A 144,179-nucleotide genomic window follows, 5' to 3' on the forward strand; every position below is an offset into this window, starting at 1 on the left:
AAGCCACTGTTATTTGGTGATTTTCTGCTATTTGCTGACAAGCCTAATCCCAAATGAAGAATGGAATAAAAAAAGAGAGATGGAGGGTGTAGCCACAGAAGAATACTCCTTTGATGCAGGAGGGAAGAACTGATATTTGAAGCAGAGAAGAGAATGTGAATGCAGGGAAATTAAAGTGGAGAGAAGGAAAGAGAAGAGGATTTTGGAACAGTAACTCCAATCCTATATAATAAAGAGGTAATATACAAATTGACCATCATTCCAACACACGAGATGGCCACCCCATGTGGTTAAAGAAGGCCAGCAGGGGAGGGCAGTTGTGGGCGATCAAGCCTGCAGGGGAGGGCAGTTAGGGGTGATCAGGCCTGCAGGGGAGGGTAATTAGGGGTGACCAGGCACGCAGGGGAGGGCAGTTAGGGGTGATCAGGCCTGCAGGGAGGGCAGTTAGGGGTGACCAGGCTGGCAAGGGAGGGCAGTTAGGGGTGACTGGGCCAGCAGGGGAGGGTAGTTGGGGGCAATTGGGCTGGCAGGGGAGCAGTTAGGTGTCAATCAGGCTGGCAGGGGAATGGTTAGGGGGTGATCAGGCTGGCAGGCAGAAGCAGTTAGGGGCAATCAGGCAGGCAGGCAGGCGAGAGGTTGGGAGCCAGCAATCCTGGATTGTGAGAGGGATGTCCGACTGCCCATTTAGGCCCGATTCTGTTGGGTAGTTGGACATCCCTCAAGGGGTCCCAGATTGGAGAGGGTGCAGGCTTGGCTGAGGGACACCCCCCCACCGTGCACAAATTTCATGCACCGGGCCTCTAGTTTTCTATATAAGAACATTCATCTGCTCAAGAATGGGAAAAATTTAGGTTGGTTCTTGTGGGGAATATGGTGAGGAGAAAAAAGAAGGAATTTTGGTTGAGCCAAGTAGCAGTGAGACTATGTAAGCAGAAAAATGAAAGAGGAAATAGGCTAGATTGAAGAGAAGGTAGAGGAAGGAAACTGAACATATTGAAGGTCAAAGCAGCAGAAGATAACAGCATCAATCATAGTAATAGCATTCAGCACTTACTATATCCTGAGTATTAATTGCTTTACATGTGATAACTCATTTAATCTCTACAAAAACTTTAACATTAGTGTGGATGAAAATAGGGGCCACACACTAACCTGACAAGCTCACGGAAGGCCTTCATGGCAGTCTTGCAAACTCAAAGTCCTAAAGTAACCACAAAGGATGGTCTGAAATTAAAACTTTAACTAAAAGTAATTTATAGCTTACTAGAGGCCTGGTGCATGAATTCGTGCACAGGTAGGGTCCAGCCAGCCAGCCCCAATCAGATATAGTAAGTGTTCAATGCTATTACTATGATTGATGCTGTTATCTTCTGCTGCATTGACCTTCAATATGTTCACTTTCCTTCCTCTACCTTCTCTTCAATCTAGCCTATTTCCTCTTTTGTTTTTCTGCTTACATAGTCTCACTGCTACTTGGCTCAACCAAAATTCCTTCTTTTTGCTCCTCACCATATTCCCCACAAGAACCAACCTAAATTTTTCCCATTCTTGAGCAGATGAATGTTCTTATATAGAAAACTAGAGGCCCGGTGCATTAAATTTGTGCACGATGTTTGGGGGTGTCCCTCAGCCAAGCCTGCATCCTCTCCAATCTGGGACCCCTTGAGGGATGTCCAATGGGGACCAATGAGGCCGGGCCAGCCAGAGGGAGGGGCTGTGGGAGGTTGGCTGGCTGGCCCCACCCCCTGATCAGGATGCAGGGGGGCCAATCGGGGGTGGGGCTGGCTGGGGGGAGGAACCTGCAGAAGACCCACTGAGCTGGAGCTGAGCATAGGCCCCAGGATTCCCAGGGAGGATGGCCTCAGCAAGGAAACAGAAATGACCAGAAGGCTCAGCAAACAGGCCTGAGCTCCCTTTGGCCAGGCTGGTGTCTCTGTGTGTACATTAGACACAGCCAGGCACTTGCCTTTGTCTGTTGGTCAAATCCATTGCATTGAAAAACTTGTTCCCCTTCTCCTCTTTGGGCCCTTACAGCAAATACAGGCCAATTGGAAGACGCAGGCCCCAGTGGCAGAGCCAGGCCCCACAATCACCTGGAATTTAGGCCTAAGACAACTGGGTAGCAATCTCCAAGGAACAGAACACACTGTTTTAGAGTCATAATTCTCCCCTAAAATGTGCACTGCTGCTCCTCTTTAGCCGGGATAGACTGAACTAAGGAACCAAAGACCGAGTTTCCTTTGAGGTGGGATCCACCGGGAGCCAGTTGATGGCAAGGGCCCTCACAGGCGGCTGACTTCCCCCCAAGCTCGGTGTGCTCTGAGCTGGTCTGTTTCTGGCAGTGCCAGGTCCTGGGCTGCTGGTCAGGTGGCAGGTCCACAGGGTTTCTCTCCACCACCTGGCTTCCCTCCTGCCCGGCGTGCCAGGTGTGCCAGGCGGCTGTTGCTAGAGCTGTTGCTAGAGCTGGGACTCAAAGAGCAAAGGAGCTGGCCCACGCCAAGAGGGACCTGCAGATGGCCAGGCTGTACCCCACACCCCACTTCTCAGATTTACTCGTGTGGATCCGGCCAAAGCCTACTGCCCAAGACTGGCGCCATGTGGGGAGGGTTGCAACGGGGAGAAAGGCACCCTGACCTGCCAGCCTTGGTGACAATCATCTTGGTACCCAGCTGATTGAATTCGTCCCACAAAGCCTTCATCTCAAGATGCATGATCATGCTGGCCAACTTCACATTCTTCTTTACTGGCACCTTGGCAGTGGCTGCACAACTGGCCCTGGGGCCCTTGGGCTCAGCAGTGGCACTGGTGGCAACTCCTGTGGCCAACTTGTCATAGCAACTAGTTGTTCTGGTCGCTGGGCTTTTATTATATAGATGTCCTAGCCCAGTCGTCGGGAAACTCATTAGTCAACAGAGCCAAATATCAACAGTACAACGATTGAAATTTCTTTTGAGATCCAAGTTTTTTTTTTTTTTTTTTTTTTTTTTTTTAAATATATTTTATTGATTTTTTACAGAGAGGAAGGAAGAGGGATAGTTAGTCAGAAACATCGATGAGAGAGAAACATCGATCAGCTGCCTCCTGCACACCTCCCACTGGGGATGTGCCCGCAACCAAGTTACATGCCCTTGACCGGAATCGAACCTGGGACCTTTCAGTCCGCAGGCCGATGCTCCATCCACTGAGCCAAACCGGTTTTGGCTGAGATCCAAGTTTTTTAAACTTAAACTTCTTCTAACGCCACTTCTTCAAAATAGACTCGCCCAGGCCGTGGTATTTTGTGGAAGAGCCACACTCAAGGGGCCAAAGAGCCGCATGTGGCTCGTGAGCCACAGTTTGCTGACCACTGTCCTAGCCAGTATCTTCCCTGAAAAAGGTCAATCTTTACCTTAACTGAGCCTATTGTCTTTTTGTATCTAAGATAACATACCTGTGAAATGTCAGGGTAACTTATAACTTCCCTTTTTTAGGACCACTCAGGGCACAACCAAATATGCCTGGGCGGCCAGGACTTGAGACTATAAATTCCTTCATTATTGTTAATTGTTGACTGTTAACTATCCTATACCCATCTATGTAAAAGAAGTATGTGTCTATCATTTTACTTTTTATTCAGTCCCAGAGGTCCCCCCACTTTGCTTTCTCCCGCCTCCCTAATCTATCACCAAGGGATTTCATGTAACCCACTTACATCTCTTCCTTTGATTGTAATGTATAAAACAAGGCGAAAAACTGCTATTCTCCGGAGCGTTATCCCGATCCGTTGAGATTCTGCTTCCCAGCAATTGTTGACATTTTGGCTCAAATAAACTCACAAAAGTTCTTTACAGGTTTGAATGTTTTCACATTAACATGAGCAAATACATAAAAATAGAAATTAAGATTACAGGAATAGGTATAGAAAATTAGGAAAGTATTTGAAAATTAATTTGTAATATTCACTTGCAAGCATGGCCCCTTAAAGTAAAACAGACAAAATCCCAAACATTGTCTAAAAAGGTCAAAAAACAAATACCAAAATTAAAATGTCAGTACATATTTGTAATCTGAGAAAATTGAGCTAGTCTACCATGAACAGGTGGTCTGATGGTAGGCAAATTACAAAATGTTCTGTTTTTGTTTTATGTGTACTTACCAGGTCTGTCCTGTTTCCCTATTTCTACCTTCTCTGCCTACCTTCTTTACCCAAAGTGGATTTGGAGCAAATACAGTATTCTCACTTTTAGATAAGTAAAAGTCTCTTTTCAGTCCCAAAGAGAAACTCTACCTTGATAGTCTGATAGTCTATATTTTACTAATTAAACCCTTAAACTCAAGGATTGGCCCTCTGGAATTTTAGGCATTAACCAAAAGATGGAAGTTTTAGTGCATGAGCCTTCTTTCTTTCTTTCTTTCTTTTTTTTTAAATGCAGAAATATTTATTTTGGTTTCCTTCATTGTTTTTGGAAATTCTGTTTTGGCTTATAAAAACATAGAAATAGTCAACATGGTAAAGCAAACATTCAAAACCCCCATGTGGCAAGTTATTGACTTTTTGCGCAGTGAAGAACACACACACACACACCTACACCCACGCACACACGCAGTTAGGCTATGATGATGACCTGAGTGCAACCCCCTGTGCTGTGGGCCACGTGTAATCACACCCAGAAGAGACTGCTTCAAGTGCATAATGACAACTTACTCCAGTCACATGTGGCAAAGGCTTGCGGTAAGTGAAATGCTGCTAATTTCCCAAATTAACTTAATGAAATCCTGGGAGGAGTGACTCCCAGGATATGAGTGTTTGGACTTCCACCCCCAAGAATTTGGCTTGCTGAAACATTTCACAGGAGCCAGGAAGCATGATGGCAGGAGAGCAAGTTTATTACCATCCATTTCCATTAGTACCCACGTCTATGCACTTCCTTAACTCCTCAGAGACGCACCTTGCCTGAGAGTTTATTCTGGGGAAAAGCCAGTTAATCACAATGTGAACTTCTGATATGAAAACCACATTAAAAACCTGTTGGCCATCACAGAGGGATGTTCAGTGGAAATAAAGTGGACAGTTACTTAGGCTTCACAGTTGAGCATGGTCTTGCCAGGTGATTCTTTCTTTCTTGAAATGCTTGTCTTCACTGTCGAGTGTAAGGCAGATTTTCTCATAAGCCCGTGGACAGAGGGAGGGAGAGTCTGGAGAGAAGGCCCCGAGAGCACTCTGCTCCGTGGGCACCAGAACCCATGCACCCTGGGAGCGGCCCTGCGTCTGAGACTCAGTATCTATACTATCCTGAGTTGGTCTGTCCTGCACTTGGCTGGGAACCTTTGGCTCCAAAAGGAACAATAAAGGAGTGAGAGGAAGAGCAGGTGTTTAAGAAGCCTTCATCCAAGTGGACATGAGCATGGGTAAGAGGTGGGGAAGGGGAGCTGACAGGGAGAAAAAAAAAAATCTCTGGTCCACTTGTGACATTCTCCAGCTGGGATGGTTGTTGGTAAGGGACAGTTTCCTTCCAGTGCACATATTCTTCCGAACAGCCAATGACTGCAGAGTTTGCAGCAAGCAGCGGACATTCAGAAATAGTAAGTCCTAGTCCCTTGGTTAGAAAAACAGGGAGACAGAAGTTCCACATCCACCTTCTGAACTAAGGAAGTCACAAATAACTTAGCACATGTATAGTTTCCCTTGACTATCGTTAAGGCTCGTTTTGGAAATGGTGTATCACCACACGGGTACATGATCTGCCATGCGAGGTGACTGCAAGGCAGAGTCCTGCTTCCTCTAATATTCCTATGACAAGAATCCAATGCACAAGTCAAACAAGGCGTGCCCTTCCCTATTCCCTACGCTCCTGTAGTCAAATCGCCAATGTGAAAGCCACCAGGAGAAGATCGTGGAGGTGTGTGGTTTCTTCTGACCGTTCCTCCTCCCTTAAGCTTTGATGGTGGAATAAAGTTCATCTATCTGTGACTTGAAATAATTCCGAAGTTCTGGCCTTCTTGCCTTCATTGTCGGGGTCAGAAGGCCATTTTCGATAGAGAACAGTTCAGGGTGGAGAGTGATGCCTTTGACCTGCTCGAATGGCTTCAGGCCAGACTCCTTCCCCAGCCTCACCAAGTCCTCTAGGATGGCTTTCTTGACTTCCTTGCTGCGGCACAGCTCCTCGAAGGATTCCCACCAGGCCTCGCTTCCCCGCCCAGCGGCCCAGCGTCTCCACGTCGGGGACCACGAAGGCTATGATAAATGCCTGCAAGCTGTCTCCATGGACGAACACCTGTGCGACGGGTTCGCTATGTAAGTAGATATTCTCGATCTTTTCGGGTGCTACGTATTCTCCTTGTGCCAGTTTAATTATATGCTTCTTCCTGTCGATGATCTTCAGGGCTCCATTCGGTAACCATTTCCCGATGTCCCCTGTGTGCAGCCAGCCATCTTTGTCCAGAGATTCCGCTGTTTTCACCGGGTCCTTCAGGTAGCCTTGAAATACATTTGGTCCTTTCACACACACCTCGCCCTCGCCCTTGGCAGCCAGATAGTTCATCTCTTCCACATCGATGAGTTTTATCAGATTGCAAGGCACTGGGGGACCGACGTGGCCTGCAGTCCATTCTCTGGGAATGGTCAGCGAGCAGCAGGCTGTGCACTCAGTCTGTCCATAGCCTTCATAGAAATAACAGCCGAGCGCCGCTCGCATAAACATCAGCACCGTGGCTGACACGGGCGCAGCCCCCGTGATCATCAGCCGGACCTTCCCTCCCAGTTTTGACTGTATTTTGCGGAAGATCAGTTTATCCCAAAGGCTGTTGTTTCTAATGATGCCACTGCGAAGCTCTGCTTGTTTCCTCTTGGAGGCGAAGTCCAGTAGCAACCGCTTAAGTTTGGTGTTTGCCTGCCCCAAAATTCTGTCGAACATCCGATTCAGCAGCCTCGGGACCACCGGAAAGATGGTGGGTTGAAGCACTTTGAGGTCATCCATAAGCAGCTTGAGATCTCCTTGGAAAAATCCTATTTTCGCTCCGTGGCATAGGATCGCACACTGCAAGAGCTGCTCATACATGTGTGCAAGTGGTAAAAAGGAAATGTGTGTGTCACTGACATTCAGGCTAATTACCTTCTCTGTCACTTTCACAAACGCTGAGAGGTCGCTCACTATGTTGCGATGAGTGATCATCGCCCCTTTGGGGTGGCCTGTGGTTCCACTTGTGAAACAAATTACTGCAAGGTCTTCAGGTGCGGGAGGCTTGGGCTTCTTTCTGTTGGCTCTTCCCAGGTCCTCCATGGCCTTCATGCTGATGACCTCCACCCCGCACTTCTTGCCGCGTTCCAACAGATCGCTGCCATAGGAGTCCATGAGAACTACGATTTTAAGGCCTGGGGTCGACTTATTTTCTACACCTTCCAATAACAGGTTGGCCTTCTCTGGCTTGTCCACAAAAACCAGGGCGAGTTCAGCACTGTTGACTATGTAAGTGATTGCTTTGGTTCCCAGGGTGTCATAGAGGGGAATGGCCACCATCGAGTAAGCAAAGCATCCATACTCAATGATCACCCACTCAGGTCTGTTCTGGGCAAAGATGCCGATGTACTGGTCGGGTGCGGCCTTGAAGCCCTTCTGGACCAGGGCCGAGCCCACGCACTCCGACATTTCCGCAACCTGCTGGTAGGAAAGCCATTCATAGGGCTGGTCTGGCTTCCGAGAGCCTAAACAAGGGCCGTTATTGGACATGCGGATGCCCCTCTGGAAACTGTCGTATACGGTTCTGACGTCATCATATAAGTACACCAGGAGCTCGTCACTATCAAGGAGCGTGGATCTCCGAGCGCCGCCACTGCCCGCCACCTCCACGGACTGCATGGAGCGGTCAACCGGAGGCTTGGGGACCCTGGGCCTCATGGCACACCACAAAGTGGTGAGAGCGGAGAATGCGCCCAAGCCCATGAGCGAGTTGGTTGGAAGCGCGCGGACGTACTGTCGGAAGTCGGCCAGCTCTGGTATCCGAAAATACCGGAGCAGCTCGTGGGCTTGCATTGTCCCGTGCTGGTGGTGCCCTACGCTGACTTACTGAGCCACGGGTTTTGAAATCTTAGATTCTGGAGATAAGACGGGTGCCTCCAGCCGAATGTCTTCTTGGAGGCAGGCAGCACCGGGAGCGGAGTCCTCACTCCACCCAAGTCTCCGTCCCAAGACCGTGCCAGCCATCCCTCCATGCCAGCCACATCACTAGGAAAGCTCCATCATATTTCTCCCCTCTAGACTCCACAAAGGTTACACCAGCCGGAATGCTGTGCCCTCTCCCACACACTCCAGAGCTTCTCTCGGGATCAACTCCTTGCGTCTGAAGCTCAGGCTCGTCCGGGCCGGCCGCTCCCACCACCGCACAAACGAGGAGCCGGACCCGTGGCGCACGTCACGGGACCCCACGGTGAACCAGCGCCCTGCCCGTGCGGGTGCCCCAGCCTCAGGCACAGGAGGCAGCGGCGGCTTGGGCGGCACCGAGGCCTCCGCAGCCGCGGGCAGGGCAGCCCCCGGGCAGGGCAGCCGCCTGGCAGAGGCCGGAAAGCGGAACGTCCCAACGAACCAAGCGGCTGCTCACGCGCCTCGGCTGCGGCCGGCCGCCGGCACTGGAGCTCGGGCGCGGAGCCCATGGCGCCACAGCGGAAACGTCTTCTAATAACAGATATTATACAGGGTCATTCTGTATTATTACACATAAAACATTACTTTCAAATTAAGTTTGACTTGTAAGAAGTTCCCAAATAATCCCATCTCCTGGTTTCAAACCCTGGAGTGTGGGCTGGACCTAGTGACTTACTTATTAGTATAATGAAAAGAATGACAGAAGTGATGGGTTACCCGACCCACGCGCGGTGGCCTCCAGCCTCCTGCAAACACTCCCCTCCCCCCACCCCCCCAACTGTGGTGCCAGGGAGCACCTACTGCTTAAGGACAACCCGCTGGCCCGAGCTGCCCGCAGATGCCTTCAGGCTCAACCTGGGTGGCAACCTCCCCAGGCTCAACCTGGGTGGCAACTCGTGGCGCCTCTCTGGTTTGCTGCTCTACCTGGATTGCAGCAGTGTCGCCTTCGTGGAGGAGGGCGCCTTCCAGAACCTCTTGGGCCTCCTCATTCTGCACCTCAATGGCAACCGCCACACTGTGCTCACCTGGGCCGCCTTCCAGCCCTTTCTCACCCAGAACGCGGCGCTGTGACTGCTGCCTGGAGTGGCTGCGGGACTGGATGGAGAGCTCTGAGCTTGTGGCCAATGTGCCTCCCTGGACTCCGTGGCAGGCCTGGACATCAGTCAGGGGGCCTTTGGGCTCTGACCCATCCAGCCAGGCCTGTCCCCAGAGCCAGCGGTCACCACTGTGAACGGGTTCAGCAGCCTCTTCTCCAAGCTGCTGGCCTGAGGCCCTGGTGGAGGAGACGGCCACCACTACCTCGAGGCCAGTCAGTACCTCCACAGCCTTCCCTCGGTGGAGTGGGAGCCTCGGGCAACAACAACCATTTCTCCTTGGCTCTAGTCTCCTGTTCAGCGTGGCCCAGCACATGGTGTTTGTCCTGTGACCCTGCCACACTGGGTGCCCAAACTGCATTGGCCAGCTGGGAAATGTTACTTAACTGGGATTGAAAGTGTTCGTGGCCAGGGGAGAGGGGAACAGGATGGGAGCAGGTGGTGAAAATTCCAGTGGAAGGTGGAAGGAACATTTTGCCTCCAGAGATGGTGCTAGAAAGAGGACAACCCTGGGAAATGTTATGGGGGTGGGGGTGGGGGTGGAGGTGAGGTATGAATTTCTGTTGTTGTCACATGGGCATCAGCTGGAAAAGAAAGAAGAATGAACATGATGGCTCTCTGATAAGAAGGCTGGGAATTCCTAGAGTCTCAGGGCTCCACCTCCATCCCTCCTCACTCCCCCTCCCCCCATGGACTCACTGCAATGCCTGAATTAGAACCAGCTCTTGGCTAGGTACTGAGAACTGTGCCAATTCTCCTAATGGGGCAACCCATTGACCCAGACCTTTTGTTTTCTATCTCAATCCTCTTCTCCCTGGGCCTGAAGACACTAGGGTCCAGGAAGATGGACCATACAGGAAAGAATGGGGATGGTGGTGGTTCCTGGAGTCTGAGATGTGTTACTACCGTAGGTGGTTCAAACAAAGACCCATTTCATTTACTCCACAATTATTCCCAGGGGTGGTTTTAGGTGTAAAGGAACTTTAGGGCAGGGTAGGGGAAAAAACAGGGAGGAAGTGTCTGTGGACAAATCAATTTGTAAAATCCTAAGATTAAAACAAAGGTAACAGGTTTTTCTACTGTAGGACCTTTCAGTCTTTCATAGGCAAACATGCTCTGTGAATCTCTGGGGAGGCCACAAAATATTTTCTTAGTGTTTTGTGGGAAGAGTGTCCAGAAGACACAGAAATGCTTTGTTAACAGGACAGGAAGTCTCCAGCTTGGGTTCTATTAGCTGTGAAAATTATTATGGGATGCACCCTTAGGGGCTAATAGCCAAGAGGAAAGGAAGCAACCAGTGGGGGGTAGAAAGTGTGAGATATTCCCCAGGAAGGAAGTTGCCAACTGTAAATCCCCAGATCTGAGTGTCAGAGCAAACGCTGTATTTCTGCAAAATCCTTGCTTAAGCTGTCCTCCATAACTGCATTTGTCAACACTTTGGAAATCCCTAATCTTAATATCCTGAGTTCCTCTCTGTTTGAAGAGGTAGGTTTTCAAAATCCACAGATTCAGGGTGCACTGAGCTGTCATTTCTTTATGGTGATAGTACTTCTTTTGTGTTTCTAGGTGATATTAAATATTAGAAATGTTGCAAAAGCACTTCCCAGGGCATGTTCAAAAAGGATGTGACTATTAGTGGTCAATACAATTTAATGGGTCATAACTGGCATTTTAAAAAACAAGAGCCCTAGCTGGTTTGGCTCAGTGGATAGAGCGTTGACCTGAGGACTGAAGAGTTCCGGGTTGATTCTGGTCAAGGGCAACCAATTGATGTGTCTCTCTCACACAGATTTTTCTCTCTGTCTCTCCCTCTCCCTTCCAATCTCTCCAAAAATCAATGGAAAAATTTCCTTGGATGAGGATTAACAACAACAAAACAAACAAACAAACAAACAAAAAAAAAAAACTAGATAGAACACAGTCACAGAGCATTACATGTAACATAAAAGTATTGTTTTATGAAACTTGTTATTTAATTTGTATGCATTTATTCAGATTATATATTTATGTATGCATTTATTCAGATTATATATTTATGTCAGTCTGGATTGCATCATACAATCTGTATTTATTGTGGGTTAGCATTTAAAAAGTTTGAAAGTCACTAAAAAAAAAGATTAGGTTACAAAAGTGGCTGACTTCTATCTTGTACTCTCTCACTTGTTCATTCTGTGGGAAGCTAGCTGCATGTTATGAGCTACCCTATGGAGAGGGCCTATACCTATTGAGAAACTGAGCAAGGTTAGAAGCAGACCAACCTCAAGCAAGTATACAGGCGAGATTAATTTCAGCTGACACTTTGCAACCGTTTGAGACATATTTTTTGTGTTCTAACATTTTATGTAAAGGAATTAACACAATATGTACTTTTTCATGTCTAGCTTCTTTCACTCAGCATGTTTCTAAGATTCATCTATGTTACTGTGTAGTGTGTACTTCATTCTTTTTAATCGCTGAGTAGTATTCCATTGTTTGATTATAATACAACTCATCCATTCAACTGTTGATAGCATTTGGGTTTCCAGTTTTCAGATATTATGAATAAAGTACTGTAAACATTTATATATTTTGGGACACATGTTTTTATTTCTCTTGAGTGGCTATCTGGAATTGCTGGTCATAGGTTAAGTGTACATTAATTTTGTAAGAAATGTAAAATTTTCCAGAGTGATAACATTTTACATTCTTTTCAGCAATATGAGAGTCCTGTTTGCTCCCCTCACCAACACTTGGTATTCTCGGTCTTTTAAAGTTTTAGTGGTATTTTATAGTAGTTTTAAAGTAATTATTCCTGACGACTAAGATGTTGAGCATCTTTTAAGGTTCTTACTAGCTATTCATGTTATCTTTGGAGAAAAATATGTTTTAATCTTTTGCTATTTTTATTTATTTATTTATTTATTTATTTATTTATTTATTTATTTATTTATTTATTTATATAGCAAAGGTGGAGATTTATTGAAGAACAAGTACAGACTCCCACATGGGGAGAGGGAAAGAGTCCCACAGAACTGACTCGCATGTAGGAAGGGGGAAGAGTCCCCGATATTTTTATTTTAAAAAATGTTTTTATTGACTTTAGAGAGAGAGGGAGAGGATAGAGAGATAGAAACACCAATTGGCTGCTTCCTGCACACCCCTTACTGGGGATTGAGCACGGAACCTCGGCATTTGCCCTGACCAGGAATCAAACCAGAGACCTGTTGGTTCATGGGTTGACACTCAGCCACTGAGCCACACCAGCTGGGCATCTTCTGCTATTTTTAATTGGGTTGTATTATACATTCTGGATACAAGATCCTTATCTGATATATGATTTGTAAATATTTTCTCCCATTCTGTGGTTAAGTCTTTTCACTTTCATGATGGTGTCATTTGAAATACAATTAAAAAAATTTGATTATGTCCAATTTATTTTTCATCAGAAATATGTATTAGAAATATTACCCCAGTTGATGGCTTCAATTTTCGTTGTCTTTTTTTTTTGGGGGGGGGGGTGTTAATCCTCACCTGAGGAATCTTTTTTTATTGATTTTTAGAGAAAGTTAAAGGGAGAGAGGGAGAGGGTTGCCTCCCGGACACTCCCGACTAGAGGCCAGGATTGAACCTGCAACCCAGGATCGACATGCCATTGACCAGGAGTTGAACCCAAGATCCTTTGGTGCTTGGGCAGACACTCCAACCACTGAACCACACCAGCCAGGGCACATTTTCATTTTCTTAACAGTGTCTTTTGAAGAACAGAAGATTCAACTTTTGATTAAATCTAATCAGTTTTCTTTTATGATTACCCTTTTTTGTTATAAAAAAAAACCGTTTGCAGCCAGTTTTATTTTGCTTTATTTTAATTCTATATATATCAAAATAAGCTGAAATTCTCAACTAAAAATAAAAAAAAAACAACTAGAGAAAAAGACATTATTTCTAGGGAAGGAAATCCAGATTTTCATTAGCAAGAGTATATATACTGTCAGTGGAATATTTAAGTTGCTAAGGGAAAGTATTTGGAAAATTAGAATTCTCTAGTGTCCAATGACCATTAAAGTTGAGAACAAAATAAAGACATTTTCAGACAAACAGGGCCTAAAAATTTATTGCCCAAAGACCTTTGCTAATTACTAAGGACACACTTAAGCAAGAAAAAAGGGAACATAAATGGAGTAGGATGCAAGAATCAACAGTGAGTAAAGAAACAAGGAAAATAGTCCTCAGTCAAAATAAGTAATGCATATTGTAAAATATGAATCTTCTTAAAATAACAGACCAACACACAAAAATCTTATATAACATTTTATACATTTATTCATTACTGAGGGATACATGTTAAGGTTTTGACTTTTCTGGTAATGAAACTACATAAGAGTATTTCCTGATATGTTCAGGGGATTTGAGCAAGTTTTAGTCTCTCTTTTATATAACATGACTTTTCCAACCTTACCTATTCTTATCTCATCAGAAGTCATTCCTTTTTCTTTGGTAAGCACAAGATCTTAAAGCGTTTCCACTAAATTTCTAAAGTTTACATTATAAACTGTCATTCAATAAAAGCACATCTATAAAGCGGGCAAAAAGGGCCTCTGGGTAGAATGCCTGCCATACCTCTTCCTCTGATCCTGTCCTAAAGCTAATTTCTTCAGATGAGTCTTCTAAAAATAGTACTTCCAAGCCCCATTTCCTTCCACGTATCCCCCAATCCCTTTTCACCATAGCTATCCTTAATAGATGCAGGTTTTTATTGGTCTGGTTCATGTACAGATCTCTATATTTCTGTGTTTACCTGCCAATACCTTGCACAGTGTGTTACATATTAGGCATTTTATATAGCTGTTGCATGAATGCATGAATAGCTTTATGGCTTGGATATTTAAAAATTATTCATATTTTCATATTATACTCAGTTTGAGTTCAAAATCAGTATAATGTTTCAGGATGTTTTCAACTGTTAAAACAACTCAATTAAAATATACTCACATTTTAAATTCATAAGTAAAATTAAAAACTATTACAAATATTAACTAGGGGCCCAGTGCATGAATTTGTGCACCTTGAAAGGAACTGTGGACGGCAAGGCTGCGGTGGGCACAGGGGCCGGTCTCGGCCCATCCTCCATGCCTCTGCCCAGCCCCTCATGCTGTGGCCCCAGTCCCCTGTCTGCCGGCAGCCCCGTTGTTCCCACGCACTGATGGCGCATTATATTTTTGCCCTGGCCAGGTGGCTCAGTTGGTTGGAGGGTCGTCCCATATACCAAAAAGTTGTGGGTTTGATTCCTGGTCAGGGTGCATACAGGAGGCAATCGATAGATGTTTCTCTCTCTGTCTCTCTCTCCTCAATGAAAACATATCCTCAAGTGAGGATTAAAAAAAAATAATGCTTTATATTTTGTCTATATTTTATAGTACATCACTATAGACACATAATAGTAGAATTATCTGGTAGGGAAAAGTTATGTTACATATTTTCAAAAATAAAACTGACATCCCACTAACATTATGGGAAAACAACAGGTATAAGTTCTGATACATTAGGAAGTTAAGTTTAAAAAAATAGGTTCAGCCCTGGCTGGTGTTCTCAAGGATTAGAGCACTGTCCCATGCACTGAAGGGTATTGGTGCTCCCAGTCAGGGCACATACCCAGGTTTCAGGTTTGATCCTCAGTAGAGGCGTGTGCAGGAGGCAGCCAATTGATGTTTCTCTCTTACATCTATGTTTCTTTCTCTTTCTCCCTTTTCCTTCCTCTCTTTCTAGAATCAATGAAAAAATACCAAACATATCCTTGGGTGAGGAAAAAAAACAAAATAAGTAAGTTCTCATTAAAACAACTTCAAATTTCTCTAAATGTACAATTGGCAAAAAAATGAACTGTCAGCCAATATACAATAAATATATCAGTCGCTTACATTCCCAAATATTGAAAATGATGGGTGGAAATATTAGAATGGAAAGCTTGTCTGAAAAGAGATATAATTAAATGAACCTTAGATCTTTTATCACTGAAAATGGAGATTCTATTTTAGTTACTATTTGGCTCTGGTAGAGAAAAGTCTGAACTATTCATTCAAAATAGAATGACTTTATTTTCCATTTCACACATAGCTGTCTAATCTTTCTTGAGAATGGAAAAATTATTCGCTGTTATTTGTGATTCAAGTTCTAGCATGGGTTATCCCTAAGTGAGTACTCTACTAGTGCACTGGCACAAGTGGTCTTCAGAATTTACACTATGTGGACATATTTTATAAGACACCTTGGTCCTTCTGGTGACTACAGTTTCTTCGATGGGAATTCAAGATAGACTTATCACAAAACAAACTCCCAAGTTACAGTATATTGTGCTAAAGTAATGCTCCAGTGTATTTTGGAAATGTAATAATAAGCTGCAGTTTGTTTGTTTTTCATGTTTAATGAAAAAAAAATTAGATGAATTCTTTCTGTCTTGGTCCCTGAATACTCATCTCCCCAGAAAATATATCTGTTATAGACACTATTGATAACTTAGCTTTCAGCTTTAAGCAATTATTTGGTAGTACCACTTCTTTATTTTATGGCTTTTTAAACATTAAGTTCTTAAATATTTGAAAAGTATTCACTATTTTCTGATAGTTCACACACACAAAAAGATGTGAACATCAGCTTGAAAAATTATATAGTCTTAAAAAATCAGTTTTTTCTTTAAAAAGTTTATTCAGCCTGGCCGGTGTGGCTCAGTGGTTGAGCATCAACCTATGAGCCAGGAGGTCACAGTTTGATTCACGGTCAGGGCACATGCCGGGGTTTTGGGCTCAATCAGCAGGGGGCGCATGCAAGAGGCAGCCTATCAATGATTCTCTCATCATTGATATTTCTATCTCTCTCTCTCCTCTTCCTTCCTCTCTGAAATCAAAATAGATTTTTAAAAAAAGTTATTCAATAACTAATTAAAGATAGAGAAATGAAACAAACACTCATTTAAAAATTCCAAACATGATCCCTTTCACAAAATGAATCTATAATCTTCTTGGTCAGCAGTGGGGGGAAAAGAACACAAAAAGGCTCCTCTTAAGTTTGGATACATTAACAACATACATTTTTTCCCATTTTCAAAATAACCCTTCAAACAATCCATTATTTGTAAGACGAGGGTTAAAAGAAAACAATAAATGTTATATTAAAATTTTCTTTTTAAATATCTTGACCAACTCATTGTATATAGGCTTAAATTAAAACGAGCATTTGTTTAAAGACTTACATTATATGAAAAATGTATATTTCCAAATAAAAAAGTTAACTATATACATTTAATAACATTACACACAATTAATATAAAGGCTATATAAGGCTTTAGGAAGCTCAAAGTCTAAATAAGTTTTATCAGGTTAATCAGTCGATTTAACATTATAATTCTGATGATCAAATTACCTAACCACTGTGTTTACCTGCCAAATACCTTGCAGTGTGTTACATATTAGGCATTTTATATAGCTGTTGGCTTATTTATGATAGGAAAAGAGTCGTGTATTTACTTTGAATATGGAACCACAGTTTTTTTCCCTACATTGAAAAAAGTTGGGCAAATTAGTTTTATATATTAGTTTATATATATGTTTATATTTATAAATCATATATTAAAATACATGGTTTAAAAGTATTGATTGAGAGAAAAGAGATTTTTAAAGAACTTCCCAAATTTATAGAATTAAGGAGATCTATACTATATATCATAGGTCAAAGATTATTTATTTGCTATTTTCTGGCTCTTTATACTAAATGATCTAAAGTCTCTTTTAGCTCTAAAGTTTTGATTATATTGTTTTGCTTTTAAATAATTAAGGCTTTTTATACCTCTCTCCTTGCTTTTAGTCCCTCACAGTCAGTTATTAGTGGGAACAAATATCATATTTAGCAACTTACTCTTAATCCCTGTGCCCCCTCCTCTTTCCAGAGCCCACAGTGCCCAGCACATGGTAATTGCTCAATATTTATTGGATATTCTTGAATGAATAGCAAAATATTAAGGATAAATCAAGAACTAAAAAGAATCTGAAGGTAATAAGTAGCTTTTATAAAACTTCCAAACAATAATTTCAAAGTTTCTAGTCTCATTTTTATTTTTTTCTGTGTTTTTTTTTTTTAAGTTGAATTTATTGGGGTGATTCTAGTCTCCTTTTTAGATTTACTTTGGTTTGTCTTTGTAAATAACAGCAAGAGAAAATATGGCACAGGAATACAACGTTAAATCATTATAGGTAAACTACAAGCAAGGTTATTAAGTAAACTTAATAAAAAATTGTTCCTATCCATGTATTGAAGACATGAATTTTATTTACACTACTACTAGATCCCCGCTACTCCAGTTACTCTGAGATATAATCATCTTATCTACAGGAAAATATCTTCCAGTATTTCAGCAGTTTTAACAATTGTAACCAAATTGCTTAGTTATACTATAGAGTAAGAAGCAATTAATGAGTTTTTTGGAAATAAAAAATATGTATACTAATATACATTATCCTGATGCCTAGGCCAAAATATATCTAACAACAAACATTCTTGATTTCTGTTAGTCATAAAAATAAAGGCAAAATATATTGCAAATATTTTCTTTGTAGATGATTTCAATTAGAAAACAATAGTTTAATGAAAACAATACAGAGGTTCATGTGAGTTAACTGATAGGAGGCAAGATAAGTATTCAAAACTTGACAGGTAACATGTCAAATATAACTAAAGAATATTTGCCTCAATGACACCACAGTAAATAGATTTTTACATATCTCAATTTTATCTTATAGTCAAGGAAAATACAAGTCAGTAGGTTATGATCCTAAGTCATAGTTAAGGACCCCTTCTTTTAGCTTGTAAGATGTAGCCTTTTGATTTGATAATTCCTCTACTTTTAACAATGACTGAATATCGCAGTAGCCACAGTGGCACCCACTCATGTGCTTGAATGTCAGGGATGCTTTCCCGAAGAGCTTCTTGAAAACTTGCTTCAGAAAGCAGTTCTTAAAACAAACAAACAACAACAAATAAAAAACCAGAGTTAAATTTGAAAACAAAAGCACTTTACTATGTAGGTAAGCATCTATATATATCCTATCTCAGTGGTCAGCAAACTCATTAGTCAACAGAGTGGCAAACCGCGGCTCGCGAGCTGCATGTGGCTCACGAGCCGCAGTTTGCCGACCATTGTCCTATCTAATAAAAGAGTAATATGCAAATTAACCATCACTCCGCTACACCCACAAGCCATGCCCACCAGCCAATCAGGAGTGAGTATGCAAATTAACCCAACCAAGATGGCTGTGGCCACGGAGTGAGCAGGAGGCTTGGGTTTCCCTGGCAATGGAGGAAGACAAGCTTTCCACACACCCTGGCCGGCCCAGGCCTCCACTTAAGGCTACAAAGTTTCAGTTATGGAAGATAAATAAATCCCAACAAAAATGGCTGCAGCCACGGAGCAAGCAGGAGGCTTGGCTCCGCTCCAGGCTACAAAGTTTCAATTATAGAAGATAAATAAATCCCAGATACCAGGGCCTCCACTTGGGTCGCCGGGGGGCGTGGCCGGCCTGCAAACCACCACAGGCCCCTCGCCCAGGCAACCCCATACCCTAAGGGAACCCCCACTCTGATCCAAGACACCCTTCAGGACAAACCAGCTGGCCCCCACCCGTGCACCAGGCCTCTATCCTATCTAATAAAAGAGTAATATGCAGATTGATCATCACTCCAACACACAAGATGGCTGCCCCCATGTGGTCAAAGATGACTGCCCCCATGTGGACACAAGATGGCCGCCACAAGATGGCCAGCAGGGGAGGGCAGTTGGGAGGAACTAGGCCTGCAAGAGAGGGCAGCTGGGGGCGATCAAGCCTGCAGGGGAGGGCAATTAGGGGTGACCAGGCCTGTAGGGGAGAGCAGTTGGGGGAGACCTGGCCTGCAGGGGAGGGCAGTTAGGGGTGACCAGGCCTGCAGGGGAGAGCAGTTAGGGGTGACCAGGCCTCCAGGGGAGGGCAGTTAGGGGTAAATAGGCTGGCAGGGGAGCAGTTAGGCATCAATCAGGCTGGCAGGGGAGTGGTTAGGGGGTGATCAGGCTGGCAGGCAGAAGTGGTTAGGGGCAATCAGGAAGGCACGCAGGCGAGCAGTTGGGAGCCAGCAGTCCTGGATTGTGAGAGGGATCCCAGATTGAAGAGGGTGCAGGCTGGGCTGAGGGACACACGCCCCCCATGTACAAATTTCGTGCACCGAGCCTCTAGTATATATATAAAAGCCTAAGCGATCTTTCGGACTGAATGATCTGAACGACTGAAATGACCAGTCGACTAGTTGCTATGACGCACACTGTCCACCAGGGGGCAGATGCTCAATGCAGGAGAGATGGTCAGTGTGCTCCCACAGCAGGAGCACCGCTCAGCTGACTGACTCTTCCCGATGGCCCACCAGCCTGGTGGCAGCCACTCTCTCCCTCAGTAGTCCTGCAGGTCCAATCTCTGGAGAATGGGCCAGGCACCAATGGACCAAAGCCGCTGGCACAATCCTGACAGTGCCGCTAGCCTCCTGGAAGTCGGCCTCGGGCACCGCGGCCACTTCCCCTCCCTAGACGCTCTACAAGGAAGAAAGGATATAAAAGCAGCCACCAGGTGGCTCCCGACAACCAGTGCTAAGGTCAGCAGGATGGATCCAGATCCTGGGCTGGCAAGGGTGTCCCACTACCTGCTGGGAGGGCCAATTGCCGATCATGTCCCAGCCCCCCCCCCCCCACTCCTTGGAACCCCACCCATGCACGAATTCATGCACCAGGCCTCTAGTTTAAATATAACACAAGACACATCTCAAAATTGAATACAAAATACGCTTATCCTTAATGGGTGCTGTGAAACTGAACCAGGATGTCAGGCGGAGAGGACTGACTGCTGAGTGCGCAGCTGGCTTTCTCAAGCGGGAGGGAGACGGAAGCTCCCAACTGCACTGAACTCCAGTTCCGGGCAAGACTCTGGGAACCCAGACTCATTTGGGGAGAAACTGGACTGTCTGGCAGCGGGCGAAACTCGAGGGCGGCTTTCTCTCAGAGGTGCTTGCAGCAATTACCATGGGACACTGAGACCCAGGGGCCTCATAGGGCAGGGCTGACGGGAAGCCAAAGCTGTCTGCTCTGCCCTGAGACACCGCCCCATCCAAGCTGAGCACAGAAGTTCTCCCAGCGTAGACACAGCTAATCTTCACAGCCAATTGGCCTGGAGGTCAATTCCTCCCAGTGATACCAACAACAATCAAGGCTTAACTACAACAAGGCTGTGTACACAGTCCACAAAGGGGTGCACCAAGAGTGTCCAGCTCAGGTAACTGGGGAGGCTGAGCCACTGGACCCTATAGGACACCTAGCATACAAAGTTACTCTACCAACTCAGGGAAGCAGCGAAAATGTGGAGACAAAGAAACAGATCACAAATGAAAGAAATGGAGGAAAGCAAATGACTGGATATAGAGTTCAAAACCAAGGTTATAAGGTTTTTCAAGAATTTCCTAGAAAAGGCCGATAAATTTAGCGAGACCCTCGAGGATATGAAAAAGGACCAACTAGAAATTAAACATACACTGACTGAAATAAAAAATATTATACAGAGGCCTAACAGCAGACTAGAGGACTGCAAGAATCAAGTCAAAGATTTGAAATACAAAGAAGCAAAACACACTCAACCAGAAAAACAAAAAGAAAAAAGAATCCAAAAATTTGAAGATCAAAGAAATAATGACCGAAAACTTCTCCCACCTGGTGAAAGAAATAGACTTACATGTCCAGGAAGCGCACAGAACCCCAAACAAAAGGAACCCAAAGAGGACCACACCAAGACACATCATAATTAAAATGCCAAGAGCAAAAGACAAAGAGAGAATATTAAAAGCAGCAAGAGAAAAACAGTTAATTACCTACAAGGGAGCACCCATATGATTGTCAGCTGATTTCTCAACAGAAATTATGCAGGCCAGACGGGAATGGCAAGAAATATTCAAAGTGATGACTAGCAAGAACCTACAACCAAAATTACTCTACCCAGCAAAGCTATCATTCAGAATTGAAGGTCAGATAAAGAGCTTCACAGATAAGAAAAAGCTAAAGGAGTACATCACCACCAAACCAGTATTATATGAAATGCTGAAAGGTATTCTTTAAGAAGAGGAAGAAGAAGAAAAAGGTAAAGATAAAAATTATGAACAACAAATACATATCTATCAACAAGTGAATCTAAAAATCAAGTGAATAAAAAATCTGATGAACAGAATAAACTGGTGAATATAATAGAATCAGGGGCATAGAAAGGGAGTGGACTGACAATTCTCGGGGGGAAAGGGGTAAAGGGGTGCGGGAAGAGACTGGATAAAAATCGTACACCTATGGATGAGGACAGTGGGGGGAGGTAAGGGCAGAGGGTGGGGTGGGAACCGGGTGGAGGGGAGCTATGGGGGGAAAAAAGAGGAACAATTGTAATAATCTGAACAATATAGATTTATTAAATTAAAAAAAATTTTCCAATATTATATTATATAGATACCAAAATTTATATATTTCTTTATTGTTGGCCAAAAATGTAGTTTTTTTCTAATATTTTGCTAATCAAAATGCTATAATGAACACAGTTAAAATGCATGCATGGCTATGGAATGATAAGCTCTAAGTCCAAGTACACTTTGAAGACTAGATATATAACACATTGCCAACTGCTTTCCAGAAAGGCTGTACAACAGCAGCTGATAATGCTAGAGTGCCAATCTTACCCTAGCCCAGTGGTCGGCAAACTGCGGCTCGCGAGCCACATGTGGCTCTCGAGCCACGGTTTGCCGCTCTGTTGACTAATGAGTTTGCCGACCACTGCCCTAGCCTCAGGAGCACCAGCAGTCATTTAAGGTATCTTTGCCAATGGTTATCTTTTAATTTGCATCTCTTTGATGAAATCATTATTTTCTCTTCCACATTCATGTCCAAACCCTCTACTACTGCTCTGATATACCATTCCCCTCCTTACTTCCTCTTCTCCAGGGACACTGGCCTCATAGCTGTATCCTGGAATCCTCTAGCTGTTAGAGTCTAGCACATTCACACCTTGGAGGCTTTTGCATCAGATGTTCCCTCTTTCCTGAACAATATTTTTTCAGATACCCACATGGCTGACTCCCTTCTTGCAGGTCTCTGATTAATGTTGCCTTAGCAGGGAGGCCTCCCTGACCAATAATCCCTAACCTGAGCACACTTCTCCCCTAGCCAACTTTTCTCTATACCATATACCAGTGGTTGGCATACTGCAGCTCGTGAGCCACATGCAGCTCGTGAGCCGCGGTTTGCCACTCTGTTGACTAATGAGTTTGCCGACCACTGACCTAGACTCTCGATTCCAATAATTACAGGCTGTGTTGTTCCTTGTGATTAAGCCCCTATCCCAGTGGTTGGCAAACTCATTAGTCAACAGAGCGGCAAACTGCGTCTCGCAAGCCACATGTGGCTCGCAAGCCGCAGTTTGCCGACCACTGCCATATACCACCATTTATCATTTACATTATTGTTTGTCTCCTCCCATTAGAAAATCAATTTGGTGAGAGCTGGAATTTGTCTGACTTGGTTGTATATCTCTAGTACTTAGAAACAATGCCTGGAACAGAGTAGATGTCTGCTGAATCAATCAATATGAAAAGATTCCACTGGGTCAGAAGCAACCATACAGTAATATATTAAGTATCATTTATACAATACTAGAGGCCTGGTGCATGAAATTCATGGACGGAGGCGGGGTACCCTCAGCCCAGCCTGCACCCACTCCAATCGGACACCCTGGCTCCTAACCACTCACCTGCCTGCCTGCCTAATCGCCCCTAACCTCTCTGCCTGCTTGCCTGATCACCCCCAACTGCCTCTGCCTGCCTGATCACCCCTAACTGCCCTCCCTTGCTGGCCTGATCTCACCCCCAACTGCCCTCCCCTGCCAGCCTGATCACCCCTAACTGCCTCTGCCTGCCTGATTGCCCCTAAATGCCCTGCCCTGCCGGCCTGATCTCGCCTCCAACTGCCCTCCTCTGCCGGCCAATTTGGTTCTGATTGGTCAGTTTCTATGCCAGTCAGTGTCAAAAGCTCTGCCTCCTAGGCAGCCATTGGCTCCTCACAGTTGACCCAGATTTGGTTCTGGTTGGTCAGTTTCTATGCCAGTCAGTCAGCGTCAAAAGCTCCACCTCCTAGGCAGCTATTAGCTCCTCACAGTTGACCCAGATTTGGTTGTGATTGGTCAGTTTCTATGCCAGTCAGCATCAAAAACTCTACCTCCTATGCAGCCATTGGCTCCTTACATTCACCCAGATGTGGTACTGATTGGTCGTTTCTATGCCAGTCAGTGTCACTGGGCCTATCAACGGGGCCTGATCAGAAAGGCGGGGCTAATCAGCAGCCCCAGTGGAGGCCTGGAGAGAAATGAAGGTGGGGCTGTTGGCCAGGCTGGGAGAGAAAAAGAGGCAAGTTCTGATCAACAGCTGCCACAGAGGCTATGGATCAGACCCTGCCTCTCTCTCTGCAGGCCTCTCTCCAGCCCTAATCCACAGCCCCCTAGCCAGTCAGTGCTAGGTTGCCACGGCAACCCAGCACTGACTTCTGGTCTGGTCAAGCCTGCGGTCCTAACGGTCATTACGACCCTGGCTCTTTATATTATATAGATGATTTGGGGGCACTAGAGGACCAGTTTGCCCCAATGAACTGCTGTGATATTTGAATAGCACCAATAGTAAACTCCCAGTAAATGTTATCTACTATTATTCACCAGGCACTTTTCTGAGTATTTTAGATGTATTAACTCATTGAATCCACACATTAACCCTATGAGATAGTTAATATCTCCCTTTACAAGGGGACACTAAAGCAGACAAGTTAGATAACCTGCCCAAGATCACACAGCTAGTAAACAGCTAGTTTTCATAAGCAGAAATCAAATATCTCGTTGGAAAAAGTAATATTAACATGGATTTGTTTATCAGATAGTCTAAAGGAGAAAAGACTATCTTGAGGAAAGAAGGATAAAATTGAGACAATGCTCCAAACAACTGAGCCACTTGGCCAGGGCTTAACTACATACTTTTGATTCAACTATGTTAACGCCTTAGAATCAGTAAACATGACAAATCTTTTAAGAGAAGAATTGCTTCATTCATAGATCAAAGTGTATGAAGATTCATTAATGGCATATGCAGGATGAGTCTATATATTCTAATCAAAGGGTTTAGAATTAAAATTAAAAAGACATCCAGTGTGGGGGCAGGCTAGAAGGGGTCAATGGGGGAAAAAAGGGACAGATGTAGTACTTTCAACAGTAAAGATTAAAAAAATAAAACATCCAATTGTCAAATTATGTCAGTAAAACAAAAACATACCAAAAAGGATTACATTTCTCTTCTGAGATACATATGCACTATATTTTGCCGTAACAATTATGTATTAGCACATAATCCACATGCCAACATTTAAATAACATGGAAACAAAATACTAGACACCTTAGTCTTTTCCTATTTCCTTTCCTACTAGAAAAAGGATAGAGTTTTTTCCAAGTGGAGCTAGATCAGGGTACAGGCTCATCTATGAGCTGCTGGTAACAACTGCTATTGGTAATAATTACTGTTGAAGAAGCCCCCAACCCAAAGTAAAAATGTAAGTTGATATAATATTACCAACCTATGGGAAAGTTAAAATTTTAATGGTTTATATTATAGAATGAATCAGCAATTGCAATTCTTTGTTAGATTTTCACTAAAATGACTTCAAAAAAAAATGAATCTGTAGGCTTTGCTTGTGTGCTATGCTGTTCTGGCTGATTTGAAATGTTTCAGATCAGAGAGACAGTATAGCATAGGGAGGAAAGGCTCTAAATTCAGCCAGGACCTAGGTCAAGTTCAAACTTTACCCTGTGCCAGTGGAGTGACCTTGGCTAGTTTCTTAGCCTCCGAGGCTTCCATTCTCATCAACAGAATGCCTAATTTCAGTTGTTATGAAGATTACAGACACTCTCTCTGAGGCATTAAGCAGGATGCCCGGCATTTGAGGAACAAAACTATTAAAACTCCTTCTCCTTGCCTGGCTCAGTGGTTGAGCATCAATCTGTGAGCCAGAATATCATGATTCGATTCCTGGTCAGGGCACATGCCTGGATTGCGGACCTCATCCCCAGTGCGGGACATGAGGGAGGCAGCCAATCAATGATTCTCTCTCATCATTGATGTTTCTCTCTCTCTCTCTCTCCCCCTTCCTCTCTGAAATCAATAAAAATATGTTTAACAAAAAACAAAAGAAAAACTCTTCCTCCACTTCCTCCAGAATGTGAAAAATGAGAATGAGACAGATGGCTAACAAAAGTAGTATAAAGTCTTAAGAGGTTATCCATAAGTATCCTAAAAATTAACTGAATCAAAACACTAATATAATGCCATCTTTTTAGACATGGAAATAAAAACCCATTGTTTTTTCTCCAGGAATGATCATCTATAAAATGTAATTTCTTCCAATATGGATATTTAAAATTCACAAGACAGTTGTCACTTAAAACTGCACCAAAAAATGCCCTGGCTGGTTTGCTCAATAGTTAGAGTGTTGCCCTCAGACTGAAGGGTTGTGGATTCAATTCCCAGTCAAGGGCACGTACCTCAGTTGCAGGTTCCCCAACCCCAGTAGCAAGAGCCAACCAGTAGATTTTTTTTCTCTCTCTCTCTTCCTCCCTCATTTCCACTCTCTCAAGAAAGCAATGGAAAAAAGATATCCTCGGTGAGGATTAAAAAACAAAAAGAAACCCCAAAACTACACCAAAAATACTATTTCATAGAGCCTGTAGATTTACTAAACAAAATGCCTCCTCCTCTCCCTACAAAACAGTGAAAAAATGAGAATAGAACAGAATAAACAACAGTATCAAGTGTAAAATATTCTCTTTCCAGCTTTCCTAGTTCTCATGTAAAAGTTGACAAAAAAATTATTCTACAGAAGACAGACAATCCATTCTCATTAATCAAATAATATTTCTATTAGAACCAAATATATATGTCTTAATAAAATACCTATTCAATCACCAATCCTAAAATGCTTATGTTTCAAATTAAATTATCTGCCTCTTTTCCCAGATATTTATCCTCTTTAATTAAGTGCCTCTTTGGTACAATCTTTGCTGTACTAGTTAAGATTATATATGATACTATTTAGAATAACTTAAAAGATCTTTTCTGTGTAGCCTAATACATATAAACCTAAATAGGCCAATATTCAGGAAACAATCCCTTCACGTTTTTCCCCATTGGTACAAAGACAAAACTAAAGCTCTCTGAAACAAAAATAAAAGGCATATATGGTTTTGAACTAACCATTACCAATAGTTCTAGGCAATAGCATTGTGCACCTATCACTGTACACAATTAGAAATTCAATTTTAACAAATAGTTTCTTGTAAGATAAAAGCTAGTGATCAAAGTCTATAAATGAAAATCTGTCTTACCTTTTGGGTCATTATGAGTCAACAGCTGTATGTCAAATTGTTTAGCAAATGCAGTCAAATCAGGTGGCATAACACAGCAGGAGGCAAGATTAACTTGGTTACTATTTGGTTTGACCTAGAAGTGAAAAAATAAATAAATCATGATATCTCCACTAAATTAAGTACTACTGAAAGTAGATGATGATACAAGGACTCAATTTAGAAATTATGAAATATCACATTCTATAGCACTTAAAGTTTATAAATTACTTTTACATTAATGTATTTATTAATGTATGTTTTCTAATTCACGTTAGCAGTAACAGGGAAAGGAAAAATAGCTCTAGGTGGGGGGAAAGCCAATATAGTACTACAATATTAAAATGTCTCCTGCTAGAACCTGCAATCTAATACATCTGCCTCAGAAACAGACTTGATGGTTCCAACTACAGAGGGAATATGTCTTAAAGGTAGAGGATCAAACACAAATGATAAGTATATTTAATGTTAAAGTATAAAATGGTTATTAATCAGAGACATTTTGAAAAAGAGAAGAATTAGGTCATTTCTAATAGCTCCTCTGGTTAATTTGTAGATACATTCTGGATCACCCAAGGCTCTCTAGCAGGGCCTTAGTCACATTCCAGCTACCACCAAGTCAAAGGAGGAAGGGGCAACACTTTCTCTAGGGTCTTCTTGTCTATAAGAAACTGAAAGCTCTGAAAAGGACAAGGTTGGGATGAAGTAAAAGGAATAGAGATACAGAGAGTAAAGGTAAAATACCAGTAAGCAACTTCACTAATAATTTGTATGTTATTAGGCCAGATAGTGGGGGGGACCAGGGGGGATTAATTTGTGACTCCATTATCAAGTGTATAAACTAAGCCTCATGTAACTTTAAATAGTCAGCAAAATATTTGTTATATATAATAGCCCCTTACTTTTAGGAAATCAGAACCATGGTCTAATAATAGCTAATGAAAAATGTAATATTTTTATCACATAATTAAACGGAAGAAAACTGACTTAATTCATTTGGCTATGAATGCTTCAATACACATTTTCTAGTGTTTTTTGTCACTCATTTTAAATGAGACTAATGTTAAGTTCAATTAGACATATAGGGTGTCCCAAAAATGTATACACACTTCAATTTTGAAACTGAAATGTATTTTAATAAACACTGTGTATACATTTTTTGAGACACCCTATATATTTGAGGGGGAGAAAAATCCAATTCTGTATATAAAATCAGCATCAAAACTTCCACATTTGGAATAGTTACTCCACAGTGAGTGTCCACTATATGCACAATACTCAACAGAATACAGCAAGGACTGTAAGAGAACCCCGCCCCCCCAACCCCAGTGCTCGTGATCTAGCTGTCCTTTACCTTGGCCCACTGATACAGCTGTTCCAACTGTGTTTTGTCCAGATCAGAGGTACCTATGGCAACAATTTTTTTACTCTGAACTAAGTTTTGTAATTCCTCCCAGTAAGGCTGCAAATGCTCCAAGGAAAGATTAACTCCATCTTCAGTAGGAGGTGAAGCAATGATCACAGAATCCAGCTGTGCAACTCCAAGGACTGAACAGGCTGATGTGAAGGAAAACACAGAGGATAAATGTTGGTTACATAATAAAACAAGTATTTCTAATGCATCAAACATCCCACTGAATTCTGTCCATATATTCATTCGTTTTCTATATAACAGGTTGCTCCGTTTCACAATTTATCTGTTCCTTAGAATATTTCCATTTTCTAAAAAAGTTTAAGTGTACAGCCCTGGCCAGGTGGCTCAGTTGGTTGGAGCATTGTCCTGTACACCAAAAAGTTTTGAGTTCGATTCCCGGACAGGAAATACACCTAGGTTGCAGATTTGATCCCCAGTCAGGACTCAAATGGGAGGCAACCGATTGATGTTTCTCTCTCAAAATCAATAAAAACATATCCTCAGGTGAGGCTTAAAAAAAAAAAGTGTAAGTGTTCATTCATCTACTTGGTCTATGTAGTAGGTAAGTGGATTTCTTTGACCTGTCTCTTCTTGGGGAACCCACAGCTACTTTTGTTCTCCTCTCTCTGGGAGAACAAACCTCCTTGTTTCCTAGTTGCCAGGATTTTTTGGTGCCTTCCTTAGCTTCATAACATTTTATTCTCTAGTTCTACTAGTATTTCACATAGATGATCATGAGAATTCTGACATAATATTCTGCAACTGGTGGTCATAGCAATAAATTTGAGACTGAAAAACTGAATGTATGCCCTAGCCCAGGGGTGGGCAAACTTTTTGACTCGAGGGCCACAATGGGTTCTTAAACTGGACCGGAGGGCCGGAACAAAAGCATGGATGGAGTGTTTGTGTGAACTAATATAAATTCAAAGTAAAGGAGCGGAGGGGAGAGCAAGAGAACCGGATAGAACAGCCGGATCCGGCCCGCGGGCCGTAGTTTGCCCACGGCTGCCCTAGCCGGTTTGGCTCAATGGATAGAGTGTCGGCCTGCGGACTGAAAGGTCCTGGGTTCGATTCCGGTCCAGGGCACATGCCAGGGTTGTGGGCTCGATCCCCAGTAGGGGGCATGCAGGAGGCAGCCAATCAATGATTCTCTCTCATCATTGATGTTTCTATCTCTCTCTCCCTCTTCCTTCCTCTCTGAAATCAATAAAAAAATATAAAAAAAAACTGAATGTATGGTCTTAATCTATATTTATAGAGGTAAATACTAGTAATTTCTTAGTTGCTATAAAAATAATTTGAGTTTATTTTTAATGATTATTGTGCATTCCACAGTTACATTAAAGAGCTAATTATTTAAGTATCCAACATATGTAAATACTGCAAGAATGTTTTAAAAGAAAAAAATACTAGCAGCTACAGTCGTGTTCTCAGACTTCCCATGTCTCTGCCAGCGCTGCCCGGATGGCCTCTCAGAACCGCAACCCAGCTGCCACCAGCGTCACTGCAGCTTATAAAGGAGCCGAGCCCAGTGCGGGCCCTGCCCTGCCCGGGCCCAGTGAGCAAGAGCTGATGACCCTCATGATGTCTGGCGACAAAGGAACTTCTGCCTTCTCTGAATGAGACAACCTTTTCTAATGGGTGGGAACAGCTAGCACAGTATAGGAAGACTTGAGGCATAAACTCTCCCTTGAGTTCTTCAGTGACTACCAGTAAAACGTGCCCACGGTGAAATTCCTCACCCCCACGTAGATATCCAGGGTAACATCTGCCTGGCACCCAAAGGACAAGTGGTCTGCTCTATATCTATCAGGACCATCCTGCTCTCCATCCAAGCCTGCTAGGAGAACCCAACATTGATAGCCCATTGAACACGCATGCTGCAGAGCTCTGGAAAACCCCACAGCCTTCAAGAAGTGCCTACAAGAAACCTACACAAAGCAGGTCTCTGGCCAAGAGCCCTGACCTGGGCTGTCCAGCCTCTCTTCTTTGCTGTCTTTTTACTTTTTCCTTAGATAGTCTATCCTTGCCTTGATTTCTGTATAGGACCTTGTATCTTTAGCTGTGGTATTGTATTTGTTTTGTGTCTGTTTTTTAAATTAAGTCTGGTTGAGCCCCTGTGATGAATATATTAAATAAATACATTTGGGGGGGGGGGAGATACTGAATAACTGTAATAATACCACAATAACCTAAACCAAGTACTGAAAATAGGTAAAAATGCTTTGTTTGTTTGTTGTTGTTTTGATTTCATCTATAATATTAAAAGGGCAAAGAATATGATTAAGGAGAATTTCTATCTCCAAACACATAGTTAACAGTTAAATGTTACATCTTTTATATTCCTCTTATATATCAAAATATGACCCTCCATAATTTAATATGATTCTACAGAAGCTTTAGAAAATTAGGTTAGCACTTTAAAAGGTAAAATCAGCTGCCCTGGCTGGTATGGCTCAGTTGGTTGGGCATCATCCTGTGCACTGAAAAGTTGCCGATTTGATTCCGGTCAGGGCACATGCCTGGGTTATGAACTGGTTCCCCAGGAGGGGGCGTGCAGGGGCAGCTGATCTATGTTTCACTTTCACATTGATGTTTCTCTCTCCCTCTCCCTTCCCCTCTCTCTAAAATTCAATTTAAAAAAAATCTTTTTTAAAAAAGGTAAAATTGGAATGAGTTCATTTTCTATTTTATGTGGGTCTGAACATGGCGGGGGTATGGGTGTGGGAGGGGAGTGATTAACCGGGGATCTTATATGCACATATGCATAACCCATGGACACAGATAATAGAGTGGTGAAGGCCTGGGAGGGGTGGAGGGGGTCAATGGGAAAAAAACAACAACAACACAAAGGGGACATCTGTAATACTTTCAACAATAAAGACAAATTTTAAAAAAGACGTAACTAATATAACACCTACACTAATTTAAAGTCCACTATAAAGATAAAATGTCAATATTTTGCTTACCCATGTCAACTGCATTTTTAGTTGATGATGAAGAATTTGATCCTACCATGAACAGTTTTGCTGGGTAACAAAGAAAATAGAACTGATTACTACATTTGGGTAACTTTGTACTATAAAGTATAACACTGCTAACAATACTAAGATGACAGATAATCCTGAATGGATTGTTTTTTTCTTTTCTAGTAACATTATTTTATAGTTTTCATTTTAAGACATAAAAGTATACTTTCACTGTACTTTTTAAATTATATGCTAGTTGCCAACAAATATCTGTTTGTCAAAACAAAAAAGCAAATATTAATTACCCATTGGTTAGAAGGTAGGTCAGATAAATAGAAACTTATTACTCAAAATGTACATTTAATTAATTAAACATTAATGGAGAATATTATTTATGCTCTGCAATAAACTATAATATATAGAGAGACTAAAATTGCTTATAATGAGAAGAAAACAGAAAACGAACAATCCTCCCTGTGATCTCCTGGTTCATGGGTCTCAATGCTCAACCACTGAGCCACTGGATGAGCTCAACTCAACTTTACATGTCTATATTTACTTGATGTAAATTCACTGTTCAAAAAATCTAAATCCACTCAAATAGATAAATGGATTAGTAGGAGAGAAGGAGAAGTCCAAAAGGAGAACGGATAGAAAACTGGCTAATAAATACCCTATATAAAATGCCTGGGATTCAACATACCAGGATAACACAAATTTTCCTTATACATTTCTTTTATTTCTTCTTTCCTTTTCACTACTAGATTAATCTTCCTAAAACACTGCTTTCCTCATGTTCTCTATTTAAAAGCCAGCACAGCTCCTCTGCCAGGTGAGTCAATCCTCGCTTTGGTCCAACCTTAGCTCCCATAATCATACTCAATGCAAACCCTCCCCACCACAGTCCCTCTGACCATGAATGTATGACATTTGAAATGGTCTTCTCTTTCTCAAAGCGACATTTTTAGATGCGTAGAGGAGGAAAGCTATTCATATGGGGAGAATTTGGGTACTGAAGCTCTCTGGGAACTGAGGACAACTTGTAAGAGATCCAAGATGAATCTAAACCATAATGCACTGCAATTAACCACAGGGAAAATGTTGCTTTCACTTCCTTTTCAAGACAAACAGCAATGTGAAACTAATAGAAAGAAATGGGTTTTGGAGTCTGGATAGATTCCTGGTTCAACCACTTACTGGGTTGGCTGTATGACAACTTTCAAGTTATTTAATGTCACCTGTGCAATGAGGATAATAGACCTACCTTATAGAACTGTTTTGAGAATTATAAGAAATACAATAAAAAAGGACAAGCACAATGCCTGGTACAAAGTAAGACTCAACAAATCTCATCTCATATGTCCATCCCCCACCCCAAGAAAAAACAACCACAACACAAACACAAATGGTAATAAATAATAGCTACCTAGCACTTAACTTTATGCCAAGCACTGTGGTAAATGCTTTTGTAATTTCATGTAACTTACAAATAAGCCTGTGAAACAGATGCATCCCCATTTTATAGATGAAGAAACAGACTCAGAGAGATTAAATAATTTGTTAACCCAAGATGATACGAGTCAGTAACCTGCACATCCAGAAATTTCAATTTAGTCAAGTTCAAGCTTTTCATTATTGTGTTATGCTGACTATACTGAGTGCAAGAACTGGGCACCTTTTCATTTGTTGAGCTTCACACAGTCTCTGGAAAGTAGTCACTTGATACATTTGTTGAATGGGTATAATATGTATTTTATTTCTCTCCATGAAACTTGTTGCCCAGACTTCTTTCTATACTCCCAGGCCATCTCAGCCACTGTTTGGCAGTGTCCCACCAGGAAGGGAGGGCTTATGCCTGCTTTGGGTAGACAATGTTCTTAAGACCCCTTTATTCATTCCATTTCCTCCAGCTTAATCGTCCCACTGCTCTGAAGTCCAAAATATAAATTAATAAATGACTGTGAAGAACAGTAAGGTAAAGTTATATTGTGACTCCACTGAAGTAGTCAACACTGACCTCCTGTAACTCCCTCTGAGGGTTGACATTAAAATTTCTATGTATCACACTTAGTAACCAAGTCACTCATTACCAGAAGCAAAGAAAGGCTTGTTGCCATGCCCAATAAAAACTATCACTTCTGCTGTATAACATAATGAATTGGAAAGGCTAGACTTTACCAGAAACTTTCATTTCGTCTCTTTCATCGGGACTTATCTTTTCAACTGCATGAGATACAGTACATTCCAAGACATCTGGAAACTCCTATAACAAACACATGATGTTTACAATAAATATAAAATATTCTAGATTAGCTATATATTTTCTACTATTCATAAAGTTCTTTAGCAGCAGGGAACCCAAAAGATAACAGGGTTCTTTACCTGAGGTATGAATGGGCTTCATAATGTTTGTAAAGCCCTGAAATACAGGTAAAACACTGTGTGTGTGAGTTCATTTTCTGGGGAAAAGTGTCTCATTTTGATCAGGTACTCAGATTACAACACATACACAAATAAATGGGGGTGGAGGGCAGGAGGCCTGTAAGAAGTTAGAACCACTAATACTGTAAATAATTTTACTTAGAAAAGAAACCAATGAAAAATACTATTATCCATTCTGGATAATGACATGCTAAAAACTTTCTACATTAATCACAAACATTTTAAACAAAGTAAACAGTGCGGTCTTTCTCACAAGTCTTGAGCATATTACAATGCCTGGCCAGTAAGTGTTTACTAATCATGCATAAATAAGGTAAATGGTAATTTTAGAGAAAGAGACTGATAATAGACATTAATCAATGCATGTCTAGCAGCTATCAAGTTACAAAACTTTCAGTCTGCCCAGGGGAACAAGTATATCCAGCATACAAATTCCTCCATTCTTTTAAAGCAGTCTATGTGATTTGTTATATACCTTTGGCTGATATGGATCCCAAAGAGTGGTTTAGAGACAAGTGTTCTGTATATTGTCATATACTGACATTTAATGAAACACAGTTCCTTACTGTTTCAGCAGAAACTGACATTTAAAAAATTATTTCTAGTGACTATATTATTGGGGTGATATTCTAGCAAAGCAATTTACCAACCAAAACTACTTAATAATAGTTATTGCTTTATAAAGCCAAATACAAATTGGAACAAAATACATTATGAGAAAACTCTGGTGGGAATTAAGTACAGAGAATCCTAGTATCTTGAATAGTTGAAGAGTTGACTACACAGTCTAGATTTTCTGTTTAAGCTTAAGCTTACTGAGTCAGACTGCCATCTCAGCATATTAGCCACAGAAAGTTTTATGCTAATTGTCTATTTGACTTCCCTATTAAAACTAAGGAAATTAATTTCCTGCTTACTTCACTTCCCTTTTGGACTACATGATTTCTTGACCCACATTTTACTCACCCTGACCAAATCAGGGCTGATTTGGGAACTCCACTCATTCAAGGTCTTTTGGATACAATCTCGAAGCTGCAAAAGGAATGCATTTTGAAACTGTTAATCAAACTCTATACACTTTTCTGTACTTATATAATAAAACTGTATTGGTTTGATAAGTAGAAAAATATGTCAATAGGAAATACTACACAAACCAAAATTTTAGTTCTACAAGGTTGTTTGTTCTCTACAACAAATATAAATTTATATCTATTTTATCTTACTCTTAATTCTCAAATGTTGATGACCTAAAGCAGTAATCTAATTATTTTTTTTAAAAAATATATTTTATTGATTTTTTACAGAGAGGAAGGGAAAGGGATAGAGAGTTAGAAACATCGATGAGAGAGAAACATCGATCAGCTGCCTCCTGCACACTCCCCACTGGGGATGTGCCCGCAACCAAGGTACATGCCCTTGACCGGAATCGAACCTGGGACCCTTCAGTCCACAGGCCGACGCTCTATCCACTGAGCCAAACCAGCTAGGGCAGTAATCTAATTATTTTAAAAGTATTTTTGTACCAATAAAATTTTAAGTAAACTGTTAAGACATAAAAACATACATAAATAAACAAACAAAAAAATCAATAATAACATTTATAATGGAGAAACATGGGTTCAAGCCCAGGCAGCCTGACTAGAACTAACATTAACTACTATGTTATATTCCTCAAAGACAAATTCATGGTTCTCTAAATGTGGCCAGAGGAACTCCTACATCAGACTCACCTGTGGTGTTTATTAAAAATTGAAATTCCTAAGCCTCATAATAGACCTGCTTAACCACTCTATAAGGGCAGAACTTTTATTTAACAAGCATCCCAAGCAATCGATATGTCCTCTGAAGTCTGAGAACCACCAGTCATATCTTACAGAAGTCAATGTGCATGTCAGTCCATATGTCATTTCCTAACACTTAGACATTGTCTATAGACTGTCCAACCTGTCTTCAATGCTTTCTTATATAAGCAAATAAAATTTTTACACTAACATTATAATATGTTATAAATTCATTCAAGTGTTTATATTCTTTTATCTCTTATGTCAGTATACTTCAAACGTATTTGACAGTGGTAAGCAAGACATAATTCACCTCTGGAGGATCTACATACATATAATAGAAAATTTGCAAAACAATATTTATGTTCACTACATGCCAGGTGCACTGTTTTTTTTTTCTTAATTAGAAAAAAATATGCTGCTCCATAACTCACTAAATTGATTTATGACTACTAATGGGCAACATTAGCAGTTTGAAATCACTGCCTTATAATTATCCAAGGGCGCAGTGCTTTGCAGTCTATAGACAATCAATGGAAAAATAAATGTGTAACTAGCAGCAAGTCCCTGAATTGCAAAAGCACTTTCCTAATAGCAATAACAGAGACTATCTGATCTATGACTGCTTATGATAGAAACTGATATACACACTTTATTGCTTATATCTTAGTGCAGATAATTACAAGGAACAATTGGTTTATCAATTGAAGAGCTCAGTCACCTATGTTAAGATTTACAATCCACAACAATACTATAATCCACATAGATTCAGTTTACAAGGTCTATATCTTTTATAGAAAGTATATTTATAATCAAATTTAAGTCCGTAGATAAAAATTAGTTGATAATTATTCCAGATAATTGCAAGTCAATATTCTTTTTAAAAACCAGTAAAAGCTGAGGCAGCAGGACAGACTGTAATTTAACAATTCTATCAGGAGTGCTTTGGCTCAAATCATGGGAGAATTTGATGAAATTTTCCTTTGGAAGAATGGTTCATTTGCATACTTAAGGCTTTCCTAGTGAATTCCAATTCAGGAAGGTAAATCTATTTTCTGGGTATTAACTCCCTTCTTGAAACCATTTCTTTAAAAAAAAAAAAGTATTTTTCTTGATTTTAGAGAGACAGGAAGGAAGAGGGATCGAGATAGAAACACTGATTAGCTGTCTCCTGCACGACCCCTACTGGGAACCGAGCCCACAACCTGGGCATTTGCTCTGACCAGGAATTGAACGGTTCATGGGTCGACATTCAACTGCTGAGCCAAAATGGCCAGGTATTGAAACCATTTCTTTAATAAATCTTGATTCTGAAAAATGTCAGGATAAACCGTAGAACAGTCCAATGTAATAATAGGAGAAATTCATTGACTATATCACAAACCTAGCGATTTTTAATCTTTTACATGTTATCTGTATCAACTGAACATTAACCTGGTACTGTTTGTTCTTTGCTTTCTTCATTCTTACCTCCCCCCACCCCACACACACCCCCCCTACATAGTATCACTGAAGATAAGTATCATTTAGTGTATCATTAAATCTGCAGTTGTATAAGAGTTTAAAAAATAGCAAATAATTCAACTGGTCAACTACCCTTAGAACCAAGTATTGGGCAAAACAGTCCTATAATGGCCCATTTAAAATACAAGATCTGCCTGGCCAGGGTGGTTCATTTGGTTGAGCCTTGTCCTGTGCACTAAGAGGTCACCAGCTTGATTCCTGGTCAGGACACATGCCCGGGTTGCGGGCTCAATCCCCAGTAGGGGGTGTGCAGGAGGGAGCTAATGCTTCTCTCTCATTGATATTTCTCTCTCTCTCCCTCAAATCAATAAAAATATATAAATAAAGGTCTGATTTCACCCTGGCTGGCATGCTCAGTGGTTAGAGCCCACACTGAAGGGTGGCAGGACACGGACCCCTGTGGGGCACATTCGGAAGGCTACCAATTGATGTCTCTCTCTCTCTTTCTCTTCCCCACTCTCCCTTTCCAGTCTCTCTAAAAATCAATGGAAAAAATAACCTCTGGTGAGGATTAACAACAACAGCAAAAAAATCTGCTTTCATAAAATTCCAGTGTAACGAAACACCTGGGCAGAGATCACAGAATAAAAACAAAGCAAATATCAACACTAGAAGAGAACTTTTAGAAAAAATTTTAAACTCTCTATTCAATGTGTAAATGTTCTCAGTCATGAGTGCTTTATTTAGTTTCTTTATTCAATGAGGTTAAACTGTTTCAAGTAGAATATCCCAAATTGAAGCCCTAGTTATCATGAAGTTCTTTTTTACATGGAAACAAAACATGCATATTTTCCCTACTATATGCTGCCATATCTCAAGTGTTCCTCAAATATTTTCTAGTTTCTTTACTTTTTCCCTCTTATGCTGCAACCAAAATAAAACACACAAACCAGAATTAATCTATTGAATGTTTTTAAAACTGTGGGGTGTGACTCATAACTGCATTAAGAAAGTAAGTTTTAAAAAATAAATTAGGATAGGAACAAAATCAGAATACACAGTATATAATAAGGGTTAGTATCTTCTCATGAAACCATATATACATTCACTATATACCAGTGTGTGTGTGTGTGTGTGTGTATGTGTGTGTGTGTGTGTGTGTGTGTGTGTGTGTGTGTGTGTGTGTATATATATATATATATATATATATATATATATATATATATCTGTATTGCAAGATAAATGCATTTCTTGCTGGGTTTGCAGTAAAAGACTTTGAAAGCCACTACTCTAGAGTGTGTTGTAGTGAGATAAGAGAAAATTTCACTTAATATTATCAATATATATGCAAAATGGTATACTGAACCAGCAGCACTGGAGGAAATTAAAGGTCTAGAACTAAATATAGAAATATTTAGCTTTGGGAGAAATAGTCCAACTGGGGTGGTTTGAACAAAACAAGACATGCAAACTGAGCTGGAACCTGGACACAATATGGTACAGGATTCTGATTCCTTTTAAAGTTACAACCAGTGCTCTCATCTCTGGACGAACACTCACTCCAAATACCAGACCTGTGCACAGGCCCAGCACATACTTAGATGGATGTCATGTGCTGCTGTATAGTTTATCACCAACATCTTATATTAAAGAGCAGAAACTGCCTAGGAACACAGCTGATAACGTCACATTCTGTATAGTTTAGGGCATTTTTTTCTTTAATCAAGATTTGTTTTATCGGTGTCAGATGGGTACCAGACTTAACTGGGTGATCACTTCATAAGTGACTTCATAAATGTCTAATCACTATGTGGTACACCTGGAATTAATATAATTTATATGTCAATTGTAATCAAAAGATAAACAATTATTAAAAATATTTATTTTTCTGCCCTGACCGGTTTGGCTCAGTGGATAGAGCGTTGGCCTGCGGACTCAAGGGTCCCAGGTTCGATTCCAGTCAAGGGCATGTACCTTGGTTACCGGCACATCCCCAGTAGCGGGTGTGCAGGAGGCAGCTGATCGATGTTTCTCTCTCATCGATGTTTCTAACTCTCTATCCCTTTCCCTTCCTCTCTGTAAAAAATCAATAAAATATATTTTAAAAAATAAAATAAAAATATTTATCTTTCCGATTGAACCAGAAAATAAGGGAGATAAAATGCCTGTATGGTGAGTGTTTTCACATATATTTTCATCCTCACAACAGCCTGCTGAAGAAGATATTATCCAACTTTAAAGCTACAGTCAGAGAGTAACTTTCTCAAAGTTAAAGAGCTCCTAAATTGAAGTTTTATTTTGTTTGTTTGTTATAGAATTGTCTGATACCACCAATATGCCTCCGCAATTATTCGTGCAGAGCCAATGATTTACTGTCCGCTCTGAAATGTAACGAGTGTATGATTCCACATTAACCTCTGCCACTTCAAACTAGTGATTAGTCTTTGGGCAAAGAAACTAAGATTACTCTTCGGCAAGAAAAACATATACTTTGTTTCAAAGCCAAATTTGAGTGTTTAGTCATTTGTCTCACAGCAACAGAGAAACTATTGTCAACATCCTACAAGCTAAGTGGATTACTACTACTTCATCTGATTCTCCAAAAACGAATCTCTAAACTATTTTTCACCTGAACACGCCGTGGGAAGAGAGCGGGGCAGAGCGACGTACTGGCCTTCTCTGACCCCACAGCCGGGAGAGGGATCCGATACCTTTGAGAGTTTGGATATCAGCCATAAGCACGAATGGAGGCATCACTCGGTGTAAAGTTGCACCTGCCAAGTTTTTAAAGACCCGTTGCCCCCAACAGCAGCTTTGGGTACAAAGTCGCGGGGACCGCAGCCTTAGCCTCCTCCCGTGGGCAGAGCCCAGGTGCGCACCGCGCCCGACCACCCTCGGAGCCGACCGGCCCGCCCGCGGCCTGCCCGGGAGCCCCGCGTCTCCGTTGGCAACGCCCGCCCGCCCTCACCTCCTCGCTGTGCGTGGACGGACACTTCTTCCGCAGGCGGCCCCAGTTCAGCAGGTTTCCCGTCTGCAGGTGCAGGGTGCGGGCCCGCGCCAGGAGCGCCCCGGCCGCGCGACTGTCGGTGCCCATGGCAGCGGCCGACGGAGGGGGCCAGGAGTGCTGCGGCCGCAGGCGGGGAAGGAGGCCGCCCCGCAGACACAGCCCCGAGGCCGGAGAGCCGGGCGCGTGGCTGCCTGCCCCGCGCGGCGGGACCTCGGCCTGCGCTCGGGCCCGGGGAGGCCGGCGGCGGCGGTGGCGGCCCGGGAAGGACGCGCTGGTGCTGCGGCTCCTGCTGCTGCGGCCGCCGCAGGAGAGTTGACTCCCAACTGAGGAAGCGTTTCCTGGAAGACAATGACTAAGCAGAAATCGCGGCGCGAAAGTGCTTCGTAACCGTTACCGTCCCGCCGCGGAGCCGGGCGGGGCGGGGTGGGGCGGCCAGCGCGCTGCGGGTCGCCGGCCCGCGAGGCACTGGCCTTGGGCCGGGGGCGGGCGTGGCGCCGGGAGGCAGGGGGCGGGGAGGGGAGGGAGGGCGCGGGGCGCTTAGGGCGAGGCGGAGCCGCCGCTCGCAGGGCTCCCCCTGTCGGTCAGAGGCCGGCTCGCAGGCCAGCGCCCCCCCACCCCGGGCCGCCGAGGCCACTGGCGGTCTCGCCTGCAGCCAATGGGCGGCCACGCTGGCGATTTCCTCACGCGCCTCTTGAAAAAACAGCGGCGGGATCTACCACGGCTGAAAAGCCAGCAGCCTTAGCTCTCAGAAACAGGTGTCAATGCACAGCGCCCCTTCTCCGTGGCTGTGCTCCTCGCCTGGTTCATCTTCTTCCTCAAGGGCTTGCCTCCAAACTGCTCCTTTTCCATGTCATTAATTAAAGGTCTGTTGACGTGAAGCCACTGGCCGGGCAGTGTGTGAAGTCGAAGAGTAAGAATCTTTGCCGTTGAGAAGCTTAAACTGTAGTTCCCGAGACAAGGCCTCTAGCATGTCATATGAAACAGTAAGAATATAAGGCAGTTTCTAGATGAGTTCAGATGAAAGAGAACACTTAAACCGGCGAGACCAGGGAAAATTTTACCATCCATTTCCTTATTTATTCCTATTAAATTTCATTTATGGTAGACTTAGTGTGCACCTCAAATTGAACATTTATTGAGCTTTCTTCAAGAAACTTTTACTTTTGTTGAGAGTAATCAGATATTAAAAGGAAAACTGCTATTAAAAAGAAACATGAGCCCAGCCCGCGTGGCTCAGTGGCTGAGCGTCTACTGATGAACCAGGAGGTCAGGGTTCGATTCTGGTCAGGGCACATGCCTGGGTTGTGGGCTCCATCCCCCGGAAGGGCGTGTGCAGGAGGCAGGCGATCAATGATCCCCTCTCATCATTGATGTTTCTATCTCTCCCTCCCTCTCCCTTCCTCTCTGAAATCAATAAAAATAAATCTTAAAAAAAAGTTGAATTCCAGTTGGTAAGAATGAGGTGAGGGGAGGGAAAAAGCTCCTCCGTCAGGTGGACATTCGAAATTGAGTCAGACCTTGAATAAATATTTATCGTCTGAAGTTGAATAAGAATTCATTGAGGAGAAGGGTAATCCCAGAAGCAGAAATAAACATGAGGTATTTTAATTAATATAAGCATTTAATTCTTTTGCTGAATTTGCTTTGGCATCATTTCTTGACTTTGTATATTCTCTAATACCATGCAAATCATTCTTTTTTTTAAAATATATTTTATTGATATTTCACAGAGAGGAAGGGAGAGAGATAGAGAGTTAGAAACATCGATGAGAGAGAAACATCGATCAGCTGCCTCCTGCACACCTCCCACCGGGGATGTGCCCGCAACCAAGGTACATGCCCTTGACCGGGATCGAACCCGGGACTTTTCAGTCCGCAGGCTGACGCTCTATCCACTGAGCCAAACCGGTTTCGGCCATGCAAATCATTCTTGATTAAAGCTTAGAGGTTACCCCTCCTAAACTCTTAGACCAGCCATCTTGCTGGGAATTTATAGCATATTAGTCACTGACAGAAACCTATATGGCTTGTAAACCTGACTTTACTAGGCTATTTTAACTTAGGCCACTTAGTCTCTCTGTGTTTTACACTCTCCAATCTGGGCAGATGATAGTTTAAACCACATGAAATTGCTGATAAGGAATCATTTTTGATGTACAGAAATGGCTAATTCCCATGGTTTCGTCTAACATAGCTTTGACCACATTGGGTAGGTATGAGGAATTAATGAGAGAACTTAAGAAAAGCCCTTAGTACAGTGCTTGGCTGATTGTAAATGCTCAGTAACTGAGAACTCCTATTATTATTATTTTTTAAATGTATTTTTATTGATTTCAGAGAGGAAAGGAGAGGGAGAGATAGATAGAAACATCAATGATGATAGAGAATCTTTGATCAGCCACCTCCTGCATTCCTCACACTAGGGATTGAGCCGGCAACCCAGGCATGTACCCTGACCAGGAATTGAACTGTGACCTCCTGGTTTATAGGTTCATAGGTCGACACTCAACCAGTGAGCCACCTCAGCTGGGCGAGAACTATTATTAATGGCCCTGCTCTTTCCCCCTTACAGTCCAGTTTTCATAACATGGATACATTTATGACATGAATTTACAGCAGCACTGTGTTATCTTTTTTTAATATTACATATGTAAAATCATTTACACAGCAACTCAAATTTTGTTAAAAATCTCACTATTAAGTGTTGGGTCCCCAATCAAAACCTAGATAATTCATCTACAAACTCCTTACTCTTCCCTACTGCAATTTACTCTTTGACACAAAAGTGTGTTTGTTGTGGTGATTTTAATTCTTGAATGTGTGTGTGCATGACTTGTATGCTTTTTATGTCTGTATAACTTTTTTTTTCTATATATTTTATTTAGTTATACCCCTGTCATGGCACCATAGTTTTGGGAGAGGGAAACTTAATTTTCTATTTTCCATACTCCCATTTAAAACCACTCTCCTCACTTGGCTTGTAAGACACTACACTAATTTTCTCAAAGTAGTTGTTCACATTAAAAAAAAATTACAATGTACTCTTGGAAGCCCAACAGGGGCTAATGAGCTGTAAGTGTTTCTATTAAAGCAGACAGTGAAAGGGTCTTAGATGGTCTAATTGTCATAGGAAGGTCTAATTGTTGCAGGAAGTGATCACATTTTCATTCATTGTTTTACTTTATACCAGAACAAGCAACATTTGAGAATAAATAGTCATTTTACCTTATTAAGGGACCACCTGGTATATTTTATTCTTAAGGTAAAATGGATTTAAATTCTTAAATTTTCCTGAAATTAGTGTAATTGCTATGTTTGTATTAGGCCATATTCAGGAACCACTAATTGGGTCATGGCCACTCTAGAAATGAGGGTTTTCAAAAGAACTTCTTTAGGATTTTTCTAAAAACTCAAATTCTTTGGAACTAGTGCAATTGCCACTGTATTTGTCATAAGATTCGGAGAAATAGAACTTGTTTTGGAATATATCATGAACAAGTGCCAAGGAGTGGAAATAACCACAATGTTTTCTGAAGACAAGAAAGGGAGTTGCCTACCTTGAGCAGGGATACCCAATGAAGGTGAAGGGGATGAGGGTGTGATTAATGGAGGACCATTATCATCTAGCTGAGGCTTTTGGGCTTGATTCAAGAAACCTCTTGACCTTGACTAGAGCAAAGTCTTGATCTCAACGAAAACACAAGAAAAAAATATATACTTAAAAATAATATTTTTTTATTCAATAGAAATTTCTCGAGTGTCCAATACTTGTCAGGTGCTGGATGAGGCACCACAAATTCTCAGTGAGCAAAGTGAGACTTTATCCCTGTTTTCATGTAATTTATAGTTGAGTGGAGGCAGCTGATCTTGATAATAAATTACAAGTGAATGTAAAATTATATTGTGGTTGAAAAAAGGGTACAAACGTAATACGTCTGCAAGTGGTGTGTAAAACTGTAGTGGGGAATGACTCAATACTGAGACCAGCGAGAAGACTGATAGCCCTACATGTAGATGACTGAGAACCTGGCCCACGGGGAATGAAGGCTGTGAAGATGCATCAGAACAGGATACATGTGCCTTCATTTTGCCCTTGTTAGTAGAAAGGAGAGAAATCAGGTTTCTGGTTGGAGCATTGTCCCATGCACCAGAAGGTCTCAGGTTCTATCCTTGGTCAAGGCTAGTATGGAAGGCAACTGGTCGATGTACCTTTCTCACATCATTGTTTCTCTCTCTCTCTTCCTCCCTCTCTAAAAATTAATTTTAAAATGTTCTTTTTTAAAAATTATTTCAATTATTATTTAAGGCTATGAAGGAAAGACAATATTGTGATGACATGTATGGGAGAGTGGCAATCTTGATAATACCTATAATGTGTTCATTGCTATGCCCAGGCATTGTGCACTTGAGTTGCACTGTTAATAGCCTCAACTGTTATGATTTTCTATTACTGGGATAGAAGAGGTAGGGTTGAGTTACTTCTACCAAGGAAAGTGAGCATATTTCTAATGAGACTATGTGGAGTTCTTTTTCAAAAGGCAGCACTTCTCTGAGAGTCCCTCTGGTTCTTAGATAGGCCTGGCTCACCTTCACAAAGCAGATCGGACCCATTCTTATAACACCAGATGACTTGACAAACATTCTGGGCATCAGGCTCCTGAAATTCCAATATTTCACCCTGAGTAGGACATGGTACCCACAGACGACCCAGGTAAAATGACCATCTGCTAGACACTCCAACCATGATGTTATGTGAAAATGAGAATTAAGTGAAATTCTGGGCTTTGGAGTTATTCAGAACTTCATTTGATTTTCCCTGGGAGCCAGACTGCTGAGAATTAAATGAGTTAAAAATCATAAATCTCTTAGAACAATGCCTGGGACATAGCAAATGTCCCACAAGTGTTATGTATGCATTTGGGTATGTTTGACATAAGTGTGAATATGCTGTTATTCCATGCAATTTATTTTAAAATTTAATAATGTGATTATTTTCCCATAACCATATATAGTACTTAGATGTCTATCTCATCCATATTTCAAAAAACCTAGTATTTCATTATATGAATATACTTTATTTATTCTCTGTATTGATGGCCAGGTAGGTTGTTTTCAGGTTTTTGCTAGAATAAACAATTGGATATAAATATTCTTAGTACTTACCTCTTTGTACATGGGGGAGCATATTTTTCGAATAGATAACTAAATGTAAGTATCACTGCCTTGGTGTGCACATTTTCTATTTTAATAGATACCACTGAATCAATTTACACTCAAACCTAAATTGCATTTCCTCCCATAGTCACCAACATTAGGTATTATCTGTCTTTTCAGTTTTTGCCAATCTGATGGGCAGTAAGTGGTATTTCATTATTTTTTGATTATTAATAAGCTTTATTGTTTTATGATATATTGCAATCATATTCCATATAATTTTACATCCGTTTAAAATTAATATTGTACATATGCATTTTCTCATGTTGTTAGACAACATTATTTTCTAGTCTCTATAAATACAGACAAGAACATTGATAATTCTTGTCATATTCTTTGGGCCTTAAAACATGTTTAATCAGGGTAGCTATCACATATCTATTGACAGAATGTAATCCCTGAAGACAAACAAGCTCTTATCAAAGTAATCTGACACATTTTACAAAATTCACAAGCCAAGTATTTTCTCCCTTGGTTACTGATCAGTAGCAATTTCAATGACACATGTTAGACAACATTGCATGAAGCACTGGAGACTGCTGTCCAACTGAGGTGTTGGTTTGCAGTGGGACATAGATCACAGTGTCTCACAGCCATAGGAATTCCATGCTAACTTACTTAATAATGTGCTTTGTGGTGGAAATCTTAAATTGGCATTCAATCACCAAATTCCTTCTAAGAGTGCCTTTCCTGTATGACAGAACCTGGAAGCTAAACACTGTAACTCTCAGAATCCCTTGCAGCTCTCATTCTAGTACACATTAGATTATATCAATTCCAGCTACTAGTTTTAGACTTCAAAGGTAGGAATGCAATGAAGAGCATCTTCCTGGGTCTTCAGCTGTTGAGTTTTTTTTTTTTTTTAAATAAAGCCTTCAAGACTCTATTTTTTAAAAAAAATATATTTTATTGATATTTTACAGAGAGGAAGGGAGAGGGATAGAGAGCTAGAAACATCGATGAGAGAGAAACATCTATCAGCTGCCTCCCGCACACCTCCCACTGGGGATGTGCCCACAACCAAGGTACATGCCCTTGACCGGAATCGAACCCGGGACCCCTCAGTCCGCAGGCCGACGCTCTATCCACTGAGCCAAACCAGTTTCGGCAAGCTGTTGAGTTTTGTTGCAGCCAAAATGTCCTATCCCCAGCTTTGCAGGTGATGGGGAAAATAAGATATTTTGCGGGGGGCTAGCAATCTGAATCTGTGCTAGCAGCCTGAATGCACATTCCTGTTAGCCTATCCAGGGATCCTCAAACTACGGCCCACGGGCCACATGCGGCCCGCCAAGGACATTTATCCGGCCCGCCGGGTGCCGCTGCCTGTCCTGCTTAGCAGCCGACTTGTCCCGGGCCCGCAGTGCGCATAGGAATTTGTTCATAGTTTTTTTTTTTTTTAAACTATAGTCCGGCCCTCCAATGGTCTGAGGGACAGTGAACTGGTCCCCTGTTTAAAAAGTTTGAGGACCCCTGGTAGTCACTGCCCCTTCCTTAATTATCTGGTCTTGCAAGACCTGTTTACCCAAGAACTCCCATTTTACAGAGGCCATAAACCATGAACAATACACAACCCCCAGAGGGGATTGTTAGCGCTGGTGCCAGGCCAGGCCTTTAGGTATGGTCTCATGGCCCCCATCCCAACACACGGGGCTTTTTGCAAAGCCCACGAAAGGTCCGGAAGTCCATCCATATTTGGGGGACAAAGAAACCAAAAGAGTATAAAGGGAGAGCTTCCTCCATATTGGTTTGCTCAGGATTTGGAGAGAAACAGTCTCCCCTGAGTCACTGTACTAGTACATCTGAAAATAAGTGGGTTTTTCCTGTGTCTCCAGTACTCTTGCATATTTTTCAGTCGCCTGGTAAATTCTGTGACACAGGTATCAGGGAGCAGTTATGGCCACTTTCTGATCCCTGGATCACAGTGATGGCAATAAGCTCTGAAACTCAGCAGGTTCAGTGGCAACCTCCGGATTGCCCACCCTTCTTATTGTGGCACAAGAGCAGCTCTCCTGGAAGGACAGTTGAGGAGTGTCATTCTGGGAGTTATTTCTGGAGGCCCAGTCCAGGGCTTGTTTTCCCAACCTTCAATTTTGTGAGCACTTAACTCCCTATATTAAATACCCTCTGCTTAAAATAGAGTAGTGGCTGTTTCCTGGAATTGAACCCTGACTAATGCCATTTCTGTTCTTATAACCACATTTGAAAGGTACGACTATACTGAAAATGTAATAGAATTGTTTTCATCTCTGACAAACATCACTCTATAATTTTTATTTATTTATTTTTTAAATATATTTTATTGATTTTTTACAGAGAGGAAGGGAGAGGGATAGAGAGTTAGAAACATCGATGAGAGAGAAACATCAATCAGCTGCCTCCTGCACACCCCTTACTGGGGATGTGTCCGCAACCAAGGTACATGCCCTTGACCAGAATCGAACCTGGGACCTTTCAGTCCGCAGGCCGACGCTCTATCCACTGAGCCAAACCGGTTTCGGCCACTCTATAATTTTTAAATATACATGGATACAAGTGTTCACACATTTGGGCAAAGTGTTAACTATGGTTTGCAATTACATACTTAAAAGTGTACCCATAATTATGATACACATATTTAAAACTTATTTTTATATAAAAATATTAAGTTCTAGGAAGATTAAAAATAGGGGAAAACTCATAATTCTGATGTGCATTTTTGAGAATCATAGTCATAGATAGATAAATGATAGGTGACAGCTAGCCACAGAAGCATTGTAGGAGAATTGTTGGGAAAGCAAGACCATTGCATCAGACAACTTTAGTTCAAATCCTGGCTCCAACACTTGCTAGCAGCATGTTTTTGGGTAATTTTTTATTCTTTCTAAGCCTGGGAATTCTTATAAAATGAGGGTAATTCTAGCACTCAGCTCATATAGTTATTAGGTAAATGAGATAACATATATACAATTCTTAGCATAATATATGACACATATAGCTCAATAAATGTTAGCTGTCATAGGAACAGATATATACAGATATATTAATTTTTTTTGCATGATTTACTCTAAAAGTATAAGACTTTTAGGACTACTAAAACTTTCTGGCAAGGAGACTATACTTATTGGTTTCTAGTTTTAGCTAGTTCTGTATATTATCCTATATAATAAAAGGCTACTATGCAAATCGACCGAACGGTGGAACGACTGGTCACTATGACATGCATTGACCACCAGAGGGCAGACGCTCAATGCAGGAGCTGCCCCCTGGTGGTCAGTGCGTTCCCACAGGGGGACCACCGCTCAGCCAGAAGCCTGGAGCCAGGCTCATGGCTGGTGAGCGCCTCTCCCGCCTCCATGGCAGTTGGACATCCCCTGAGGGCTCCTGGACTGTGAGAAGGTGCAGGCTGGGCTGAGGGAAACCCCCCCCCCCACCCTCCCCTTCGCCAAGTGCACAAATTTCGTGCACTGGCCTCTAGTTTTACATAATTTATGGTATGTTGGCTGCTTTCTTCAGAGATTCATCCAAAATCCCTGAGGAAATACTTGATGATGAAAGAAATTACCTTCAAATGTATTCAGAGCTTGCTAATACTTGCTATTCTGTACAAGTTATGTTTTAAATCTGACTAGTGTTGAGCCAACTTTGGGTTTTCATGAACTTGCCAGATGTGGTTTGGGTACCCGTGGACTTTAGGACCAAGTCTAAACTTCAGTGCACAGTGGAACGTGGTAACCTTGTCTTAACTGTCCCTGATGATGACCCCATCCTAAGATGAACACGGACTAAAGTCAGGATAGCATGTTTGCTGTTAAATAAAGAATTACCATTAAAAAAACAGAAGGGGTTGGAAATCCCTCACCCTCGCTGCTGAGAAATCAGAAGCCCAGGGGCAGAGGCTCAAGTGATAAGCAATGAAGGGAACTCAGGAAAGCTGGTAACTTTCTCTCGTGTCAGAATCTCATTTGTGAAGTGAAGGAACTGAATTGGATGATGTTATTTCCCAATGACTGACCCATTTGCCAAAAAAAAGAGGACTTTTCTGAATAACTGGCAACTGAGAAAGCAAAGGTTTATTATCATAAAGATTGAGATTCAGAGATAAATGAAGGAACAGTATTATAATATTTAAAGATATAATGAGAAATGTGTTCTTATTAGAAGATATTGAGTTGATGGAGGAGTGAGCTGTTGGTTTTCTGCCATCACTGTGAGATATACATGCCTGGCATCCTGCTTGCTTCAAGGATGAGAAGCATGAAACAGACCTGGACCAACCTCCAGCTTGTGACAAGCCCAGCTGAGCCCAATGCCCCAAATACCCTAGTTCCTTAGTTGACCTGCATGTCATAAGTGAGAATGAATTTTGCTTTACGCCATTAAATTCTGGAGCTGTTTATTATTAATCATTTGTGGAAATAGCAAACTGATATAACCCCCCAGCCACTTTTCTACTTCAGTGTTTTTTCTTCCTTGCTGATTTGTAAGAACTAAAGACATAATTGCCTTGTTAGTCTTTTTTATCTTTTTCAATTTTCACCCAAGGTATATGCTTTTTATTGTTGTTTGTGGTTTTTTTTGTTTGTTTGTTTGTTTTGTTTTTTGAGAGAGAGAGATCTATTGGTTACCTCCCACACATGCCTAGACCGGGGATTGAACCTGCCACCCAGGTATGTGCCCTGATCAGGAACTGAACCCGAAACCTTCTGGTGTATGGGACGACGCTCCAACCAACGTAGCTGCTTGTTGGTCTTATGTCACATATAATGTCTCCTTTTTAGTGTTTTATTTTTGGTTACTGTGTTTATTGATTTACAGAAGCTTTTTATTTCTTTAAGGACAAATATGACACTTGTCCTCATGGCTTCAGCCTTTGGTGTTATGCTTAGAAATGCCTTTCTACCTAAAGATAACATATCTCTATTTCTTTCAGTACTTTTATTATTTCCATTTTTTTACACTAAAATGACTCCATTTGGAATTTATTTTTATAAAGGATATGAAATAGGTATTATCTAATTTGTATACATACTTGGGTCTGTTCTAGTCTTTCAATTCTCTTACATTGTTCTGTCTTCTATCCAGTAGCACACTATCGTGCTGTTTTATTTCATTTATTTTAATCTTATGGTATGATTTTATTTACATTGATAAAATGATGCTATACCATTTGAGGATGCATATGCAGGTATTAAAAGCAGAAAGTAAAGGAAGAAAATGGTAGTCACAAAATTCAGGAGAGTGGTCACTTCTGAGAGTGAGGGTGGGGTTGTGAATTGGAGGTGCACACAGCTGGCTTCTGGGGTGCTGCCAACATTTTATTTCCTGACCTGAGGGAGGTCACACAGGGGTTCACCTTTATAATAATTCTTTAAACAGCACCAATACGTTTTACTTACTTTCTCTATAAAGACAATTTCTCACAATTTAAGAATGTTTTTAGAAGTTCTTACTATACTTGGAGTCTGTAAAGAGGATTTTACAAATAGCCAGAGGGGTGGATCCTTACCCTTGGAAAGGTTCTGTGCTGTCAATATAGACGTTACCCTGGCATGGTTCACAGTTCATGAAAGTGGAAGGTCTCTGAGGGTGGCTGCTCACAGCCTCCACACCTCCTCCTCCATTAGACATTCAGACTTCCAAATCAGGCCCCTTCCTCCTCGTCCCTTCTTGCCGCGTTGCTAAATGCCCACCTCCAATTCAGGTAGGCAGTGCCTGTGCCTGGCTGCTTCCCCCCTTTGCCCAGCCTCAGCAGCTTTCCCTGGTCTTTCTCGACCATCCTTACTACCTGTTGGAAACGCTGTGAAGATCACCAAGTCTCAACAGGGGAGCTATCATTGCCAACAGTTCCTCACACACTTCTGATTTGTAAGTCCTCTTATCATCCACTTTCAGGGCGTCCCACTGCCTGTTGGGTAAAGTCCAAATTCTCTGCAGGCCAGCTCCCTGGCTCCAGTCTGCCTTTGGCCTCATGCCTTTGACTTTGTACACAAGCCCTGCATTCAGGGCAGCTGAACTTTGTGCCTTTCCTCTCTGAACAACCTTCCAGCCTTCCTTTGTTCTCCCACCTCAACATCCCAAACAGCCCTCTCTTCAAGGCCTCACATGCTCTCTTCATGAAGCACCTTCACCTCGGTTCTGCCCCACTCCTCACATGCCCCCATTCTTTTCTCCCATGGATATGACCAGTTAGCAGCCTTGTCTGGTTTTCTCCTCCCGCTCCCCCCTCCCACCCCTCCAGTGCCCTATGTCCTTTTTGCTCAGAGCCTCTTCTGGGATTGCCCGTGACCTCCATGATGAGGCCCGGCAGGGGTTAAGGCCGGCAGACCCCTTCAGTCCTGTTTCAGGTCACTCCCACATGTGAACCCTCTGCTCCAAGCAGAGTCTCCTCTTCTCTGTGTCTGAAACACTTGGCGGCACCCAGGCCATCCTCCAGTCCATTCTCTCCCTCCGCCCTACCTGTCCTCTCCTTTATTTGCGTGTTGAAACCCAGCTCGTCCTTTTGCACTATGTTTAGATGGCACCTCTTCTCCATGGAACCTTTCCTCATTACTCTGGTTAAACCTTCTGTTTCCTACCTCTGAAATTTTGTGACATTTAATTTCTACTCACATTGGTCACAAATGTCCTTAAATTCTCCTTTTTGTATTTGCTTCTCTAGCCTATTGAATGACCAGTTCTTGGAGCTGGTGTGCTATTTCTTAGACTTCTATTTTACTATCTCCCATGGCTCTGAGTGTTGTGTCTCAGTGCCATAGGCTACTTAGTGAAGACATGTTGATTGAATGACTACCCGTGTACCTAATTCATTCTGAGTAAGTACAGGGCTCCCTGGCTTAGGCAACTGCGCCTTTACCTTCTTCATCTCTTACTTTTCTCGGTTGCAGAATGGTGATGATTTTATCCCATAAAAGAATGGGACAAAGCTAAATTGGACAGATGCTCTATACTTTCCAATGTCGTATATTTTTATTATTGCTTAAAATAAATTTGCTTCTTAATTGAGAGGAAGCCAGTTTCTCTGGGGTGTGGCTGCATTCCCCAGCTAACTTGTGGTAAAAGTTGATAGGGTTTGGATTCTATTAGATAACTTAGGGAAAAGAAAACATCCAATGCACAATTTCAGTAAACCCTACTTATTAAAGGCCCTCAAGCTCTGTACCCACAGGGGAAACAGGCAGCGCCTTTCCCTTTAGTTAAGCTGAGGCCCGACCCAGCCCTGTGCTGTGTACACCATCAGACCCCCACACCCATCTCGCTGCTGGACATCTCCATTTGGAGGACCCACTAGCACCTTGAACTCTTGACAGCTAATGCTGGCTCCTTGTTTCCCTCCTCACATGTTCTTTATCTCACTGGGCGGCACCACCTCCAGCAGTTCCCCAGCAACCGTGGAAGCCAGCAGAGCCCCCTGCCCTCCTTTACTGCTGCCACTCCCCATACTGGTTTTCCTAATGAAAACCACCATTGCTTTCATCGCTACCTTTAGCCCCCTCTGTTCAACCACTGTGGAAGCCTCTTCCTGCTGTGGATTTTCACAGCGCCACCTGGTGGTCTTTCTAAACTGCAAATAAGCGCCTTTGCTTCTGTTTCTGCTGTCTCCCAACGAAATGATACTCCTCTCCCGTTAGCCTCTCCTGTTTTCATTCTTGGAAACCCTGCATGGATGTCAGTACTGGACTGCGAGCACCGTGGCTCACTCACTTTTGTATTGCTGGACCCAGCACACTGCCCAGCACCTAATAGCAGATGCTCAGTTCATGTCTATTGACTTGATTGTGCAAATCAACCATCGCAGTCTGGTGATCCAGCAGAGAGATGAAATATGCTATCTTCTTTTTTAAGTAGGCATCTTTAAGCTCCCCAACAGCTAGTAGCCACCGCATGACTTTGTCCTGCCCTGTCCCTCTGTGCATTTGACAGGACAATCCTCCTCCTCTTGAGTGCCATCTACTTCTCATCAGCCACCCTCTCCACGTCAGTAAGTGTGGTTTAGTGGAAGGGTCACTGAGTTTGGAGTGAGTAGACCTAGGAACTCATTTACCTCTGCTAGCAACTAGCTGTGTGGTCCTGAACAAGATAAGTATTTTTTTTTCCTTCTTAACCTCAGGTTTTTCTTTTGTAAAATGGCAGTGGCAGTGGGTTAGACTAAAATGAGTGGTTTTAGAAATTCTCAGGGGTAGAGGTGCAACAGCTGTCATTGGGGCCCGGACCTGGCCTCGGCCAGAGCAGCTCTGTCCTGGTGTGTTTTGTTTACACACCTTGGTAATATTTCATTTGAGCAAAGGTTCCTCAGTGAAAACCTGTTTTAAAATCCCTGACTAGATGAATTTTAAAATCCCTCGCCCCTTTTATTATCTCAGGAACCACAATTAACAATCTTATTAATCAGAATAGGTTTAGCTGGTCTTCTGAAAAGGATTTTTTTTTTTTTTTGCCCTTTTTAACTCCTGGGGCAATTTCTCCATTTAGTCTTCTTAAAATTGAAATCTAATCATAGGTTCACTGGTTCTCTGGACTGACTTGTACAATCTTGGCTTCCTCGTATTTTTATTGTCTTTCCAACTTTTGCTCTTAGTTCATGCTGAGGTTTGCTTGCTGATTATGAAACAGCTCCGCAGTGAGGTCATCCTGGACATCAGCGTGCCATTGAAGAGCTCAGAGGCAGGCTCAGACTTGCTTTATATAAGCTGAGTGGATAGAGAACCAGTGGGCATTGCAGCTTTCATTTTAACACTCACCATTGAAAAAAGCATTTGTTAAAAAAAATCAAGATGCAAACTAAAATTCTGTGTATTCGAATATAAAAAGAAAAAAAAAACAATACAGGCCCTTGTTGGGTACCTACCACGTGCAAGGTTCTGTGCTGGGGGTTGGTGGTGGTGGTGGTGGTTGGCGGGAGGGCAGTAAAAGCCAAGACTGCACCATGTTATGTCTTAGGGCTTCCAGAGATCAGAAATCTTCCAAGAATGATTCCATTAACCTAAAATTTGAGATTCATAAATGTTTGTTTCCTAATGAAAGTAAAAAGAGTCCTTGTGAGCCATTTTGACTTTGTTGGTCTAATCTTTACAGATGAATTTAGTTCAGACTTGCACTTTGTGATCTGACTGAATTCTTTGCAGTTTGGACATGAATGGTTCAATGGACAGAAGGCACACTACAAATTCTGTAATAACTGTTACTTAGTGACTGAGTTACTGTTTTTTAAAATGAAGCAAACTTGCCAAAGAAAGCACGGACTTTTGCCTCCATGGCTTTTCACGTGCTGTTTCGTTACCCTAGAACATTCTTCTTCCTGTCCTTACATCTTATTGCTATGACTAACTGATACTGTAAGTCTCTGTTTAGAGCATGATGTCCTTTGGGAAGCTCTCCTCAGTCTGAGTTATGCACCCATCTTGTGTCCTCCTAAAACATCTTGCACTTATGCTTGCTATAGAGAACACTTGAATTCTCTATATATGAATTCACTTAATCTTCTCCATGCTATGAGGTAGGTACTGTTATCTTCACCATTGTATACATGGGGAACTAATATATACAAGGTCAAGTGACTTGCCTGGGTCACATACTAACTAGCTGAGATTCTAATCCAGGCAGTCTAGCTCCAGAGTCTATACTCTTAAGCATGATGCTTTCCACAACCCAGACAGTCTTGCTACCAGGTATAGCTCAGGGGCCAGCAACTTGCTTGGCCCTTAGAAGGCATTAAGGCATACTTGTTGGAAGAGTGGATGAAGCATCATCCTCACCTCCAGGAATTTCCTGCCTGGGGCCTAGTCACAGAGCTATAATATGAGGTCAGACCCAGGGCTGAGGTCCTGAGGGGGAAGGAGAGACTCATGCTATCTGGAAGGTGGGGGCTGACGTGTGGGCTCAACATTCTCCCACAGGAACTTGGGTCTCAGCCAGAGAACTACCAGCCTCGCTGGTTGTGTCAGGACAACCTGAAATGTGTTTTGTTGTGAATCTTGAACTAGTTACCCAGATGACCTTAATTTTAAGAGAAATATTATGTGTTTGCTTTGTAGAAGTCTATTGAAAACGAAAACAAAAATTTCTTTCAATGCCAAAGAGTGAAGAAATTAAACTTGCACAGAACCATCTGTACAATGGAATTTCCAAAGCTCAAAGAAAGAGCAACTTTCTTTTTAAAAGGATTTTGAGTCTAAAGAGCTTGTGTAGAAGAAGCTGTTATGAGCCAGCCCAGTTTGCAATGCCCCGGGTATGGGCAGAGGTGGGCTGAGGACAATTGTGAGGGAGGACACATCCTGCCTGCCCTGCAGCTCATTCATCTGGAGAGTTAGGGGGCGAGGCAGTTACAAGAGTTGGTAAAATTAACAGGTGTTTTTACAGCACTCATTCATGCATGGTCAGGTAGGCTTTAATTTACAGAGTTGATACTTTTCAGCAGGAATGTGAGAAAATCTTTTGGTAACCAAGTCTGTGCTTGGTCTTGCCCCTGCCTACAAACATGCCAGATTCTTTCGAAGCATGTGGGTTTCTTGCCCCTTCCACTACTCTGGGCCCCTCCAAGTCCTTCCCCTTTTCCACTGAGCCCTTCCAAAGAACTCCACTGCTCACTCATCCCCCCATTTTGGGGAATACAACAACATTTGTAATTTGTAGTAAAATGGTAAAGGCAGTATAATACGATTCTCTCCCACATCAAGTTGTGGGGTTTAAGACCTGCTCCTGCCAATTTCTTTGGCATGCCACTTAACCTCTCTGAGCTTTCACAATAATAACAGTTCCTGTGAATGGAATTATTATGGGCATTAACTGAGAAGATTCATGTAATGTGGCTGGCACAGTGCCAAGCACAGCCCACATCCTCATAGGCTAATCTCCTACAACAGGGCCCCAGGAGCCTCCTTTTGTCTCCGAGTCCTCTTTGGTGGTGTCCCAGAAGTGACTTTGGGATTGGAGATGGTCTTGTTACACACCATATGTAGTAGACACAGACACAGCAGAGTGGGACAGGGACTAAAACTACTCATCCAGTGTCCCTCGTGATGGGAAGGAACCCTTCTCGTCTACAGAATAGAATGTGTTAGAGCAGCTTAATTGCTGGCTTACTTGTTAACTAAGTCAGGGAGAGTTTGGCTGAAGATCCTAACTAACATTGGGAGCATTAATCCTTATTCACTCTACTAGAGGACTGGTGCACGAATTCGTGCATGGGTGGGGTCCCTAGGCCTGACAGGCCATCAGGGCTGAGAGACTGGGCCGATAAGGACCGGGCCAATCGGGGCCTGCTGGCTGGGGGCAGGAATAGAAGGGAGGGACCGCCAGAGGTTGGCCAGCTGGGGAACCATGGGAGGTGGCTGGCTGTGGAGAGGGATCGGGGAAGGTTGGCTGGCTGCGGGAGGTTGGCTGTGGGAGCAAACTGACCACCAGGAGGCAGCTCCTGCATTGAGAGTCTGCGCCCTGGTGGTCAGTGCGTATCATAGTGACTGGTCAACCAGTCGTTCCAGTCATTTGGTTGTAATGGTCGCTTAGGCTTTTATATACATAGACTAGAGGCCTGGTGCATGAAATTCGTGCATGGGGGTGTGTGTGTCCCTCAGCCCAGCCTGCACCCTCTCCAATCTGGGACCCCTCAAGGGATGTCTGACTGCCCATTAAATGGGCAGTCGGACGTCCCTCTCACAATCCAGGACTGCTGGCTCCCAACTCCTCGCCTGCCTGCCTTCCTGATTGCCCCTAACTGCTTCTGCCTGCCAGCCTGATCACCCCCTAACCACTCCCCTGACAGCCTGATTGATGCCTAACTGCTCCCCTGCCAGCCTGATTGCCCCTAACTACCCTCCCCTGCAGGCCTGGTCACCCCTAACTGCCCTCCCCTGAAGGCCTGGTCCCCCCCAACTGCTCTCCCCTGTAGGCCTGGGTTCCCCCCAACTGCCCTTCCCTGCAGGCCCAGTCACCCCTAACTGCCCTCCCCTGCAGGCTTGATCGCCCCCAACTGCCCTCCCCTGCTGGCCATCTTGTGGCAGCCATCTTTGACCACATGGGGGCAGTCATCTTGTGTGTTGGAGTGACGGTCAATTTGCATATTACTCTTTTATTAGATATGATTGCCTAGATAGATCATCCACAACATTCATCTTGATCCTTTGATTTTATTTACATACTAGTAGCCCATCCCGCGATATTGCATGCAGTAGGCCATGTGGGAGCTGACGGGAACTGCAGAGCGCCGCCGGGAGCCATGCTGCTTCCTTGAGAGCTGGGAGGGACCCGTGCTGCTTCCGCGGAAGATGGGCCTGCCGTCTCCTCTCTGGGCCTGCGCTCGGCCACGAAGGCTGTGGGCCATCTGCCCTATCTCTAGAGGCCCTCCGTGGCTGGGGTGTCACCACGGTGATGAAGCAAGTGTCCCACCCTGGCCGCTCTGTGCTGGCTGCCCAGAGGCCCTCCGTTGCCATGGCAATGAAGCAAGCATTCTTCCAGGCCGCTCATGCTGCCCGCTCTCAGGACTGAGGGACTCCGGCAAGGCTGAGGGGACTGGGCACCGCCATCTTGTGGCTATGGGCACCGCCATATTTGTGACAGAGTGATGGTTAATTTGCATATTACCCTTTTATTAGATAGGACAAGATACTGAAGCCAACCCAAATAGACCAAAAAGGTTTAACAACCCAGAGCTGGCAGAGTCACCTGGGGACCCACCTCTCTACGCATCCTGCTGGAGCTCCAACTTCCTGGTACTTACTCCCCCACAGAGCAGGCTGCAGGGATTTTTCGTGGGATTAAAGAATAACTATTCTGAAGGTCTCACTATGAGTAAGCAAAAGCTCACCGGGGCAGAGGCGCTTCAGGCTCAAAGTCGGTAACTTGAATTTGAGTGGCCTATCTCACAGTGTGCTGCCAGGGCAGAGAGAAGCCATAGATCTGAGTCCTGGATCCCTGGGTTTGGGGTCTGCCACTGTGGACAGGAATAGGCCAGTCTCTGCATGGGGTTTTTCATTTTTGTAATTCTAAGTTCTCAGTTGTTTAATCCAAATTAGCTGGAACTATGGGGTGGTGAGTGGGTGGCCTGGAAAGACCTGAATTCTGAGCTGTGGGTTCAGCATTTGGCCCTGACCATGATTCATAGAGAAATTCTTTTAAAAACATAAACCCTATTGCTCTGTGCCAGACATTGCCAGGCTGTTGACAGTTACTAACATTTGCTAAGCATTACTACTTTGCTTAGGCAGGCCCTGTGCTGTGTGTTTGACAGGTGTTGTTTCATGTAATCCTCATTAACAGCCCTTCAAGGTAGGCATCATATCCTCTCTCTACAGATTCAAAACTGAGATGCAGAGAGGTTGGAAACTGTCAAAAAGTCAAATAATTAGAACGTCAGAGAATTGAGACTTGAACCCAAGTCTGATGGATGCCCAAGCCTGTGCATTCAGTAGAACAGAGGAAATAATCAACAAATTCTCTGCTTTCCTCCAAGCTCAGTGAAATCGGTGGGAACAGAAGTACTTCCCTTTTCCAGGTAACAGTCGCCTAACTCCAACACCTTGGAAAAGGGGTGTGAATTTGCCTCCAGAGTTGCCTCAGGGAGGAGGCTTAGGCTGGTGACACAGCCAGCACCATGGGGCTGGTACTGCCTGGTGTTGGCAGAAATAAGGTCTGAGCAAAACTTGTTCTGTGGGAAATGGGGTGTGAGGACTCTCAAAGGAAAGTCTAGATTTACTTGTTTGCATAAAGCGCCAATTGCAATGGCCTTGGTGAGATTTTTGCCCTGTGACCCAGACTGTGAATGTTTGCTGCAGAGTTTGCTTTAGGCAGGAGGACTTGCGTTGGGCCGTATCCAGGGCTGAGGTCAAGGTTGGGTAGAGCCCAACAAATGTGCTTTTCAGATTGGTCAGCTCCTCTTCTATCTGCCGTCCCAGGATCTTAGCCAGCACCTGACCCAGCCCTTTACTTCACAGGCCCCAGGACAGATGGCCTGAGAGGTGAAGGGATTTGCCCAAAGTCAGAGCGGTCTGGGGAAGATCCAGAAGTCCTCTTTGTCCCTGGTAAATGGACACACTGAGAACGTTGTGGGGGAGGTCTGCCCTCCCAGTTACTTCTATTGGCATTTAACTCTCCTTTTGTGTTAAAGTTTCTCTTCCAGGAACAGACACTTTAGTAAGTGCAGTTATTTGTTGGAGTTTTGCCCCTTTTTCCTTCCCCCAGGGACTGTGAGGAGCTTCTAAGTGAGCCAGTGCAGCCTGACTTGAGAATGCCTGAAGGGTCAGGCCAGTCCAACAGGTTATTTATTCAGAAAATGTTTGTGGAGATCCACTCCCAAAGCTGGAGGCTACTGTGGTAATACCACCACTCTTGCCAGCAAAAAAGGGCTACCAGTTTGGTGGAGGCCACATACGAATCAGGAGACCTAAGGTAATGTTTCAGAGGATGACCCTGGGTATTCCTGGAGCAGAACTGGTGTTAACTCACCCAGGGAGGACTCTCTGCAGGGGTAATGAAACAGCTGGGAATGGAAGAATGAGCTAAGGAGCAGGTGAGGGTTCCAGGTTGCAGAGAAGTGACAGTTTGGGGACTACACCTAGTCCAATGCCTGAAGCAAGAGCTGGAAGAGGGGAGAGATGAGGCTGGAGAGGAAGGCAGGGCCAGGCCTTGTGAATCTTGATGAAAACACTGGGACATTTTCATGAGAGTAGCAGGGTGTGAGGCCTCAGGTCCATCTCTCTCTCTTGTTTAAAATTGATCTCAGAGAGGAAAGGAAGAAGGGAAAGAAGGAGAGAGAGAAAGAGACACATCAGTGTCAGAGAGAGACATCGATCAGTTTCCTCCCATACACGCCTTGACCTGGAATTGAACCCGCAACCTAGGTATGTACCCTGACCAGGAAATCGAACCTGTCACCTTTTTGGTGTGCAGGGCGATGCTCCAAGCAACTGAGTCACACCGGCCAGGGCTCAGGTCCACCTCTTGTTTGCAATGTGTGACTGTCCACAAAAGAATGTATTTTTCTAAGAACTCTGGAGGCAGAATAAGTCAGGACCTCTAGGCCAGGGGTAGTAACTAGCCCTGGTGCTTCACACTGGCCAACACACCAGCCTTTGCCCTTGGACATCGTTTGGTTCCAGACACAGGGGCCAGGGAAGCTGCCGTGCATACCCCTGCCCTGTGCTTAATTTCCTGCCACTGGTCACAACAGTCACTGGGTGACATTACTGTGGGCTCAGGCTCTTACCTGCACTGCAGGGAAGGGCTCAATCCTTAAATGTCAAATATCGTATTTTGTATATATTTTTTCTAAATGTGACTACCTTCTTGCATGTTACTATTATGAAAGTAATATGTCTCTTAATGAAAAAATAAAAATCCCAGAAGTGTATACAGTAGAAAGTGGAATTTCCTGCCTCACTCATAATCCAATTCCCCCAAGAAAACTATGATTCTTCCAGGCTTTGAAAGAAGTGCATATATATGTGTGCCCCAATAGTATCCCAAGTAAAAGCAGGCTCTCAGGCCCCTCAAAATGTCCTTCTGGAAGACCCCAAAAGGGTGCCCCACCTGTGTCCATAAACCTGTCAGTTGGATGCGGCTCCACAGGACAACTTCGCCATCTGCTTCTTGAAGGCTTCTTTTGTAGCCACTGCTCACAGAAGCTTGGAGAATATTGCAGAAGCCAAACACCGAAGTCCATGCCATCGGTGCTGTCTCCAGAGTTTTCAGTTCTTGGCTGGCAGAGTTGGGACGGGGAGTTTCAGCCAGAGGTGGGGAAAGGGCCATCTGCTCACAATGTGTCCACCACCCTGTGTCATCGGAGGCTCCAGGCCTGCTCTGCTTAGATCCCAAGTGCTGTGCAGCAATCCCAGGCGCTGCGTCGGGCTCCCCACAGTGTTCTGTGCGGCTTGTGCAGGCTCTCCTCTGGGCTCCCAAGGTGTTGTGCAGGGCTTTTCAAAAAACTGCTTGGGGCTCTATTGGGTGTGTGGAGCTATCCTAAGTGCTTCATTGGCTGCCCAAGGTGTTGCGAGAAGCTCTGGCAGGTGCTGCGCCCGAGGCTTCCCCAGGTGTTTAGGCACTGCTCAGGGCACCTTAGGTGTTGTGCGAAGCTTTCTGGGTGATGCACCGGCCTCGCCGAGGTGTTTCTTTGGGCGCTGGCAGGTGCTGCGCGGTGCTCCCAAGGTGTGAGGTGGGCCTCTCTGGGCACTTCTCACAGCTCTTGTGCTGGGCTTGCCTGGCACTGCATCTGCTTCCCAAGGTGTCGCGCTGCCCTCTTCCAGCACTGCTCAGGGCTCTCCTAGGCATTGTGCGGGGCCTCACGTTCACTGCTCCAGGCTACCAAACACATTGTGTTGGGCTATGTAGGCACTGACCTGGGCTTCACATGGTTTTGCATGGGATTCTGGCGGGCGCAGCAGTGGGGGCTTTTCATGGTGTTGGGCTGGGCTCTTCCATGTAATGTGCAGGGCGCTCCCAGCAGCTCCACAGGCTCCCAAAATTTTTGTTGCATGGGGCTCTGGCAGTTGATGCACGAGGCTTCCCAAGATTTGGCGCAGGGCTCTCCCAGCCATTGTGCCAAGCTCCCCCCAGCGCTCCCTGGGCTCTCCAAGCTGTTGCGTGGGGTTCTAGCAGGCACTACGTGGATCCCCCCAAGTTGTTGTGCAGGGCTTCTCCAGGCACTCCTGGGGCTCTCCCTGGCAGTTGTGCGATGCTGTCTCCGGGGCTGCACTGGGCTCCCCAGTTGTTGCTTGGGACGCTGGCAGGTGTTGCTCGGGGCTTATCAAGGTGTTGCGAAGTGCTCTTTCAGGCGCTGCTGGGGCTCTTTCAGGCGTGTGCGAAACTGTGTCAGGCGCTGCACTGGGCTCCTAAGGTGGTGTGCTGGGCTCTGGCAGGTGTTGCTGAGGGCTTCTGAAAGTCTCACACGGGGCCACGGCAGGCACTGCTCGGGACTCTCCCAGATGCTGAGTGGGGCTCTCTCAGGAGCCGCACTGGGTTCCCCAAGGTATTTGCTGGGATCTCCAGGAGCTGCTCGTTTTACTGTTGGAGAAGTAAAAAGTTGATTGAAAATTAATATCCAGAAAATGTGAAAATTAGTATAACCCAGAGATGGAGTAATTTATGGTCATATAAATCATGTTTTTCTTTTAACAATGTTCACAATATATAGTTTAAAAATGACTCTTAAAGAGTTGTATAATATGATTATAATTTTATACATTAAAACATTATTCATGCCCTAGCTGGTTTGGCTCAGTGGATAGAGTGTCGGCCTGAGGACTGACGAGTCTCGGGTTCGATTCTGGTCAAGGGCACATGCCTGGGTTGTGGGCTCGATCCCCCATGGGGGTGTGCAGGAGGCAGCTGATCAATGATTCTCTGTCATCATTGATGTTTCTATCTCTCTCCCTCTCTGAAATCAATAAAAATATATTTAAAAAAAACGCATTATTCATGTAATGTACAGACAAAAATACTGAAAAGACTTGAAAGACATGAAATGCCAGCAGTGGCTGCTGGTGGGTGAGTACCTGATGCTCATTTATTCAATGAGAAATTTTGCAGTATCCCAATTTTCTACAATGAATATGCACTACTTAGGCAAATTGAAAATAATTAGGTTTTTGTTTGATTTTAAGAGTGTCATTTGACCATCCTGGTCCAGTTAGGTTTTTATCATTCTTGCCAGAAAAGGATAAAAGAATAAAATGTTCCTAGATTTTTTTAAAGTGCCATCATTAGACAATACTCCAAAAACAATTTAAAAATGACTTAGAGTTTTCTAATAGTATTGCTAATAAGGTTTTTAAAGAATTAAAATTATAAAAAAGTAGTGGGTTATTTGAAAAGAAACAATCTTTCCACACTAAACTATGATCCCTGATTATTACACTAAGAGAAAATCTGAAGCAATCTTCAGCCTTTGAGATAATGACTAATGGTACACTTCTCAAGCTTCCCTTTCAGACTCACGAGTCTCTTTGCCAGTTGGGCTGTAGGATGGGGAGACATGAAGTCCCCCACCCAAGAACCCTGGCTTAATAGTCCATGCCTAGGAATGCTGGAGCTACCCACGGCGGGTCTCCACGAAGGATGAGAGGAACTTCCAGCACACCCCTCTGAAGGGTGTGGCTGACACCTCTGGCCCCTGGATCAGCTGGGGTAGACTGACCTTCTGGGTCATTACTGTGCATAGATGTGAAGCTGTAAGGGTCCCCCCATGTAAAGGTGAATACAGGTATACCTTGGAGATACTGTGGTTCTATTCCAAGGCATCACATTAAAGTAAACATTGCAATAAAGCAAGGCACATAATTTTTTTGGTTTCCCAGTGCATATAGAAGTTATATTTGAAATATACTGTAGTCTGTTATGTGTGCAATAACATTATGCCTAAAAAATGATGCAGCTCTAGCCTATTTGGCTCAGTGGATAGAACATCAGCCTACAGACTGAAGGGTCCCAGGTTTTTTATTCTGGTCAAGGGCACATGCCCGGGTTTCAGGCTCGATCCCCAGTGTGGGGCGTGCAGGAGGCAGCCAATCAATGATTCTCTCTCATTACTGATGTTTCCATCTCTCTCTCCCTCTCCCTTCTTCTCTGAAATCAATAAAAAAAGGTTTAAAAAATGATGCATACACCTTAATTTAAATATACTTTATTGCTAAAAATACTAGCCACCATCTGAGCCTTCAGAAGTTATAATATTCTTGCTGGCAGAGGGTCTTTCTTCGATGTTGATGGCTGCTAACTGATCAGGGTGGTGACTGCTGAAGGCTAGAGTGGCTGCAGCAATTTCTTAAAGTTTTCTGCATCCACTGACTCTTCCTTTCAGGAACAATTTTTCTATAGATTGTGATTCTGTTTCAAAGCATTTTACTCACGAGAAACCAAGATGGCGGCATAGGTAAGCACCTAAACTGCTGCCTCGCACAACAATTTCAAAACTACAACTAAAAGACAGAACGGACACCATCTAGAACCACAGGAAAGCTGGCTGAGTGAAAATTCTACAACTAGAAGGAAAGAGAAAAGCTCACAGAGAATTGGAGGTACGGCAAAGGGTCTTTGTGTGCGCAGAGAGGAAGGGCGGCTGAGAGCCTGGCTGACTTTCTCTGGCAGAAGGGGGAAGGAAGCCCCCGACCGCACCGAACCCCAGTTCTGACTGCACTGAACCCCAGTCCCGGGCGAAACCCCGTGGACCCAGGCTCATACAGGGGACGTCTGGACTGTCAGGTAGAGAGAAAGGCACCCAGAGACTCGGAGACCAGGGGGAGACCGGGGGGAGCCCCGGTGGGCAAGAGTCTGGAGAGGCGCGCGCCAGTGTGCACAAAGGCTGCGGAGGTTGCCACAGGCTTTCCCTAGTGGAAGGGAGTCAGAAGCTCCTGACTGCACTAAGACCCAGTTCTGACTGCACTGAACCCCAGTTCCAGGCGAGCCCCTGGGGACCCACGCTCTTGTGGGGGGAATCTGGACTCTCGGGCGGAGACCCGGGAGCCGGGGAAGGCAGAGGACTGGAGGCGCGCGCGCGCAAGGGCAAGGCTGACTGGAAGCCAAGACTGTCTGCTCCACCCTGAGACTCCACCCCATCCAAACTGAGCACAGAGGCTATTGCAATTTGCCAAGTCTAATCCTATAAGGCTGTCTCCAACACCGAACTTCTCCCAGCGTAGACACAGCTGATCCTTACAGCCAACTGGCCTGGAAGTCAATTGCTCCCAGTGATACCAACAACAATCAAGACTTAACTACAACAAGGCTGTACACACAGTCCACAAAGGGGTGCACCAAGAGTGTCCACCTCAGGTTAACTGGGAAGGCCGACCCACTGGGCCATATAGGAAACCTAGCACACAAATCTACCCTACCAACTCAGGGAAGCAGTGAAAATGCGGCGTCAAAGAAACAGATCACAAACGAAAGAAATGGAGGAAAACAAATGACTGGATATAGAATTCAAAACCACGGTTATAAGGCTTTTCAAGAATATCCTAGAAAAGGCCGATAAATATAACAAGACCCTCGAAGATATGAAAAAGGACCAACTAGAAATTAAACATACACTGACTGAAATAAAAAATATTATACAGAGACCCAACAACAGACTAGAGGAACACAGAATCAAGTCAAAGAATTGAAATACAAAGAAGCAAAAAACACTCAACTGAAAAAGCAAAAAGCAAAAAAAATCCAAAAAGTTAAAGATAGTGTAAGAAGCCTCTGGGACAACTTCAAGCATACCAACATCAGAATTATGGGGGTGCCAGAAAAAGAGAGAGAGCAAGATACTGAAAACCTATTTGAAGAAATAATGATTGAAAACTTCCCCCACCTGGTGAAAGAAATAGACTTATAAGTCCAGGAAGCGCACAGAACCCCAAACAAAAGGAATCCAAAGAGGACCACACCAAGACACATCATAATTAAAATGCCAAGAGCAAAAGACAAAGAGACAATCTTAAAAGCAGCAAGAGAAAAACAGTTAATTACCTACAAGGGAGCACCCATACGATTGTCAGCTGATTTCTCAACAGAAACTATGCAGGCCAGAAAGGAATGGCAAGAAATTTTCAAAGTGATGAATAACAAGAACCTACAACCAAGATTACTCTACCCAGCAAAGCTATCATTCAGAATTGAAGGGCAGATAAAGAGCTTCACAGATAAGAAAAAGCTAAAGGAGTTCATCACCACCAAACCAGTATTATATGAAATGCTGAAAGGTATTCTTAAAGAAGAGGAAGAAGAAAAAAGTAAAGAGAAAAATTATGAACAACAAATACATATCTCTCAACAAGTGAACCTAAAAATCAAGTGAATTAAAAACCTGAGGAACAGAATAATCTGGTGAATATAATAGAATCAGGGGCATAGAAAGGGAGTGGACTGATAATTCTCAGGGGGAAAGGGGTATGGGGGGGTTCAGGAAGAGACTGGACAAAAATCATACACCTATGGATGAGGACAGTTGGGGGGAGGTAAGGGCAGAAGGTGGGGTGGGAACCTGGTGGAGGGGAGCTATGGGGGGAAAAAGGAGAAACAATTGTAATAATCTGAATAAAGATTTAATTAAAAAAAGCATTTTACTCACAATTGAACTTTTTTCAGAATTAGTCAATCCTCTCAAACCTGGTTCTGCTTTATTAATTAAGTTTATGTAATATTCTAATTTTCTTGCTGTAATCTCAAAAATCTTTACAACATCTTCACCAGGAGTAGATTCCATTTAAAAAATAGAATCTCTCTTTCCTCATCTATAAAAAATAACTCCTGCCCTAACCGGTTTGGCTCAGTGGATAGAGCGTCAGCCTGCAGACTGAAAGGTCCTAGGTTCGATTCTGGTCAAGGGCATGTACCTTGGTTGCGGGCACATCCCCAGAAGGAGTTGTGCAGGAGGCAGCTGATCAATGTTTCTCTCTCATTGATGTTTCTAACTCTCTATCACTCTTTTTCTCCCTTCCTCTCTGTAAAAAATCAATAAAATATATTAAAAAAAATAACTCCTTACCCATTAAAGTTTTATCATAAAATTGCAGCAATTCAGTCACATTTTCAGGCTCCACTTCTAGTTCTACTTTGCTTGCTATTTCCACCACATCTGCAGTTACTTCTACCACTGAAGTATTGGGCCATTCAAAGTAATTCATGAGGGTTGGAATGAACTTCTTCCAAACACTTGTTAATGTTGATATTTTGACTTCTTCCCATGAACCATAAATGCTCTTAATAACATCTAGAATGGAGAGTCCTTTCCAGAGGTTTTCAATTTACTTTGCCCAGATTCATCAGAGGAATCTCTATGGCAGCCAGAGCTTTACAAAACGTATTTCTTAAATAAAAAAAACTTTAAAATTGAAATTACTCCTTGGTCCATGAGTCCAGAATGGATGTTGTGTGAGTAGGCATGAAAACAACATTAATGAGAACTCTTGGCTGACCAGGTGTGTTATAAGTGAACGGTAATATTTTCAAAAAAATCTTTCTTCTGAGAAATGGGCTTAAAGTATTCAGTAAACCATGTTGCCAACAGATGTGCTGTCACTCAGGCTTTGTTGTCCAGGCAAAGTAGATTTGGCATATTCTTAAAAGCCCTAGGATTTTCAGAATAGTAAATGAGCAATGGCTTCAACTTAAAGTCACTGGCTGCATTCGCCCCTAAGAAGAGAGTCAGCCTGTCCTTTGATGCTTGGAAGCCAGGCATTGATTTCTCCTCTCCAGCTATATTGCATTTTCTTCCAATATAGAACCCCTTTTGCTTTCATTGAAAATCTGCCCTAACCGGTTTGGCTCAGTGGATAGAGCTTCAGCCTGTGGACTGAAAGGTCCCAGGTTCAATTCCGGTCAAGGGCACGTACCTTGGTTGTGGGCACATCCCCAGTAGGGTTGTGCAGGAGGCAGCTGATCGATGTTTCTCTCTCATTGATGTTTCTAATTCTCTATCCCTCTCTTCCTCTCTGTAAAAAATCAATAAAAATATATTAAAAAAAGAAAATCTGCTGTTTAGTGTAGTCACCTTCATTCATTATCATAGCTAGATCTTCTGGATAACTTACTATAGCTTCAGGCTCAGCACTTGCTGCTTCCCCTTGCCCTGTTATGATATGGAGATGGCTTCTGTTCTTAAACCTCATGAACCAGCCTCTGCTGTCTTCTGCTTCTCTTCTGAAGCTTCCTCACCTCTTTCAGCCTTCACAGAACTGAAGTTAGGGCTTTGCTCTGGATTCAGCTTTGGCTTAAGAGAATGCTGTGGCTGCTTTGATGCTGTATCCAGTCCACTAAAGCGTTCTCCGTATCAGCAATAAGGCTGTTTTGTTTTCTTATCATTTGTGTGTTCCCTGGGGGAGCACTTTTCATTTTCTTCAAGAACTTTTCCTTTGCACTCACAACTTGGCTACCTGTGTGGTGTAAGAGGCCTAGCTTTCAGGCTATCTTAGCTTCTTCGCTCAGCTTAATCGTTTCTAGCTTTGTATTTATGTGAGAGGGCTGTGACTCCTTCACTTCAACACTTAGAAGCCATTGTCAGGTCATCAATAGGCCTACTTTCAACATTGTTGTGTCTTGGGGAATAGGGAGGCTTGAGGAGAGGGAGAAAGACATGGAATGGACAGTTGGTGGAACAGTAAGAACACATAACACTTATTGATTGTGTCATCTTATACCAGTGGTGCCCTGAACCAGTTATGATAGTAACATCAAAGGTCACTGATCACAGATCACAATAACAAATCCTATATAATAAAAGCTTAACATGCAAATGGACTGAATGGTGGAATGACCTGTCGCTATGATGCGCACTGACCACCAGGAGGCAGATGCTCAATGCAGGAGCTCCCCCAGCTCATAGACCGAGGCCAGCCAAGACGGGTGCCAGCGGTGGCCTCCCCCACAATCACCCTGACAGTCACCCCACAGATCGGCCCTGATTGCTGGCCAGGCCTAGGGACCCTACCCATGCACAAATTTTGTGCATCAGGCCTCTAGTAGTATAATAATCATGGAAACATTTGAAATATTATGTGAATTACCAAAATGTGACAGAAACAAAAAGTGAGCAAACGCTGTTGGAAAATCAGTATTGATAGACTTGTGGGATGCAGGTTTGCAAAAAAACCTTTTATTTTTCTAAAAGCAAATTATCTGTGAAGCACAATAAGGTGAAGTGCAATAAAATGAGGTGTAACTGTATTTACTAGTAATGTCAGTCCAGTTAAAATTACAGGTGTCTGGAAAATGCACAAAATGATTTTAAAGTTGATGTGGAAAATAAATATGTGAAGGAATTGTCAAAGTAATAAAAAATAAAAAATCTCAAGAGGGGATTCACCTACCAGATATTACAAGGTAGCTGAATAAAGCGCTGCCATGGAAACAGCATGTGCTGCTGTGGGACATGGAGCCGTACAGCATCTGGAGGCAGATCTGAGCCCGGTGTGCCCGGGAACTGGGGGTCAGGAAAGGGGCCATTCACTTTGACAAGGAAAGGCACAAGGTGACCCAGAGTTTTGTTGTGACAAAGTAACCTTAGGTCCTATATCAGTGAATGAAACATAAATTCAAGATGGCTTGGAAATCAAAATATAAAGAAAGCAAATGAAATTTATAAAATTAGCCAAGAATATGGAGGATGTTTGTTTAACCTTACAGTAAGGAAGACTCTTTAAAGCAAGACAGTGTAAAAAGAGAAAACAGCTAATTTTCAGGAAAAATCATTCTAGTAAGATTACAACTTACCTCCGTGCAGATGAATCCGGGTTGTGATCTATTTACTGTGGAGATAAATGAAAATACATAAAATAAAAAAATGTTGCTGACACTGAGCTTATCTTATACTAAATTCAAGTCAATTTTTAGTCAATTTTGAGTACTGGCACCTCAGAGACTCCTGGGTCCAAGGAAAGGGGACAGCACGTGTGCACTTCCTCCCAACTCTGGTGACCTGAGTACCTGTGTTTTTTCACTTTTATTTTGTAAAAAAACCGGGAATGGGATAGCTGCTTCATGTGATAAATACTTATTTCAGTTCTTAAGAGGATGGCAAACTGCTTTCCAAAGTGGTGTAACTGTCCTTTCCCACTAGCAATGGGGAGACCTCCAATTTCCCTTCAGCATCACCAATACTTGGTACTGCTGGCCTTTTGATTTTAGCCTCAGAGTCTGTAGTGGTACCTTCTGCTATTCATCTGTACCCCTAGTTCCAAATAAGGCCAACCATCTTTTTTTTTTAAATCCTCACCCAAGGATACGTTCTTATTTATTTTAGAGAGAGGAAGGGAGAGAGAGAGGGAAAGAGCGAGAGAGAAACATCAATGTGAGAAAAACTGACCCTTTGCCTCCCTTACATACCCCAGCTGGAGATGAAACCCACAACCCAGGTATGTGCCCTGACTGGGAATCATTTTGATGCACGGGATGACACTCCAACCAAATGAGACACCCGGTCAGGGCAATGTCGGGCATGTTCACGAGTCCACCTTGGTAAACAGTTGTTTTGCTCCTTAAAAAACTTGGTCATTACTCTCAGAATTGAGTTTTTAAAGTTTCTTATGTATTCTGGATACAAGTATATGATTTGTAAGTATTTTATTTGTACCTGTTGCTGCTACTGTCACTTTCTGAATGGTGACTTTTGAGATAAAGTGTTTTAGTGCACGATGAGCAGCAGCTCAAGACATGGACCTACCAGAGTCAGCCCTGCTGGCACAAGCCCAAGCAGAGTGAGTATAGAAATGATGTAACACAAACATGCACACCACACACACTCACACTCACATGCACCTCAGCACACACAGACCACACTCACATGCACTTCAGCACACACATACCACACACTCACACTCACACGCACCACATCACACACATACCACACACACTCACACTCACATGCACCTCAGCACACACACATCACACACTCACACTCACATGTACCACATCACACACATATCACACACACTTACACACACATGGACAATGCCCACACAGAAGCAAAGAACTGTGACTAAGTGGTGCTAGCCACAAGGTGACCTGGGGCCTCATCCCAGCCCTGAATAAACAGGAATGATGAAACAAGGGCACATCCATACCTCTGGCGATATTTGTACACGAAAAGACGGAATTTTGTTTCTTGATGAGGCACCTGAGCTATGTCTGTGGCTTCGATTCAAATAATTGTAAGTGCTCATCCCCTTTGACACTAAAAAGGAGAAAAGAGGAAAAGGTCAGTTAGGAACCATCAACCACTGTAGGCACCTACCCAGCTCCCCTGAGCTGCACCCTGGGGCGTCAGGTCCTCATCCAGTTTGCTGGGGAGTTGCTGGACAGACGGCTACTGCACAGACCACCTGGCCTTGGGGCAGCAGCCAGCAGGTCCTCACACTCTCCTGAGCCTCTGTCCCCCACCCCTGGTCCCTGGAGGGGCTGCCCTGCCTGCCTCACAGCCCATAGCGTAAATATGGACTTATGAGTAGTGCCTGCCCAGTAATTAGGCTGAGACACTGGCTCCGGCATGTGACAGGAGCAGGCCCCCTTGGGTTGCTCGCCCAGGTGCGGGGAGCTCCATGGAGCAGAGAGAGCCTCAAGCCCTGGCCTGCGCAGTCTCGACAAGTGCTGTTGCTCTTGTTGTGTTTGGACCTGACTTATCTGTCCTGATTCACTCCACCTGGATCCTCCTGCATTCTTCCACCTTCCCGCCCAACCTGGGAAACAGCTGGAGGATATAAACTTGCACTTGGGTATATTCTAATCTAGTGGGTTTGCACAAATACCATCAAAATCAGCTTGTGCGCATGTCCTCTGTGTCTCCCAGAGCTCACACTTATTCTGAGTACATTTTACTTAACACATTGAACTCTGACATAAAGATAAAGTAGGGGAGGCACAGCACAGACCTTTAAACCTCAAGGCGAGGAACTTTGAGGCCTGAGTGCAAAGTACATGCTTTAAAAGGACATCCACCAGTTTTCCCTCCAACATCAGCTCGGGGCAATTTCTAGAATCCTGCTCCTCCTTAATTTCACCCAGGATGCTCTCTGTTCCCTGTCCCATGACTGTGGGTTTTCTTCTCCGTCTGCAGTGGGCACTCTCCACGTCCTGCATCTTCCCAGCAGATCTCACCCTCACAGTCTCTCCCACTCACGTTCTGAGGACTCATCAGGATGCCCCGTCCCAAGCTTCAAATGGCAGCGTCCAGCTGCGAGCAGCTTCCCATGTGGCCCCCTGCAGTGCCCCCTGCAGCGTGTTGGTGCCTTGTGGACTCCACCCTCTGAGTGCGGAGTGCCTCTAGTGACTTGCAGAAAAGGCTATGGGACCACCTCCACGCCTGGGTTAGAGAGGCTGGCTTCTGCCTTGCTGCCCCCTCATGTCCAACACCACATTTCCACAAAGTCCTGTGTTATTTCTTGTGCAGGGACAAGGAGGGCCTGTGATCTCTTGTGCAGGGACAAGGAGGGCCTGTGATCTCAGGTATCACCCAGATAGTGTGGCTGGGGGAGAACTGTGGCCTCTTCTGGCCAGTCAGGTGGGTACGAGTCCCCGGGAAAGGAAAGGACATGGAGTCAAGAGACTGTGGAGTATTTGCGGGTGTGGAGAGGGGGTGAATGATATTTCACAGCTGGTACAAATGGACTTTCAGAAAACTTTGCCATATTATGCCCTGTGCAGAGTTCCATTATAAAATGGGCAAAGGGCCCTAGCCAGTTTTGCTCAGTAGATAGAGCGACGGTCTGCAGACTGAAGGGTCCTAGGTTGGATTCCAGTCAAGGGCATATGCCTGCGTTGCAGGCTTGATCACCTGTAGGGGGCATATAGGAGGCAGCTGATAATGATTCTCATCATTGATATTTCTCTCTCTATTTCTCTTTCTCTGAAATCAGTAAAATAAAAAATTAAAAAATAATGGGCAATGGACCCGAATAGAAACTTCTCCAAAGAGGACATACAGATGGCCAATGGAAATGAAAAATGTTCAATGTCACTAATCATCAGAGAAATGCAAATTAAAACCAGAATAGATAACATCTCACAGCAGCCAGAAGGGTTGCCATCAATAAATCATCAAACAACAAGTGCTGGTGAGGATGTGGAGAAATAGGAACCCTTGTGCACTGCTGGTGGGAATGCAGACTGGTGCAGCCACTGTGGAAAACAGTATGGCGTTTCCTCAAGAAATTAAAAATGGAACTGCCTTTTGACCCAGTGATCCCATGTCTGGGAGTAAATCCTAAGAATTTCCAGACATGAATCAGAAAGACTATATGCATCCTATGTTCATTGCAGTGTTATTTATAATAGCCAAGATCTGGAACAGCCAAGTGCCCTTCAGCCGGTGAGTGGATAAAAAAGCTGTGGTACATTTACACCACAGAATACTATGCAGCTGTAACAAAGAAGGAAATCTTACCTTTCATTGCAACAGCATGGATGGACCTGGAGATTATTATGCCAAGTGAAATAAGCCACAGAGAAAAACAAATATATATGATCTCACTTATATATGTAATCTAATGAAAAAAATGAGCTGATGAATAAAATATAAACCAAGGCATAGATACATGGAACAGACTGACAGCTGTCAGAGGGGTGAGGGGAGGAGGGGACTGGGTGAAAGAAGGTGAAGGGATGAGCCAAAGAACATTTATGCACAGACACACAATGGTGTGGTGATGGCCAGAGGGAGGGAGAGGTGGGGATTGGGTGGAGGGAGGTGGGCAAAGGGGTTGGGGGGATGGGGATCTGTAATAGTGTCAACAATGAAAATGAAGTTAAAAACAATGGGGAAAATCTACATGTGTAACATAAGAGGACTATTCAATAAATTTGGGTACATATATTCTATGGTCTGCTATATTGCTATTAAATATAATACTGTAAAAGACTAATTAATGAATAAATAAGACAAACATGAAGCTATAGCTATTATTTGCAAAGGATATATGCTGATATTAACAGCAAATGTCTATAGAAGGATTACAGTTTATATGTTTTGTTTATTGTGATATTTTCTGAATTTTACATGATGAAAATAAATAATTTTTATAAAGGGGGGGAAGTATCAGGGTAAAAAATTTCCCCCTTATACCTGACTGATAAGATTTTTATGGTTCTCTAATACAAAAATATCTACTGTATTGTTTTATTTTAAATCACTTTAGAGCTCCTTTTTAATAGATATTGAAGGCAACAGTAAGGCCTATAATTTAAGAATCAAAAAAGAGAGAGATGGGGTGAGGAGGAGGAGAGAAAAAAAGGAAAGGGGGAAGGGAGACAGAGAGGGGAAGGGAGAAAGAAGGGAGGGAGGGGAAAACCAGCCCCTCTAATTCAGCATTCCACAGATGCATTTGACAAGGGACCCTTTTAGCTAACAGTATGATTAATACCTGCAGGATATGAGCATTCCTCAGAACAGAAATTTGTAAATCCTGAAAAGGTGGGAGACCAGACAGCGCTGGGCTGCAGGTGGGGGTGGGAGTGCTGGGCCCAGCCCCAGGGGAAGGACTGTGGGGAGCTGGTGGCCCCAACCCCAGTGTAAAGCCCTGGCTGTGGCAGCCTCACCTCCATGGCTGCCGGTCAACCATGGCCACGCTGTGCGCAGCCAGGCAGCCCAGGGGACCCCAGCGAGGCCCAGGCCCCGGGCTTGGCCACAGCATCCTCAGCTCCTCCGATTGCACAGGCCTGTGATGTGGTCTAGATTGCAGGTCGAAGTTCACACTTTACTGGGCGGCCCCGCCCACGCGTCTCCATGGCTACAGTCCTGCGGCGCTTCCCCATTTGCTCCAGTATCTTCAGGTGGTCCGCCCACGCGCAGCCTCCATTGGCTGCAATCACAGTCCCCAACCGTCCCCAACCGACCCCAACCGACCCCAACGGTCCCCGAAGGTCCCCAACAGTTGTCAGACCCCCTTCCCCCCTGGGCAGGCATCGCTGTGGACAGGGGGGGGAGGAGAGCCCAGTCTGAGGACAATGAAGCTGGAGTCCTGATCAGCTCCTGGTGAGCCAGTGAGTCCCTCTAAGGAGTGAGCCCGTTGCCTTAGGATTTGCCTGGGTTTTGTTTTGTTTTTCTGTTTGAACCAGTTTTACTCTACCTTCTCCTAGATCATTGTCTTTTAAAAGAATAGAGAACAGAGAGGAAGTCTTTTTAACCTTTTATTAATAAACAAACAAATAATAAAATCAGTATGGGTCAGTTTTCTAAAAGGATTTTCGTAAGCATTGACATTACTTTGTTTTTATCAGAACACATAGGAATAATAGGGATAACTGAAATACACTTAATTTGAATTAACAAAGATTAATTCAAGCTGAATTTTGTGTTAGTGGTGCTATTGTACATAGAAAAAAAGCAGCTTTTTGTTTGAACATGGGAAAATAAGTAAATGTGGCCATAAGGTCTGTCCTTAGGGAGAATAACACAACTTATTCTGTCTTTTTTTTTTCTCTCTTAGAAAATCCTCCCTTTAGCCTTGTCCTTGTCTCTGGCCCAAGAATAAGCCGGCCTTCTTGTGTGTCCTGTGTGTTGTAAGGGTTGTCTGTATGGAGGCCGCCATCTGCCGGCCGTAGGAAGAACAGCTGTGGGAAGACCGCCTTTTAGAGTTCAGGGGACTCCTCAGGAAATGTTGTTTTCCTTCTAATTCCACCTCAAGCCTGGAGTAAAATTCCAGGAGGCAAAATTGCTTTTAATAAACATGGCCAGGCTGGGATTCTAGTAGTGGTTTGACTTGTTTTCGTGACTCTGATCTTGGTGTCACATATTGAATTTAAAAATATATATATCATCATGGGAAGTGCAGATCCCTGTCTTTATTTCCACCCAGATCAGTCAGTTAGAAATATGATTATTGCTCCTGTTTGTGCCCTTGATCTTTAATTCAGGGAATGCTTCGTTTTCTATTAATTGGAAGGATTTTAAATATTTTTATTGCTGTCTCTTGCTTAGTTTCATCTTAAGAACATATATTTGCATCTGATAATATCAGAGTAAAGAATGATTTCTCGAATTTTTTCTTCCTATGTGCGTGATTTTTAAGAAATCAATGTTTCCTTTAATTAATGGCTATGTAATTTGAGTTTATTGAAAGGTTGTGTAAGCTCTTTAATATTAGAATATTTTCTTGTGTTTTACTTACTGTTCATCCTATATAATAAAAGGGTAATATGCCAATTGACCCTAATGGCAGAAGACCGGGACCCACCACCAGGGGACGCTCAACATAGGGGGTGCCCCCTGGTGGTCAGCGGGGAGCGCTGCTCAGCCACAAGCCAGGCTGACTGCTGGGAGCGCAATGGCAGTGGCGGGAACCTCTCTGTCTCCATTAAGGTGTCTGACTGCCAATTTAGGCCCCATCCCCCAAGGAAGAGGCCTAAGCTGGTGGGTGGACATCTCCTGAGGGCTCCCGGGCTGGGAGAGGGCTCAGGCTGGGCTGAGGGACCCCCCAAGTGCACGAATTTATAAATATATGCATACAATAATTTTTAAATTTAACTGCATTCTTAATTTATTTGTTTCAAATTACCTTTTAAAAGCAGGGAAATTCTACATTATCATAATTTTACTATAAGTTGGTTGTGAAATAAAAACGTGTATTTTTAAAATCCTTTCCCAGGTGCCAGAAGCCAATTCCCAGCATGTCAGCAGGGCTGAATCATCTGGGAATGGCTGAGGGCATTTCTCCAAACCTGAAAAGGATGCATAAAATGATTGCTTGCTGCCAGACAGCTAAGGGCATTTCAATCTACATGTTATTGCCTCCTACTGGCCAAACACCTGAACAGCCGTAGGCAATTGTCCAATCTGACAATAGATTGTGTAGGAAACACTACCCTTTGATATGTATATCTCCACCTGGCCTTAGGACAATTTGTGTTAATAAATAGCAAGGGATCCTGAGACAAGGAGAACTTAGTTGCTTTAGCTAAGTCTTCTCTGACTCCCCATAATGCCTTCCAAAATTATGTTTAGTCTCTGGACTCTTATTTAATTTATGCACAGCGCCTTCTCCAAGTTCCTGAACCCTTCTTGATGCCGGATCAAGAACCCCAGCACCCAGGATACGTTTATTGATATTTTACAGAGAGAGAGAGAGAGAAAGAGAGAGAGAGAGAGAGAGAGAGAGAGAAAGAAACATGGATGAGAGAGAGGAACATGGATGTGTTTCCTCCTGAATGGGCCCTGACTGTGGATCCAACCGGAAACCAGGCTTGTGCCTCCACAGGGAGCAGAACCCGCAACCTTTTGGTGCCTGGGATGATGCTCCAACCAACTGAGCCACCCAATCAGGGCTCAAGTGTGAATTTTTAAAATAGAAAAAAAAATTCATTGGCTTGCTGTTCTATAGCATATACAGTACATAAAATGGATTCTGACACAGGTCATTTTTATATAGGTTATTTTTTAATTACAGTTTTTTTTCACATTTTCATGGTATATGCCCTACTTTAAATGTGAATAATGAAATTCCACAAAGAGGAAAGGAATTAGGTTAATGTCTTTGACACTCATTTAACCTAAGGCGTGGTCGGTAAACTGCGGCTCACGAGCCGCACGTGGCTCTTTGGCCCCTTGAGTGTGGCTCTTCCACAAAATACCACGGCCTGGGCGAGTCTATTTTGAAGAAGTGGCGTTAGAAAAAGTTTAAGTTTAAAAAATTTGTATCTCAAAAGAAATTTCAATTGTTGTACTGTTGATATTTGGCTCTGTTGACTAATGAGTTTGCCGACCACTGACCTAAGGAGCAGCTATGTATCAGTATCTTTCCCCCATTGGTTTCCAATGACAATTGGAGATCCTATTTCTTTCTCCTGCCCCTCTTTTCTCTCTTGCATTGCTCCTTCCTTCTCCCTTTCTCTCCTTTCCACCTTTTCCTTTTACCTTGTAATTGGGTGTTCATGCCTGTTCTCTGGAAACTTCTTTCAAGATCACCTTTCTAAGTCCAAGGGAGTATTTGCTGAGGTCATTTTGTACATTTCAGTGATACATGTTTCTGAAGTAATTAGCAATATGTACCATCCCTACAGCTTTAAACACTTTTTTTACATTTTTATAAAAATTTTGTTCTTGGATTAGTGTGCTGGACACGGACAGGTCGCATCGTGACCACCGGGGAGGCGTGGACGCTGGGTGTGTGTATGGGGGGGACTTTGAAAACTTTATTCATTCTCTCCCCGCCACCCCCTCCTCCCCCGCCACCCCATTTCCATCTAACAGTCAAGAAGGATGGACTCCCCCACCATGTGGATGAAGGGCTGTCAGTTACACTTTGAAAATTCGGTTCCTTGGCGGATTTAGGAATTTCCTTGAAGGGAAACACGTCCCTCACTGTGCCGCCGCCAACGCCACCTAGGCCTGGAAACATCCCTAAGTAATAGAAGCAGGAACGGTAAGCATTGCAACGTGTTTTCTGGGGTTTTGTTTGTTTTAGAGACCTATAAATTTATAACGCTGTGATAAGCTTGCACCTTCACACTGCATCGTAAGCTATGTAAATGTGGAATTGCGATAAGAATATACTATTGTATGCGGGCTGTACATTAAAATGAACGAATGAATGAATAAATAAATAATAATAAATTTAAAAAATTATTCTTATTTATTTATTCATTTTTTTACCTTCCTTGACTGTGTTCTGTTTTTCTTCCTGATTTCCCCCACCCCCATATCCATATAGATATTTACTCAAGGTTCAGTCTTGGCATCTCAGCTCACCCTATACAGTTTCTTATTGATCTTATAAACCCACAGAGCATAAAGTGTAGGTGGTCCTGAAATATTTCCTGGCCTTGACTTTATTCTAGAATTTCATTACATTTCCAGTTGCCTTCTAGACCAAACTTAATTTTCCTCAAATTTTATCTCTCTCTGATTTCTCCCTATCTCTATTGCAATAAGGGCAAAAATTTTGTTTTGCTTTTTATTACATTCCTAATGCCTACTATAGTATATTGCAGCAAGGAAATGCTCAACAAATATTAAATAAGTAGCTTTCCAGGAACAAGGGCCTTGACTCTTATAATCATTGTCTACTTCTCTTTTATTATCACCCCTAAGGCTTTGAATCACTTTCTTGTTTTCCAGTCATGGCCTGTGGTCAGCCCTCATTCTTCCTACCTGGAATTTTGTAGCAGTTTGCTAAATGGTTGTACTGTATTTGATTTCTCCTCTTTCTGGTCTGTACTGCCTGTTATAGCCACCATTTCTTGTATAGTTCTGGTCATTCACTCAGCAAGTATTTCCTGAGCACCCACTGTGTGCCAGGGTCTTTACTGGATGCTAGTATAAAATGATATGCTATCCTTGTCATAAGGAGCTTATAGTCTAGTAGGAGGAAGAGAGAGACATAAAAAGTTCATTGAATATGATGTGATGAAGGCTAATTACAATATTTCAAAGTTTGCCTGACTGTGTGGGGAGGAGCCTAGCTCTGCCTGGAGAGGTCAGGGAAAGACTTGAATGACTTTAAGGTACAGAGAGTTTGCTTAGTAGACAAGGACCAGCAAGCACACCTTACTCTGAGGAATCAGCCTGTGCGTATTCCCAGAGGCATTTCAAACCTCTGCCCACAGGATTGTTGCTTAAAGTGTAAACTGAGTAACCTGCTCCTTTGTTGGCTCCTATCACTTCCTTCCATCTTTTCCTTCAGTCATTCTTCTAGACCAGTAACACCCTCAACTTTCTTCTCTGAGATTTATTCAGATTGTCTTTTCTGTCCTTTTTATCCCATTACCCCATCCACTTATAAAAGTGTTTGGTTTTTTTCCATTCTGTTTTCCCAAGGTTGCTGTTTGCTATTTCTGTTAGGATAATTGTAGAATTTATTGTGATTTAGTTATTTAGGTAGTTGTCTCTTTCCTTTGATGGATTTTGAGATCCATCTTATTCATTTTGCCCTACAATCACTGCTGGAGACTTCTGTAAATAATAGACACCCGATAAATTTTGACTACCTGGATGTGTATATCTGCAAAGGCACAATGTCTATATTAATGAGCTGCAGTCTGTGGTCACAATTGTGTGTTTGTTGTTATGGGTGATGACCAGCTTTTGCTTCTTTTGAGGCAAGACAGACAGACTTTCTTCCACTCCAGTTTCTGTGCAAAAGTGGGAATCCTGTCACATTGATTTTCCTTCCCGGGAATGATTTGTCCTTGGCATTTGCTCAGCTTTGTCTTCTTTGGTTGAAGAACAGTTATGAGGTTGGTGCTTGCTAGACTGTTTATGGTTTTACTTTCCTAAGGTCATGAAATTGTTCTCCTGTATCCTATTCTAAAAGCTTTTACCCTTTGTTTCCTTATTTTTAGGTTATCCATCTACCTGTACTTATTTTGTGTATAATGTAACGTTTAAGTACAGTGTTATTTTTCCCATGTAGATATGAAAGTGTCTCAGAATTTACAATTCTTTTTTAAAAATATATTTTTATTGATTTCAGAGAAGAAGGGAGAGGGAGAAAGAGATCGAAACATGAGTGATGAGAGAGAATCATTGATCGGCTGCCTCCCTCATACCCCCTACTGGGGATCGAGCCCACAACCCAGGCACGTGTTCTTGACTGGAATTGAACATGGGACCCTTCAGTCCACAGGCTGATGCTCTATCCACTGAGCTAAACCAGCTAGAGCTATAATGCTTTTTAAGTTAAAAAGACATGAAGCAAATTTATTGAGATACAAATTATAAACCATAAAATTAATAATATTCACTCATTTCAAATGTACAATTCAATGAGTTTTAGTGAATTTGCAACCATCACCATAATTTAATTTTAGAACATTTTCATCAACTTTCCTGCCATTTACAACTAATCTGTCAATGGATTCCTATTAATTTTTCATCTTAAGATCTCTGCAGCATCCAATACTGTTGGCCACCACCCATCTTAAAACTCACTTTACTTATACACCTTACTTTTCTTTGGATATACATAATTTTAATGCAGAACTTTTAAAAAAACAAAATGCAACATTCTAAAAAAATCCAAAATGTATTGTTGATACTAATTCCTGTGAGTTTGCTGTGCTACTCCCTTACTTAAACCAAGAAATTATAGAAACCATTGAACATCTACACTAATAAAAGGGTAAGATGCAAATTGACCGTAACTTTGCAATACCCACCAGCCAATCATGAGTGAGTATGCAAATCAACCCAAAAAAGATGGCGGGTTAATTTGCATATGCAGGCACCAATCGGCCGGAGGCAGGGTGGGATGCTTGTGTCGTCGCCAAGGCGATGATGCAGGCGTTCCACACTGCTCCAGCCGCTCTGGGCCTCTGGGCAGCGTGAGAAGGCAGAAAGGCGGCTCCGGGCCTGAGCGAAGGCAGTGCTGGCAGCCAGGAAAGGAAGGCCCATTCTTGCACTAATCTCCGTGCATCAGGCCTCTAGTTTAGAAATATTTAGCATCAAAAATTAAAATATAACTGTATTTAGTAGCCCCTCAAAAAGGTACAGCCTGCATTCATTAAGAAGTATTTTCTCTACAAAGAATCTTATCAGCTATACAAAAATCTGTAGTTCTTATACTGAAGCTAATATTGAGCTGCCCTTGAATTCACATTCTTGGCCAAACAACTGCCTGGGAAGACACATAATACTCCAGACACATCATTACAGGATCTTCATTTATTCTTCATCTTTACCCTCATCATCATATTCCTCTTCCTGCCCCTCCTCTTCCTCCTCTGGTGTGTTCTTCTTTGAGTCTGTTGGCCTACCAGGGCCCTTCTTTCCACTTCACTTTTGTCCTGGGCACAGGATGCAGGAATATCCTTTCCATATTTCTCCTTTAGCTTAGCTGCTTTTTGTTCAAATGGCTGCTTGTCTTTGGCTGACTGTTCGGACCACATTTCACCCATTTTTTTTTTTTTTTTGCAGTATCCCCATTGGATAAACCAGAGTGTTCACTTTTTGGCCTTTGGGCAATGTTCAGAGAAAAACAAGAAGAAGGCAAATGGAGGCGTTTTAGGAGCTTTGGGATCTTTTTTCTTTCCTTATCTTTGGGAGAAGTATATATATTAAATTTAAATTATTTATTGTTTAAAGTATTACATAAGTCTCCTTTTCCCCCATTGACCTCTCTCCAACCACCCCCACCCCCTAGCACATGCCCTCCTACCCCCCATCCCCCACGCCTATGTTCATTGGTTATGCTCATATGCATGCATACAAGTCCTGTTCTGGGCTACAAACATTGCACAGCTCCTCCGTTGCCTGGAGGCAGGATGCCTTAAGACAGAGGGAGGTGGAGTAGGTCACCGAACAATGGGTTGGTTGGAGTTTGGAGGAAGGTAGTGGTTCATGCTCCAGTCAAGCGTGCCCAGGTGTTGCACCTGTGCCCTGAGTTTCTTGGAAATGGCTAAAATAGCTTTTGTAACCTTTGGGTTGTCATTGTAACTGTCCTAACTCCCTCTTGTGGTTTCCGAGCATAAATTTGCTGTAACACCTGTGGTCTGCACTGCAGTTCGGCCTTTGCCGCAGTGAAGTGCTGCAACTGTAGTCGCTGGCCAGCTTAATAAGGGCTCATAAATTTTAATCTCTGTCTCTGGTGGTCATCTCTTGCCTGTCACCCCATAACAGTCCTTTGATTGATCTTTTACCCCCTTCCCCCTCCCCCGCAGCCCACCTTCCCTCATAGGTTGGACAGCCTGTTCAATGCTTCTATGACTCTGGTTCTATTTTTGTTAATCAGTTTGTTGTTCATTATATTCCACAAATGAGTGAGATCATGTGATATTTATCTTTCTCTGACTGAGTTTTTTCTAAATTTAATAAATCTTTATTGTTCAGATTATTACAATTGTTCCTCTTTTTTTCCCCCCATAGCTCCCCTCTACCCGGTTCCCACCCCACCCTCCTCCCTTACCTCCCCTGCACTGTCCTCATCCATAGGTGTACGATTTTTGTCCAGTCTCTTCCCGCACCCCCCACACCCCTTTCCCCCCAAGAATTGTCAGTCCACTCCCTTTATAGGCCCCTGATTCTATTATATTCACCAGTTTATTCTGTTTATCAGATTTTTTATTCACTTGATTTTTTCATTCACTTGTTGATAGATATGTATTTGTTGTTCATAATTTTTATCTTTACCTTTTTCTTCTTCTTCCTCTTCTTAAAGAATACCTTTCAGCATTTCATATAATACTGGTTTGGCAGTGATGAACTTCTTTAGCTTTTTCTTATCTGTGAAGTTCTTTATCTGACCTTCAATTCTGAATGATAGCTTTGCTGGGTAGAGTAATCTTGGTTGTAGATTCTTGCTATTCATCACTTTGAATATTTCTTGCCACTCCCGTCTGGCCTGCATAGTTTCTGTTGAGAAATCAGCTGACAGTCATATGGGTGCTCCTTTGTAGGTAATTAACTGTTTTCTCTTGCTGCTTTTAATATTCTCTCTTTGTCTTTTGCTCTTGGCATTTTAATTATGATGTGTCCTGGTGTGGTCCTCTTTGGATTCCTTTTGTTTGGGGTTCTGTGCGCTTCCTGGACCTGTATGTCTATTTCTTTCACCAGGTGGGGGAAGTTTTCGGTCTTTATTTCTTCAAATAGGTTTTCAGTATCTTGCTCTCTCTCTTCTTCTGGCACCCCCATAATTTTGATGTTGGTACGCTTGAAGTTGTCCCAGAGGCTCCTTACACTATCTTCACATTTTTGGATTCTTTTTGCTTTTTGCTTTTCCAGTTGAGTGTTTTTTGCTTCTTTGTATTTCAATTCTTTGACTTGATTCTTGCAGTGCTCTAGTCTGCTGTTGGGTCTCTGTATAATATTTTTTATTTCAGTCAGTGTATGTTTAATTTCTAGTTGGCCCTTTTTCATATCCTCGAGGGTCTCGCTAAATTTATTGGCCTTTTCTAGGAAATTCTTGAAAAACCTTATAACCATGGTTTTGAACTCTATATCCAGTCGTTTGCTTTCCTCCATTTCTTTCGTTTGTGATCTGTTTCTTTGTCTCCGCATTTTCGCTGCTTCCCTGAGTTGGTAGAGTAGCTTTGTGTGGTAGGTGTCCTATATGGCCCAGTGGCTCAGCCTCCCCAGTTACCTGAGCTGGACACTCTTGGTGCACCCCTTTGTGGACTGTGTGCACAGCCTTGTTGTAGTTAAGACTTGATTGTTGTTGGTATCACTGGGAGGAATTGACCTCCAGGCCAACTGGCTGTGAGGATCAGCTGTGTCTACACTGGGAGAACCTCTGTGCTGGAGACACCCTTATGAGACAAGACTTGCAGAAGTCTCTGTGCTCAGCTTGGATGGGGTGGAGTCTCAGGGCGGGGCAGACAGTCTTGGCTTCCCGTCAGCCCTGCTGTATGAGGCCCCTGCGACTCAGTGTCCCTCAGTAATCGCTGCAAGCACCTCTGACAGAAAGCCGCCCTCGAGTTTTGCCCACTGCCAGACAGTCCAGTTTCTCCCCGAATGAGTCTGGTTTCCCAGAAATTCACCCAGAATTGGAGTTCAGCGCAGTCGGGAGCTTCAGTCTCCCTCCCGCTTTAGAAAGCCAGCCGTGCACTCAGCCGCCCGTGCACTCAGCTGCCCGTCCTCTCCGTGCGCTTGCGCGTCTCTGTACCTCAGCCTTTTGCAGCTCCTCTGAGTCTCAATGTACTTTCCTCTTTCCTTCTAGTTGTAGAATTTCCACTCAGCCAGCTTTCCTGTGGTTCTGGATGGTGTCCGTTTTGTCTTTTAGTTGTAGTTTTGATATTGTTGTGCGAGGCAGCAGTTTAGGTATTTACCTATGCCGCCATCTTGGTTTCTCCTGTCCTCTGACTGACTTATTTTGCTTAGTATAATGCTCTCCAGTTCCATCCATGCTGTTGCAAATGGTAAGAATTATATTTTTACAGCAGCGTAGTATTTCATTGTGTAGATGTACCACTGTTTTCTAATCCACTCATCTGCTGATGGGCACTTAGGCTGTTTCCAAATCTTAACTATTATAAATTGTGCTGCTATGAATATAGGGATGCATATATCCTTTCTGATTGGTGTTTCTGTTTTCTCGGGATATATCCTTAGAAGTGGTATTACTGTGTCAAATGGCAGTTCCATTTTTAAATTTTTGAGGAAACGCCATACTGTTCTCCACAGCAGCTGCACCAGTCTGCATTCCCACCAGCAGTGCATGAGGTTTCCTTTTTCTCCACATCCTCTCCAGCACTTGTCGTTTGTTAATGATAGCCATTCTGACAGGTGTGAGATGGTACCGTGTTGTCGTTTTGATTTGCATCTCTCGGATGATTAGTAACTTTGAGCATGTTTTCATATATCTCCTGGGCTTCTGTATGTCTTCTTTCAAAAAGTGTCTATTTAGGTCCTTTGCCCATTTTATGATTGCATTCTTTATCTTCCTTTAAGTTGTATGAGTTCCCTATAAATTTTGGAGACTAAAGCCTTATCGGAAATAACATTGGCAAATATGTTCTTCTATACAGTGGACTTTCTTGTTGTTTTGTTGATGGTTTCTTTTGCTGTGCAGAAGCTTTTTATTTTGATGTAGTCCCATTTGTTTATTTTCTCCTTTGTTTCCATTGCCCTAGGAGCTGTGTCAGTAAAGATATTACTACGAAAAATATCTATTTTGCTGCCTATGGCTTCTTCTATGATTTTTATGGTTTCCCATCTTATGTTTAAGTCCTTTATCCATTTTGAGTTTATTTTTGTGTATGGTATAAGTTGGTGGTCTAGTTTCATTTTTTTTTTTCATGTATCTGACCAATTTTCCCAACACCATTTATTGTAGAGACTGTCTTGACTCCATTGTATGCTCTTGCCTCCTTTGTCAAATGTTAACTGAGCATAATGGCTTGGGTCGATTTCTGGGTTCTCAGTTCTGTTCCATTGGTCTATATGTCTGTTCTTGTGCCAGTATCAAGCAGTTTTGAGGACAGTGACTTTGTAGTATAGCTTGATATCTGGCCTTGTGATCCCTCCAACTTTGTTCTTCTTTCTCAAGATTGCTGCAGCTATTTGGGATCTTTTTTTATTCCAGATAAATTTTTGGAGAGTTTGTTCTAGGTCTTTGAAATATGCCATTAGTATTTCAATGGGGATTGCATTAAATCTATAGATTGCCTTGGGTAGTATGGACATTTCAATGATGTTGATTCTACCAATCCATAAACACAGTATATTCTTCCATTTGTTTATGTCTTCCCCTATCTCTTTTTTCAGCGTCCTGTAATTTTCTGAGTACAATTTATTGGTTAAATTTATTCCTAGGTATCTTAGATTTTTTGTTGCAATGGTAAATGGAATTGATTTTTTAGTTTCTCTTTCTGTGAGTTCATTATTGGTGTATAAAAAACCCATAGATTTTTGGGTGTTAATTTTGTATCCTGCTACATTTCCAAATACATTTATTAATTCTAGTAGTTTTTTGATGGAGTCTTTAGGGTTTTCTATGTACAATATCATGCCATCTGTGAATAATGACAATTTTACTTCTTCTTTTCCAATTTGAATGCCTTTTATTTCTTCTTCTTGTCTAATTGCTATGGTTAGCATTTCCAGTACTCTGTTGAATAGGAGTGGTGAGAGTGGGCATCCCTGTCTTGTTCCTGGTCTTAGGGGAAATGGTTTTAGTTTTTGCCTATTGAGTATGATGTTGGCTGTAGGTTTGTCATATAAGGCTTTTATTATGTTGAGGTATGATCCTTCTATTCCCACTTTGCTGGGAGTTTTTATCAAGAAAGTGTATTGAATTTTGTTAAATGCTTTTTCTGCATCAATTGATATGATTATGTGATTTTTGCCTCTCAATTTGTTTACGTGATGTATCACGTTTATTGATTTGTGGATATTGTACCAGCCTTGCATCCCCTGAATAAATTCCACATTGGTCATAATGTATGATCTTTCTAATGTACTGCTGGATCCGATTTGCTAGAATTTTGTTGAGGATTTTAGCATCTTATGTTCATCAGGGATATTGGCCTGTAATTCTCTTTCTTTGTAATGTCTTTATGTGGTTTTGAGATTAGGGTAATGCTGGCTTCATAGAAAGAGCTTGGAAGTATGCCTTCCTCTTGAATTTTTTGAAATAGTCTGAGAAGGATAGGTTTTAGTTCTTCTTTGAATGTTTGGTAAAACTCCCCTGTGAAGCTGTCTGGCCTCAGACTTTGGTTTGCTGGAAGTTTTTTTTGATAACTGCTTCAATTTCCTACTTAGTTAATGGCCTGTGGAGATTTTTTTATTTTTCTCGATTGAGTTTTGGAAGCTTGTATTTTTCTAAGAATATGTCCATTTCCTCCAGGTTGTTTAGTTTGTTGGAATAAAGTTGTTTATAGTATTTTTTTTTTTTTACAATCCTTTGTTTTTCTGTGGGGTCTGTTGTTATTTCTCCTCTTTCATTTCCGATTTTGTTTATTTGGGTCCTCTCTCTTTGCTCTTTGGTGAGCCTGGCTAGAGGTTCATCAATCGTGTTTGTTCTTTCAAAGAATCAGCTCTTGGTTTCAATGATCTTTTGTATTGTTTTTTTGTTTTGTTTTGTTTTTTGTTTTTTGGGTCTCTGTGTCATTTATTTCTGCTCTGATCTTTATTATCTCCTTCCTTCTCTTCACTCTGTGCTTTTTTTTGTTGCTCTCTTTCTAATTCTTTAAGTTGTAGAGTTAGATCATTTATTACCATTTTTTCTTGTTTGAATTTTTTTTTTTTTTTTTTTAGTTAGGCCTGTAGAGCTATGAACTTACCTCTGAGAACAGCTTTCACTGTGTCCCATAGGTTTTGGATTGTTCTTTTTTCATTGTCATTTGTTTCCAGGATGTTTTTAATTTCTTCTTTGATCTCTTTGGTAACCCAATAATTGTTTAATAGCATGATATTCAGCTTCCAAGTGTTTGAATTTTTTTATTGTTTTTATTGTAGTTGATTTCTATTATTATGCCATTGTGGTCTGAGAAGATGCTTGATATAATTTCAATCTTATTGAATTTGAAGAGACTTCGCCTGTGCCCCAATATGTGGTCTATCTTTGAAAATGACCTATGTGCACTTGAGAAGAATGTATATTCTGTAGCTTTGGGTTGAAATGTTCTGAAGATGTCAATTAATGCCATCTGATCTAGTGAGTCATTTAGGATTGCTGTTTCTTTGTAGACTTTTTGTCTATAGAGGATTTATCCAGTGATGTTAGTGGGGTATTAAAGTCCCCTACTATGATCATATTGCTATCAATCTCTTCCTTGATATCTTTCAGAAGTTTTTTTTTTTAATGTATTTTGGTGCTACTGCATTGGGTGCATATATGTTTAACAGAGTTATATCCTCTTGTTGTATTGATCCCTTTAGTATTATGAAGTGGCCTTCCTTATCTCTTGTCATGGCCTTCACTTTGAGGTCTATTTTGTCAGATATTAGTATCGCAACCCTAGCTTTTTTTTTCATTTTCATTTGCCTGAAAGATATTTTTTCATCCCATCACTTTCAGTCTGTGTGAGTCTTTTGTTCTGAGGTGGGTCTCTTGTAGACAGCATATATATGGGTCATGTTTTCTTATCCATTCAGCCACACGATGTCTTTTGATTGGAGCATTTAGTCCATTTATGTTTAAGTTATTATTGATGGGTACTTGTTTGTAGCCATTTTTATTTTTTTGTGCTTGTGTTCCTTTCTCTCTCTCTTTTTTTCCTTCTTTTTACAACAGTCCCTTTAGCATTTCTTGCATTGCTGGCTTGGTACTGATAAATTCCCTTAGCCTTTTTTTGTCTGTGAAGTTTCTGATTTCCCCTTCAATTTTGAATGATAGCTTTGCTGGATAGATTATTCTTGGAGTCAGTCTCCTGCTTTACATTACTTTGTATACTTCATTCCCTTCCCTTCTGGCCTGATGTGTTTCTGTTGAGAAATCACTAGGTAATGTAATAGGAGATCCTTTGTAGGTAACTCTCTGTTTCTCTCTTGCAGCCCTTAAGATTCTCTCTTTGTTGTTAATGTTTGCCATTGTAATTACTATGTGTCTTGGGGTGGGCCTTTTTGGGTTCAACTTGTTTGGGATGCTCTGTGCTTGTGTGACCTTTTTCTTCCCCATATTGAGGAAGTTTTCTGTCATTTCTTCAAATATGTTCTCTAATACTTGCTGCTCTTCTTGTCCTTCTGGCACCCCTATTATACCTATGTTACTTCGTTTCATGTTGTCCCAAAACTCCTTAGGCTCTCCTCCTGCTTTCTAATTTTTTTTCTCCAGTTTCCATTCAGATTGGGCTTGTTTCTCTGCCCTATCTTCTAGCTCACTAATTCAGTCCTTCGCTTCTCTTAGTCTACTGTTGAATCCTTCCATTGTGTGTTTTATTGTAGCTATATCACTTTTGCTTTCTTCTTGATTCTTACATATGTTGATAATTTTCTCATATATCGGGTTTATGAATTGTAGGACCATTATTCTGAATTTTTTTTCTGACATATTGCATGCCTCCATTTTATTTAGTTCCCTTTTTTGGGGCTATTCCTTTTTTTCTTTCCTGTGGGTGTTGCTTTTTTTTGTCTTCCCATTTTTGCTGTCGCTGAAGGGTCCAGGCACTGAATTGAGTGGGGCCTGAGTTGTGGTGGTGGGCTTGGCGGGAGCATTGCGCACACTGACAGTCAAGGGCAGGCTTGGGGTATTGGGAGGCATGGCCTGGCAGAAGCCTTCTGCATGCCAAGAGTCATGGGCCAGCTCGGGTGCCTGGGAGATGTGGCCACATACATTTAGGGGCTCTCTGGGGTGCTCGGGAGCTGTGTGGCCACCACAGTCTGGCGGGAGCCACACTTCGACATTCAGGGGTTGGCTGGGTGCCCGGGAGACACGGCTGGCAGGAGCCATGCATGCCAACAGTCAGGGGTGGCTTGGCAGGTGTGGGACCTATGCGTCCATAGTGGGTAGGCGGGAGGGGAATGCCCTCCAGGACACTCAGAAGCGTGAGGCTGGGGTGGCTTGAGTCTCGGTGTCCATGGGTCTGCAGCTGTGGTAGCAGGTCTTTGTCCAGAGTGGCTGTAGGGTCTCAGTTTTTGTCTGAGGCCAGTCTGGGTGGTAGTGAGGCTGGGCTCCTAGTCACAGCAGCTCAGCCCTTCAAGATGGCATGGTTTCTGTGCCAGGACCACCACCAGGGAGTGCTTGCAGTGGTAGCAGAGGCTCCCAGTCTACAAGAGCCTGGGTTGCCAGCCCCAAAAGTCTTGCAGGATCTAACTGTCACACACACACACACACACACACACACCACACTTTCACATACTCCCCTTTTGCTCCCTCACTCTCTCATACTTTCTTCTTCACTACTGTTCTGCCAGCTGCCAACTTTGAGAAGTATATTTTTTTTTATCTCCTTATCATTGCGAGCTTTGTCACTCTTTGCCATATTTTCAAACTTTGACTTTTCTTTTGCAGATATGGTCTTCCATCTCTTTGAACATTTCTTGGAAAATTTGGCAAAATTGAAGGGAAGACTTTGGTTGGGTGCTGTTTCTTCTTGGGCTCTTCTTGCCAGGTTTGTATGACTAAGGAATATCCCACTGACCATTTCTTTTTTAAAAATTTATTTAATTTCTTTATTGCTGAAAATATTACATACTAGAGGCCCAGTGCACGAAATTCGTGCACTCAGGGGGTCCCTCAGCCTGGCCTGCACCCTCTCGCAGTCCAGGAGCCCTTGGGGGACATCCTTAGCGCTGCTGTGGAGGCAGGAGAGGCTTCCGCCACTGCTGCTGTGCTCGCCAGCCATGAGCCCAGCTTCTGGCTAAGCTGCGCTCCCCCTGTGGGTGCACACTGACCACCAGGGGGAAGCTCCTGCATTGAGCATCTGCCCCCTGGTGGTCAGTGCACATCATAGCGACCTGTCGTTCTGCCATTTGGTAGATTTGCATATTAGCCTTTCATTATATAGGATGTCTTCTTTTTTCCCTATTGACCTCTCCCGGCCTGCTGACATCCCCCAGCATTAAAAAAATTTTTTTTTATTTTATTTCAGCACATGGGGGATGATATTTATTTCCCAGAGGTTGCCTGAAAATCTCTACTTTTATTCTTTTTCAGCTTTATTGAAGTATAATTAATATACAAAACTATACATATTTAATATATAACTTGATGAGTTAGGACATATGAATACACAAATGATACCATTACCACAGTCAAGGTTATAAACACAGCCATTACTTCTAGAAGTTTCCTTATATCCCTTTGCTTTTTCTTTTTGTAAGAATACTTAAAATGAGATCTACCCCCTTAACAAATGTTTAAGTGCACAACACCTTATTGTTATCTATAGGTGGTATATTGTCCAGCAGATCTCTAGAAGTTAATCATCTTGTGTAACTAACTTCATACCCACTGAATTAACAAGTCATTTTTTCCTCCTCCCATTCCCTGGAAAGCACTATTTTATTTTCTGCTTCTATAAGTTTGACTAGTTTAGATACTTCATATAAATGGAATCATGCAGTACTTGTCCTTCTATGACAGATTTCACTCAGCATGTCTTTCAGGTTCATCATGTCATTGTAAATGTTAGGATTGCCTCCTTTTTTCAGGCAGAATGATATTTCATTGTGTGTATATGCAACTTTTCATTTATCCATTCATATATTCATGAATAATTGGGATGTTTCCATATCTTAGCTATTGCGAATAATTCTACAATTCACTTAGGTGTGCAGATATATTTTCAGATCCTGATTTTGATTCTTTTGCATAAAGTATCCAGGATTGGGATTGCTGGATTACATGGAAGATTTATTTTTAATTTTTTTTTTTTTTTTAGGAAACTCCATCCTATTTCCCATAGAGGCTTCATCATTTTACATTCCCATAAGAGTGAACAATTGTTTCAATTTATCCCCATCCTCACCAACTTTCCTCCTCCTCCTCCTTTTTCTCTATTATTATTATTATAATTACCATCCTAAGTGCCGGAAGCCAATTCTAGCATGTCATAATTGCAAGAGTTTCATCAAAAGGTTGATGGAACTTAGGGACTCAATAAGGGCTGAGTCACATATGTAATCACCTGTTGGAATGGCTAAAGGCATTTTCCCCAAACCTGAATAGGATGATTGTTTGCTGCCAGATGTCTCAGGGCATCTTAATCTACATGTTATTGCCTCCTACTGGCCAAACACCTGAACAGCCGTAGGCTATTACCCAATCTGACAATGCTTCTGTACCCTACCCTTTGAAGTGTATTATCTCCACCTTGCTTTAGGACAAATTGTGTTAATAAAAAGCAAGGGTCCTGAGACAAGGAGAACTTAGCTCCTTTAGTTAAAGCTCCTCTGACCCCCAATGCCTTTCAAAAATATATTTCGTTTCTGGACTCCTACTTAATCTACGCACAGCCTTTCTCCAGGTTGCTGAACCCTTCTTAATGCTGGAACAAGAACCCCAGCACCTAAGGAGTGTGAAGTGATACCTCATGGTGGTTTTGATTTGAATTTAGCAATGGTGAAAAATAAAAAGCTTTCTCTCTAAGACCAGGATTCCCACTCTTGCCACTTCTATTCAACATATTACTGGAAGTCCTTGCCAGAGCAATTAGGCAAGAAAAAGGTATTCAAATCAGAAAGGAAGAAGTAAAATGATTTATTTGCAGATGACATAATGTTATTGGTAGAAAGCCCTACAGACCTTGGAGAAAAAAATCCCACTCTTCTTCAAATTAGTAAATAAATTCTGTTAAGTTGCAGTATATAAAGTCAACATGCAAAAATCAGTTATACTTTTATATACTAACAATGGCCTACCTGAAAAGGAAATTTTTAAAACAATGCCTTCATAATAGCATCAAAAATAAAAAAGTAACTTAGGAATAAACTTTATCAAGGAGGTAAAAGACTTGTATACTGAAAACTACAAACTTTAATGAAAGAAATAAAAGAAGACATAAATGGAAAGATATCTAGTGTTCATAGATTGAAAGATTTCATATTGTTAAAATATTAAATAATATTCTGAAATTTTGTTCTCCCTGTCCTCTTTTACTGATGTGCCCTACTACTATTTTCATATATTAAATTTTGTATATCATCTTGTGTGGGTCTATTTCTAGGATGTCTGATATTTCCCATTGATCTGTCATTTGCTACACCAATAACCCACCATCTAAATTACTTTAGCTTTATAATGGTTTTATTTTTTAAAAAATATTTTTCATTGACTTCAGAGAGGAAGAGAGAAGGAGAGAGAGATAGAAACATCAATTATAAGAGAGAATAATTGATTGGCTGCCTCCTGCACACTCCCACTGGGGATTAAGCCTGCAACCCAGGCATGTACCCTTGACAAGAATTGAACCCAAGACCCTTCAGTCTGCAGGCCAATGCTCTATCCACTGAGACAAACCAGCTAGGACTTTATAATGGTTTTAAAATCAGGTAGAACACTTTTGTTCACTGTGTCAAGCTTTGTCTAGATATTTTTGGTCTTTTACATTTACATATAATTTTTTAAAAATTGTCATATTTTCTTTAAAAATCAAAGCCTAGTCTTGATTAGAATTGTATTAACTCCACAATCAGTATAGGAAGATTTGCTATCTGTACATTGTTTGAAGCTTCTAAATATTTATTAATATGATATCTCTTCATTTATGTAGATTTTCTTATTTCTGTCAATAAAGCTTTATGATTTTTCTCTGTAAAAGTGTATCTTTGGTTAGATTAATTTATAGGTAGTTTATGCTTTTGAATATGAAATTCAAATTTAAACTTTTTGGTTGTTATTCAGATGAACATGATTGATTGTTCTCTTTTAAAACACTTTGTGGAGGAGAAACCAAGATGGCAGCATAGGTAAACACCTAAACTGCTGCCTCGCAACACAGTATCAAAACTACAACTAAAAGACAAAACGGACACCATCCAGAACCACAGGAAAGCTGGCTGAGTGGAAATTCTACAACTAGAAGGAAAGAGGAAAGTACATTGAGACTCAGAGGAGCTGCAAAAGGCTGAGGTACAGAGACGCGCAAGCGCACGGAGAGGATGGGCAGCTGAGTGCACGGGCGGCTGAGTGCACGGCTGGCTTTCTAAAGCGGGAGGGAGACTGAAGCTCCCGACTGCGCTGAACTCCAATTCCGGGCGAGTTTCTGGGAAACCAGACTCATTCGGGGAGAAACTGGACTGTCTGGCAGTGGGCAAAACTCGAGGGCGGCTTTCTGTCAGAGGAGCTTGCAGCGATTACTGAGGGACACTGAGTCGCAGGGGCCTCATACGGCAGGGCTGATGGGAAGCCAAGGCCGTCTGCCCCGCCCTGAGACTCCGCCCCATCCAAGCTGAGCACAGAGACCTCTGCAAGTCTTGTCTCATAAGGGTGTCTCCAGCACAGAGGTTCTCCCAGTGTAGACACAGCTGATCCTCACAGCCAATTGGCCTGGAGGTCAATTCCTCCCAGTGATACCAACAACAATCAAGACTTAACTACAACAAGGCTGAGCACACAGTCCACAAAGGGGTGCACCAAGAGTGTCCAGCTCAGGTAACTGGGGAGGCTGAGCCACTGGGCCATATAGGACACTTACCACACAAAGCTACTCTACCAACTCAGGGAAGCAGTGAAAATGCAGAGACAAAAAAACAGGTCACAAACGAAAGAAATGGAGGAAAGCAAATGACTGGATATAGAGTTCAAAACCATGGTTATAAGGTTTTTCAAGAATTTCCTAGAAAAGTCCAATAAATTTAGCGAGACCCTCGAGGATATGAAAAAGGACCAACTAGAAATTAAACATACACTGACTGAAATAAAAAATATTATACAGAGACCTAACAGCAGACTAGAGGAACGCAAGAATCAAGTCAAAGATTTGAAATACAAAGAAGCAAAAAAACACTCAACCAGAAAAGCAAAAAGCAAAAACAATCCAAAAATTTGAAGATAGTGTATGGAGCCTCTGGGACAACTTCAAGCGTACCAACATCAGAATTATGGGAGTGCCAGAAGAAGAGAGAGAGCAAGATACTGAAAACCTATTTGAAGAAATAAAGACCGAAAACTTCCCCCACCTGGTGAAAGAAATAGACTTACAAGTCCAAGAAGCGCACAGAACCCCAAACAAAAGGAATCCAAAGAGGACCACACCAAGACACACCATAATTAAAATGCCAAGAGCAAAAGACAGAGAATATAAAAAGCAGCAAGAAAAAAACTGTTAATTACCTACAAAGGAGCACCCATATGACTGTCAGCTGATTTCTCAACAGAAACTATGCAGGCCAGATGGGAGTGGCAAGAAATATTCAAAGTGATGAATAACAAGAATCTACAACCAAGATTACTCTACCCAGCAAAGCTATCATTCAGAATTGAAGGGCAGATAAAGAGCTTCACAGATAAGAAAAAGCTAAAGAAGTTCATCACCGCCAAACCAGTATTATATGAAATGCTGAAAGGTATTCTTTAAGAAGAGGAAGAAGAAGAAAAAGGTAAAGATAAAAATTATGAACAACAAATACATATCTATCAACAAGTGAATGTAAAAATCAAGTGAATAAAAAATCTGATAAACAGAATAAACTGGTGAATATAATAGAATCAGGGGCCTATAAAGGGAGTGGACTGACAATTCTTGGGGGGAAAGGGGTGTGGGGGGTGCGGGAAGAGACTGGACAAAAATCGTACACCTATGGATGAGGACAGTGTGGGGGAGGTAAGGGAGGAAGATGGGGTGGGAACCGGGTGAAGGGGAATATGGGGGGAAAAAAGAGGAACAATTTTAATAATCTGAACAATAAAGATTTATTAAATAAAAAGAAATAAAACCCTTTGTGGAAACAATTATCAACATAAAGTTACTAAAACTGTACATATAATCCTATGAGCCCTTCGCACATCTTCAACCAATGATGACATCTTATGTAACTGTAGTACAATGTCATCTCAGGAAATTGATATTGCAATGATATTATCAATTAGATTACAGGCCTTATTCAGTTTTCTCATTTTTAAATGACATATTCTCTCTCTTTTCCCCGCTGTCCCCTCTCTCTAGGGCTTGAGCCCAGGTCCCTTATGTGGCACTCAAAGGCAATGGCCATGGATGGTATGTTGCAGGGCTGGAGCAGCATCCGGACAGAGTCTAAGCAGAAAGCTGTGTTGATACCATGGAGACTGCAGTCACGCATCACCCAGACCCTGTCCACAGAGAGTGCTGCTCTCCTGCCCCATCCTGCTCCCATCCATGACCAAATGTGGAGAATGGAGTGTGGACCCCACTCTCTGATGCCTAATGCCTCAGACCCAAACCTGCCTCCTTGGTGCTTGGAAGCTGCTGGGCTAAAGTGTGGACCCTGGGCCGTTGGCCCTGCGAGGAGTGCCACGGCCACTCCAGCTCCAGCACCCACTTCCCCATCCAGCCTAGGGAAATCTGGGCGACCATCCTGAAATGACTTTGATCCAGAAGATGACTGGAGGGTGAGACGCAGACACAGGAGAAACCCGAGGGGAAGCCACCAGAAAGCAGCAGCAGGGACTTTCCAAGTGGGTATCTGTGCAGACACACGTGCTGACACGGTGCTGGATGAAATTACATGATAGGATTGACACCATTCACAGCAGCCAGGCTGATGCAGAGGCCACAGAGCTGGAGAACCACCCATGGGAAAAGCAGACCTGGTTCTGAGCTGGGACAGCTGCCCTGAGAGCACAGTGACCAGCACCTGCCCGGCCCCACGTGTAGGGGGCTGAGGCGGCCCAGCAGCCCAGGTCAACATGGGCAACGCTGAACCCTGAATTCTGCTCTGGATGCTGTGTAGAGCTCAGCCCTTTGTTCTCATGCTGTCTAGAGCATTTACAGAGCTCTAGGAGACATCAGTTATCGGGGACCACGGATCACATCTAGCGTTTTTTGTTGCCTCACAACATACAGACGGTGATCTCATTTAATCCCCACAAGAGGCTGCAAGGAGGGGAAACCCCCAGCTCAAAAAAGTAAATGGACTCTCAGGGATGAGGTGCTACCTGCCCAAGCTGCCGGGTCCCACCTAGAATCTGGTGCAAGTTTCCATGGTGTCCCCAGCCTGCAGCCCATGGGCCAGCCTGCTTTTCCCTGCTCCCCCTTATTCACCCCAGGTCTCCCTCCCAGCCAGGACTCTCTTGGTCCCCCTGCCCCTTTAAGCTCTGTAATCGTGGAAAATGAGCCTTCTGGGCTCAGCCTGGAGTCAGGAAATGACAGTTGCCTTTGAACAGAATCCCTGAGGAAACAGGTGGTGGGGTCCTCGGGGCCATGCTATCATCAAGGACCCTGGGCCGGCCTTGGAGGCCAGGGTGTGCCATGCAGGACACCCCGACAATGTGCGGCCCTTTGAGGCTCGTCTCAGTACCCACAGGCAGGCCTAGAAAAGCTTGGTCTCTCTGTGCTTACAGAAGGCACTCCCTTCTGAGGCCCATGTGCACATCTGGGCCTGTGACCTGCTGGGACAGGGGCTCATGTGGGAAAACCTGAGAGTCCGTGCTCTCCTGCTTCTCCGTCAGCAGTGCACAGTGAGGGTGCTGGGAGTGTGTGTGAGGCCACAGCACTGGACCGCTGCCTGGAAACAGCCCTTGCTTGCAGGGGAAGCAGCACCGCAGTGTCCCTTCCACGTGGCTGTAGAGTTAAATTTGGAATTCCCCCCAGTGAGTGCAGGGCCATGGGTGTCCCCCGGCCTTGTGCCCCAGCACTCACAGGTGACCCCACACAGAGAGCAACAGAGGTTTCCATCACATGGTGGTGTTTTGATCTGTGGGCAGTGGTTCACTGTAGATATTCTTCTACCTCCCATGCTCTTCCCCTGGATGGATGGAAACACGTATGCCAGTTGCAGCATGGGGCCTGGCAGGTGCCGCTGGGCCTTACCAAGGTGGTGTCAGGGCTCTCCCAGGGACTGTTCAGGGCTGTCCCAGGCGCTGCACTGGGCTCACAAGGTGTTCTGTGGGGCTCAGGCAGGCTCTCCACAGGGCTCCCAAGGTGTTGTGTAGGGCTTTTCCCAAAGCTGCTGGGGCTCTATCAGGCGTGTGTGAAGCTTTCCCAGGCTCTGCGCTGAGCTCCTCGAGATGGTGCAGGGGGTCTGCAGGCGTCTCCCAGGCTTTATGTGAGGCTCTTCTAAGTGCTGCCCTGGGCTCTCAGCTGCGGCATGGGGCGCTGGCAGGCGCTGTGCCAGGCTCCCAAGGTGTTGCTCAGGGCTCTTCCAGGCACCGCTGGAGACTCTGCAGCGCTGCTTTGGGCTGCCCTACATTCTCATGGGATTCTGGCAGGCAGGGCGTAGGGCTGTCATGGTATTGCGCTGGGCTCTTCCAGGCACAGTTAGGGGCTCTTCCAGGCGCTGCACCCAGCACAGGGGGTGGTGTGTGGGGGTCAGGCAGGTGTTGCATGGGGCTTTCCAAGATGTTGCTCAGGGCTCTTCCAGGCACTGTCAGGGGCTCACCCAGGCGCTGCTCCCAGCACAGGGGGTGGTGTGTGGGGGTCAGGCAGGTGTTGCATGGGGCTTTCCAAGATGTTGCTCAGGGCTCTTCCAGGCACTGTCAGGGGCTCGCCCAGGCGCTGCACCCAGCATGCGGGATGGTGTGTGGGGGTCAGGCAGGCCTTTCATGGGGCTTTCAAGGTGCTGTTCAGGGCTCTCCCAAGTGCTGCGCTGGGCCCTGTGAGCTGCAGCATGGGGCGCTGCAGGCGCTGCGCGTGCTCCCTAGGTGTGAGGTGGGCCTCTCGGGGCACTTCTCACGGCTCTCCCGCACGTGGAGCTGGGCTTGCCTGGCACTGCATCTGCTTCCCGAGGTGTAGGGACTGGCTCTCCCAGATGTTCGGGGCTCTCCTAGGCTTTGTGCAAGGCTCTCCCAAGTGCTGCCCCGGGTCCCTAACACACTGATGGGCTGTGGTAGGCGCTGCATTGGCTTCCCAGGATTTTGCACGGGGTCTGGCAGCGCAGGCGCAGGGCTTTTCATGGTGTTGCGCAGGGCTCTTCCAGGCACTGCTCCAGGCTCTCCTAAGGTGTGGGCGGCGCTCTCTAAGGCGCTGCCTTGGGCTCCCCGAGGCATTTCTTTGCTATCTTCCCTCTGGGCTGACACTGGTGGGATGGAGTGGGGTGGGGTGGGGTGCCTCGCTGTGGGAAACTGGATGGGCAAATGTGTTCAGAGGCAGCCTGAGCCCTGACATCCTGTGTCCACCACTTAGGACAGGGGGGATGGGCAGCACAGTGGGCGCTGAGCTAAACGGGGGCGGTGGTTGGCCAGGGCAGATGTGTGCCGGGGGTGTCCCTAGCAAGCACCTGACAGAGGCTTGCAGTGAGCAAACTTGAGTTGTGCATTGTAAAGGATTTAGCACATTTTAAAAGTCCTCATTCACCTCTTTTCATTGGACAACCGGGTCAACCCCTGCGCATCCTTGTGAAAGCGGCAGTGGTCCAGGTCTCACTCCTTCCTGTCTCCTTGGCTCTCTGCCCCCCTCCCTGGGGCCCCCTCGCCTCCCACTGGAAGCCAGGTGCACTCTCCCTGCACCAACCCCACCTGAGGGGCAGACGCTTCTGTGTAAGCATCTGCGCTTTTAGCCAGGACAGGAAGAAAGTGAGCCTCACAGGGTACAGAGAAGAGATGGTGTGTATGGGGAGTGGGAGATGGGATTCTGGCACCTGGAGAATGGGAGGTGCATGAGTGAGGAGTTGGGATCAGGAGACAACCCTTGGGGTTTACTCAGTTTAGAGGACAGAGCTCAGAGGGAGAGTGTCCCTGGCAGTACCTGGACACGCTCTGGTGGAGGACTCCTGACACCCCTCCCCACTCTAGACAACAGGCAGGTGATGCCAGTAAAAGGATACTCCGTACACAATGTACTTCCACACGCCAGGCAGCATGGGAATAAAAATGCCAAACGTGGCTAAGGCCAAGGTCACAAACATGGCCCAGGATACTGCCTGGTATCGGTGGAGGGGCTTCGACCAGCCGTTCACTCTGGACAGGCGAGGCGGCAATGTCTGCTGTGCCCTGCTTGCGGGTTCTGGGAGGACCCTTCTCTGGCTCCTGCTACAGCGGTCCATCTGCAAGAGGAAAAGGGGAGCCTAGCAGGCCATGGGGCCTCCTTCCCACAGTCAGGCGTGGCCAGGGCCACCCGAGGCGTGGAAACCCCCATCCTGCCTCTCCTGGGACCACTGGTGGTAGCAGAGGTGGCAGGGCTGGAGCTGGGCTGGAGCAGGCAGAGGACCCTGGACAGGGGAATCCAAGGCACTCCTTCGGAGCCATCCAGGCAGTCATGACACAGCTGTGGCAAACAGCTCTTAGAGGAAATGTGGCCCACAGGGCTCAGGAAACGAAGGGGCACCCACCCACCAGCAGCCAGGTGTGGGCCCTGCTAGGCCCTCGTGGCCAGGGAACAGCCTACAGTGATGCAGATAGCTTAGGTCAGGGTCAGGAGCATGGCCCAGGCCATCATATAGGAGTGGCTTGATGAAAACCCGGTCAACAGCAGGCCCTTTTCCCCGAGGGCAATGAGGTAATGCAGGAATAGATAACTGCTGGTGTGATGAGGTGATCCTTTAGTCTATTGAAATCCTCAGAATTCTTCCTGCAAGTTTCCTCTAAAACAGAACCAGAGGCCACAATTCATGAGAGTTCTATTTTATTTCTTGTGCAGGAACAGGGAGTGCCTGTGACTTATGGGCATCTGGTATCGCCCAGGTAGAGAGTGTGGGAGAGAACCGGGGCCCCTTGTGCCCAGTCATGTGGGCAATGGCTGGTGGGAAAGGAAAGAACACGGAGTCAGAGAGGCTGTGGAGCATTGAGATGTGGGAGGGAGTGACTGACATTTCACAGCTGCTACAAGTGGAGTTTTACAAAACTTTGCCACACTATGCCCTGCGCAGATAACTTCATTGTGTCTTCAAATAAAATGCACAGAAAATATAGTTATTAAAAAAAAATTCTTTGATTCTTACTAGTTGTGAATTCCCTTGGGAATTTCCACCAGAGCACATTTTGGCTTTCTCCACTGCTTTTGGTCATCCATGGTGGGTCTATGGGTGTGACAGCAGGAGGACATGGGGCCACAGTGGCCCCGAGCTTACTTGGGTTTCATGACAATCTCAGGGTGACCTGAGAGAATATCACTTATAAAACAAGAGCAAGGTACCTAGGGTGTGGGCACGGGAGAACACAGAAGGTAACATTAGTATAAAAACACAATTCCCAAATGAAAACATCATGCAGATACAGAGCAAAATAACAGAAAATAACTTAGCCAAAAATCAAAGTCTCAACATGGAATGTGAAGAATTATTGTAGATCTTGGAAGTGAGAAGTGATAATTATAAGAAAAAATTTAAGTGACATGGAGAACAAAGCTAGTGACAATACTGTGTGTTAGGGTTTCTAGAAGAGGCAATGGAGAGGATGTAAAAGAAGAAACAAAGTGATGGAAATGTGTATTTCAAGGAGATTAAGACTTTTGGTCCAAAGCATGCTCCAGGAACCAGACAGGAATAAAAAAAAAGAAATAAGATTAACCCCGACAGAAGGATCCCTAAAAATTTTAACCGTAACTGGCTTCAGTTTTTGTGGAATTTAAAATAGAGCAGTACTTCAGGTACTGGGAGTCTTATGAACCTAATAGAGAAGCAGCCCAACTGTCACTAAAGTGAGAGAGAAAACTGGGGATTCTGAAATGTGTGACTCAAGGCACACCACGTGCTCTCACTTGTGGGTGGGTGCTCTGGTGGACAGCGAACACCTATTGTCCCTTCTCTGGCTCCCCTCCTGCCTTCCTCTGCTGCCTTGGCCTGGCTCCCTGAGCAGCTGGGATCTGAGGGGAGCCCCTGAGCTGGGCTCCTGCATGCTGAATCCTGCCTTAGGCAGGTCTGGGTCAGGTGAGGTGCTGACAGCCAGACACACCTGGAGGATGTGTGTGTGTGTGTGTGTGTGTGTGTGTGTGTATTAGTGGGGAGCGGGGAGCTCTTCAGCAGGAGGGGAGGACAGAGACTGAAAGTATATTTGTGGGGAAATAGGCCTGTGGCTGGGAGAGTGTGAACAGAACCTGTTGGGAAAGGAAGGGTGGGTAGGCAGGTGGAGTCAACTTTCCAGATGGGCGAGGACAGAGCATGGATGGGTGTTTGTGGGGGGAGCCCTTTATCCAGGATGGTGAAGGCAGAGTCTGAAGTGGGGGTTCCGTGGCCAGCTGCAAAGGAACCTCAGCAGTGAGGCTAGAAGTGCCTGCAGGCCACCCTCTCACATGGAGGCTGAGCTTCTCTACAGCCTGAGGAGATCTCCTCCATGGGAGGGGTCCTGGAGGGTGAGAGACCTGTGTACCCAAGTCCCAGCACTCAGGCTGGCCCAGAACCTTCTGAAGAACAACCTTTGGCTGAAGGCTGACACAGCTCCTCCCCACTGCAGAGCAGGCCAGGTGGAAGAAGCAGCAGGTGTCCCCAAGGAAAGAAAAGGGAAGAGGAGAACTAGGACAAGGCTTTCAGGATGGCAGTTTTCACACAGGCACCTGGGAGGCCCACTTCATCCAGAGGAAGCAGGGCCTGGAGCTGGAATGGAGGTTTGGGGGGTGTGCACCGCCAGTCCCGGCGAAGGCGGCTCAGCTGTGCACGGGCCTGCTGGCTGGCATGGACCTGCTTCCCTGCCTCAGCTCTCTACACAGATGCTTGCTGCACCCCCCACCACTGTCCTCAAACTCCCAGGCCATGGCCCCACTCCCTGCTCCTCTCTCGACAAACCTACTGTGGGGTTCAAGCACCCTGCCACTCTGATTCCCCTCCTGACTCAAGCATCTCCTTAGAGAGGCCTGTTTTCCTGGCTGCTCCACCTGTAGAGGCACCTGTGTGTGCCTGGTCAACCTCTCTCCACTGCCCCCCTTGTCCATCTTCATGTGGTGGAAGCGATAAGAGTGGACTAGCCCAGGTATCGGTCCAGAAGGCCATCTGCAGCTACAGACACTGTCCCATGAATTTCCAAGGCCCTGAGCATAGAGCCATGGTCTTGGGGTTTGTGCCTAGACTGCCTTGTAAGGCAGCAGGGATCAGACAGGCCTCCATGAACCCTGCCTGGTCCCTTAGCAGGAAATAGCTGGGGGCTAGGCCTGGGGACCAAAGGCCAGCACTGGCCAGCGGGGGCAGGGCCAGGGGCAGTTGGGAAACTAAACTTGTTAGAAAGTGTTAGTCTTGCTTTTAGACTTGTCTTTAACATCCTCCCAAGTAACTTTGAACACAGGAATTTGACTGTACATCTCTAATGTGATATACCCTAAACAGATTTTAGGAATAACATGGGTGGTGCTACTATTCTGAGACTCTTACATTCTTATTAGGGGATAATTCAAATGAGTTTGTAATATAGTTTTATCATCCTGTGTTATCTTAGTGGTGGGTAAAAGATATAAATGTAAAAGAGGTTCAACTAAAACCCCTGTAATCATACATTTAACTGAAATAATCAATATAAACACAAAGCTCATTTTATCTTTTAAAATTTTTTCTGTAGCTGTATCAACTAAATCACCCTGCCAAAGTGAGGCAGCCATTAGCAATTAGTAACCCACAAGGCTCACATTCTGATTCCTTAATGCCATTCCCATGAAACGGAACCAGGGCTCCTTAGGGAAATGTCTGATTCCAGGTCTGGAGCAGAACATGTCCAAGATGGCCCTAGAATATCTGTGGTACTAGATTGCAAAGAAATTACAAAGATTACTGAGGTTGTTCAAAAGAACTCAGGGGTCAACCTGAATGGGCTCTCGGATACAGGTGAGAAAATCTCAGCATCAAAGACTGTGATCCCTACAATTGACTGAAACACAAATATATGTGAGTACATGAGTTTATGATATTTTAAAAAGCAACAGTTAATTTATCACATTTGGAGGGTGCTATTAAAATCATACTGATTTTGAACACTGTTCAATAACATTCAAGATTCAAGCATTTTTTTCTGCCTGTAACCCCAGGAGACCAAAGAATAGCTGAGAAAGTCCTTTTTGTAAAAGTACTAGGGGCCTGGTGCATGAAATTCATGCACAGGTGAGGTCCCTAGTCCTGGCCGGCGATTAAAGCATAAGCGTCTGGTGTAGAAGGGCAGGTCCCAGCTGACCTCTGAGCCCTGGGCAGCACCTGGGTCCCCGGGCCCCCATGCACCCCCCTCCGCCTGAGTCATTGCACCGGAGTCCCCATACAGAGATGCAATGAGCACAGCAGGAGGCAGTCAATCAATGATCTCCCATCATTGATGTTTCTCTCTCTCTCTCCCTCTCCCTTCCTCTCTGAAATCAATAAAAATATATTTAAAAAATAAAAGTATTTTAATAAGTGTGGAAGGAATGACGGAATAGCATATTACCACTGATTACTAAGTATTATCAGCTGCTAACATCATAAAAAGAAAAATAACAAGTTATTGTATACTACCCCCTATACAGTGGTTCTATAACAACCAAAAAGTGAACTCGGAATCCAATTAGGCACCTACTAGTACACTCAACACTTTACAGAAAGTATAAAGAACTCTTTACGTATGTCAAAGACATACACCTCACAAAGTCAGTCCCTGTGGAACTCTGCAAGTGAACCCACCTGGTTTCTTTATCAAAGGTAAACAGAGAAAGAGAACTGGAGTGGGAAGCCTGCAGGAGACAAGGCACTTAGGAGACATATCCAGCAATATCAACGTGGAAACCGCACTGAGAATCTGGGTCAAAAAAACCATTAAAAAATTGCTACACTTTTGAGAAAATTAGATATTATTAACATTAAGTAACTACTGCTCACTGTGTTTGTGATAAAGGTATTGTGATTAACTTTTTTTATTCTTTAAAGTATTACAAATAGTAGTATATATGTCTCCTTTTTTCCCCCATTGACCTTCTCCTGGCCTCCCCTACCCCCCGGCACATGCCCGCACCCCACCCCCCAGTGTCTTGTGTCCATTGGTTATGCTTATATGCATATATACAAGTCCTTTGCTTGATCTCTTACCCACCTCCCCCAACCCTCCCCAGCCTTTCTGCTGTAATTTGGCAGTCTGTTCGATGCTTCTCTGCCTCTGTATCTATCTTTTTGTTCATAAGGTTATAATGTTCATTATCCATAAATGAGTGAGATCATGTGGTATTTTTCTTTCACTGACTGGCTTATTTCGCTTAGCATAATGCTGTCTAGTTCCATCCATGCTGCTGCAAATGGTAAGAATTCCTTCTTTTTTATAGCAGCATAGTATTCCATTTTGTAGATGTACCACAGTTTTCTAATCCACTCATCTGCTGATGGGCACTTAGGCTATTTCCAAATCTTAGCTATTGTAAATTGTGCTGCTATGAACATAGGGGTGCATATATCCTTTCTGATTCGTGTTTCTGTTTTCTTGGGATATATTCCTAGAAGTGGTATTACTGTGTCAAATGGCAGTTCCATTTTTAAATTTTTGAGGAAATGCCATACTGTTTTTCCACAATGGCTGCACCAGTCTGCATTTCCACCAGCAGTGCACGAGGGTTCCTTTTTCTCCACATCCTCACTAGCACCTGTCATTTGTTAATTTGTTGATGATAGCCATTCTGACAGGTGTGAGGTGGTACCTCATTGTTGTTTTGATTTGCATCTCTTGGATGATTAGTGACTTTGAGCATGTTTTCATATGTCTCTTGGCCTTCTGAATGTCCTCTTTCGAAAAGTGTCTATTTAGGTCCTTTCCCCATTTTTTTGATTGGATCGTTTATCTTCCTTTTGTTAAGTTGTATGAGTTCTCTGTAAATGTTGGAGATTAAATCCTTATCAGAGATAATATTGGCAAATATGTTCTCCTATGCAGTGGGCTTTCTTGGTGTTTTGTTGATGGTTTCTTTTGCCGTGCAGAAGCTTTTTGTTTTGATGTAATCCCATTTGTTTATTTTCTCCTTAGTCTCTCTTGCCCTAGGATCTGTGTCAGTAAAGATATTGCTACGACATATGTCTGCCATTTTGCTGCCTATTGTGATTAATTTTTAAGAGTTCTTATTTTTAAAGATACTTAGATATATAGGTGAAATTTCATAGTGAGTCTGAGGTTGGCTTTCAAATATATAGGGAAGAGAAAAAGTGAGTAGAATTCTAAGTTCAAGTAAAATGGCCATAAGTAATCCATGTACTAGAGGACCAGTTCATGAAAATTCATGCACTTGGTAGAGGTGAAGGGTCCCCTTAGCCTGGCCTGCGCCCTCTTGCAATCTGGGACCCCTGGGGGATCGGGCCTAAGCTGGCAGTCAGACATCCCTCTGGCAGCCCGAGAGCCCTCTGGGGATGTCCGACTGACAGTTTAGGCCTGCTCCCTGTGAGTGGGCCTAAGCTGTTAGTCCGACATCCTTAGTGCTGCTTCGGAGGTGGGAGAGGCTCCTGCCCATGGCACTGAGCTGGCCAGCCATGAGCCTGCTTCTGGCTGAGCAGCGCTCCCTCTGTGAAAGCACACTGACCACCAGGGGGCAGCTCCTGTGTTGAGCGTCTGCCCCCTGGTGGTCAGTGTGCAACATTGTGACTGGTCATTCTTGGTCGTTCTGCTGTTAGGGTCAATTTGCATATTACCCTTTTATTATATAGGATAGAATTAAATACAGGCTATTCTATCTGTCTCTCAGGGCTCCTTGGGAAATGGCTGATTTCAGATGGGGAAATGACAAGATGAACCTGAAACATCTTGTTGTGCCAGAAAACAAGGAAGTGCTTGAACAATGATGTGAAATGTGTTAAAAGGACACAGAAACCAGCTTGTTGGAGTTCCATTGGCTAAATCAGGGACAAATGGAGCATCAAAATAAATAATAAAGAATTAAATCCATTGCATAAAATAGAAAACCATGAATTCATGAAGATGTAAATAAATGATATTAAGTGTTTGAAGAGGAATGGCATAATTTATATAGTCTCAAAAAATACATCTCCACAAAATACTCATTCATTACAAAGGGAAAAGTAATTTTACAGAGGAGAAGTCTGACAGACATCTGTATAATCATGTAACCAAAATTAGCATATGAGGATGGTCAAATACAAATCCTGTGCCATCCAATGGTGCAGAGCCTGTTGTCTCCTGGTCACCCCTCATTTCGTCCCTCCTGTAGTTCTCCAAGGGCCTCACGTGCTAAGTGTAGACGTGAGCCTGTGTGATCAAGGTCCATTTTTAACCCATGAAAGAGGTCCACAGAGGCCCAGAAAGCAGGTTTTACACAGTTTGGGTAGGGAATTCCAGAGTTCTGGTTCTGGTGGGCATTTCCCTTTGGTCTTGGGAGTGAAGCAATTGGAGGAGGACCAGCCTGGGGCCTGCAGGGAAGGCTGGATGGCCAGCCAAGTAAATTAATCTTTCTGAGACTCGGTTTCCTTTTTATTAAAACAATGCAAAACAAATACATACAGGCTTAGTTTTTAAAAATTGAGAAGTTTTCTTGCTCTACAAGCCTGTGGTTCTGTGAACCTGAAAATTCTAGTAGCTAAGCTTTCCCAAACTTGAAAACCACCTGAAACAAAAGGTGGTAGCAAGTCTGCTCTGTGAACCTAGGTAGACAAGCTGTTCATCTCAGGCGACCTACTGAGGCACTAATTCCCACACTGAGGAAAGCAAGCCTGAGTACCCAGGGACCAGTGGGCTGAGACCTTCAGGTGCCTGAAGCAGCTATCCCTTGAGGGTGACGCTGCCGGGTTTTGAGGGGACAACCTTCTTTTCTCCATTAGCCCCCAAAGCCTGCTGGTGCAGAACTTCCTCCTCATTGGGGGCCCTGGGGCCAATACCCAGGGTGTTGCTGAGACCCTTTCTTCCAAGCCCAGAGCTTTGCTGCCCTGTTGTCTGGCCCACCTTCCCCTTCCCGTCTTCCCTAAGCCATCGCAGCAGCACCACTGAAGCGCTCCACGAGCTTTCACTCACAGTAGCAGAGATTCTCTTTGGGCCCCAGCTCTTCCAAAATCTTGAGCTCCCCAGGGCACAAGGAGCAGCTGAGCGAACCTGGCAGCAAGCCATGCTCCTGGAGCAGCCCCTGTGTGCTCTTATTTTCTGAGTGACTCTCTCCATTTTCTCCTCTTCTTCGTGAATCTCCCTTATTAGACCAGAGAGGGAGCCCTTTCCATAGACCAGCATGTTCTCAGGAGATTTGGGCCAAGCGCCAACTTGAAACACCTCAGACCCAAGCCAACTGTGGACATGCCTCCTCCTCCTCTATTTCCTTGCTTATGGTTTCCCACTGATATTTTTTTTTCTTGTTTGTTAAATCAAGCTTTATTGATAAAATGGAATTCAGAATATCTTACTAGGAACAGCAGCAGGCCCAGCCAATCATGATAGCAAAATGTGGCAGTCTCCTACTATCTGTAGGAAGCTGCTGCTTATCAATAATTAAATGTAAGGACTTGTAAAAGAGGTGCAAAGAACCAAGGCATTTTAGCCCGAAGACTGATATTCTTATGAATATATTGTATAACATACAATACTCATGGTAACAAGTAAAGAATTAAAAGACAATTAAATGAAGGGACCAGCTTTATCAACAATGCCAATCCCACTGCCAAGAACATTAAGATAGTTTCCAATTAATCCCCTGGATGCTCAGCTTTATAAGATTTTGGAATTTTTCTTCATAATCATGTGTACAGTTGAGCGTCTAGCTGATATGGCTGCTGCTCTCTCTGTCCCAACCCCAAGTCCAAACACAACATGACTTGAAACGTCTACATATCTGTTGCGTCACACAACAAGCCAAACATTTCTTATAACTTTGATAACGATTGAAAGCAGTTCATAATTAAATATGAGCATTTTGTACAAGGGCAGTTACACTTTACAAAAAACAAAATCATACAACAAAAATTGCTGGAGTCTGATTTACAACACGAATTATGGTTTAAAATCACGTTTAAATAAGTCTCAAATTTACAAAAAAAAAAAATCAGTTCTGGGCTAGCTGAAGTTCTCTGGTGTAATCACTCAAACATGTCACATGCCCTTCTTTAATGTTGAGGATGAATGTTAAAAGGTTCAATGAAGTTGAGCTGTACTCTCCTTTTGAGGTGAAGGCAAACTCCATGGCTAGACGAGCAGTTTTACCACATATCATCAGTCGATGTAGAGTCAGTGTCATCATTTTTGTAAGGATTCAGTCTACTGTAAATGGCTTTAATTATATTCCGCTTGCTTGCCAATTCACCTCCTGGTGGGAGGCTGGGGATGTTCTCACTTGCTAATGTGCGCATCACATGGACTAAGTCGGGGACGCCTTCCCCGTGCTTCTTCATGATTTCTTCTACTCTGCTTTCCAGGTACTTGTTCAACTCGGCCTCCTTCTTCACTGCTTCTGGCAATACTTTGGGTGCATTTAGGAAACAGATCAATATCACACTCATGTTGTCTCGCCTTCCCTTATACAAACTGGTGTCAACTACTTCACTGCAAACTTTCTCGAGGTCATCAGTGACTTCAAGTCTGGATCTTAGAAAATCACAGAGCTCTTCATTTCCCATAACATCCCAAATACCATCACATGCAAGGATAATGAACTGATCATCTTCTTCAGATCTTTCAGTATCATGGACTTCAGGCTCTGGTGAGACAAGCTGCCCTGTAGGACCTTTTCCATGGACACATTTGTAATCAAACCCCCAAGTGCCCTCGATACAGCAGAGAGCCATTCACATGCTGAGTCGTTACAGAACTACCTGCACTCGGAATCTGTTCTTTTCCCAGAGGATTACTTGGTTTGTGATCTTGTGTGAAGAAATGAACTTTCCTGTTCCTACCTAGTAAACCTCTCGAGTCTCCACAGTTAATGAAATAAGTCTGGCGAGGAGAAATGAAGACACCTACAGCTGTTGACCCACTTCTATCTGCACCATGTTTCTTCTCTGACATAACTCTCATGTGTTCATCAATCTCCAGAAAACATGTTCTGATTCCATTCTTTATGTTTTCAACAGAAGGTGCTCCTGCAGACCCTTTAAAGTCCTGGTTATTGGTGATGTGATCTAACAAATGCTCACAGCAGTATTTGGCAACCCGAGAACCAGCATGCCCATCATACACAGCAAAGAATGACCATGTTTCAAGTCCGCTTGGCAAACCAGATACTTGTCCAACAGCTGTATGTGCATCCTCCATTTCCTCTCGCCAGTCATGCATGCTGCTTAGCCCATATCCCAACCCACTACCCTGCCCCTGGGCATTGTGTTTTTCTATCTTTGGCTAGTCTAAAAATGCTCCCATTATGTCTTGATCCTTTAGGTCTGGAGTAGCCGTGGGCCAGCAGGTCCCTGTGAACAGGGAGGGGGTGGGATGGAGGTCACCAAGGGGGCTGCAGACCAGGTCAGGCAGGAGATGGGGCAGAGGAGGGGAGCAGCCAGGCTGCGTCTGGGACCTGGCTCTCAGCGGGTGCCCTCCTGGCTCAGATCATTCTGGCCCTGGAGCAGTGGGCCGAGAGCTGGTCCCTTGCCTGTCAGCTCAGGCACTGCCACTGCGCAGCACAGCAGAGCAGCCAGACAGAGAGCTGTCTGATATTTTCAAGCATGGCTCCGCTGTTGCTCCACTTGCTCTTTGCTGCTGTCTTTAGGTTTTTGAAGGCAACGTTTTCTTGCACCTACATTTTTTCTGTTTCTTTTTTACTGGGTTTACATAACATTGAGTTTGGCGAGTATTATTGAGTGTTTTCTGCATGACAGAAGCCGGGGAAAATGACAAAAAAGAAAAAGACACAGACTTTGCCATTTGGGAGCTCAGGTGGAGTGGAGACAGACAGCTAAACTGAACTTTCCTCACGAAGGGTGAGGCATTACCTATACCTGAGCCTTTCCAGTCCATGAAGCCGCTCTAAAAACCTCACAACCCACCACACCAGGAATGATAGCTCGCCCCACTCCCTGCTTTGTCTGTGTCCCTGTGATGTTGCAGTTGCTCATTTAAATTCCCAAACCAGCCAGGATGGAATAGTGTGACGCCGAGTATTCACTGCACACTCCTGGGCTTTCCTAAACTCTATTCTAACCCCAGTTAAATGGTTTTATGGCTGTGGCCATAGGTTGATTTTTTTTTTTAAAAAGTCAAAACCAGATTAAACTCTGAGGCTACCAGTGTTGTAAACTCTATAATTATTTGGAAAGTGGCCAGCTGGGAGCTGGGAAGGGTTAAAGTTGTGTCTGCCTCTGGAGAACCAGAGGACTCTGCATCCTCAGGAAACTGTCAGCAGCTTGTGTTCACTGTCCCAGCATCCTTCTCTTCCTCTTCTGTCTCCTGCCCTTGGCCCTGCCTGGATTCTGAAGTGTGGCCATGGACAATGTGCTTAGAGAGGCACTGCTCCATACCTGTTAGAACTAGAAGCCCCTTTGAGGGGCATGATATTGGCAATAAGTCCATTTGTTCTTCTTGCCCACAACTCATTTGAAATGGTTTGGCTGAAAACTATTATTTCTGAATCTTGGTCGGTTTTTACAGGAACAATGAGGTGTCCTGTGACCACTGCCTCCTATTGTCACTGCAGAAGAGCACACGTGAGCTCTGGAAATGGTCGGGCACTGTGGGAATGAGACCTTGCCATCTTAAACAGCTAAAAGACATGTGAGATCTCACATCCAACCCAAGATCCACTCTCACCTGCCCTTGCCTCGTCTTCTCCTGTCTGAATTGCACCCATGAGGTAGGCACTCAAATGAGCTGAGCAAACAAATGTGAAACCGAGATTCAAATAATACCCAGGTAACAATGGCTGATGCTCACATGCATTGCCACTGGGTGTTTCCTTCAAACCCTACAGAGCAGACTTGGCATGAACATCAAGATGAGTCTATTCACTTCCCCCCAGTTTGAGAATCCTGCCATGACGGGCACTCCTGCGGCAATTACCCTCACAGAAGCTCACGCAAAGACAAGAAGCTGCTTGGCCCCAAATTATGCCTAATGGTGCACACCAGATGGTGCACACCAGGGGTCAGTGAACGTAGAGAGTGTGTGATAAATACGTTTGCGTTTATTTTCGCCTTAAAAATAGAACAGACGCACATACACATACAGAAAAGCAGATCCACTTGACGTGAGAGTGATGCCCAGATCAAAGCTACCAGTAGGATGCAGTGGGCTTCTACCCTGTGGTGTGGATGAGGAGGGTCACTTTCACCATCAGGTGTCCCAGTTCAGCTTCCTTCTGAGAAAGCCCCGTTGGGGATCTGTGTATGCCCACGTGTTCGTTTCTGCTGCCGAGGCCTTACTGATGCTGACTGGTCGGCTGGGGCGGCCACGTGGCAGAGGCTCCTGCACTTCCCGCTGCCCAGAGCTGCTTTCCTGCTGCAGAGAACGGCAGTGTGGGAGGAGGTCAGACCTGCGGACAGAGACCAGATAGACTTTTGTCATCTTGCTTTTCTGAAGAGATGGTACAACAGCGTTTAGATTTTAAAAGTTACCTAGCCATCAATTAATCGTTGGAGGAAGCTCAGCCACGGGCACTGTCATTCTGTCCGATGCTCAAGGTTATGGGCTATGCTGTTTCCGTGACTGTGAACAGTGTGGGCCAGGTGACCCCTCAGGTCTGTCTGGCTCTAAGGTGCAGACGTCATGAGGCTCACACCCTCTGGGTGGTACATGCTCACATCTCAGGGGACATTCCACCTCTGGGTGATTTCCAAAGGCTGCCATGGTGTCTTAGGTTTGCTTTTTAGTCCAAGAAAGTTACCAGGCTCTTCCTGTCTTAAAAGCCAAGAAGGCAGATTGGACACGAATTGCTATAGTCATAGACCCTCAGCTCCCCTCACCTGGCCCAGAAATGGCTTGGTAGTAGCCCTTTAAGAGAGAATATGCCTGGTCGGGGTTTGGAAGACATTGATAGTTGTAGGCAACACTTTTGCTAACCAATAATATATTCTAAGCCATAAAATGGATTCATACTGCAAATGGCTTTCAAAGAATAATCTTCTACAGTGTAAACAAGCAGGTTAAAGACTGTTCTATGAGAAAGAGTGGCTGGAAAATCTTAGCCCAAACTAACTTTCCCTGGACAGGTAGGTACCTTTGCTTAGACATTCCTGGGCCCTCTGGGGAGACAGGGGCAAAGTCAAACTTGCCAAGTAGCCATTAGGTCTCTACTAGGCAAAGGAAGGGGAAAATTCATCCCAAGCATGGCCTTGGAAGGGAGTATGTCCAATATTAGCAGTATTTGGTTTTCCATACAACTAGAACTGGTGGGAGGAATGAGAATTTTATGGGAAATAAGGTTTTGCACATCTTTGCTGGTTGGAAAAGCGCTTTGATTTTATTTGATTTACTCTCCAGGTAAGTCTAGAGAGAATGACTGAAATAATTTGTCCCCTTATCATCCCAGGCTTAAATCAAGCCACCTGGGTCTGGGTGCCTTCTCTCTCTCTCTCTCTCTCTCTCTCTCTCTCTCACTGGAATGAGGTGGGAGTGCTCCTTACATGGGCCTGGGGATGTGATGCCAGGGCAGGAACCTGGACACACCTATCCCATGAGTTATCACTGGCCAGAGTACATACCTTCTATTGCTTCTTCCTCTTTTGTCTTTTCTTAAATAATTTTATAAAGAACAAAGAGCCCTCTTCCTAAAACAGACCATACTTGCTTTAACCAAATGTGTTTACCATTGAAATCAAGTGACACTTAATTCTTTCTTTTCCTTTGAAATTCAAACACATGACCAGACATAGATGTCAAATATCCCAACAATTAAGACAATTTATTATACTCCTATTTTCCCTGCTTCTAATTTCCAAAAACCTAAATTCTTTTTACTGTAAGAGAACACATGTGGGAAAATTCTTTTAATAAATGCTCTCCCACCCCACCCAAAGTCTTTCCTGACTATAAAAGGAACCCACACCACTATCAATTGAAAAGTGCTTTAGCACAGAACTGGGGGAGAGAGGTAGGTGGGGACACGCAGTGTGTGTGGTTGGGCGGGGCTCTCTGCAGGAGGCATATCTGAGCCTTGGAGGCCCTCAGGCCCAGTGGACCAGCAGTGGGCTGGGAAAGAGTGGCAGGTACCTTGGCTTGTCCGCTGGCTCCAGCAGCTCAGGGAGGTCGTGAGTTTCAGTGTGCTGCTTAGCAAAGTTCACAAATACCTGAAGGCAAGGAAAGAGCAAGAATAAGTATATGAACAAGAAAAGAGAAGAATGGTACCCTCCACTCACCACCCACCTCCCCACCCCCCACTGGGCTTTCTCTTTTCCACAGCTCATATCCAGCCCTGCTGGAGCAGCTTGTGTGCTGCAGGAGGGGAGGCTGGCCCACCTGAGGGGCCCGGCCACCAGGGCCCTGCACAGGGCTTGTTTCTTAGAATTCCAAGCTGAGCCATAGGAGTGCCTCTGGGAGGACTCAAAGGATGTGGGGTATACAAGGCAAGGCAGATCCCAAGTAGCAGCATCCTTCTAAGCCTCTAAAGAATAAACTAAAAGCAAGAAATAAAACAGGATCTGATCTCATCTCTCCTCTGTCCTTTATTCAATGCACAGCGTGGCCATGACTCCTGCTCATGCCTTCCTCTGCTTATGGCTGAGAAGGCACTGTTGAGTCAGCTCCTCAAAGGCTATTGGAGACTTGCCAATGACACAGCTTTATTGCACAGTCTCTAAGGATGTCTACTTAAAATAAACACACAGCGACAACAAAATACCCCAGAAAAAAATCAAATGTCCAAATGGATAAAACATGATATAGACATACAATGGAATATTACTCAGCCTTTAATAGAGGGATATTCTGACACATGCTACATCATGGATGACCTTTGAGGACATTATCTCAAATGAAATAAGCTAAACAAAAGCAACAGAATACTGCATAATTCCACTTATATGCGGTACGTGGTGCAGTCTGCATTAAATAGAACAGTGGTTACTGGTGGCTGGGGTTTGGAGGCTATTGTCTAATGTGTAAGAGTTTTAATTTGGGAAGGTGAACAATTTCTGCAGAAAGATGGTAGTGATGATTACACAACAATGTGAATGTACTTAATGCCACTGAATTGTACATTTAAGACAGGTGATTACGTTATACATATTTTACCACAGTAAAAGTGATCACATTTAGAAACCCTGACACATGGCATAAATATGTATCAAAACTCACCAAACTGTACAGCTTAAATAGGTGCATTTTTTTTGTACGCAAGTTAAGCCACAATAAAGTTGATTTAAAAAAAATAAAAAGCCACCATCACAAACCAGGAAGGTTGAAATAAAGTCATAGTGTAGGAGGGAAGGATGAAGCACACTCATTGAAATTTGCGATGACTAAAATAGCGTTAGACAACAATTTCTGACAGACTGAGTTCTACCCTAATGGGCAGACGCTCAGAGGTTGAACCTCAGGCATGTCCTGCCTCCCTGTGGTGGGGATTCTCCCTGGTTGGGCTGTCCGGTCAGGACTTGCATAGCCCTGCTCTGCACCCAGCTCCCTTCGGGGACTTGCCTGGTCCAGCGTGGTCTGTGTGACCGAGTACTCCTCAATGAGCAGGCTGTCCTTGTGGGAGATGAGCAGCCGGAAGATCCTGGCCAGGGAGGAGGAGGGGACCTGGAACTGGAGCATGTTGTGGTGCCTCTCCCTCTGCACGCTGCCCGGGAAGTTCCCCTGGAAGAACTGCTCCACGGGGTTCAGGTCGGGAAGCAAGTCGTCCTTTGGAGATTTGATCTTCATTGTGACGATGTAGCCATCTCCGAACCTATGGACGCCCACCACAGCGTGGTACAGGCCTGTTGGTAGTTGGGCCTAAGGCAGTCTCAAAATCAGGAATAGACTCATCAAAAGTATTGGAGATTAAAGGCCACCCTATAAGCCATTTGTGCATGTTTAAAACTAGGAGGTCACCACATCTATGTCAAGCTTCCTGTGTCCCACTCCTGGAGGCATGAATGTTCCCTGTTCCTTTTCCTCTCACATACTTGCTGAAGTCAAAGGTGTTTTAGCCCCCTACAGAGATCAGAGACCTGCCCAGATGAATATTCTCCAATTTAGTGTTATTTCCAGTCTGGCCCTTGCATGAGGTACACGACTGGCTGCCTATTCATCCATCATCTTCCCCCTCCTCGATTTAGCATATTCTTAAGTCCCTAGGATTTTCAGAATAGTAAATGAGCAATGGCTTCAACTTAAAGTCACTGGCTGCATTAGCCCCTAACAAGAGTCAGCCTGTCCTTCGATGCTTTGAAGCCAGGCATTGACTACTCCTCTCCAGTTATGTTGCATTTTCTTCCAATAGAGAGCCCCTTTTGCCTGCATTGAAAATCTGCTGTTTAGTGTAGTCACCTTCATTCATTATCATAGCTAGATCTTCTGGATAACTTACTACAGCTTCAGGCTCAGCTCTTGCTGCTTCCCCTTGCCCTGTTATGGAGATGGCTTCTGTTCTTAAACCTCATGAACCAGCCTCTGATGTCTTCTGCTTTTCTTCTGAAGCTTCCTCACCTCTTTCAGCCTTCACAGAACTGAAGTTAGGGCTTTGCTCTGGATTCAGCTTTGGCTTAAGAGAATGCTGTGGCTGCTTTGATGCTGTATCCAGTCCACTAAAGCGTTCTCTGTATCAGCAATAAGGCTGTTTTGTTTTCTTATCATTTGTGTGTTCCCTGGGGGAGCACTTTTGATTTCCCTCAAGAACTTTTCCTTTGCACTCACAACTTGGCTACCTGTGTGGTGCAAGAGGCCTAGCTTTCAGGCTATCTTAGCTTCTTCGCTCAGCTTAATCGTTTCTAGCTTTGTATTTATGTGAGAGGGCTGTGACTCCTTCACTTCAACACTTAGAAGCCATTGTCAGATCGTCAATAGGCCTACTTTCAACATTGTTGTGTCTTGGGGAATAGGGAGGCTTGAGGAGAGGGAGAAAGACAGGGAATGGACAGTTGGTGGAACAGTAAGAACACATAACACTTATTGATTGTGTTATCTTATACCAGTGGTGCCCTGAACCAGTTATGATAGTAACATCAAAGGTCACTGATCACAGATAAAAATAAAACAGTATAATAATCATGAACACATTTGAAATATTATATGAATTACGAAAATGTGACACAGAGACAAAAAGCAAGCAAACCCTATTGGAAAATCAGTTGCTGATAGACTTGTGGGATGCAAGTTTAAAATTTTTTTTCAGTGCATTATCTGTGAAGCACAATAAGGTGAAGTATAATAAAATGAGGTGTGCCTGTATTTAATGTCAGTCCAGTTAAAATTCTAGGTTTTTGGAAACTGCACAAAATGATTTTAAAGTTGATGTGGAAAATAAATATGTGAAGGAATTTTCAAAGTAATAAAAAATAAAAAATCTCAAGAGGGGATTCATCTACCAGATATTACAAGGTAGCTGAATAAACGCTGCCATGGAAACAGCTGTGGGACAGGGAGCCATGAGCCAGACACAGTGTCTGGAGGCAGATCTGAGCCTGGTGTCCCCAGGAAGTGGGGGGTCAGGAAAGGGGCCATTCACTATGACAAGGAAAGGCCACAAGGTGACCCAGAGTTATGTTGAGACAAAGTAACCTTAGCTCCTATATCAGTGAATGAACCATAATCTGAAAACCACTTGGAGCCTGGCCAGCATGGCCCAGTGGTTAAGTGTTGACCTACAAGGCACAAGTTCAGATTGCGGGCTTTATCCCCAGTAAGGGTGTGCAGGAGGCAGCCCATCAATGATTCTCTCTCATCATTGATGTTTCTATCTCCTTTTCCCTCTCTCTTCCTCTCTGAAATCAATAAACATATATTTAAATAAAAAGATGGCTTGGAAAACAAAATATAAAGAAAGCAAATGAAAATTATAAAATTAGCCAAGAATATGGAGGATGTTTGTTTAACCTTACAGTAAGGAAGACTCTTTTAAGCAAGACAGTATAAAAAGAGAATACAACTAATTTTCAGGAAAAATCACTCTATAGTAAGATTACAACTTACCTCCGTGCAGATGAACCTGGGTTGTGATCTATTTACTGTGGAGATAAATGAAAATACATAAAATAAAAAAAATGTTGCTGACACTGAGCTTATCTTACACTAAATTCAAGTCAATTTTTAGTCGATTTTGAGTACTGGCACCTCAGAGACTCCTAAATCCAAGGAAAGGACCCCACTGTGGGGACAGCACACGCCCTCCCAACTCTGGTGACCTGAGTACCTGTGTTTTTTCACTTTTATTTTGTAAAAAACCGGGAATGGGATAGCTGCTTCATGTGATAAATACTTATTTCAGTTCTTAAGAGGATGGCAAACTGCTTTCCAAAGTGGTGTAACTGTCCTTTCCCACTAGCAATGGGGAGACCTCCAATTTCCCTTCAGCATCACCAATACTTGGTACTGCTGGCCTTTTGATTTTAGCCTCAGAGTCTGTAGTGGTACCTCCTGCTATTTATTCATCTGTACCCCTAGTTCCAAATGAGGCCAACCATCTTTTTTTTATCCTCACATAAGGATACATTCTTATTGATTTTTGAGAGAGGAAGGGAGAGAGAGGGAGGGGGAGAGAGAGAGAGAGAAAGCAATGTGAGAAAAATTGATCCGTTACCTCCCTTACATGCCCAACTGGAGATGAAACCCACAACCTTTTCATGCATGGGGCTGATGCTCCAACCAACCGGCAGGGCAAGGTCGGGCAACTTCATACGTGTCCACCTTGGTAAACAGTTGTTTTGCCCATTTAAAAACTTGGTCATTATTCTCATCATTGAGTTTTGAAAGTTTCTTATGTATTCTGGATACAAGTATATGATTTGTAAGTATTTTATTTGTACCTGTTGCTGCTATTGTCATTTTCAAAATGGTGACTTTTGAGATAAAGTGTTTTAGTGCACGATGAGCAGCAGCTCAAGACATGGACCTACCAGAGTCAGCCCTGCTGGCACAAGCCCAAGCAGAGTGAGTATAGAAATGATGTAACACAAACATGCACACCACACACACTCACACTCACATGCACCTCAGCACACACAGACCACACACACTAACACTCACATGCACCTAAGCACACACAGACCACACACTTACACTCACATGCACCTCAGCACACACATACCACACACTCACACTCACACGCACCTCAGCACACACAGACCACACACACTCACACTCACATGCACCTCAGCACACACATACCACACACTCACACTCACATGTACCACATCACACATATATCACACACACTTACACACACATAGGACCATGCCCACACAGAAGCAAAGAACTGTGACTAAGTGGTGCTAGCCACAAGGTGACCTGGGGCCTCATCCCAGCCCTGAATAAACAGGAATGATGAAACAAGGGCACATCCATACCTCTGGCGATATTTGTACACGAAAAGACGGAATTTTGTTTCTTGATGAGGCACCAGAGCTATGTCTGTGGCTTCGATTCAAATAATTGTAAGTGCTCATCCCCTTTGACACTAAAAAGGAGAAAAGAGGAAAAGGTCAGTTAGGAACCATCAACCACTGTAGGCACCTACCCAGCTCCCCTGAGCTGCACCCTGGGGCGTCAGGTCCTCATCCAGTTTGCTGGGGAGCTGCTGGACAGACGGCTACTGCACAGACCACCTGGCCTTGGGGCAGCAGCCAGCAGGTCCTCACACTCTCCTGAGCCTCTGTCCCCCACCCCTGGTCCCTGGAGGGGCTGCCCTGCCTGCCTCACAGCCCATAGCGTAAATATGGACCTATGAGTAGTGCCTGCCCAGTGCACTAGTAATTAAGCCGAGACACTGGCTCCAGCATGTGACAGGAGCAGGCCCCCCTTGGGTTGCTCGCCCAGGTGCGGGGAGCTCCATGGAGCAGAGCCTCATGCCCTGGCCAGTGGTCAGCAAACTCATTAGTCAACAGAGCCAAATATCAACAGTACAATGATTGAAATTTCTTTTGAGAGCCAAATTTTTAAAACTTAAACTTCTTCTAACACCACTTCTTCAAAATAGACTCGCCCAGGCTGTGGTATTTTGTGGAAGAGCCACACTCAAGGGCCCAAAGAGCCGCATGTGGCTTGCGAGACGCAGTTTGCCGACCACAGCCCTGTCCTGAGCAGTCTCAACAAGTGCTGTTGCTCTTGTTGTGTAGGGACCTGACTTATCTGTCCTGATTCACTCCACCTGGATCCTCCTGCATTCTTCCACCTTCCCGCCCAACCTGGGAAACAGCTGGAGGATATAAACTTGCACTTGGGTATATTCTAATCTAGTGGGTTTGCACAAATACCATCAAAATCAGCTTGTGCGCATGTCCTCTGTGTCTCCCAGAGCTCACACTTATTCTGAGTACATTTTACTTAACACATTGAACTCTGACATAAAGATAAAGTAGGGGAGGCACAGCACAGACCTTTAAACCTCAAGGCGAGGAACTTTGAGGCCTGAGTGCAAAGTACATGCTTTAAAAGGACGTCCACCAGTTTTCCCTCCAACATCAGCTCGGGGCAATTTCTAGAATCCTGCTCCTCCTTAATTTCACCCAGGTTGCTCTCTGTTCCCTGTCCCATGACTGTGGGTTTTCTTCTTTGTCTGCAGTGGGCATTCTCCACGTCCTGCGTCTTCCCAGCAGATCTCACCCTCACAGAGTCTCTCCCACTCACGTTCTGAGGACTCATCAGGATGCCCCGTCCCAAGCTTCAAATGGCAGCGTCCAGCTGTGAGCGGCTTCCCATGTGGCCCCCTGCAGTGCCCCCTGCAGAGTGTTGGTGCCTTGTGGACTCCACCCTCTGAGTGCGGAGTGCCTCTAGTGACTTGCAGAAAAGGCTATGGGACCACCTCCACGCCTGGGTTAGAGAGGCTGGCTTCTGCCTTGCTGCCCCCTCTCGTCCTCTCATTTGCTCAGCAGCCGAGTTATGATTTGCTGTGTAATGTTGGAAGATGCATGTGACAAAGAAGTGAAGGGGCCACCTGCCCAAGACTCCTGAGGACTGACCCTCCAACAGCCTGGTGATGAGCCGGGAGTGGGCCTCCCTGGTGAGATGAGACCACAGGCCCAGCCAGGACCTTGACTGAAGCCTCACGAAAGACCCCGGGCCAGAGGACCAGCTGAGCTGTGCTAGACTCCTGACCCACACGCGCTGTGAGGTACTTCACATGTGCTTTTAAGTGCTGCATTTTAGGCTAATTTTCCTATAAGGAATATCCCAACTTTACCTGGAAATTTACTCTTTGGTGTCCAAATGCCCCAAAGTAGACATTCAATCCTGAACTCACTATGCTTCTCCCCTCTCAGGGGTTTCTTCCTGTCTGTCTTCCCCGCCTCTCCCCAGTTGCCTGAGTTAGAAACCTGTAGGTCCCAGTCCTCAAATCTCCACTTAGTCATTATGCCCTGTGGATTTGGAGTTCTCTAGTCCTCCCATCTTGTGCCTGTAAACGCATCATGCATGTCCTGAATGTCTTCCTGGCTCCCAGCCTGGCTTGCCTGTCCAGCTGGCAGCCTCCATGCTACTGTGCACCCTGCTGGAGAGGTGCTCTTTCCCCAATGTGTCCCTGACCCCATCACCCACTGCTCCATCGCCCCCCACCAGAAGCTTTGGGAACAGCCTGGGCAGGCCAGGGCTTTGGGCACAGATCCTATGCACTTCCGTGGCTCAGCTGGGCCTATCCCCGCACTAGGCCAGCTTCTCTCAGAGGTTACAGGGAGGAACCATCCTGACTTCCCAAGAAAGGCTTCACAGGGCAGGGGAAGCCCCGCCCTCCCCTATTCAAGGACATTGATGCAGCTGCCAGGTGCCCTGTGCTGCCACCTTGTGGACAGGAGGAAACCACCAGTCCTGCAGCTTGTCTGGCTAGTGGACACTCTGTCAACTGAGTGGAATGTTTTCCTTGTTAGGATTTTGATGAGAGCTTTTCTCAGTCCCCCTGTTCTATTTCCATGGTTCTAAGTCCTGGTCCTGACTTAGACCCTATGTATCTCTCTGAACATGTTAATCTACTACTTTTTAATCTTTCGTGTTTTCTGCAGTTCTTGGAACAGGATTGCCCTACTGTCTCTCAGAGTGAAGGTTTGCCCTTTGGGCACGGAGCTTGTTTCTATCCAGGTCACATGTGAACATGAGGAGAAAAGACTGGCCAACCTGGACCGGGGCTCGGGGGGCACGTACTTAGGTAAAGATGGAAGATGAACAGTTGCCCAATCATCAGGAGGCTGATGAGGTCCAACACCAGCACCAACACCGCTATTATCACAAACACTGGGGTTTTTGCCTTTAGGTGGAAATATGGCAGGAACAGAAGCCATGTGTTCTGACTGTTGATGTCTGTGGAGAGAAGACACAGGCATTCAGCGTCCACTGACATGGCAGCACCTCTCCTCAGGTGAGCACCATGGACAGAGCTTGGCAGGGGGAGGGAATACCAGCCTAAAGCAGGTGACCACCTTCCTGTCCAGGTGAGTATCTCCCAGCCCAGGAGAACTCTTCTCCTCAACCAAGTGAGCACCTGCCTACCCAGGTGAGCCCTTGCTCCTTACTCAGGTGTATGTCCTGCCTTTACCTAAGTGCCCTTGTAGCCCCCGCTGTCTGCAGTGGCTGTTATGATTCCTCCTTATGGATCTAGAAGGTGAGGCTGAGGGAGGGTAACTATGTCTAGGTCACAGAGTGTAACCCCTTGCCTGACCCCCACACCCGCCCTGTCCTGCAGGCCTACAGCCTGGCTAGTCCCTGGCCATTCTGCACCAGCCATTCTCACACAGCCCTGGAAGGCTGCAGCCACCATGAGGTGGGGCATTTCAATGGCATAGTCCCCAGCGATTCTCACAGCCACACTGCTTCCAAACATGAAGTGCGAGAAAAGTCTTGAAGGCTAGTGTGGGCGGAGTAGCGAAGATGGGACTCATTCCAGACTGGAGGGTGGGCTAAGACAGAGGAGAAACCTGAGGGGAAGCTACCAGAAAGCAGCAGCACGCACTTTTGTACTGGGGATCCGTGCGGAGCACAAGTGGGTCGACCTGATGCTGGATAACAATATATAACAAGACGGAAACAACACACAGCAGCCAGGCCGATGCGGATGCTAAGGAGCTGAAGAACCACCTGTGGGAAAAGCAGACATGGCTCAGAGCTGGGTCAGCTGCCCTGAATCCCAGTGACCAGCACCAGCCCATCCCCACATATGGGGGGCTCAGGTGCCCAGGCAGCATAGGACACATGCCTGACCTTGGCACGAGCAACCCTGACCTTGAATGCTGCTCTGATTGCCTGGTAGAGCTCAGCCCTTTTTTCTCCAGCTCTTTGTCCTTTGAGCATTTCTCCAGCGCTCTCGGTGATATCACTGATTCACTACCACTGACCACACCTACAGTTTTATGTTGCCTCACAACATACAGATGGTGATCTCATTTAATCTCCACCAGAGGTTGCAAAAAGGGGACCACAGTCAGCTTACAAAGGTAAACTGACTTACAGAGATGGGGTGCTACCTGCCCAGCTGCCTGGCCCACCTAGAACTTCGGTGCAAGTTTCCATGGTGTTCCCATCCTCCAGCCATGGGCCAGCCAGCTTTTCCCTGCTCCCCCTTATTCAGGCCAGGGCTCCCTCCCAGCCAGGACCCCTTGCATACATCCTCTGTGCTTGGGGCCTGACAGCTCAATGGACAATAAGCAAAGAGACCCAGATCAGCAGGTCAAAAACTCTCCAGCCTAGTCCGAGTCCTGAGGAAGGGGCTGCTCCTCTCCAACCCTATAAGGGTCTCCAGCAATATACGTTGTGAGGACAGACTTCACATGGCATGTCCAGGGTTGGCTCCATGCAAACACGTTTCAGAACCAGACAGGGAGACAGGAGGGACCCTGAGTTCCATTGTACTGAATAATGGCACACAGCCCCCTCTGCCCATGACCCCCCACTCTAACCACCAGGCCCCCAGCCCGCAAACCCTACTTCAGGGCCTCCTTTACCCTCCCCTACCTCTCAGCTCCCTCACCAGTAATTCCTGCACCCAATACAGTTGTTGAGCCATTTGCAGTGATGGTCAAAGCCAGCGATGCATTTGTTGCAGGCCCGGCAATGTTTGGCTTTCTCGCTCCTGAAAGGAAACGTTTGGGAGAAGCAGCTTGTCAGCACCCTGTGCAGGTGAAGAAAGGGGTCAGAGGCCCCTCAGCCAACAGGGGGGAAACAGGCAGAGCAGCCCCAGTCAGAGCCAACTGTGTCCAAGTGGTGGGGCGGCTCCCCTCAGCCATGCCTGCCACATGGTGCCAGGGTTTGAGGCCTGGGGCCTGGGCTAGGATCTGCCCTGTGCCCTGGGCCCCACTACCAGGCTGGCCACTTAAGATCTCAGGGTCACGGGAGACCTAGGTACCTGACCAGCCCTGTGAACCACTGGGCAGGGGGGGTGGGCTCATCTGAGAAACCCCAATAAAGACAGTGCTCTCTGGCTCCTAGATCAGCAAGGGGCCAGGGAGGAGGTGTGTGTCTGAGGTCACAGCACCAGCTGCTGCATGTAAACAGCCCCTGCTTCTATGAGGGGCTATAGCGTTAAACTTGGCAGTCCACCCAGTGGGTGCAGGGCCATGGTGCCGCCTGGCATTGTGCCCTAGCACTCACACGGTGACCCCACATAGGCAGCAATACAGGTCTTCTATAACATGGTGTTGTTTGGATCTGTCGAACGTGGGCAGTGGTTCACCGTAAATCTTCCTTCTCACATTATCCTCTCCCGGGTCGATGGAGACACACACTAGGTACACTATAACATGGAACAATAATAGTCCGCCGCTCACCTGTGGGAAGTGTGTCAAGGAATAACTCAGCCCTGGCCCTGCACAGCACAGCACAAGATGTTCAGGCCCTGGCACCTGACCAGGAGCTGTGGGCACAGCTAGTGGCAGGGACCAAGGACAGCCTGTCTTGCCCCTCATTTCTCCCTCCAGGAAGGACAAAGCAGACCTGCTGGAAGGAGGCTTTCAGATTGGGCCACGGTCCCACAAGGGGCTAACAGTTGCATTTCTAAGGGTGTGGGTCCCACGAGCTTCACCAAGGGAAAGGCCTGTGTGCCCAGGTGGGCACCAAGCTGCAATCTGAAGGCCGTGGGGGAAGGGGCAGCCAGCCTTATTGGGGAATGGACAGGAGGTTGACCAGGTGGCTGTGTGGCATCATCGCCGGGAGCAGAAGAGGCTGGGACTGAGCTGGTGGCCCAAGGCCTTTGCTCCTATGACTATGTTCTGCTCACACACCAGACCACTGCTAGGGCGTGTGAGGGCAGCATTCCCCCCACTCGGATCCTCAGCCTGAAAGTGGAGGTGCCGAGGACACCGGTACTGGGCCAGCCCAGTCAGCTCTGCAGAGCTGCCAGTGGCCAACTTCCCAAGCCTTTCTCAAACTGCTATGGACAGGCAGCTTCCCGGAACCTGTCCCTTGGGAACAAAGAGGTGAGTCCTCCAGGGGAAAGGGACTTTGATTTGTAACCCCTCCCCACTCTAGACAACAGGCAGGTGATGCCAGTAAAAGGATACTCCGTACACAATGTACTTCCACATGCCAGGCAGCATGGGAATAAAAATGCCAAACGTGGCTAAGGCCAAGGTCACAAACATGGCCCAGGATACTGCCTGGTATCGGTGGAGGGGCTTCGACCAGCCGTTCACTCTGGACAGGCGAGGCGGCAATGTCTGCTGTGCCCTGCTTGCGGGTTCTGGGAGGACCCTTCTCTGGCTCCTGCTACAGCGGTCCATCTGCAAGAGGAAAAGGGGAGCCTGGCAGGCCATGGGCCTCCTTCCCACAGTCAGGCATGGCCAGGGCCACCCGAGGGGTGGAAACCCCCATCCTGCCTCTCCTGGGACCACTGGTGGTAGCAGAGGTGGCAGGGTTGGGGCTGGGCTGGAGCAGGCAGAGGACCCTGGACAGGGGAATCCAAGGCACTCCTTCGGAGCCATCCAGGCAGCCACGACACAGCTGTGGCAAACAGCTCTTAGAGGAAATGTGGCCCACAGGGCTCAGGAAACGAAGGGGCACCCAACCACCAGCAGCCAGGTGTGGGCCCTGCCAGGCCCTCGTGGCCAGGGAACAGCCTACATTGATGCAGATAGCTTAGGTCAGGGTCAGGAGCATGGCCCAGGCCATCATATAGGAGTGGCTTTATAAACAAGTCCGGGTCTTGTTCATAAACGTGCATGGACCCATCAGTGTGAGATGAAAATCGGGGTCAACACCAGGCCCTTCTCCCCGGGGGCAATGAGGTAATGCAGGAATAGATAACTGCTGGTGTGATGAGGTGATCCTTTAGTCCAGTGGTCGGCAGACTCACTAGTTAACAGAGCCAAATATCAACAGTACAACCATTGAAATTTCTTTTGAGAGCCGAAAACTGACTTCTGCGCATGGGCCACGAAGTTTCAATTGCACTGTACATGCGCGCCCGCATGTGGTATTTTGTGGAAGATTCACACTCAAGGGGCCAAAGAGCCGCATGTGGCTTGCGAGCCGCAGTTTGCTGACCACTGCTTTAGTGTATTGAAATCCTCCCTCAGAATTCTTCCTGCAAGTTCCCCTCTAAAACAGAACCAGATACCAGTTTTGCAGAGAGTTCTGTGTTATTTCTTGTGCAGGGACAGGGAAGGCCTGTGACCTCTGGGCATCCAGTATCGCCCAGGTAGAGAGGGTGGGAGGGAACTGGGGCCCCTTGTGCCCAGTCAGGTGGGCAGGAGCCCTGGGTATTGAAAGGACTGTGAGTCAGAAAGGCTGTGGAGCATTTGAGATGTGGGGAGGGGGTGAGTTACATTTCACAGCTGCTACAAGTGGAGTTTTACAAAACTTTGCCACACTATGCCCTGTGTAGAGAATTTCATTGTCTGTTCTGAATAATACCTACAGAATATATAGTTGATATTAAGAAATATTCTCAGCGTTTTTCTTATTACTTGTGAATTCCCTTGGGAATTTTCCCCAGAACACATTTTGGCTGCTGTCCACTGCTTTTGGTCATCCACTGTGATTCTCTGAGTGTAACAGCAGGTGGACATGGGGCCAAAGTGGCCGCAAGCTTACTTGGGTTTCATGATAATCTCAGGGTGACTGAGAGGAAATCACTTACAAAACCAGAGCAAGGTACCTATGCGGGAGTGGGTTGAGGAGAACACAGAAGGTAAAATTAGTATAAAAACATGATTCCCAAATTAAAACTTCGCCCTAACCCAGGGGTGGGCAAACTTTTTGACTCGAGGGCCACAATGGGTTCTTAAACTGGACCGGATGGCCGGAACGAAAGCATGGATGGAGTGTTTGTGTGAACTAATATAAATTCAAAGTAAAGGAGCGGAGGGGAGAGCAAGAGAACCGGATAGAACAGCCGGATCCGGCCTGCGGGCCGTTGCCCAAGGCTGCCCTAACTGGTTTGGCTCAGTGGATAAAGCGTTGGCCTGCGGACTGAAGGGTCCCAGGTTCGATTCCGGTCAAGGGCATGTACTTTGGTTGCGGGCACATTCCCAGTAGGGGGTGTGTAGGAGGCAGCTGATCTATGTTTCTCTCTCATCGATGTTTCTGGCTCTCTATCCCTCTCCCTTCCTCTCTGAAAAAATCAATAAAATATATTTTAAAAAAAATAAAAAAATTAAAAAAAATAAAAACTTCATCTACCTAATAAAAGAGTAACATGCTAATTGATCGTACCTTCGCGACACCCACCAGCCAATCAGGAGTGAGTATGCAAATTAACCCAACAAAGATGGAAAGTTAATTTGCATATGCAAGTGTTTCAAACCACCCCAGCCACTCCAGGCCTCTGGGCAGCATGGAAAGGTGGAAAGGCAGCTCCGGGCAGGAGCGAAGCGAAGGCGGTGCCAGCAGCCAGGGTAAGGAAAGCCCATTTTTGAATGAATCTTCGTGCATCGGGCCTCTAGTGCTGATATAAGAACCAACTAACTGAAAAAAGCCCCACAGAAACCAACAAAGAAAAAAATGAAAGTCCATAGAGGAATATGAAAAAATAAAAGAAATAAGATTACCTACAATAGATGGATACCTCTAAGTTGTAACTGGATGCAGATTTTGTACAATTTAATACAGAGCAAGTCTACAAGTTCTGAGAATCTCTGGAACTTAAAATATATTCAGTCAAAGTATCACAAAAGTGTGAGAGCAAACTGTAAGCTCCTAAAATGTGTGAGAGTGAAAGTACACGGAAAAGGTTCTCACCATGAAATCGGAAAATTACCCACAGTGGTGAGCAAATGAATCTGCAATTATGTCTGCATCAAATCTACAAGGACATCAAGTTAGAACAAAGCCTGATGGCAGAGCTATCAGTCTTTGCAACTGTCACAGGCACCCTTGGTCAGAAGGCAGACGAGAGCAAGATGGCATCTACCAAAACTGCGCGCCAGGCAAACACTTACCCCCAGCTTCTTAGGACACATAAATTTAAGCAGTGACTGAAGCCCAGAGCGCTCCCAGGTGTTGCTTGGGGCTCCCTCAGGAGCTCCACCAGGCTCCCCAAGGTGTTGGGTGGAGCTCTGGCTGGCACTGATGGTGGCTTCCCACAATGTGGTGTGGGACCCCTGCAGGCTCTGCTTGGGGGTCTTCCAGGCAATGCTTGGGGCTGTCTCAAGTGCGCCACCAGACTCCCCATGGTGTTGGGTGAGGCTCTGGCAGGTGCTGCTCTGAGCTCCTGAGGGTACTGTCTGGGGCTTCTGCAGGCACAGCTGGGTGTTCTCACAGGTGCTCTGTAGGACTCTTCCAGGTGCCGTGCCTGGCTTCCCAGCCTGTTGGGTTGGGCTCTCCTGGGCACTATGTGGTTCACTCACAGGCTGCATGGAGCTCTCCCAGGTGCTTCGCTGGGCTTCCACAGCTCTGCACAGCTCTATGGGATGTAAATGGATTCTGTAGGTATAAAGGGTATGGATTGCCATTCCCCACCTATGGTGCTGCACACCCTCATATCACTGATTCTCTCTCAGCAGGGCCTGCTCTCATCACCATTAATCAAATCCAAGTATAATTTTAACCCAGTTTGAAATATGTGCAAAAGGGAAAATGTGTATGTAGTTTAAATTCTTATCTCTTGGAAGTTCAAAAAAACTGGGACCAAATACCTGACTTCCTGTGTTATTTTTTTATGGATATAAATGGGTACAATTAAAGTGGGCTCTTGTTAAGTGCTCCCACAGCTGCCCCGTGTGGACAAAGTGCCAAGTCTTGGAATAGCCCCTCGCCCCACCCGAGGGAGTAACTCCACGGGTAATCAGCCTCCCATCCACCCAACCACCCATCCATCCAACTTCTGATGTCCATCTGCTTGGGGCCAAACCTTGTGGGAAATACCACTTCCTACTTTAGATTCAGCTCTACCCCACCTGCTCCACATGCAGAGAAATGAAACAAGAGTGCTGTTCCATCTGCCAATGGCCAGACCCATTTCTCTATACTTCTTAAGGGTAGGTGTGCTGGTGAGGACCCCAGGACTGGGAGAGCAACAAAGAAGACAATGGCCAGAGCAGGCTCATTCTCTCTCATGAAGCACACTTCCCACCACCGCCATGCAGCCAAACTGGTCAGGCAATAGTGCTGAGAGCCAGGGAAACGCTCTTCCTCCCTGTCCCGCCTAACACACAGCTTTGATATTGCTGCTGGATATGAACACACACACTCCACCACACACACAATATCTCACACACACACACACACACACACACACACACACACACACATCACCACCACCACCACTACTACCACCGTGTAACATGTATCACACACACCACCCCAGCCCACACACACCACACAAAATATAACACACATACATAAATACACATGCACACACACTACACACACACATACACTCCACATACACCACTCAATGGCCTCCTTATGACACTATGACCTCTATGTAGACATGTCTAAACCCCGTCACTGGACACAGGCCCCAATATTTATGAATCGTTAGTTTGCTTTGTCCTGCTGGGTCGGGACTATCTTTCTGAACCTCCAGTGGCCAAACCTGCTAGTCCCCTGGAGAGAACAGAGGAAGAAGTGAAACACGCACCTCCCTTGCAGCCACACACACTTTCCTTTCTCAATTCTCAAAGACGTCCTGACTGAACAAAACAGTGTGCACACTCTTGCTCAGGCCAGGCCAAAATGAGGACATGCAACCAGTCCCCAGGACCTCCCTGGTTGACATGGCAACAACATAGACCAAGGGACCTCATAAAGCCCAACCCCTGACCATGCCCATTGCCAGTTGTGGGAGAGTGCAGGGAGGGTGGGGACAGCCTCTGAACATGCCCAATGCCAGTTGTGGGAGGGGGGGGGTGGAAGGGGAACTGGAGCAGATCCTGTGGAGACCCCGAGGATAAGGCACAGGGGGCCTCACACAGGCTGGGCTGGTGGGCAGCACCATCCATTCATCACCAGAACTTGAGTCCATTTTACATGGTCCTCAGTTCTACCTAGAATGCTTCCTGTCACAGCCCCTCAGTGGCAAAGTGGCCAGCTCATGGCCCTCCCTGACCTCCTGCTCACTGTGGCCCAGGAGTCAATCCCCACTTTCCTCATCACACTTGACAAGTCAGCTGTTTTGCTCCAGGAGCTGAGACTCACATACTCTGTCCAGGGTGTTGGTGCCTCTGGGTCAGATCTGGGGACCGTGGCACCAACACAGCTGCCTGAGCCTGATGGCCCTGCCGGATGCCCTCTTAGTGGCCACAAAAGTGCCACAGCAGAAGAGAAGAGTCAGGAAATGAGGGACATGTGAACACCGTGTGCCGAGTGGGGAGTCATGTGCCAGAGAGGGCTTTTAATGGAAACCAATCGGTCACTGGGAACCAGCTCACCCACGGACCATATCTTCCTTTGGCTAGCTTCATTGCCTCTACATGAATGGCAAGATCCCAGCGATGGGACCACAAACATTGCTGAGTGCCTCCTGTTTTTCCCTTTTCTCCTGGTTCCCCATATTCCCCTGCAGGCCCAGGTTGCCACCTTGATACCAGACATGAAAGGGTCTGGCTGCCCACTGCTACCAGAGTCAAATAAGTAGAGACAAGGTTGAATCTTTATGGTGCGTTTTATTAATCAGATAGCCGGCATCTGGGCAGCAGTTGTAACACCCTGAAAAGCCTGCTCTGACATTTCATTTCAAACCAGCTTTTATATAGGGATAGTGAATGGGGAAAAAGCTAAAATCGGTGAGTTTCCAGGGTCTGCCTTTCTTCACTGTCCTTGCAGAGATTAGCCTCAGAAAAGATTAGCCGGGATGGCTGTCTTCCTTCAGAGAGGTCCTGTCCTTGATCTGAACTCCAGCTGTCTCCTCTCCAGGGCCTGTTCTTCCCTGCAACACATCCTCCAGTCCCCCAGGGTCTGTAAGAATATTTCTTCTTTAGAGGGAGTAGCTATTGAACAACTGTGATTCTATTTCTATTACGTGCCCCTCCCCTATCAACCTGACTGGTTCCAGTTGATCTGGCCCATATCCTGAGTCCTTTTCAAAGCAGCCAGGATGTGTGAACTCTGCTGGGAGTCTATGAAGAAGAAACTGTTTTTCTTAGAAGAACCAAAATTGTTTGAAGTAGAAATAGAAAATTCAAATACACATAAAACAAGGAAAGTCATTGAATTCCAAATTTAAAATTCCCCATTTAGAAAATATCAGGCTCTGAGGGCTTTATTGGTGAATTCTACCTAATGTTTTTGTTTGTTTGTTTTCTGTAAATCCTCTCCTGAGGATATTTTTCCACTGATATTTTAGAGTGGAAGGGAGAAGGAGAGACACACAGAGAGAAAAACATCTGTGTGAGAGAAACACATGGATTAGTTGCTTCCTGTATGAGCCCTGACCAGGGCCAGGTATTGATCCTGCAACCAAGGTATGTGTCTTTGACTGGAATCGAATCCAAGACCCTTTAATGCATGGGCCGATGCTCTATCCACTGATCCAAACCAGTAGGGCTCTACCTAATGTTTTTAGAAAAAATAATACTAACCATACACAAACTCTTTCAGAAAACAGAGAAGGAAGTAATACTTCCCAATTAATTCCATGAGGCCAATATATGATACCAAAGCCAGACAATGAATGTCAACACAAAAGAATATCATAAGCTAATATCACTCATGAATGTGGAGGCAAATATCATGAACAAAAGATTAGCAAAGAAATTCACACACACACACACACACACACACACACACACACAGAGGATTATGCACCGTGACTAACTGAGGGTTATTTCAAGAATACAAGACTGTTTTAACATCTGCAAATAAATTAATATAAGAATATTAATGAATTAAAGTACATTAAACATATGAGTGCACCATACGTGAAAAGCTCTTGACATAATAACACATCTGTTGATGATAAAAAATTTCACAACCTAGAAAAAAACAACAACCCTCAAGCTGATAGAGAGCACTGATGAACCTTAGAACTAATCCATACCAAATGCTTTCCCCTTAAGACTGGGGCCAAGGCAAAATGTCCACCTCAAATGTGCATTTCACATGTTACTAAATTTACAGCCAGTGCAATAAAGCAAGAAATAGAAATTAAAGGCATATGAATTTGAAAGTAAAACTATTAATTTGCAGGAAACATGATCCTATCAAATCTGCAATAAAGCTAATAGAAATAATAAGATAGCTTAGCAAGGTGGTAAGATAAAACGAATATAAAAAAATCAATTATGTTTTTATATACTAGTAATGAAGAACGTCAAAACAGTACTAAGAAATCTATACTATTCACAATAGCATCAAGTAATAAAATGATAAAACAAGTGCACAGTCTATCTACTTAAAGCTGCAAACTATTGCTGAGAGAAATGAAACACAGTCCAAATAAATGGAAAAGTTTACAATATTTATGGATTGGAACACTCAGTATTGTCTTGATAGAAAATTTGCCCCAAATTGATCTATAGATGTGCCATGATCTCTACTGAATCCCCACCAAGTTTTTAATTTTTTAAGAAATAACAAGCTTATCCTAAGGTGTTTATGAAAATTTAGAGGACTTAGAGTGGCCAACATAATTTAGAAAATAAGAACCAAATTGGTTGACTTAGAGTACTTGACTTCAAGTTTCTCTAAAAAGCTAGAGTAATAAGACTGTGGAACTGGAGTAAAGACAGACATAGAGATCAATGGAATAGAATAAAAACTCCAAAAAAGAAACTTTTATGTTTCTGGTCAATGGATTTTAAATAAAGGTGCTAGGGTAACCCAAAGGGGAGAAATGAGAGTGCTTTAGTAAATGGTGCTAGAATATTACTTAATCATAGGAGCCCTCACCCAAAGAATTAACTTTCTGCCCAACTTCACAACCTACATAAAAAATAACCCAAAATTGGTCACAGACCTAAATTTCAAATCTAAACTATAACACTTCAGATGAAAAACAATAGAATAATCTTTGTGATGTTGAGTTAGGCAAAGAAAAAAATGGAAAACTGTACTTCTTAAAAATTAAAATAATTTGCTCTTCAAAAGTCACCATTACAAAAACAAAAACATAAGTCACAGACTGGATTAACATATTAGCAAGAAATATTTTTGTATGCAGAATGTTTATAGAACTTCCAAGATTCATTAATAAGGAAAAACAACCTAATTGTTGAAATAGGGAAAGATTTGAACAAACTGTTCACCAAAAATAGCACATAAAGATATGCTCAGATCATTGGACATTAGGTAAATACAAATTGAAACTGCAGCAGTTTACCAGTGCATGTCCAGTGGAAGAGCTACTACCAAAACAATGACCAACACCAAGTGTTTAAAATGTGGAATAATTGGAAGTTTCACATATCTTAGTGAAAATATAAATTACTCCACATTGGAACAAAGATTGACAGTTTTTCCTAAATGGAAATATATGTTTATCAATGAACCAGCAATCACAAAAAGTGCAAACACAGGTATATTTGGCATATGAGTTGGGAGGACAGATCCTGTCCCCAGAATGAGGTCCACACTAGATTGTATGGATTTAATTGATATTTACAGAACATTTTATCCCCAAACAGCAGAATATACATTCTTCTGAAGTGCACATGGAACATTCTCAAAGATGTTCACATGTTAGGATGCAAAATAAGTCTTAACAAATTCAAGATGATTGAAATCATATGAAGGATCTTCTTGGATCACAATGGCACGACACTAGAAATCAACTACAATAAAAAAACTCAAAACATTCAAACACATGGAGGCTAAATAACATGACATTAAACCATGAATAGGTTAACAATGAGATCAAGGAAGAAACAAATATTACCTGAAACAATGAAAATAAATACACAACAACTTGAAATCTATGGGACAGAGTAAAAGCAGTCCTGGGAGGGGAGACTCATAGCATTACTGGTCTACCTCAAGAAGCAAGAACAATCTCAGATAAACTATCAAACCCTATGCCTAAAAGAACTAGAAAAAGAGTAACAAACAAAGCCTATAGTAAGTAGAAGGGAGGAAATAATAAAGATCAGAGCAGAAATAAATGACATAGAGACTAAAATAACACCAATACAAATAAGCAATGAAACCAAGAGCTTGTTCTTTGAAAAGATAAACAAGATTAACGAACTTTCAACTACCCTCAACAAGAAATAAAGAGAGGACCCAGATAAATAAAATCAGAAATTAAAGAGGTGAAGTAACAACTGACATCACAGAAATACCAAGGACTGTAAGGAAATATTATGGACAATTATATGCCAACAAATTGGACAACTGGGGTTAAATGAATAAATTTTTAGAAATAGACAATCTTTCAAAACTGAACCAGAAAACCCGAATAGACCAATTATAACTAACAAAATTGAAGCAGTAATAAAAAAAACTCCCATTACACAAAAGTCCTGGACCAAATGGTTTCACAGGTGAATTTTACCAAACATTCAGAGAAGAACTAAAACCTAGCCTTCTGAAACTATTTCAAAAAATTCAAGAGGAGGGAAAACTTCCATTCTCTTTTTACCAGGCCAGCATTATTCAATACCAAAATCAGATAAAGACACTACAAAGAAAGTAATTATAGGCCAATGTCTCTGATGAACATAGATGCTAAAATCAACAAAATATTAGCAAACCGGGTCTAGCAATACATTAAGAATATCATACACCATGAGCAAGTGTGATTTATTTTGGTGATGCAAGGTTGGTACAAAGTTGGTACAAGGTTAGCAAATCAAAAATTGTGACAGATAATGAAAATAAAATATAAAAATCACATGATCATATCAATAGATACAGAAAAAGCATTCAATAAAATCCAGCACCTATTTATTATTATTATTATTAAATATATTTTTAGTGATTCCAGAGAGGAAGGGAGATAGAAACATCAATGATGACAGAGAAGGCCTCCTTGCCTGCCTTCTCTGGGGATCGAGCCCACAACCCAGGCATGGGCCCTTGATCATAATCCAATCTGAGACCCTTCAGTCTAGGGCTCCAGCACCCATTTATGATAAAAACTTTCACAGAAGTGGGAATACAGGGATCATACCTCAACATAATAAAGGCCACATATGACAAACCTACAGCCAATATCATACTCAATAGGCAAAAATTAAAAGTGTTTCCTGTAAGATCAGGAACGAGACAAGGATGTAGGCTTTCACCACTCTTACTCAACATACTACTGGAAGTTTTAGCTATAGTGATCAGAAAAGAAGAAGAAATAAAAGGCATCTAAATTGGAAAGAAGGAAGTAAAACTGTCATTATTCCCAGATGATATTATATATAGAAAACCCTAAAGATGCCACCAAAAAATTGCTAGATATAATAAAGGAATTCAGCAAAGCAGCAGGATACAAAATTAATATTAAAAAATCAGTGGCATTTTTAATATACCAATAATGAACTATCAGAAAGAGAAACTAAGAAAACAATCCCATACACTATTGCAACAAAAAAATAAGGTAGTACCTAGCAATATATTTAACCAAGGAGGTAAAAGTCCTGCACTTGAAAAACTATAGGAAATTGAGGAAGATACCAATAAGTGAAAGCACATACTGAGTTCAAGGATTGGAATAATTAACATCATTAAAATGTCCATATTAACCAAAGCAAACATTAGAAATTCCTATTAAAATACCAATGACATATTTCATAGATCTAGAACAAATATTCCAAAAATTTATATAGATCAAAAAACACCCACTGAATAGCCTCAGCAATCTTGATAAAGAAGAACAAACTTGGAAGTATCACAATACCGGATATCAAACTATACTAAAGGCCATTGTAATCAAAACAGCCTGGCACTGGAATAAGAATAGACATATACACTGAGTGGCCAGATTATTATGATCTCTGAATGCATAATAATCTGGCCACTCAGTGTATATCCTATATAATAAAAGGCTAATATGCAAATTGTCCCCTCGACTAGGAGTTCAACCAGCAGGCAGGCCGGCCAACTGCCCATGTTCCCTCCCCCTGGCCAGGCTGGTGGACCCCACCCATGCACGAATTCATGCACTGGGACTCTAATACACACACACACACACACACACACACACACACACACACACTGAGTGGCCAGATTATTATGCGTTCAGAGATCATAATAATCTGGCCACTCAGGGTATATGGAATAGAATAGAGAGCCCAGAAATATACTCAGGCCTTTATGGTCGATTAATATTTGACCAAGGAGGCAATAGCATACAATGGAGTAAAGATAGTCTCTTCAATGAATGGTGGTGAGAAAGTTGGACTCGTACATGCAGAAAGTGAAACTAGATCACCAACTTACACCATACATAAGAATAAACTGAAAATGGATAAAGGACTTAAATGTAAGTCACAAAACCATAAATTTCCTAGAAGAAAACATGTACAGTAAAATCTCAGGCATCTCATGTAGCAATAATTTTGCTGATATATTTCCTGGGGCAAGGGAAACACTGGGGAAAAAATAAACAAATGAGACTAAATCAAATTAAAAGGCTTCTGCACAGCAAAAGAAACCATCAACAAAATTAAAAGGGAATCCATTGTATGGGAGAACACGTTTGCCAGAGATACATCTGATAAGAGGATAATTTCCAAAACATATAAATAACTTATACAACTTAACACCAGGAAGACAAACAATCCAATAAAAAAAAGGGCAAACGACCTGAATAGAAACTTCTCCAAAGAGGACATACAGATGGCCAATGGACATGAAAAATGTTCAATGTCACTAATCATCAGAGAGATACAAATTAAAACCAGAATAGATAACATCTCACAGCAGCCAGAAGGGTTGCCATCAATAAATCATCAAACAACAAGTGCTGGTGAGGATGTGGAGAAATAGGAACCCTTGTGCACTGCTGGTGGGAATGCAGACTGGTGCAGCCACTGTGGAAAACAGTATGGAGTTTCCTCAAGAAATTAAAAATGGAACTGCCTTTTGACCCAGTGATCCCATGTCTGGGAGTAAATCCTAAGAATTTCCAGACATGAATCAGAAAGACTATATGCATCCTATGTTCATTGCAGTGTTATTTATAATAGCCAAGATCTGGAACAGCCAAGTGCCCTTCAGCCGGTGAGTGGATAAAAAAGCTGTGGTACATTTACACCACAGAATACTATGCAGCTGTAACAAAGAAGGAAATCTTACCTTTCATCGCAACAGCATGGATGGACCTGGAGATTATTATACCAAGTGAAATAAGCCACAGAGAAAAACAAATATATATGATCTCACTTATATATGTAATCTAATGAAAAAAATGAGCTGATGAATAAAATATAAACCAAGGCATAGATACATGGAACAGACTGACAGCTGTCAGAGGGGTGAGGGGAGGAAGGGACTGGGTGAAAGAAGGTGAAGGGATGAGCCAAAGAACATTTATGCACAGACACACAATGGTGTGGTGATGGCCAGAGGGAGGGAGGGGTGGGGATTGGGTGGAGGGAGGTGGGCAAAGGGGTTGGGGGGATGGGGATCTGTAATAGTGTCAACAATGAAAATGAAGTTAAAAACAATGGGGAAAATCTACATGTGTAACATAAGAGGACTATTCAATAAATTTGGGTACATATATTCTATGGTCTGCTATATTGCTATTAAATATAATACTGTAAAAGACTAATTAATGAAAATAAGAAAAATGTACAAAGCAATATGTATTATTTGCAAAGGATATATACCATGATATTAACAGCAAATGTCTCTATAGGAGGATTACAGTTTATTTGCAGTGTTATTTTTGTGATATTTTCTGAATTTTACATGATGGAAATAATTGTATAAAGGGGGGAAGTATGAGGATAAAAACAAATTTTGCCCATTATTACTTCACTGATAAGCTTTTCAAAATTCTCTAATACAAAAATATCAACTGTATTGTTTTATTTGAAATTACTTTAGAGCTCCTTTTTAATGGCTATTGAAGGCAACAGTAAGGCCTATAATTTAAGAATCCAAAAAAGAGAGAGATGGGGTGAGGAGGAGGAGAGAAAAAAAGGAAAGGGGGAAGGGAGACAGAGAGGGGAAGGGAGAAAGAAGGGAGGGAGGGGAAAACCAGCCCCTCTAATTCAGCATTCCACAGATGCATTTGACAAGGGACCCTTTTAGCTAACAGTATGATTAATACCTGCAGGATATGAGCATTCCTCAGAACAGAAATTTGTAAATCCTGAAAAGGTGGGAGACCAGACAGCGCTGGGCTGCAGGTGGGGGTGGGAGTGCTGGGCCCAGCCCCAGGGGAAGGACTGTGGGGAGCTGGTGGCCCCAACCCCAGTGTAAAGCCCTGGCTGTGGCAGCCTCACCTCCATGGCTGCCGGTCAACCATGGCCACGCTGTGCGCAGCCAGGCAGCCCAGGGGACCCCAGCGAGGCCCAGGCCCCGGGCTTGGCCACAGCATCCTCAGCTCCTCCGATTGCACAGGCCTGTGATGTGGTCTAGATTGCAGGTCGAAGTTCACACTTTACTGGGCGGCCCCGCCCACGCGTCTCCATGGCTACAGTCCTGCGGCGCTTCCCCATTTGCTCCAGTATCTTCAGGTGGTCCGCCCACGCGCAGCCTCCATTGGCTGCAATCACAGTCCCCAACCGTCCCCAACCGACCCCAACCGACCCCAACGGTCCCCGAAGGTCCCCAACAGTTGTCAGACCCCCTTCCCCCCTGGGCAGGCATCGCTGTGGACAGGGGGGGGAGGAGAGCCCAGTCTGAGGACAATGAAGCTGGAGTCCTGATCAGCTCCTGGTGAGCCAGTGAGTCCCTCTAAGGAGTGAGCCCGTTGCCTTAGGATTTGCCTGGGTTTTGTTTTGTTTTTCTGTTTGAACCAGTTTTACTCTACCTTCTCCTAGATCATTGTCTTTTAAAAGAATAGAGAGCAGAGAGGAAGTCTTTTTAACCTTTTATTAATAAACAAACAAATAATAAAATCAGTATGGGTCAGTTTTCTAAAAGGATTTTCGTAAGCATTGACATTACTTTGTTTTATCAGAACACATAGGAATAATAGGGATAACTGAAATACACTTAATTTGAATTAACAAAGATTAATTCAAGCTGAATTTTGTGTTAGTGGTGCTATTGTACATAGAAAAAAAGCAGCTTTTTGTTTGAACATGGGAAAATAAGTAAATGTGGCCATAAGGTCTGTCCTTAGGGAGAATAACACAACTTATTCTGTCTTTTTTTTTTCTCTCTTAGAAAATCCTCCCTTTAGCCTTGTCCTTGTCTCTGGCCCAAGAATAAGCCGGCCTTCTTGTGTGTCCTGTGTGTTGTAAGGGTTGTCTGTATGGAGGCCGCCATCTGCCGGCCGTAGGAAGAACAGCTGTGGGAAGACCGCCTTTTAGAGTTCAGGGGACTCCTCAGGAAATGTTGTTTTCCTTCTAATTCCACCTCAAGCCTGGAGTAAAATTCCAGGAGGCAAAATTGCTTTTAATAAACATGGCCAGGCTGGGATTCTAGTAGTGGTTTGACTTGTTTTCGTGACTCTGAGCTTGGTGTCACATATTGAATTTAAAAATATATATATCATCATGGGAAGTGCAGATCCCTGTCTTTATTTCCACCCAGATCAGTCAGTTAGAAATATGATTATTGCTCCTGTTTGTGCCCTTGATCTTTAATCCAGGGAATGCTATGTTCTTTTCTATTAATTGGAAGGATTTTAAATATTTTTATTGCTGTCTCTTGCTTAGTTTCATCTTAAGAAAATATATTTACATCTGATAATATTAGAGTGAAGAATGATTTCTCCATTCTTTTGTTCCTACAGATATTCATATGATTTTTAAAAAATCAAATTTTTCTTTAATGACCATGTTACTTGAATTTATGCAAGGATTGTATAAGCTTTTTTATTATTAAGTTTTACATATGTCTCCTTTTTCCCCAATTGACCCTCCCCCCGCAACCATTCCCAACCCGGGCAAGCCCCCACTGTCCAGTGTCTGTGTCCATTGGTTATGCTAATATGCATGCCTACAGCTTCTTTGGTTGCTCTCTAACCCCCCGCCCCTGCCATTTGTCTCTGGATCTATTTTTGTTCATCAAATTATGTTGTTCATTATATCCCACAAATGAGTGAGATCATGTGGTATTTTTCTTTCACTGACTGGCTTATTTCGCTTAGCATAATGCTCTCCAGTTCCATCCATGATGTTGCAAATGGTAAGAATTCCTTCTTTTTATAGTGGCATTGTATTCCATTGTGTAGATGTACCACAGTATTTTAATCCACTCATCTGTTGATGGGCACTTAGGCTGTTTCCAAATATTTATCTTTCTCCGACTGGCTTATTTCGCTGGCTTATTGTAAATTGTGCTGCTATGAACATAGGGGTGCATATATCCTTTCTAATTGGTGTTTCTGGTTTCTTAGGATATATTCCTAGAAGTGGGATTACTGGGTCCAATGGGAGTTCCATTTTTAACTTTTTGAGGAAACTCCATACTGTTCTCCACAGTGGCTGCACCAGTCTGCATTTCCACCAGCAGTGCACGAGGGTTCCTTTTTCTCCACATCCTTGCCAGCACTTGTTGATTTGTTGATGATAGCCATTCTGACAGGTGTGAGATGGTACCGCATTGTTGTTTTGATTTGCATCTCTCTGATGATTAGTGACTTTGAGCATGTTTCATATGTCTCTTGCCCTTCCTTATGTCCTCTTTTCAAAAGTGTCTATTTAGGTCCTTTGCCACCCGATCAGGGCTAAAGTGTGTATTTTTTAAATGGAAAAAGAAGTTGATTGGCATGCTGTTCTATAATATATACAGTATGTAAAATGGATTCTGACACGGGTTATTTTTATATAAATTTTTTCTTAAGTACAGTTATAATTTTCTCATTTTTATTGTATATGTCCTACTTTAAACGTGAGTAATTGAATTCCACAGATCTCCCCTGACTGCCTCTGCCTGCCGGCCTGATCGCCCTCCATTGCCCCCTGCTGCCGGCCTGGTCACCCCCCAACTTCACCCCTGCTGACCTGGTCACCCCTCATTGTCCCCCCTGCCGGCCTGGCCACCCCTCACTGTCCTCCCTGCCGGCCTGGTCACCCCTCACTGTTCCCCCTACTGACCTGGTCGCCCCATGCAGCCTGCTGTTCGGTCTTTTGGTCGCCCCTCACTGCCCCCCATGCTGGCCTGGTTGCCCCCAACCACCCCCCTGCCAGCCTGGTTGCTCCTCACTGCCACCCCGCCAGCCTGGTTGCCCCCAAATGTCCCCCACCAGCCTGGTCGCCCCCAACTGCCCCCCCCCACCAGCCTGATCGCCCATCACTTCCCCCATCTCATTTAAGCAATCCTATCCTATATATCTATCTATACTAATAAAAGGTTAATATGCTAATTAGACTGGGTCGACCGGCCATCTTCTGGACATCTGACTTCCTTCTGGACAAAGCCGTGGTGGTGGGGGCCGAGGCAGAGGCAGTTAGGGGCGATCAGGCCAGTAGGGGAGGGCAGTTGGGGGCAAGATGAGGCCAGCAGGGGAGGGCAGTTGGGGGCGAGATCAGGCTGGCAGGGTAGGGCTATTGAGGGCAAGATCAGGTCAGCAGGGGAAGGCCATTGGGGGCAAGATCAGTCCAGCAGGCAAAGGCAGTTAGGGGTGATCAGGCAGGCAGGCAAAAGCAGTTAGGGGCGATCAGGCAGGCAGGCAGAGGGGTTAGGGGTAATCAGGCAGTCAGGCGGAGGCAGTTAGGGGTGATCAGGCAGGCAGGCAGGTGAGCAGTTAGGAGCCAGTGGTCCCAGATTGTGAGAGGGATGTCTGACTACGGTTTAGGCCTGATCCCTTTCCTAAACCGGCAGTCGGACAACCCCCAAGGGGTTCCTGATTGGAGAGGGTGCAGGCTAGGCTGAGGGAACCCACCACCCCCATGCACAAATTTCATGCACCAGGCCACTAGTATCCATACAGATATTTACTCAAGGTTCAGTCTTGGCATCTCAGCTCACCCTACACAGTTTCTTTATTGATATTGTAAACCCACAAAACATAAACTGTAAGTGGCCCTAAAATATTTTCTGGCCTTGACTTTATTCTAGAATTTCAGAACATCTCCAGTTGCCTTTTAGACCAAAATTTATTTTCCCCTAAATTTTATATCTTTCTGATTTTTCCCTGTCTTTATTGAAATGAGGGCAGAAATTTTATGTTTTGCTTATTATTACACTAGAAGCCCAGTGTGCGAAATCGCGTGGCCCTGCCCTGCCTTGACACCTGAACCTCTCCACGCAGAGCTCCAGTGCGCCTGGCTCAGCCCCCGACCCCTCTGGCCTTCTCTGGCCACTTCAAGGCCCGCCCTCAGTCCCTCGAGTCGCCTTGGACTGGTCCCGCCTTCTCCGGGCACCTCCCCATTTCCACCCTGTCTCCAGAGCAATGTGGTGGCTCTGCCCAGTCATGGCTCCAGAGGAGAGCATGGAAGCCTCCCACCTGCTGCGCTGTGCTCCTTCCCCTGGCAGGTGGGTGGCGGGGTGCTCTGAATGCCAGAGGTGGGTGGCGAAGGACTGGTGAGGGGGGTGCTATGGGCTCTTACCTCAGCCCTCCCTGGCACGGGATGGTCCTGCCTCCTCTGGGCGCCTCCCCACTTCCACCCTGTCTCCGGAGCAATGCCCCAACACGCATACACAGGCAGCCTCCTGTGACCGGTCATGATGTTATGGAGTAACAGACAAATTGCATATTCCTCTATTATTATATAGGATTCCTAATGCCTACTATAGTATATTGCAGCAAGGAAATACTCAACAAATCCTATATGATAAAAGGCTAATATGCAAATTATCCCTTCAACCAGGAGTTTGAACAGGGGGTGAGGGCAACCAGCCAACTGCCCACAGCCCCTCCCCCGAGCCAGCCCGGCCAAATCAGCCCCAATTGGGGCTGGCAGGCCAGACCATACACATGCACGAATTTGTGCACTGGGTCTTTAGTATTAAATAAGTGGCTTTCCAGGAACAAGGGCCTTGACTCTTATAATCATTGTCTACTTCTCTTTTATTATCACCCCTAAGGCTTTGAATCACTTTCTTGTTTTCCAGTCATGGCCTGTGGTCAGCCCTCATTCTTCCTACCTGGAATTTTGTAGCAGTTTGCTAAATGGTTGTACTGTATTTGATTTCTCCTCTTTCTGGTCTGTACTGCCTGTTCTAGCCACCATTTCTTGTATAGTTCTGGTCATTCACTCAGCAAGTATTTCCTGAGCACCCACTGTGTGCCAGGGTCTTTACTGGATGCTAGTATAAAATGATATGCTATCCTTGTCATAAGGAGCTTATAGTCTAGTAGGAGGAAGGGAGAGACATAAAAAGTTCATTGAATATGATGTGATGAAGGCTAATTACAATATTTCAAAGTTTGCCTGACTGTGTGGGGAGGAGCCTAGCTCTGCCTGGAGAGGTCAGGGAAAGACTTGAATGACTTTAAGGTACAGAGAGTTTGCTTAGTAGACAAGGACCAGCAAGCACACCTTACTCTGAGGAATCAGCCTGTGCGTATTCCCAGAGGCATTTCAAACCTCTGCCCACAGGATTGTTGCTTAAAGTGTAAACTGAGTAACCTGCTCCTTTGTTGGCTCCTATCACTTCCTTCCATCTTTTCCTTCAGTCATTCTTCTAGACCAGTAACACCCTCAACTTTCTTCTCTGAGATTTATTCAGATTGTCTTTTCTGTCCTTTTTATCCCATTACCCCATCCACTTATAAAAGTGTTTGGTTTTTTTCCATTCTGTTTTCCCAAGGTTGCTGTTTGCTATTTCTGTTAGGATAATTGTAGAATTTATTGTGATTTAGTTATTTATGGGGCTTTGGTGTATTTTGAGACCTATGTTATTCGTTTTGCTCAAAATTCACTGCTGAAGACTTCTGCAAGTAATAGACACCCGATAAATTTTGACTATCTGTATGTGTATATTCTGCAAAGGCTCAATGTCTACATTAATTAGCTGCCGTCTGTAGTCACAATTGTGTGTTTGTTTTGATAATCCTCACTTGAGGGTATTTTTCCATTGATTTTTAGAGAGAGTGGAAGGGAGAGGAAGAGACAGAGAGAAACATTAATGTGAGAGAGACATCGAGGTACATGCCCTTGACTAGAATTGATCAGTCTGCTGGCCGACACTATTCAGCAAAACCAGGTAGGGCTGTGTATTTTTTGTTATGGGTGATGACCAACTTTTGCTTCTGTTGAGGCAAGACAGACAGACTTTCTTCCACTCCAGTTTCTGTGCAAAAGTGGGAATCCTGTCACATTGATTTTCCTTCCCGGGAATGATTTGTCCTCAGCATTTGCTCAACTTTTTCTTCTTTGGTTGAGGGAACACAGTTATGAGGTTGGTGCTTGCTAGACATTTTATGGTTTTGCTAATCTGAGGTCATGAAGTTGTTCTCCTGTATCATATTTTAAAAGCCTTCACATTTTGCTTCCACATTTTTAGGTCATCAGTCTACCTGGATTTATTTTGTGTATAATGTAAGGTATAAGTACAGTGTTATTTTCCTCCATGTGGATAGGAAAGTGTCTCAGAATTTA

The 144,179-nt window shown here is 44.1% G+C and overlaps 3 protein-coding genes, 1 long non-coding RNA gene and 3 pseudogenes across 7 annotated transcripts in view; 1 reads left to right on the forward strand and 6 right to left on the reverse strand.

The window, feature by feature from the left end:
- Nucleotides 1–5,911: 5,911 nt before the first annotated feature.
- LOC308242397 (long-chain-fatty-acid--CoA ligase 1-like) lies at nucleotides 5,912–8,295 on the reverse strand (the record flags this gene model as incomplete). Its single annotated transcript, XM_080656616.1, is given in 2 exon segments — nucleotides 5,912–6,151; nucleotides 6,153–8,295. Coding segments are annotated over 2 exon segments (2,097 nt in total). The 5' UTR covers nucleotides 8,010–8,295.
- A 9,024-nt stretch (nucleotides 8,296–17,319) lies between these two features.
- Nucleotides 17,320–40,356, reverse strand: GCLM (glutamate-cysteine ligase modifier subunit). The gene is made up of 7 exons (XM_080655667.1): nucleotides 39,749–40,356; nucleotides 34,502–34,567; nucleotides 33,272–33,356; nucleotides 31,094–31,153; nucleotides 28,065–28,267; nucleotides 26,693–26,807; nucleotides 17,320–18,192 (listed from the first exon to the last, which is right to left on the reverse strand). The coding sequence occupies exons 1-7, from the start codon at nucleotides 39,872–39,874 to the stop codon at nucleotides 18,023–18,025; spliced, it is 825 nt and encodes a 274-aa protein (XP_080511793.1). The 5' UTR covers nucleotides 39,875–40,356; the 3' UTR covers nucleotides 17,320–18,022.
- On the forward strand, nucleotides 29,589–30,089 carry LOC308242116 (ubiquitin-conjugating enzyme E2 C-like; annotated as a pseudogene). Its single transcript has 2 exons — nucleotides 29,589–29,714; nucleotides 29,790–30,089. The product of its transcript is annotated as a ubiquitin-conjugating enzyme E2 C-like (transcript).
- A 16,674-nt stretch (nucleotides 40,357–57,030) lies between the features above and the next one.
- LOC308242806 lies at nucleotides 57,031–74,112 on the reverse strand. Its single transcript, XR_013960004.1, has 4 exons — nucleotides 73,976–74,112; nucleotides 70,510–70,619; nucleotides 69,161–69,195; nucleotides 57,031–61,969 (listed from the first exon to the last, which is right to left on the reverse strand). It is a non-coding gene; the product is annotated as an uncharacterized lncRNA (long non-coding RNA).
- A 6,923-nt stretch (nucleotides 74,113–81,035) lies between these two features.
- The window catches only part of LOC308241109 (high mobility group protein B2-like), a 71,128-nt pseudogene continuing 7,984 nt past the window's right edge, over nucleotides 81,036–144,179 (reverse strand). The window contains exon 2 of the transcript in view: nucleotides 81,036–81,265. The product of the transcript in view is annotated as a high mobility group protein B2-like (transcript). The remainder of the gene's footprint in view (nucleotides 81,266–144,179) is intronic.
- LOC308242808 (protein phosphatase 1A-like) lies at nucleotides 108,366–109,542 on the reverse strand (annotated as a pseudogene). Its single transcript has one exon. The product of its transcript is annotated as a protein phosphatase 1A-like (transcript).
- On the reverse strand, nucleotides 111,259–138,092 carry LOC308242807 (putative palmitoyltransferase ZDHHC11B). Its single transcript, XM_080657405.1, has 11 exons — nucleotides 137,964–138,092; nucleotides 124,704–124,922; nucleotides 123,796–123,971; nucleotides 123,176–123,277; nucleotides 122,162–122,286; nucleotides 121,357–121,512; nucleotides 118,575–118,684; nucleotides 117,202–117,236; nucleotides 114,727–115,033; nucleotides 113,302–113,378; nucleotides 111,259–111,625 (listed from the first exon to the last, which is right to left on the reverse strand). The coding sequence occupies exons 1-8, from the start codon at nucleotides 137,967–137,969 to the stop codon at nucleotides 117,234–117,236; spliced, it is 897 nt and encodes a 298-aa protein (XP_080513531.1). The 5' UTR covers nucleotides 137,970–138,092; the 3' UTR covers nucleotides 111,259–111,625; nucleotides 113,302–113,378; nucleotides 114,727–115,033; nucleotides 117,202–117,233.

The sequence above is a fragment of the Plecotus auritus genome, assembly GCF_963455305.1.
Source record: "Plecotus auritus genome assembly, chromosome: 2".
NCBI classification, from domain to species: Eukaryota; Metazoa; Chordata; class Mammalia; order Chiroptera; family Vespertilionidae; genus Plecotus; species Plecotus auritus.

Bases quoted from the DNA above. Each gene is read 5' to 3' on its own strand.
- GCLM (XM_080655667.1), bottom strand. From the start codon at position 39,874: ATGGGCACCGACAGTCGCGCGGCCGGGGCGCTCCTGGCGCGGGCCCGC. The intron at 26,808-28,064 runs GTAAAGGACAGC...TTTCACTTCTAG, and splicing joins AGCTGTATCAGTGGGCCAAG to GTCAAACCAAATAGTAACCA. The intron at 18,193-26,692 runs GTAAGACAGATT...GTTTGTTTTAAG, and splicing joins GACTCATAATGACCCAAAAG to AACTGCTTTCTGAAGCAAGT.
- LOC308242807 (XM_080657405.1), bottom strand. The intron at 123,972-124,703 runs GTATCCTTTTAC...CACTTCCCACAG, and splicing joins GGAAGTACATTGTGTACGGA to GTGAGCGGCGGACTATTATT. The intron at 121,513-122,161 runs GTGCGTGCTGCT...TTCTCTCCACAG, and splicing joins CACGGATCCCCAGTACAAAA to ACATCAACAGTCAGAACACA.